The 144,179-nt window shown below is 39.4% G+C and overlaps 1 protein-coding gene across 11 annotated transcripts; it reads right to left on the reverse strand.

Annotated features, from left to right (window-relative positions):
- Window positions 1–23,259: 23,259 nt before the first annotated feature.
- LOC149288027 (afadin-like) lies at window positions 23,260–112,190 on the reverse strand. 11 transcript variants are annotated; one of them, XM_089492118.1, is made up of 34 exons: window positions 112,089–112,190; window positions 82,401–82,596; window positions 80,498–80,610; window positions 79,912–80,075; window positions 78,244–78,404; window positions 77,208–77,365; window positions 71,001–71,109; window positions 70,638–70,796; window positions 68,574–68,618; window positions 66,014–66,108; window positions 65,538–65,800; window positions 64,928–64,994; window positions 64,055–64,164; window positions 62,000–62,061; window positions 61,270–61,475; window positions 58,510–58,530; window positions 57,685–57,830; window positions 56,235–56,329; window positions 53,882–54,147; window positions 53,525–53,668; window positions 53,201–53,399; window positions 51,950–52,068; window positions 50,643–50,723; window positions 41,352–41,417; window positions 40,636–40,709; window positions 39,219–39,337; window positions 38,553–38,747; window positions 37,485–37,576; window positions 37,124–37,312; window positions 35,436–36,488; window positions 30,300–30,434; window positions 28,091–28,373; window positions 25,000–25,084; window positions 23,260–23,413 (listed from the first exon to the last, which is right to left on the reverse strand). In XM_089492118.1, exons 1-34 carry the CDS (start codon window positions 112,188–112,190, stop codon window positions 23,260–23,262), a joined length of 5,526 nt encoding a protein of 1,841 aa, XP_089348244.1. The 11 variants fall into 11 exon arrangements, with proteins under 11 accessions (XP_089348244.1, XP_089348248.1, XP_089348246.1 ...); XM_089492122.1 differs by lacking the exon at window positions 68,574–68,618; XM_089492120.1 differs by lacking the exon at window positions 58,510–58,530 and having other exon boundaries at window positions 30,300–30,428.
- Between the last annotated feature and the right edge of the window lie 31,989 nt (window positions 112,191–144,179).

Here is a 144,179-nt window from a genome sequence, read left to right on the forward strand (position 1 = left end):
TGGTTCGGCCTAAAATTCAGGGGCATTTTTAATTCGGGAACAAAATTTGTTGCCCGGTGCTCACATTCACTTTTCACTCTCGCACACTAATCTGGTACTTATCTGCTGACACATTCTATGTTTTTGTTGTGACAAGCTTTCATCTCATAACCAACCAACTAAATCTTCACATGTTTTGCATTAATGTTCGATTTCACTGGTAGCCTGTATGTTTCTTTTCTACTTTTGTTTCATGCTTGCCTGCATCATCTGGATCTGCCCCGGAACTGTACCATCAGATGAGGCTTAGCCATGGATCCTGCAAGTGTGGCATGCAATTATCCTTTGTATTTGTACTGGATGTGGAACTTACACTGAGTTCACTACCAGTACAGCCTCATATTTTTGTAGAGAACCAATACATTTGTTCAGTTCTGCCTTTAGACAGTCCAATCCCTCACACCCATGCAAACTAACTGAGCTAGAACCACCAGAGCAGCAGCCACTTAGGCCTTTGATTCTCTGGTGGGAACCGCTTAAAATCCCCTATGTCAGACTAGCACCTTTGAAATGGTAAAAGCTTACTTTGAAGAACTGCCATTGCCTTCTTTTGCTGACTCCCTAATCTGTTATCTGGCCAGACCCAACAGCTGTTTTCATGCCTACGCACCAGCATCCCCCAGAGAAGGTTTTCCCTTTGATGGGCAGCATCCTCAACCCTCAGAGAACATAGCTATCTTTGCACCTAATGGAGACAACCTCCAAAATCCTACAAATTTCATCTGAACCAATAGGTCAGACAAGTTTGTTGTCTGTCAACAAATGCACCAAAAATTAAATGACAAAGTCTAGGAAATTTACTGGAAGCTTGTTTATGGTGTCTATGCATTTGTACCTATGCTGCCACATTTGAAATTACTATTTGACTTAGTGACAGTTATTTATGTAATTAAGTAAGGCATTAAGTAGAGGAATACTATTTTTTAACGTATTTGCTCGAATATAAGATGTTTTTTTCAAATAGAGATCTGACTATAAGACTAAGATCCAGATCCCCTGCAGTGCTGCAGGGGACCTGGATTCTCCTCTCTGGCAACCTCCGCTGCTGCAGGCAGGGTGGCATATAGGGGGTATAAGGCATATCTGGCAGGCAGAGTGGCATATAGGGGAGTATATGGCATTTCTGTGGGGGTGTGTGGCATATAAGGGGTATAAGGCATATCTGGGGGCAGAGTGGCATATAAGGAGGTATAGGGTATATCTGGGGGGCAGATGTGCATAACTGGGGGGGGCATGTTGACAAATAAAAGGAAATAAAGACAAAAATGCATTTTTCTCAATCATATTTTTTATTAAATACGAAAAAATAGAACTTTTGGAACCTAGTGCAGTTGTTCTGTCTGATCCCACTGTAGTTGAGTTGTCATGGCCACTGACCCTTTCCCCAGCAACAGTCACTTTTCTTCTGTGAGCCAATCAGGATTATTGATGGACATCTGTAAGTCTTCCTGGGTTAGAGACACACTTCTTGGCCTAGCAGAGGAAATGATCCAGCTTAGATGTTTCTGGAACAGGAAGAATGCAAGAGAGAGCTGAGCAAGGGAGTAAAGAAGGATGCTAGAAGGGAGTAAAGAAGATGCTACTATCCCTGCAAATGAGCCCATCAGTTGCTTCTATTGTGTGCACTGCTGATATTGAAGCAGCGCACTGAAGTTAAAGTGTGAGTGTGCAGGAAAGGCAGCAATATGTTGCACTGTACATGAGTAAGTGTGAGATGCCTGTAGTGATCCCTGCAGAGTGTACCTGTTCTTCATCCAGAATCACAGCACCAGTGAGGTGAGGTATTGTGTTTCATCTATATATCCTCAGGACTGAAGCGTCCTTATATTATAATACCAGCTTGTGTTATATGTTTATTATAATACACTTTTATACTGCATCTTTATTGTGTGTATATTATAATCTTGTGTGAAAGGGAGGATTTCTGATTGGGTGAGTTCCCCTATTCAGCCAAATGCAAATCACTGGGTGGAGGCATCGTACAAAGAAGATGATGTTCCAATCTCCTAGCAACAGAGGAAGCTAAAGTTTCCTGTCACCAGCGTCACTGAAAGATATAACTACCACGTGTGCCAACCTGATGGCAGAGCCAAATAAAAAAGGGGTTACATACATATGCTGAATGTACCTACTCCCTGCATCATATTGGAATTTAGAGATACTGTTATTTTACTGTATTTTATTTTGTGTGGTTACATAACACCTTCCCACTTTCATATTATTCTGTTGACTTTTTAGTAGTAAGACACTAGAGGGTGCTGTGCTGCAGTTTTGTCATTTTAGTTGGCCCAGTATATATTACTCTGATTCTAAAATGTTTTGTGATTGTTGATTTGGGAATTGTTTATCAAATTATTATAACAGTACAATATTTTTTTTTATATAATGGTCTGGGCTCTTTGTGTTAATTGCTCACCAGTGAAATCTGTAATACACAAGCACATTTACAGGCAGTAAGAAACTAGCAGGACGTTTCAGGCCCAGTACAATTTTAGTACAAAGTCTACATCTTCTGCCCCAGGGTCTCTCATATTAAAAAAGCGTACCCATCACTTTCCCAGAGTCTCTAAAAATGTTCAGCTTCCAATTACTTCCATAACATGTCCTGCAATCCCAATACTCATACCTGGGAACTCTCCGGCCAAAACCCGAATCCTCCGGGTCACGGGAGCGGGGTCTTGATACGTCCCACTCCCCACCCATTTTTCCTTGAAATGGGGGTGGTATCGTCTGCCGTCAGCGAGAACGGCCCCATCATCAGTGCGAACTCCCCCAAACATCAGCAGGAACGCCCCGGACGTCAGCGGGAAATCCCATTAATGTCATTGGGACGTCAGTGTGCAGTCCTGACCGCGTCTCGCAAGGGAAGGCTCCGGGTAGCCGGAGCCCAGAAGTTCCCAGATATGCCAATACTACGGCGATTCTTGAACTGACATTCAAGTTAGAGACTGCATATTAGACTGTGGTGGGGCAGACAGGTCCACCTAATCTATTGTTCCATTGCCTTTACCTGTACCATCATCAACTGTTTGTGTGTTCCTTGTAAAACACTATGGAATATATATGTATAGCTATACTTTAAAAACAAATTTAAAACTGGCATTAGAGAAATGTGAAATATTTGATAAAAGTTATGCTCTTCTATAACCCACCACTGGTTATTTTTTAAACTGTAAAATTAAATAAATGACTACTTTTTGATGAACAAATTCTAAACAAGGTCAAAATGCAACTAAATAAATAGAAATTGCCTCACCACTGGAGTTTTGGAGCAGGTGTGTAAGTCGGCTGTGGCGATAAAGGATGTGAGAGCTGTGTTCTGAGTGCTCCCAGGACTTCTGACAGAGCAGATAAGCTGCAATTAATAAAATATGTCTTTCCCAAGGCTGCTCTCATCACTCCGGGCATGCCTAACACAATGTAAACAACGCTTGGTTATTCCAAATTCGATTAATTACTGTACACATTTTTATTGCTAATGTTTTATTTCATTATTTGATGCTGTGAATGTTGGACTAATATCAGAGTGACTTCCGTGGAGTGGGGGTCTTATGTAGCATATGTAGTTGCATGTGAGTATTGGAGTTTGAATTAAGGTATACAAAGTTTATGATAAATAACCAAGTAGGGATTTTATGTTTTTGATCTTATGATTATTAATGAATAATTGTGTATACGTAATGAATAATGTGAATGGATGAACCTAACAATAACTAATGGAACATACATATGATTTGTGAATGATGTTCTTATGTAAGCTCCTGTTACTGTATTGCCTCTCTAAATACGTTTGTGTTGTACATGCGGCAATAAATCTGTTAATTGATTTTTGGTCATGAATCCACCATATTTCTGTTTCTGGATCGAAGAAGCAATTGAAATACCTTGTTTTAGTGAAACTTTTTGTGAAATAATTTACATAAGTGAGCTGCTTATGCCTAATTAACAATGTCATAAATGTCATAAAAATGTGGCATTTTAACATTACATATCAATTAGTAATTAATAGACTTGGGCACTGGCCAAGTCTTCGTCTTTGTGTTCGTCTTAGGGGGGGGGAATCTTCGTATTTCACAAATATTTGCCCGTTCTCATGTTCTTTTCAGATTCTTCGTGTTGTGCTTCTTCGTCTTCATGTAGGTTTACCCACCACCATATTAGTTTATTCAGTATTCGGTTTGAACAACAAACTATTTGTGTTCGTTTTTATGTTCTCCCGAATATGAATGCATTTGTCTAGTAATTCCATGAATTTCTGTCATTTTACCAACATAGTTAAGATATTAGACAAGTTTACAATCTTTATAATATTTAGGCATACAAAGAGCTTACATATGTGTGATGATGAGAGAGTTAAAAACCTGCATTGCATGTTCAGATTTTTGTGTCCTGGATTTTTTATTCACAAAGTGGCCAGTGTGCAAAACCACACCTTTATAGAGAATGGGGGAATGGTAGGATGTGTAGAGAGATTGAGATGTCTGGAACAACCCACACTATAAACAGTATTTGTAGTGTTTAATGAAAAGGTTAAGACAACAGCCGCACTAGCTTAATAATAACATATTATTTTTCACTTCCGAATCTGTATTCACTTCAACCAGTGCATAGAGCTATTGTGAGTGTTGGTACCATATAGCCTGGGGTATCATGATTAAATAGGTGTTTGTTTTTCTTTTGTATTCTTGTTCTTGCCTCAGTAATTTTCTCTTACCGCACTCCTTTACACACAAGATATCCACAAATTGCTAGTTTTTTATTTCACAAAGTCAATTATATCCAGCTGTAAAAATATGTCTTATCTTCACTGCCATTTCTACAGAAAGCCTTTGGTTAGCTTTTTGGAGAGTCACTAAATAGTAATTTCCTAAAGTATACAGTAGTGTGCAAAGGTTTTAGGCAGGTGTAAAAAAACACTTTCAAATACAGAAATTTTGATAGTTTCTTTTTTATCATTTAACAAAATGCAAAGAGAACAGAGGGAAAATAAAATATGTGGTGTTACCACCAAGTCTTCTAGGTATACTCGCTCAGTCAAGTCAGGGATTGTAGGCATATAGTATATGATATAGGTGTATGATTAAACAATTATACCAAACATCATCAACTTAATATGTAGGTTGAAACACAATCATTAGCTGAAACAGAAGCAGATACATAGGATAAATAAAACTGGATGAGGAATAGCCAAACTTACATACAAGGTAAGATTTCTGAAGACCATTTAATGTCAAAAGTTATACACCAGGGCAAGACTGAGCACAGCAACAAGACGCAATGCAGTATGTGAGGACGAAATGCGTTGGTGGCTTGGACCTGCAGTGGCACGATAGCTGATCTGGTCATTGGGGGGTGTATTGGTATTTTGTGCAGGATCTGGCAAGCTTTGGCACGCCACTAATATCCAACTGAGAGACTACAATCTGCTTGTACGGACATACCCTTGAAGTTTCATTACAGCATTCATATACTGATTTTTGTAAGTGTTTTTATGAGCATTATTGGGTGTATTTACGAGTTACTCAGGGCTACTCTTTTGGTTATACTGGCATATCAAGCTCTTTAGACGCAGTAGACGCAGTGGTTGGTCAAAGAAACTTTCAAGTCATGCTTGCTTCCCTTTGCAATCTTAAGATGTCCAGCAGTGCATTGGAAGAAAACCGTGTTACCCTGGTACACCCATCTACTGTTTGGAAAACTCTGGTCAGAAGTGGTCTTCATGGAAGACTGCGGCTAAAAAGCCGTACCTCTAACGTGAAAACAAGGCTAAGTGAGTCAACTATTTATGAAAACACAGGAACTGGGTGCAGAATATTGGTAGCAGGTGTATTGACTGATGAGCCAAAATACTTGGTTTTAACAGAAGGCATTTGTTTGCCAAAGGGTTGGAGAGTAGTACAAGAATATTTGCAGGCAACAGTGAAGCATAGTGAAGGTTTCTTGAAAGCTTGAGGCTGCAAATGGATTTTAGGATTTGGTCAGAATTAATGCATCATGCAATACCATCAGGAAGGTATCTGATTGGCCCCACATTTATTCTGCAGCATTAAAATGACCATACAGGAACTATCTTCAGTGTAAAGAAGAACAAGAAGTCCTTGAAGCAGTGGCGCTCACCAGACAGGTGCCCTCGTGCTTGTCCTAATTTGCTTACAAACAGCCAGTTTGCCGGTCAAGGTCAGACCAGCTCTTTGTGAACTAATAAGGACAAGCCCAGGGTGGCACGAATGCACAAACTTTTTTGAAGTTCCAAAGGAAAAAAGGTCCTTGAAGAGAGATCTGTAGGACCTGGCACTCTGCTAGGTGTGTTCCCTTTAGGCTCACCTGTAGATGATAATTAGTAGGCCAGACCTTTTTAATCAGCCTGTAAGAGTCAGTCTGACAGTCACTCTTTGGGCTGAGAGGATGCACACTACACTGCTGTAAGGAAAAAGCTGTAAAAGACCGTTTGCTTTGTTGGGAAACAGTTTAGTTGTCCGACAAGGTAGAACTGCATATATTTATTTATCAGTGACAAAACCAGGCATTCTACTGGGCTTGTGCACAGTGTAACTGTCTTTCAGTTGTTTAAAATTTCAAACCTGTTCCTGAGTGCTAGTTTAAAACTGTTGCCCATTTACACTAGTACCAGTCAAATCTCTAATTTGTGGACAACACAAAATATTTTTATTATCTTCAATTTATTTCTGATACTGGTGACAAAATCTGGCCTTTGACTTATTTGAAAATGTTCGTGATCCCAGTCTTAGTGGGTTGGGCAGAGCTAGCAGCAGGTGTGTACAAAAGTAGTAGTCAGGTGACCACAGGTATACCAGTCCCATACTCATCTTTGATGATGTTGATGACGACAATGACTTGGATTTAGATTATGAGCCAGACTTGGGGGAGTCAAGCGACACATCCTAAAGTTTCTCTGTTGAATGTATTCCTCCTTCCACTGTGAATCAGCGTACCTATGCTGCAGGTTTCCTTTAATGCACTGGCAGAACTACCACTACCCTTATTAATACAATTATGGGAAAAAAGAAAAAAAAAACACTAATACCTTGTAATATTGTGTAATACCTGGTGGGCAATGTTGTAGTAAAGTGTTAGAGCATTTTTTTACATTGAGATGGGCGCCGTGTAAGTTGTGTTCTGAGGTAGTGAGCAAGGGGTAAGGTGAATGGACATTTCACCAATTCTGGGATGAATAAACACCTACGTAGACGTCAGGGTGCAGCTTCAGGGGGAAACCGAAGGCATTAGCGACAACAGCAAACCCACAACAGCCACCAGAGACAGGTAGGGGATGGATATCTACTGCACCAGCCTACCCTAGAGCACTTTGAGTCTTTCCATTCAAGAGGTGTGTCAAAGCAGCAGTCAAATAAGGTGACACGACTGCTTGGTCAGCTTATTGCTGTTGGAGGTGCTTCTTTCCCCGTGATTGAGCCAGCTGCTAAAGGTTCTAGCCCCCTCTACTATTTCCACTGTCCCACCACCTTCAGCAGGACTAAAGTGCCCTCCCATTACCAGTCTTGTGTGTCATTATTGAAAGCTGAGCTGTCCAAGGCATCTGGACAAACCATGTACTTCACCTCCGACATATGGAGCACCACTAGTGCACAGCATGCCATTCTTTCACTGATGGCATGCTGGTGGCTTCCCAAATATTTGGAGGATTAGGACAGGACCACTGTACTCACTATAGGCAGAGGCACATGGGGTGAAAAGAGGGGTGAAACTGAAGCAGAAGGGCATCAGAGTTATAGATCCTTCCTACTCCATGCTGAGGTTATAAATGAGCAGCACACATCAGCTTACATTTTGGCAACTCTTAAGAAGATGCTGGTGCAGTGGATTGGACCACAGGCATGCACAGCAGTAGAAATGGGAATTTCTACTGCTGTGGGGCAGATCTATTTTTGTTAAATTCAGTCCTGCTCCATGGGGCTGCATGTTCCTTTCATCTGCCAGTGCCTGCACTGGGGAACTTAAAAAAAAAAAATGAAAGTTGACTCCAGAAGGGGTCAGGGATCTCCCCCTTTGGGAACGACCACCGAATGTAACTCTAAATAAAAATAAAATGCCCCCGAATTTTGTCCAAACCAAGCTGGATATCTAGTATGCAAATACATATTTATCTAGAATTCTTCCTTCAATTATTTCTCTAGCTTATAGTATGCTAAGTTATTTATTATGAAAATAGCACAGTCTGATCTAACAACTCGGAAAATAAAGCACTAAAGAGTCTGAGAAAAGTCAATATCTATGTACATTATTTTTGGGTGCTATTGTATGTGTCCATCACATGCAGGAATACTTCAGAGGATATCATTTTGGTATTTTAATTGGCTAAAATGTGTGCAGTCATAGTCCATTATGAACTTATAAAGTATTGGCCCTTTGAAGAACAGATATATTGTTTGGCCTTTTGAAGTATCAACAAGTTAAGATTTTAAGAACTTTTGCAGATGGAACTTCTAATTTTACAATTTTTTCAGCCTGAAGGTTGAGAAAAAGTTAAGATAGGACATCAAAGTCAGAGACGTGTGTAATAATAAAAATTGGGACCACAAAATCCTACATCTAACATTTATAAGCATACAGGATTTACTTGAGGAGTTATTGTTAAAAGAATCTTGGATTTATAGGAATCCAACTATCTTGAAAACAGATGTCTCGTCTAAGAGTACCACATGGTTTGTAGTTACTTAGGTAAATATCATCTGTAAACACAAGATGAATTTAATGAGAACCTGCCATCACAATTATTCCAATATAGCCACATAGAAAGCTGTTATATAAAATATAAAAAATCTGTGGCTTGATTCAATGACTTGACTAAAATTGTTTGCTAAAAATTAAGATTGCATGCAAAAAACATACTCACATGTAATAAATTCAACTCTCAGGGAACAAATCTACAAATCTGAATAGTTGCACTTACATATTTCAGATCCTAACTTAATATCTATTAAAGAAGAAAATTCTTCAACACTTTAGGTTTCATTGTTGAACAATGTTTGGCAACATCCCCTGATTACAGACTTACCTCGCATGCATATTTTTTTTAATGTTCTAGAGGACCACATCCATCCCTTATATAGTACCCTATAGGATAGTAATTTTAATAGTTATTTCTTAATGGATTTGGGGATAGTGAACGGTGCCAGGGGTTTATTCCCCATACATGTAGGGCTAGGGCAATGGGATCTAAAGTTTGTTTATTTATTTTTTTATTTTTGCATCCGTGCAATATGAATAGAGATCACTCTAGGGACTTCTCCGATATGTTTTTACGCCAGGGATGTCACAATGACATCACTTAGTTAACTAAATTGTTTGTTTTTTATTTTTTTTATTTTTTTTACTTTTTCCACTTGTGGGAGGAGGGAGAAACAATATTGGTCTCTCTAACCTACAATTCCACTGTACTGATCACGCTGTGATCACCAAGCATAGACTTGCATTAGGGATTGCAATGAGCAATGGGGGGCAATCAGATATACCATCAGGGTCTAGACAGAAAGGGAATGCCCGATCATGCCCTTAGCTGTTACAAACAATCGGTCAGCAGGAAGCCAGCAAACGGCCCCACAATATCTACTGCCACTTGACAGACAAACATGAGAGGACCGGCAGTAGTTTGCAACTACAGTGCCCATGTAAATAAATTATTAGCCAACCTAGATTTTGCCTTGGCCACCCCCAGATGTCCTGCTAAAGGGGCCTCATTGGCTAACCTCAACTGCTCCTTTCTGAACTGCATAGGAACCACTAGTTGCCTTTCTCCCTCCATGAGTGGCAAGGGAGTCCCAGTATAAAATATTAGTATCCCAACATACCTGGTACCTAACCTTGTCAGCAACTGGCTGTTCAGCACGGTGTCTCAGCAGTTCTAGGAAGGTTTCACCGTGCAGAGCTTTACAGAAATTCTTATTGCCGTCCACCCCTTTGCTGTACCAGACAGTACAGCAACCTCTGGCAGAGCATCAAAATGTTGGATGAGGTCTACTCCTCCCTCTGCCTGCGGGTCAGACAGCTCTACCCTTTCAGATCACTCCTCCTCATTTCCTTCTGCTGCAGCCCTGGCACACTGCTGACTCGTTACTAACTGCCACCATTGGTAGACATCCCTGTCTCTTCCTTTCCTTACAGGAGCAAAATATCTGCTCTTTGCATCCCCCATTCAGGGAACAAGTTACAGAAGGAAAATTGCATTCCTCCTTCCCCTTACTCTTGGACATCTCAGTCTTATCTAGACACAGGTAAATCACCACCCACTTCTGGTCTCTCCCACCTTACTTGTTACAAGGGGCACATCAAACCTTCTCCATAGCCTGTCTCCAGGGGCGTACCTAGAGTATTTGGCACCTGGGGCGGATCCTATATGTGGCACCCCCCCCACAGACACACTTTAAAACTGCATAGCTTCTACCGTTATATCCCGAGGCAGACATTGACAGTGGTACAGCATAACACTTATCACTATATACTGAGGCAGACATTGACGGTTGTACAGCGTAATCCCTATCACTATACATTGAGCCAGACATTGATAATAGTGCAGCATAACTCCTATCACTATATATTAAGCCAAACATTGATGTGGTGTAGGCCTACCACTTCATTATCTGGCATAGGGATGCACCGAAACGAATTCTGGACTGAAACCGAAAATGCAGCATTTACCTGGCCGAAACCGAACATGACCCCCCCACACCATAAAAAAAACTTTTATTTAAAGTAAGTAACACACCAAAATAGGACAAAACAATTAAATAACATATATATATATATATATATATGATAACAGCAATCACATTCCTATCATGCCCAGGCATACCCAGATTCCAGGATGTACTAGCCGACTTGGCATGATAGAAGTATGATTGCCCTATCTACCCCTTCTCACTACCTTCTCCTTATCTACCCCCTATCCCCCGTCTCACTCCCTTCTCCCTATCTACCCCCTCCTAACTATCTACCCTCTCCCTCTTTGAAGTTCACTTACCTTTCAGGAGTCCTGCGGTGGGGGTGCAAGGCCTCTGTCTCCCAGCTCTGCCACTGTATGGAACAGTATAGAGTGATGGGAGTTATGATGTACTTTAGAGCATAATTATATAATGAAAAATACATTGGAAATGGTACAGCATAACACCCATCACTCTCACACACTTACCAATCCACACATACACCAATCCACACATACACCAATCCACACATACCAATCCACACACATACCAATCCACACACATACCAATCCACACACATACCAATCCACACATATACCAATCCACACATATACCAATCCACACATACACTAATCCACACATATACTAATCCACACACACACTAATCCACTCTCACTGTCACTCTCACTGTCACTGTCACTCTCATGCTTTCCTACCTTTCCTCCTGGCTCCCTTGAGTGATTTTAAGCCGGTTCAAGGATCTCCCTTGAACCCGGCTTAAAATCACTCAAGGGAGCCGGAGGTCTGTTAAAGTCTCCGTCTCTGTCCGTCTCTGGAGGGGTGCCGGTTGCCGGCAAGTTGGCACCCCCCTGATGAGCGGCACCCTGTGCGGACCGCCCCCCCGCCCCCCGCTAGGTACGCTACTGCCTGTCTCCACTAGATTTTGGCATTTGGAACTCATTGTAATTATTTTTTACAACACAACCCATCTCACTATTGGCATCACTGGTCCAGTTACAGGAAGGCAGTTCCCCTGCTCTCCCTCCCAGGGATCACAGTTTCACACAGTACCTTAGATGAAGCAGTACTCTTGGTTAGCCCCTTCAGGTTGCAAGCAGTGTCCTCTGGAGCAGAGTGGCAGAGCATCCAGTCCAAATCATTTCCCAGCAGTACGCTAAGAGGGATATCCTCAGAAATCCCCACTTCCTGCAAACCTTTACCCGAATCAAGGTACACTTGTGCCCTTTGATGGCCATAGTTTTTTCTCAATCCAATGGTCACTCGGTCACCCACAGTTATACATGTTACTCATTATTCTCTCCTTTTCCCGTAGGCCCACCCACATGCAAAACTGATGGTGGCCCTCTGTGGCAATCTCACCCCCATGAGCAGGTGGGGGTGGAACCCTAATCGGGCAAGTAATGCTCAGATGCCCTGGTTGCATTTAAAACAACAATGGGCAGGCAACTCACCAGACATAGCTCCTGCGTTATTGGCAGCCAGTTGTGAAGTCCTCACTGCAGATCTTGTGGATGGTGACTGAGCTGACCAGCTGACACAGATGTCTGCCTGGTCATCTGCTAGTTCTGAAGCATCCCCAGCGGATTTTGGTTTTCTGTCCAACAACCACTCTCATACATAAGGGCTTTGCATCTGTAAGAACTGTACCAGGACTATTAAGTTATTAACTGCTTCATAGGTAATAGCTTGTAGCCATGTAACCTATTGCCTGTATGTAGTTTCCAGTTGCCCTACATATTGAATGCAGCTGGATGAACACTCTTCAGCAAGCTCCTAAAACTCTTTCCTGTAGGCCTCAAGAGTAAGGTTAAATGTTTTTTCAAGGTAGATTTGATTTCCTCATAATTGTTATCTGGGGGAAGGGACAGAAACACATCTTTTCCTTTCAGTTGTGGAGTTAAATATCTGCCCCACTGGTCTGTGAGTAGAGGATGCTGTCTGCATACCCTTTCAAAAATACATCTAAACCGGTCCCATCCTCCAGGAAGGTAAAATCCTTCTTGTGGAGACTAGACGCACTGGCGTTTAATGCGGTGTCGATTCATGAAGACAGAGCGGTTTACTGCAGCTTGGCCATTTTTAGATTATTTCTCCTTTTGTTAGGCGGCAGAGGCTGATGCCAGAATGCAGGCAACGCAACAGTAACAATAGCCGTAGACTGGTACACGTAGAGCAACACGCCAAGGAATAGCGGGGGTCTGGAACACGGAGAGTAACATGGCAAGGAATAGCCAGGGTCTGGTACACGAAGAGTAACACGACAAGGAATGGCTGGGGTCTGGTACATGGAGAGTAACACGCCAAGGAATAGCCGGGGTCTGGTACACGGAAAGTAAGCAAGGAAAATCAAGGACAAGAGGGTCTAAACGGCACAATAACTGAACACTTAATGAATCTCAGTGCTCAGATCACCTGCTAGTGATCGCCACGCCCATGGGCGTGATATCACTCGTGTGGGTTCTCCGCCGTTTGTGTCGGGGAACGCATAAAGTTTGGCGAGAGCGTGCGGACACCCAGAAGAGACCATTCGGGCAGTGGAGGAAGAAGCAACGAATGCGTTGCTTCTTCCTCCCGGAGAGAGCGGGCAGAGAGAGCTGCGCCGGGGATTCTTGTATCTCATATCTTAATAGGGAGGTCTATCCCAAGCAGTCTAATGAGGCCCTGGAATTGAGGTGTCAAGCAAGGGGGATAGCAAATTTTGGGGCCTCGTTAGACTGCTTGGGATAGACCTCCCTATTAAGATATGAGATACAAAAAGAAAAAACAAGAATAGGGAGGGTAGACCTGTTTTGAACTTTGTATTTACTTTTAATTTAGCACTGAGCTGTGTATTTGAAAATTACACCTAAATGTATGGAATTTCTTTTAGTGCCAAGATCTCCTTACAGGTAAAATCCAGCAAGCACTATAAATTGCTAAATATATCTTGCTGTTGCCACCAGTTTGTCACAAGCGATCGCTATAGGCCAGGCTGAGACAGTGGGGATAATGTGGAAGTAAAAAGATTAATAATGCCATATTCCTGGTTACCTGTTACTTTTCCTAGCAACAACCAAATTAACCCCTGAGATCCCTTCTACACCTGGGTACACAATTTGCTGCCACCACCAAGAGTTTATAAATGGGCATCTCTTCCCCTAAGCACAATAGAACAGTATAAAAAAAAACAATCACCTTTATAATCAGACCTATATGATTTCTTCAGAGAAGTGTGTTCGTATTAGAAAACAAAGACTAAAGCTAAATAATTGAACATTTAATTTGAAAAAAAGGTTTCATGATGCTGTTGAAAATAGAAATGAAATACAGGAACAACGAAACGAAACGAATTCTGGACTGAAACCGAAAGTGCAGCATTTACCTGGCCATACCAATCCACGCGTATACCAATCCACATATATACACTAATCCACACATATACGCTACGTCATAGAAGCCCCAGCAGAAGTGCCGGGTAGCAACAGAGGTTCTCTGCGCCCATTGTGCAGACGTCCACCGGCTGCCAGAGAGTAGGATCCTCTGCAGTCTTATAGTCAGACCTCCACGTGAGGATTATAAGACAACCTTGAATATAAGAGGAGGGGTATTTTTCAGAGCATTTGCTCTGAAAAAAGTCTTATATTTGAGTAAATATGGTAATCGTTTGTTATATCTTTTCATGTGACAACACTGAAGAAATGACACTCTGCTACAATGTAAAGTAGTGTACAGCCTGTATAACAGTGTACATTTGCTGTTCCCTTTAAAAAATAACTCAACACATTTCTGGAGGCAGAGTGGCATAAAGGGGGTTAAAAGGAATATCATGGGGCACTCTGCCTCCAGAAAAGCCTTATGCCCCTCATATAACACCCCCCCGCAAGTTACCACTTCTTCTGACTCCCTGGTGTCTGGTGGGGGCAGCGGGTGGAGGCCGGCGTTCATGAAATTAAAGGGGCCAGTATGCACACACCTCGCCGCCCAATAGCTGTGCCTTAGCTCTTCGTCCCACCCCTTTTAAGATGTGGGACGAAGTGCTTAGGCACGGCCACTGGGCGGCGCAGTGTGTGCACCCGGCCTCTTTTTTTTCACTAGGCGCCCTGGAGGAAGCGGCTTTCAATCGCGCTCGCAGCCGCTCAGCAGCTGTTTTGAATGTTGGTCTGCCGGACATCCGGCCCACCAGGAAATTTCCTGGTATCCCGGTGGGCCAGTCCGGCCTTGACAGTCTGCAGCCCCGCGTGCCGCTCATTTGCACCCCGCGTGCCATGAGTGGCACGCATGCCAGGGGTTTCCGACCCCTGTCCTAGGTGATGGAATACAGCAGCTTGTGCCGGCTGCTGCATTCCATGTGCTTGGGCCCCCCCACCCCCGACTGGCAGAACTCCAGGGCCCGGTCTCAGTGACGAACCCTGCGCCCCTGGATATTCCGCCAAAGTTCCACAAATGTAAAAGCTCAGTGAACATACCAGCTAGTTCGTTTACGTAATATTGTGTGTGTGCTTGTGTATAAAAAGTTGCCATTGAGGAATATCACTGACTTTCCCTAAACCTTAAGTAGAATTTGTAGTACGTATTTGTTATCCGCAAGCCCTACTCCCAGAACGCTGGAAACAATGGACATTCCATGTAGCCCTCAGCAGTAACAAAGACATGCAGATGATTATCTTACAGTAAAGACAGGTTAAAGACTTTTAGTAGTTAAGGGAATGTAAAACAGAGATTTTGGATAATTAATCATTGTCCAGAATAGACAAATTATACATTTATATACCATTTGCTTGCATAATTTAAATACTACTACTGTCGTTTTGCAGGATGATTATATTTTGCAACAGCAGCTCAATGTCTCTATGCATTTGAACGCAAAAAAAATGATATAAGGGGGGCACTCAGCTATCATATGCATTAAAGTACATAAGATGGAGTGTCCCTATAAAACAGAACAAACATGTCAAGTTATCAAGCAGACTGTAGTTCAATTTTGTTTTTTGAGACCCTTTAAAACCCACAAGCACATCATGTTCAGGTCCTGGAATATCTTAGAACCTCCTTTCAGACACAGGTTAATGTGTCTTAATCTGTCCCAGTGCATTCTGAATTTTACTCCAGTAACCAAATGGCATGAAAACTTTGTTTTCTTGTGACTAGGAACCATGAATTAATTCAATCTGGAATCAAGAGGTCAAATTAAAATATTGTGCATTCTAATGCCTCTGGCTATGGTTATATTAGATCCATTGTGAATATCTGCTATATTTCATATAGAACGTGTGAGCCTCTGAACACCAATTACAAGTTCAGCATGAAATAATTTAAAACAGCTGAAAAGCCTTTTTGGAAACGAATACATGAAAAATAACAGAAAAACACCTAACGTGATTGGAGACGTTAAAACATAAAACAGACATGAACACTACTTGGTATTCCCTGGAGAGTTTTAAAGCCCATTATCTGGTGTTAGCACACTGCACCTGTGCCACATGCATTAAGGTAATAATTAAGGTTATTATCATGTCAGTTCCCATCAGGGGCGTAACTAGACGCCTCAGGGCCCGGGTGCGAGAATCTGTTAAGGGCCCCCCACCCCCTCACCCCCTCACCCCCTCACCCCCCCCCAAAAAACATGATTTTTACCCAACAATTTTTTTTCAACAAATTCAACAAATTCAATTTACATATTGAATCATATCTGTAAAAAAATCAAAGAAAAAGGGGTGCATGTACAAAGGGCATAATCCAGGGGTGTCCAAGTTTTTTCTGCAGTGGGCCACTTCATCAGAATTGTATACGTGTGCGGGCCGCACTCATTTTTCACTGTGACAAAAAATATGGCCTTTAATAAAATATGCAGATTAAAATAAAGTAAAATGACACAAAACCTTTACTCTTCGTCTCACTAATTTCTGGGCCTTGAAAGTTTTGCGACTACAAATTCAGGATTCCCTAGATTTATTCTAGGGATGAACTAAAATGAAAATTCTGGACCAAAACATTCAGGGTTCACTTAGCCAAAACCGAAAATGACCCCCACCTTTAAAAATAATAATAAAAACCCACATGTTTAATAAAAGTAGGTAACACACAATTGGACAAAATTAGCAATATGACTTGGCATGATAGGAGTGTGATTGCTAACAGCAATCACACTCCTATCATACCCAGGCAACCAGTAAATGCTGGTACCTAGGCATGATGGGACTGTGCTCGCTGTGATTGCTGTTAGCAATCACACTCCTATCATGCCAAGTCAGCCAATACACGCTGGTACAGGGTGGCTGTAAGTGATGTGCAGACCCCATACTGCTGGCAGCATCAATACACAAGGGGGGCAGCTAGCCAGGTTTCAGCATGTACTGGCTGACTTGGCATGATAGGAGTGTGATTGCTAACAGCAATCACAGTCCCATCATGCCTAGGTTCCAGCACTTACACATCCATCCAGTAAATGCTGGAACCTAGGCATGATGGGACTGTGATTGCTGTTAGCAATCACACTCCTATCATGCCAAGTCAGCCAGTACATGCTGGTACAGGGTGGCTGTAAGTGCAGACCCCATACTGCTGGCAGCATCACTACACAAGGGGGGCAGCTGGCCAGGTTTCAGCATGTACTGGCTGACTTGGCATGATAGGAGTGTGATTGCTAACAGCAATCACAGTCCCATCATGCCTAGGTTCCAGCACTTACACATCCATGCTATCACACACACACACACACACACACACACACTCATTTATTCATATAATCATTCATTCACAGATTCATTCCCTCAATCACACACATTCATTCAAACACCCTCCCCACCCCCTTACCTGCACTGCAGCTCCTCGATGCCGCTCACAGACTTCAGCAGGGGGCGCGGCCTCCCTCTGCCTTCTCTGCTAAAGCACAGAGGAAGTAGGATGTCACGTGAACTCCGCTTCCTCTGTGCAGTCCAGAAGACCCTCCCACAAGTAAGTAGCAGGGCTTGAGGTGCGGCTCGCGTAAGATCGGTTGCCCTGGCTGCCGATCTTACGCGGGCCGCACCTCAAGGTCTCGCAGGCCGCATTTGGCCCGCGGGCCGCATGTTGGACGCCCCTGCCTTATTTAAAAAAAAAAAAAAAAAACGGAAAAAAGATTTCGGGCGGCCCCTTGGCTTGGGCCCCCCTGCCGCTGGGGCCCGGTCACAGTCGCGACCCCTGCGACCCCGGTAGTTCCGCCACTGGTTCCCATGTCACCATTATAACTTTTCTTAGATTTTAGGCTTATTGGTCTAATTTTCACCCATTTTTTTGTGTAAAATACATTTTGAAAATAGTACACAAAGAAGCAGGGTGTCATTTCAATGAGGTTTAGTGTAAGAACTACCTTGTCCTTCAAGCAGAAGGTAGGGTGACGCCCTCATCTAAGAATAGACTGATCGCGCACTGTCTCTGTCGGTAAGTACTGTCAACGAAGGATTGCCCCAGCCCTGGAGAACGATCTTCCCACAGACTGACCAGGGCAAAGGTGGATAGGCGCTCCCCTGCTTCTCATAGCGGGATGCAGAGCAGGAAACAGAGCTACCCACAATAAACACTAAGACGGGTTCTGAGGGTTTATTTTTTCCTGTCCTATACAGCTAGGCAGAGCCACTCCTATGCTACCAGGAGGGTAGGTAGAACCTAAAAATCTGAAGCTGGCCCCCTCCTTTGTGGCCCAGACAGTCTTCCCACTGACCGGCAACTTGATTTAAATGGGAGTGCTGGCTGTGCATTCAACGAGCTAGAGCTATAGTCAATTGGAGGAGACTGCAGTATATTGTGTGAAACCTTGGGTGTGTGGAAAGGGTTTTATGCATATGGATGGGATTCTGCAGAAATCCATGCTTTTGCAAAAGCAACACCATGAACATGTAAACGGACCACACAGTTATCATATGCATGAAAGTGCATATGACAGCTGGAGTCCCCCTTTAACTAGAACACTGCAAAATATTCTTTTGTGCAGGAGTTACCACAAATAAAGTTAGATTTTGCCCACCTTCCTAGTAACTCACCTTTTGTTTACATCCAAATTCTTACGATGACTGTCTATAAATTTGTAAAGAGTGTACCTCTTGTGTCTACAATGTAACTAAAGTATGCGACTGATGTTAACTTGTCAACCTTGCGGTATACAGAGCTGCCACTTGCCTGTCTGGGTTTTTGGAGGCCCTAAACCAAAGTGCGTATAGGGAGCCCCACATAATACATTAACACACTAAAAGGACAATGCTGTTGGGCTGCTAGAGCTGCAAGAACCCCAAGTGCCTACAGTGTAGTGAATTTTTGAGTCCAGTGATGCAAATTATAGAGGCATTTAACAGAGAGATTCCAGTTCAACTATGGAAGTTTTTATCAACCCATATAAGGGTATTATGTGCTACTTAATCTATTTACTAAAATAGATAATTGTTTCATGTAAAAAATACTTTCAGGTTATGTATACTGCAAACATTGGTCTGCAGATTTTCTTTTAAATATTGTACACTAGTGTTATTTAAAAAAAAAAATGCATTCTTGGTTTTACAGAATTAACACCATGCAACAAGCCAGAGCCACATTACCTTAAGTTTTGCTTTAGCTCTGTTAATTTAAGTTTTTCATATGTCAGGTACCATGGAAACCTCTAATAGATTCTATATTTGCCAGAAGGTCCTCTCCCCCTTCTATACGAGTGTGCCATATATATATATATATGTTGTTGTGAACTCTGTATATTCTCAATTTTAATGTCATTGTAAAATATCATCACTGTCCCCTATTTTTTAAGGATCACGGGTTGCCAGCTTACACCAAGGAATAGAGAGGAAGCATCCAATGTAAAATTTATCAAAATGTAATCGAGTCCATTGCCCATAAAATCAAAACAAGGGGTACATAGACAGGCACAGAATGGAAACACAAGCTAGACGCTTAACATGTTTCGCACTTGGAAGTGCTTAATCATAAGCAGCCTGCTCTATAACCAAATACACAACCTTTATAAACAAAAAACAAATAAAAGCATTTGGGTAGTAAAGATGAAACAGATGAAAGCATTTATTAAAATAATGAATAATTTTAATGTTTGACTGTCTGTATAAATTGTTATGTTGTGTAAGTCTTTGTCTTTTTCTATTTTTATATGTTTAATAAAAAAAAACCAGGTGTGTAATTGGATAAGGGGGTGGGAGTGATAGCTCCTAATTAACTGTACCCTATTTATTCTAAATAAATGTAATATGTTAAAATGTTTAAGCTGTATAAAAAAATAATGTATTGCTAGAAAGTTGAAGCAGAAACATATTCAATAGGAATAATGATCACAACATAGTTTAGAGGTTTATAGGGACCAATATAAAAATAGTATCCGTGTACCTATTCACTGGGGCTCCTGTAGGGGCCCTTATGGCAAGCCTCCTCCCCACAGACAATGGACCCTGGAAAGGCTTACAGCCCCTCCCCCAAAGGACTGTAATCACTGCCCTGTGTTTCCTGCTGCCCCTGCCTGATAATCTATTTGCCAGACTAAGCTAATTTTTCCTGGAAAGTGTAGCCATTCTAGACATGTTCACCTTTAAGTTAGTCAATCCTTTCCTTGGGTTTGTTGCCATTCTGGCCGTATCCTTATTCCTTGTAACTCCCGCTCCACCTGCTGGCAGCATTGAGAATCACAAGACACAGCAACTAACAAATGACCAGAGGATAGCACGACTTCCCTAGGACTCTCGCGTGGACCACGAATCCGCTAAAATTTTGAGCGGCTGTCACTCGCTCATAAAGCCTTTGTAGGAAAGCATGATGCAGCCACAGGACCTGAGTGGGTTAATCAAGCCTCCTGTGTACATTCCTGCAGAGTATCTAAATTACAAGTTAAAGGTGTAGTAGTCAGTCTCCATAATCCACCCTCATTGGTCCCTTTCCTAGTATATCCCTTAGTGCCGTTGAGTGTTATAAATTTGTTCACCGTCTCACTGGTGTACTCTGTGTGTTTGGTGGTATAGATATTTTTCCCAGGGGAGCATATTTACTCAGAGGACCAGACCGCTACCCATCTTTTAGCCATGTACTAGCAAGATGAAGAGGGTAACGACGGCCAGGGATAGAGTGGTCACCCTGGATCCCGTTACAGCCTCTAATCTATATATTTTGGGACGAGGTAGGCAATCCAGGGCACCCCGTTTTCCTTCACATCCGGGCATTTGAAAGCAGGGCGCCAGGGGGGAAGGCGCCAGGCAGATGGCTGGAATGTTTTCCCTGGGCAGGACAAGGGGAGTGGAAGCTTTTGTATTTCACCTGGTTCGATGTGTGCAAATACCTTTATCCTTCTCAATAAAGAGAGTCCGGTTTTCTCACCCTACACCGTGTCTCTGCAATTGACTGGTTGAATGAGAGCTATTATTACTGGGAATTCTCTGCAAGGAAGAACTACATGGTGGAGCTACTCATCCTGAGTACAGGTCTGCATCACATTATGTTTTCATATGAAATCATATTTAAATCTACAGAGGAATGGTAAAAATACAAAACATGACATGAAATACATACAAACTTTATTAAAAATAGGTTACAAGTGAAATACAGTAGAAATTCAAAATTACAGCAGTTAGTGTTTTCAATAACAATGCACAATTATGAAAAAGCATTGAATGTAAATTAATGAAAAGGCCATATGGAAACATTATGGGAGAATTATTTATATTTTTTGTTTTCCTACTAGACATTTGTAGCAGCAACAGTATGCTGTATCAATGAAAACCATGTTATTTTGAAGTTTCAACGCAATGCAATAACGTGGAAATATAATACGTCTGCTAATATTTTTCAGGTAGTCGAAGTAGGATGGGCTAGATTGACATTTCATTTACAGAAAAAAAATGAAAGTATCTAGTCCTTTATAATATGATACAATATACAAGATGTGTATAACATTAAGACTCTGATCAACAGAATTTACACTTCAAAAACACTTTATTGTCAAATTCTATAACAAAATGTATAATTGGAATCTTTTAAAGTTCAACACTAGCTTTTCTCTATAGACTTAACTAAACAAAAAAATTCTGATAAATGCTACGACACAAAGGTTTTTGGATGCCGACTTCAATTTTAAATATAAGGAGTTAACAGAAAAGAAAATTAACCTTGGTAGTTCTTGAATAGTACAGGTAAAACAAAGTAATGTTTCAAATACCACTGGAAAACATTTAAATTTTAGCCAGCTAACCTTTTGAATTTATGACGAGAAAAAAAAAAAAAAAAAGTTAACTACACGTGTGGAATTCAATAGCAACTGCTTAGGATGCAACTTTAAAAAATAGTTATGGAAATACTGACACATTTTATCCCAGTTAATAAGATATATTTATCTTTGGTACTGAATCCAGCCCAATCCACTTTACCAATTACACTATTCTTCAATAAAATCAATACATACAAGCTCTTCTTGGAGACTCCATTGCCTTCTATATAGTGCTAATCTAAAGCAAAATGTATTTCACAAAGGATACTTTTACATGAACCGAATATGAACAACCATTAAATCATCTTTTTTTCTGTAGTGGTCCACCCCAAGTCCAAATCTCGCCATTATGTAATTTTTCATAACAGTCAGAACTTAAATAGCATTTTCAGTAACCTCTTAAATATCCATGCTGCTTTATGGCTCAGTTTTAATCGTGTGCATTTATACTTAATAAAGGAAGCAAAAAAATTTTTTTAGTACACCTCTCAGTTGAAAATACAGATGATGAAATTCTAAATTGTAAGATTGTAACAGTTAAAAGAAAAAGCACACTTTATGTATCCATTCTTTAAACTAATTAAAGGAAAAAAATGCATCTGAGTTAAAGGGTGATCTCAAGAAGGCTACAGATATTTGTCATTTATAAAATCGGCTTTTATTTTACAAAACCAGTATACGCTCTGAGACGCTTGAGATCTAATATGCAGTTATGTGGCTGAGACTGTACAGAACAGGTGTTATTTTCATTTTGCTTTCAAAAGCACAAGGAGTTCTAGCGAAAAGATTGTTTTAGACTTAGACTTATATCAGAGATATGGCAAAAAAAACGGCAAAAATAGAAAACATTTAGTTCCAATGTGCAATCTAATATTATACATTTTAAATTGAGATTGAAAATCTTACAACTTTCTGCATAGGATTTATACCCATAGATATTTTGCTATTTCAGGAGGATAAGTCCGAGCAGTTTGTCACTGCTCATTTCAATTAATGAAAGCATTCCAAAAATGCTTTTAAATATACAAACCAATTGGTTTGCCATGCCTATTTTCATGTGGTTTATCCCCATAAAAACCATGTTTCATAGTGCTTCAGTGTAACAAACCAAACAAATTATGTGAAGGAAGCAAATCACACTTTTTTCTATTGCAACTTCTATTATGAATTAACAGTCTAAGAATAAATGATCACTCTTTACAAAAAAAAAAATAGATATATTCCTCCCTTTACACATTTGCCCAACATATGTCCCTTAAGTTAGAGTTCTGTGTATTTCTGATTAGGATAAGGTGCCTTAACAGTCAGTCTCCAGGTTCACTTTGTGTTTAACTCATTTTCCAGTTCCATTAGCTTCCTTGAAGCCTTGACTTTATTAGACACATCTTGACCCTGGGAGAAGAGTCGCTGTCTCTCCTTAAATGTTAGGCTCTCAGGAGCACCGGCTGTTGTGCCATTATCTCCATCTTGACTGTATGCGGTGGAAAGAAAAAGAACAGAATGAAAAATATATACTATATATAACATTCTCTATATGGAAAAAACGTACCTAGATGTTTCTTATTGTGGGATACTTAAAAAGTGGACACGTCATTCAATATTACGTTCGGGTGACAGTATGAAAAACCCCAATTATTATTCAGCAACTATTTACATTAACTTTGTTTCAAGTGTGTATTGCACTTAATATATAATATACTAGTGTCCAGTGGAAGGACATAAATTACTTTCATTTGGTTTTAACATACTTGCGTAACAAGACCTACAAGTCCTTTGGTTTACTAGCAATTTACTTTGCCGGCTATAAATGTATATATAGTCTTGACAAAACAATTTTATGCAAGAACTAAAAGTTGTGAAAACCAGCGTAAAGGAGTGCTTATAGGATAGGAATATACTTCCCTTTCTCTTGTTGACCGGATACTCAGCTGCAGCCCTTTACATTTGTGTTAACTACTACACCATCATAGTTCTCTTTCTATTTATTTTCCTCGTTTTGGAACCGGTTTACAAGAGCGCCCCTTAGTGGTTTGTTTCTTTATGTCAAAAACTTTTTTATGCAAGTCTAAATTTAAGGTTGATGAAACTGCATTATTTACTTCCAGTTAATCCAGCAAATGCTTATTTAGGTGCACTTAAGTTATGAATTTTAAACAGAGTATAGTTGATCCCTTAACGGCAACTGATGTGCCAGGAACAGAACGGAAACACATCCCATTAACAACATTAACATGGGGTTAAACAAGCGTAGAAAGGAATGAATTTCTTTCTACACTCAGCTTGTGTTGCTGCAATGCCCCGACATTAAGGCAACACCCCAAAAAATGTAGGTGCCAGAATGACCACATGTCAAAATTCCAAGTTGGAAAACTGAATAATGCATATCCCAAATATGACCGTTTTAACCCCAAACAAGGAGTTGTTGCTGAACACATAATGGGTGCTGTATGACAGTGACACATACCAGGAGCTGTAAATTCATACCTGAATTACAATGTGTGTTGAAAATAAAATAAAACAATGACCACTAGTTTGACAAAGGCTGGTAGTAGAAAGAGTTAAAATTCCAGCATTTGAAATACCCTGGGATGTCTAGTTTTCAAACATATCATGTGATGGGAGTAAATTGAATTGACCATCTTAAATTATGTCCCAAATAGGATACTGGGTCAGAATGATCAGTTTTGTAAAAAAAATGGTTTTGAAATAGCACTATGTGACTTGTACTTATTGCCCTATAACTAAATAAAATAAAAACAAAAAACACATTGGATTAAACTAAGGACAAATATGAATCTATTTAGGAGGTTTTTCCTTAGCTTTTATAGATAAGGAAAAGATTTTTAAAGGTGCTTTTTTCAAATGTTTCAGCATGTGTTTTTTTACAGTAAATTAGATACCATCAAAATATGGTATCAAAAGAAAGCCCTTCTTGTCCCAAAAAAACAATATATAAATTGTGTGGGTACAGTAAATGAGTGAGAAGGAAACTACAGCTAAACCTGAGCACCGCAAAAACTTTTAAAGATCCATTGTCAGAAAGGGGTTAAATTTTACCTTTTCAATCGTTTGTCTCTGGTATCTTTATAAACTTCATTGCTTCCAGCTATTGTACCTGTTGATCCAGTGTAAGAGTTTGGTCCTGATAACAAAAGTGGTTCAGAAGAAAGGTAAGAAAAAAAATACCTCAATAATTATGAAAAATATTACATATTATTTCCAAACGCCCTTAGGACTTATTCTTCAATAAATAGAATGTCCACAAAGCGAGAAAGTCTTATTGCACACTGAGAAGTGTACACACCTGCCAAAAATAAGTGGATAACATTAAAATAAAAAGGATAGATATTTGAAAATATCATCACCTACACATAAGGTATTAACTTTCAAAATTACATGAGGGTTTCTGTAAGATTTTTTTTTTTAAAGTGGAAAATGCTGTCATTTTTAAAGTATGGTGTTTTTTTTCTAATCTTTAACAGTCTTAACTCAACTCACAGACTAATCTCGAGAATACATACCTTGGTCAGAAGTGATATTTTGGTTTAACAAGCAACAATTATTCTCCTTAAGTGTTCATAATATGTCTGGCCAAAGGAGCTTGATTCACTTAAGAGTGTCTGGAGAGTTGTGGTTAACTTATTTGCCTAATTTTAAGAAACCAAAAAAGGCCTAAACTAACAAGGTTTCTCCAACGTGAATCCATCTCTCAATATCATTAATTTGCTCAGTGGCTGGCTGAAAAGTTGGCTTAGCAAAGGCCCAGTGTTATTCACTGCATGCACCAAGAGAAGCAAAATCTTGCTCCAATATTATTATTTATTGTTTTATACAGCGCCATCATATTACGCAGCGTTGTACAAAGGGTAAACAGGACATAAAAGTAGTATATAACATAACAACTTGACTTACAGGAACAACAGGTAAGGAGGGCCCTGCTCAATACACTTTAGTCTGTTTAAAGACATTCTAAAAAGATCTGAATATGACTGATCAAACTCCATTATAGAAAGGACAAATTCAAAAGCGCACCAGAATGGAAGGGAGGTGAAAAGAACTCCATATATTAAAATAACAGCATTTTCAGTAGTTGTCCTATTAACCCACAGAACACAGCAATGTATCTATTTAGACTGAATACAAATGGTTAGCAGGATATGTGTAGGATAGATCATAAAGTGTATTAGTTCTGCAGACTATATCATTACGTTTCATAGAATGCACGCAAAACTACATTAAGAATAATACTTAATAAGTTGTCAGTCCATCTTTTGTTAGTACCAGAGCGAAGGCTGGACTGCCCTGCATGTTATTTATGTGCAAGTTTGATAATTACACTTCTGTGGTTAGTTCTTTTAAGGGCTGCTGGTAGTTCCAGTTGTGGCAATACAACTTTCTTTAGAAGGTTTCTGAAGCACTTTAGGGTTTTAGTTCCACTTTAGCAAATGGGGAGGTACCTGTTGCTACCCTTGCTTTTAAATGAAAGGAATTGACACACATTATACCAAATGTACAGCCGCGTGAACAAGAAAGTACACCCTCTTTGAATTCTATGGTTTTACATATCAGGACATAACTTCAATTATCTGTTCCTTAGAGGATAAGAAAAAGGGTCCACAATATGTGGCCAATTACTTAATACATATTGATAAAAACAAATATTTAAATGGCATTTTGTAATTAGATATTAATGAAATTTTATCACCCATTTAATCAGTGAGTAAGCACAATGTACATCTGTTTAAACTGATAGATCAGATTAAATACATCTTCTAGAAATCCTACACACAGGGCTATCTTTTTACATATAATATAGACAGGACAAACCAACAGGTAGTCACTCTCTTCTCGCCTAACTGCATTCGCAGGGATTCTTTACCCGTATTAACCTCGCCAAAGGCTAGGTGAGAATTACTACTGACTCAACTATATATAAAAAAACAAAGCAGATTAACTATAGGCAAGTACTTATATTACATTTTAGAACTGTGTATCAATCTCAAAACAGTACTCAACCTCAGTACAGCTACACAGAGAAGTACAATGTGTTTCACTTATAATCAGAGATCAGAAAAACGTGGACTATTATTTTTTGCGAGATTGAATGTTGCGGACTGCTCAAGCCTTACTAACGAAAAAAACTGACAAAGACACATGGCCTTGGTGCATAAATACGATAGGCCCTTATACTGTAAGGGGTAGTATTACATGAAACAAAAAGCAACCAACGGAATGTTCTTACGGTTATATACATAACCCCTACTTTGGTTTCATCAAAATCAGCATTACCAATGGTATTTTAATGAAGATTCAGTCCATCACACTAATACAAAAGATGCACATGTCTAGAGGGTGACCAAAATATGATGCCAACAACTAGTTCAGAAGGACCATTCAGTTAGATCCACCATTGGACATTCTCAAACAGTTCATTATCTATATTGTAAAGCACAGTCACGCTACCTTTTATAGTTTATATAACGTGATGAAAGGCTTTTCTATGTTAGCGTTGATTCTTCTATTTCAGCGGTATATGAATAAATAATGGATGGTAAAAGAAACATGCCATACGCATACAGAAAACTTAAATGAAAATGTGCAGAAGCAAAGCATGAAAGCCAAAACCAACAGTACTTTCATTTATTTATGTGAACTTACGGATTGTAGGAAAAAGTGCAAAAATGATTGAGTGGTGTGAAAAGAGGTATATTTTAAAAAGAATCATTACTGATTGATTTGAACAGAAAGATATCTGTGCTGACAACAGGACTTAAAAGAGGGAAATAATTTGGATATTTATTATCGACTAAATAACATCAGAAAGAAGAAATCACATATTAGAAGAAAGTCTATAAATCAACACAGATTAAAGGGTAAGATATAGATTGTGGACTATTGAAACACACATTTTAAACTGTACCTTTTGAGTGGCTGTGTTGGAGGTACCCTGGTTTATTAGATATGGGAGGGGCCTGGCCTGTTTTGGGACCAGTACTGTTGGCATTGGCAGAAGGCGGCTGGAATGAGTTGGAAAGAAAGATGCCATCTGAAACAGGACGAGGCTGGCGTGCAGCAGGCAGCTGTGGCTTATGGGCAGGTGGAAGCAGGTCACCATATGACTTTCTCATGCTGGAGTACTTATCCTGACCTGCTAGATTTGTGTCTTCCTCATCATCAGTGTATGCAACAAACTTGGCAGTGTAAACAGTGTCAGGGGAGAGGGCTTGTGTTTTGAGGTAAGAAGTGTTTCTCTGAGGTGGGGGAGGAGGAGCGTTAGATGGAAGGGATGGGAGTGGGAGCTCATATTCCCGTGGGAGTGGAGGTCTGTACAGACCAGGCTCTTCAGGCTCTAGTAATCTCCGTTCTGCCTCCTCATGTTGCCTGCGTCTTTCTGCTTCCAAGCGGTTGTAATATTCCTCTTCCTGCCTCCTCTGCCAGCCAAACAGAAAAAAAAAATAACATTTAACAAATGAGGAAAAAAAAAAAAAAAAAAAAAAAAAAAGAAAAACATCCACTAGAAAATGATGAACATGGGTCACATGAATGCTTGCACGCAAAAGATAGCACATGGCTGACAGGTACTGCCTCAATATTTTCACCTACAGTGCTATGCAAAAGTCTTCCAACCACTTTTGCATTTTTCCTATTTTCTTGCATTACAACCTGGAATTAAAATGGATTTGTTGGAGGTTTGCATCATTTAATTTACACAATATGCCTACCACCTTGAATATCCAAAATATTTTTTTTTATTGTAAAACAAGACAAGAAAAAAAAGAAAAACTTGAGCATGCATAACTGCCCCCCCCAAGTAAATACTTTGTAGGGCCACCTTGGGGTAGGTCTCTAAGTTTGGCACATCTAGCCATTGTGATTTTGCCCACTCTTTAGGACAAAACTGCTTCAGCTCTTTACGGTGGTTTAAAGCAATCTTTAAATCATACCACAGATTCTCAATCGTATTTAGGTCTGGGCTTTGACTAGGCCATTACAAGACATTTAAAAGCTTCCCCTTAAACGACCCAAGGGCTGCTTTAGTAGTATGTTAGGGTCATTGTCTTCATGGAAGGTGAACCTCATCCCAGTCTCAAATCTCTGGAAGACTGAAACCATCCATCACTCCTTCAATCCTGACCAGTTTCCCAGTGACATCAGAAAGGTAGTGTTCTTTTGGCATCCACCAAAGCCAGAGTTGTCCACCAGACTGCCAGATGTGAAGGGTGATTCATTGTTCCACGAATGTCCTTCTGCTGCACCAGAATTCTATGGTGATGAGATTTACACTGCTCCAAATGGCATGTTGCACTGTGTGTGTGGTAATCTTAGGCTTAGCAGTGTATATTGCCCACTTAATTTGAAGCGTCCACACACGTATATTATCACAGTTTTGCAATATATCTTAATCCCACCACATGTATGACCACCCAATTATATTAAACATCCGTCAGGGCAGGAGATACTACATTTTCTGTTACTGTGAGTTGAATTAGCCTTAAAAAAAAACAAAAAACTTGTCTCCATTAAATTAAGTTGGCACAAACCAGTCAAGCACTGGTTTCTTGATTGGTACTTTCCATCACTATTGTCAGTGTTTTAATGTGATTTATTCTGATTGGGTCATCTGTGTCGCCAAGTTTAGAAAACACCAGTATTTGACATTTGTAAGAAAAGTTTTATGAAATCATATAGTCTGATGTCACATAACGTATACAATGTTCATTACTATAACATAACATTTTACTGAGGAATCTGCCAGTAAACTCTTGTAGCAAAATCCTACTTTTGAATGCACTTGACACATTTATCATATTATACATCATAAACAGTGTTTATGCACAAACGCCACACTCATGGGATAGCCATCCATTCTTCTCCAGAAAAAAGTAAACAACACATTGTTAGACTTGCATTCACCTCCTAAAAGGAACTTGACATAAGGATGATGGATTTAGGGTAAAAGTCTGTAAAATAGGTAGCATTAAACATGATGATAAAGTGGGAAGCTAGAGATCCTAAACAAGTTTTGACAAAAAGAGACAGAAATAACTAATCTACCTTGCCATATAAAGAACATATAATTCAACTGTCTTTGGGCGGAAAACATTGAAATGAAGAGCAATCCAGGAAGAAAATAGGAATGTTTGATGGTTTTTACAAACATTAAACACAAAGTAGTGTTGAGCCCTATTTCAAGCCACAATTTCCAATTTAAAGAAGGGTATTTAGATCAAACATTTATATATGAGAGGCTTCTCTCACTCCATCAAATCTAGATCTTCTTGATTTTTTTTAATCAAACATACAAGTGTTTCTCAATTAAAATAGATGTATAGTTGTACATGAAGCTTGAAACCAACCTTATCTTCTGCCTCTCGTTTTACCCGCTCCTCCTCCTGACGTCGACGCTCCTCTTCTTGTCGGACTCTATCCTCAGCTTCTCGCTTGCGGATCTCTTCCAACTGCTGCTGCCGCCTGCGTTCCTCATCCTGTAACTAATCATTGCTTTCTTTTAGTAACATGGGGAAGACCTTTGTTTTCCACTTAAATAGTTTTTGCTTACGGAAAAAAATGGGACGAAAAACAAACAAAAATGACTGGGAAAAAAGTCTAAAGAAAAAGCTCATTACAGACTGAATTTAAGACGTTACAAATTACGTTATTATATACATTATATATATATATATCTAACAAACACAAACACACATACATACACACATATACCACCACTTAAAAGTTTAGGGTCACTTAAAAATGTCCTTTCTTTGGGGGGGGGAGCAAAATTTGGTTAACATCAAATGAATCAGAAATATGGTCTGGACCATATGTGTTTTAATTGAATATTGTATCTGGGAAAGGCTGACTTTAATGGAATATCTTTATATGCCTAATGAGGCCCTTTATCTGCAACCATAACTCCTCTTGGCGTGTTATGTTAGCTAATCCATGTTTTAAATGCTAACTGATCCTTGCCTTTATCACAGCCAGAAATTTCCTTGTATTCCATGAAAAATGACCCCATAGCAATACATATGTATATTTGCTTTCTTTCTTTACAACTTGTCTGTTTTAGTTTACTTCTATTACATTCTAATTCTTGCTTAATAAAAATATTTCTTCAAAATATCACTCACTAGGGAAATTGCTCAGAAGTACGTAAAAATGTTCAAAACCCCCCCAAAATGTATTTAACTCATTATAAAAAGGGTCTGTGTGTGCCAAATGGCCCGAATATAAAATACAGATTTCCGCCAGGTACGCACCATATGTTTAATTAATTGGCGGTTTATTTATAATAAAAAATATTTTTCCAGTATAGAAACAGCCAACTGAATCTACAGATGCTGTGAGTTCCATATTATATCAATTTATTATTACTAATTCATACGAGGAGTAATATTCATTTTTTTCTGGTTAATACATTCTAATTAAGGCAGTTAGAAGTGTCATTTTTGTTGCCTGGAGGCTATATATATAAGTTTGATATCAGCACAGCTACAACCCTATATGCAACATAAGAAGGTAAGAGTCACAATACCTTATACATATACCTGATCCAAAATTAAATTATCTTTAACTCATAAAATCAGAGGTCTGAATTAGAAAGCTAGATCATAACAATAATCAAACTATCAGTAACTTGTCTAGTAGACTTATGGTCTCAAGAAAAAAAAAAAAAAAATTTTGTATATCGGTATCAGATTTTCCATTTGAATGAACATTCCTGAACCTTTTCGCTCTAACAACTAACTGATGCAACATTCCAAACATCTTAGCACTTTGTAAATCTTTTATAATAGCTGCATATATTCTTGCAGTCTCATCAGCTTTTGTTTCATTATTCTGGTAACCCTTTGCATTGCTTCATAGTTTTTGTTTGTGATTTTTGGTTACTTGTAAACGCATTCAAAAAAAAAAAATAGGTAGATGACACAGATGACCTACAGCCTCTGGGACAACTGGTGAGTTTCCAGGTATGAACCTACCTTACCAAAGCAAAATATCTCCAATTTAATTAGTAAATCATTTACACATGCACCCTCTATACTGTCAACTTGTGAGCAGGGTTCTCTTTACCAAGTGTACTAGTTTATCTTAGGTCTGTCAATTGCAGTAAATTAAAATGTAAAGGAATATATAAAAACACTTTAAACGAGAATTCTTATGAAAAGCAAATCCTTTAGCACTGTATATTTAGTATTATTACTGTAAAAGCTTTCAGAAAAATAGGCATTTATAAAATGTTGCTCTGCATTTTTCCCTAGAGGTACTTGAGCTAGCCATAACACAGCACAAGCTGAAGCATAACCTGAACCTGGCTCACATCTAGGCCTAAGGAGATATACATTCATGCATGCAAGAGAACCCACTGATACAGATATATTTTAGCCAGTTGCTTTTCCCACTCTGCTTTACCTTCCCTTATTGGCAGACCCAAAGTTTGGGCTCAAACACATGCTAGCCCCATAATTACTAATGCTCATCTGTCATATTTGCAAGTAGAAGTGAACATTTTCTAATCATAACCATACAGGCAGGAAAGTTTATCTAGACGGTAAATTTTTTTGTGGATAGAGCCACCGAACTTTAAAATGAGCCCATAATAAAAAATTAAATAATTAAATTGAGAAAAGCCCAATTCAATCTAACCTCAAAATCAATCTAGAGGATCCAGTTAACATCTTATTAACCAAGTCCAAGTGGTAATTTAGCTGCCCTCAGTGCAGGGCTAATCCTTTACATACGTAAAATCTATAATTGGAATATAATTGCAATAAGTACATTATTTTTTTATTAATGCTTCAACCCAAATTGATGGAACAATTTGATTTCAATTGGAACCATCAAACACTATAGAAATGTTAGTTTAAAACTACATGTTACATTTTGGAGTATAAAAGCCTAAGCTTAAGACAAACCTTCAAGGATGGAACAGAGAAAGATCGAGGAAAGGACAGAGGGCATTCAGATACTACGGATTACTACTTCCAGGCAAGGCATGCTTCAAGAAACAATTAGGGCTTTACCCAAAACAGGACACTAAAGACAATGCAAAAGACAGCACATCTACCACTACAGATAAAATATGAAATAACAGCGAGAATAATGCAGAAAGGGAGAAAAAAAAGAAAAAAAAAAGAAAAAGATTGTTTGAAGAGAAAGTAAATACAGAACATACCAAATCTAGAACAGAGATTGCTGGCATAGCAGTCTGCTGCAGATAGCAAAAAGGAAAGTGGGGAAAAAAAAGATGCTAGGTGAAAAAAAAAGCATTAAATCTTTTTCGTAAGCAATCCCTCTTTCTGTTGATCCAGGCATCTACGGTATTTTACCCTATGCACCTAAAAAAGAAATTACAAGGAAAACGCAGATGCAAAGCACATTTGAAATGATTAGGGAAAAGCTGGAAAAATGCAGAGATATAACAAATAGCAACAATGGAAATCAGATTCTGGATTTTGATGTCATTTGCTTTCTGACTCGCAATAGTCGTTTCTTTGTATGCTTAATAGACAAAGTGTCCCTTCTACCACTTGACTTTGAATGCAAGCAGACATTTTGCTTATCTGGCTGTACACTCAATTGAGCGTAGTATACGTTACCCGAGAAAATAGAAACACAAGTTTTTTTACTCTCTAAATCCCTTGAGATTAACCTCTCAGTCAAATTCACTGACCCTATGGCCTATGAGGACTCATCAAAAGAGCTTGACAACTGCCACTAAGTAAATTGGCTCTACGGATTCCTTTAAGATCATTTCATCTATTTATACATAAGTTAGTTAAAAAAAAGAGTTTTAAGCAAAAGCAAACTGAAGTAGTACACTTACAATCTACTCTTCTCTTGAATGACTAAACTTATTTGTGACACATCAACTACTTCCTTACTCATGGATTAGTGAGTAAAAGCATCAATGAAATGCACTATACAACCAGAAGGGAGAAGTAAAAAGTACAATAACAAATACAAAAATGAGTTAACTATATTTTTGAGCAAATACCAGCTAAATTTTTTTTTTGGAAATTCTGATGGCATGGGGAATTGATAATTTGGTATATTTTTAGTGATGTAGACCACTATTTTATATTAGAAAAAAAAGGGTTACATAGTGTAGCCTCAGGCTGGGGTAATTTCAATCCTTAAAAATAACCATAAAAATCATCATACCTACTGATGTATACTACTTACGAATATACCATTTATAGGACTACAAATATCTCAGTAATTGGATAAGCAAGCAATACGCCGTGAATCAACTTACCATTGGTTCGTACTGGGAAATATACAATGGATGTGGCAGGTGATTGCTTGCAAGTTAACCAATAACCTACAAATCCCATTGGTTCTTATACCAATGGACATCATTTAAGTGCTTATTGTTTAAACAATCTGACCCCACATTCCCGCAGATTTTAAGGGACAGTAATACCACACTTTCTAAGGCCTTAGTGAAGCAAAAGCAGTTTGTTTACGTTAATGATGGCTTCTGCCAGGGTCTTGAAGTACCTCTACCTCTACTGCAGGCAGGCTAGTATACAATCAAACCGATAGGTGTTGTGGCCATGGAATCTGTAAAACGTTTCAATGTTAAGTGCCGCGTAGAATCAGCAGAATAGGGGACCCTAATGCTTTTTTAGTAAAATAAAAAAAGTATATACCTAACTTTTCCTTTATGTTAACACCGGTCCCTTCCCTTCTCCAAATGATCAATCTTAAATTGGGGAATTTAGAATTTCCCTTAAGTACTTAACAAAACTCAGAAAGCAAGTAAAACCCCCTACTTTTAAGAAAGATTGGTAAAAAGCTTGCTAAAAAGGAAAGGTTTCCAAATGAAAATAGTTTGAGAGATACAGTTTAACAATACTGTATTAACGACGAAGCCTTAATTAGAAACATTTTCACAGTATCTATTTAAATGATGTATTGCTATGTATGACTCTGATCAATATATTGTATATATTTATGGATTCCTGAAATATAGCCTTTCATCCATATAAAGTCTTCATAATGTGCACATAAAACATGCATGTAAATAATATGGTGCATTAAAGGTGCAGAATTCATGGGGCAAAAATAAAAACGAGTAGAGGGGACAAAGTTTATAAAGACTAAAGTGCTTGAAACAAGCAAACCTAGCTTAGTAGCATTAGTGTTGAATACATATTCTCTGGTATTTTTAGGGAAACAAGCCTATTAGTAATACTGCGTTTACAAGTACAGTTCAAGGTCAAATGCAATGCAATAAGGACCGACCTTTTGGATATTGCATGGAACATAGCATCCCTTTTCAAATTTAAGATTATCTTGAAGCAATCACAAATACATATGTGATATAAAAATATGTAAAGTTGCTTGAAGTATGTTTTATACCTAGACTTATTCTCAGTACATATATAAATTTTTTGTTCAAAAATTCAGGTTTACTGTAATTACTGTAAAGATTTGTTCATATTGAGAGAGAAGAAATATTCTTATATATATTATATCAATATTACTCTTGCTTTTCTTTCAGCTTCTAGGCGCTGCATGATAAGCATGGTATCCACATCATCATCTTCCTCGTCATCATCATCATCCTCATCCTTCTGCTTGGATTCCTGAAGTCTCTTCTGGAACTGCCATTCAAGCATCAGCTTACGGAGCCGGTCATTTTCTTCTGCCGTTCGATCTGGCTTGTTCTGCAGTTCATTGATTTCTTTGCTCAGCATATCAGCTATGTGCATTTGTTGTTGCTTCTCCAGCTTTTCCTTGGCATCACGCTTCCATGGATCTGGAGAAAGACTGTCACTTGAAGAAAGTTCTTCTTTGCTAATTGTAATGTACTGGAGGTCTCTTCTCTCTATTGTGCGAGGCTGCTGCTGTGGTTGGAGTTCCCGAATTACTGTTTCTGGAGGTCGGGGAAGGGTTGCTGGCTTCTCTGGTCTACTTTGGGGGATGGATGGGGGTTGTGCCACTGTGTGAGATGCTGGAAGCGTATTTTGGGAAGGACCAGGAGGAATAGGTCTCATTTGCCCAAGTTTTCTTTCCTGTTCACGTCTCTTCCTTTCTCGTTCTTCTTCCAAACGTGCTTTCTCCTTCTCATACCATCGCTGATGTTCTTCACGCTTTCTGCGCTCTATTGCAGCTGCTTGTGAGTTCATTGACTGTCCTATTTGGGTCTGAGGAGGGGGAGGAAGAGGTAAGTCTACAGGTACACCTTCAAATTCTGATCCGTAAAGTGCTGGAGGGGGAGGAGGTGGAGGTGGAAGGTCTGTTCTTATAGGTTGGGGAACTGCAATTGGTGCTGGTTGAGGTGCAACTGGGGTTTTCCAGCGACCGGGGCCAGATTTGTTCAAAGAACCAGAAGAAAAGGTCATATTTGAATTATTCACAGGTTCTTGGCAGGGTATATTGGATTCTATAGAAGAACTTAGGTTTGCCCAGGCATCTTTTCCATCTAGTTTTCGGTCTATATACTCGACATCTTTACGCATTGCTGGCTCTAATCTGCTTCTTTCTGATTGAAACATATGATCATCTCTCAATTCTTCTTGAGATTGAGCAATTCTCTGTAAAAAAAACAAATAGTAATTTGTAGCTTCTAACATAACATTAAAGTTCACATCGGTAGTAATAAATATATTTTTCTTTACAAATGCCAATTTTATAGTTTGAGGACCCACTGCCTCTAAAATGTAAGCAGGGCCATATTTACATAATGCAATGGTTCATCATTGTTAGTGCTATATAAGTAAAATATAATCATAAATATATATACAGATAAACAATTGCAATCGGATAGTAATTTAAGAGACATTTACATAATTAAGTAAAGGTTTTTCAAAGGACATTTGAAAGGTTTTCTTTTTTTTTATTTTACATAGATGATTACAAGCATGTATCTAATATTGTGTTATATGCAAAAATAAAAGAGGGAGGGAGGGCAGTAATGATGCAATGGGAATCACGGAATATGAGATTACTACTGGAAAATAAAATTGAACCAATTCCCAATATAGGTCTTCCAATAAGAACTATGTTTCTCTGAGGGTTATAACAGTAAAGCAAAATTATAATGTTGCTAAACATGTTAAAATAATTTTATCGGAAAACTAAAAGAAAGTTTCACTAATACCAAAACATTAATGTGACAATTACAAACTAATCACATTAGGAGGGAGACATGATATTAAGTACTACTTACCTGAACTGAAGTATTGCTAGAGTGATTGCTTCCCCCATGGACTTGGATTGTTTCCTCATAATCTGGCCACTGGCTTTGGGCTGGTGCCATCCGATCTTGAGATTTAGGTGTTGGGAAGGTAAAATATTCCCTAGTATAAGTCTGTGTAGGTATAGGATAGGCTTCTGGTCTTTCTGGTTGTGGCTCTTCCTACGGGAAACAAATATGATATTATATTAATATTATATATCTATGAACGGCACTTTCATCTTCATTTTGAGGTGAACATCAAAATGCGACAAAAACAGTAGCAGTGTTTTAAGTAAAACAAACATAATTCATTTTAGTGTCTTGAATCCGGGGACCAGCTTCCTTAACCAACCTCTGTGCAAAGATTTCCAGTGGAGACAGATGTTATTTTGACCGTTGAGCTTGTTCCATATGGAGCTTTTCCACCTGGGCTCTGAGGTTGATCTAATTAGATTTTATAAAGAAGCACAATTCATTAAGGATACATTCATAACAAGATACATTTTAAAGTATATAAAAAAAAAAATATATAAAAAAATATATATATTTTTTTAAAAAAACCTTACATCCCATTGCCCTAGCATAACATCTAGCCAGTATAACCCTCCTGCCCCCGTTCACAACCCCCAAACCCGTTAAGCCATAGGCATAAAAATTATACAAAAAATGTACACCTTATAGTATGTTCCCTGGTGCTGGGAAAGTATGGAAAATCTATATAAAATTAGGTATTTCTGAAATCAGGACACCTGAATTGATAAACTTGGAGGGGATTTTCCATCACTTTACCTAATTTTGTGAGGATTCAGAGGGAAAATAAACTAATTTTATTAAAATTTTTTGCTAGTTTTTACTAAATTTCTCATTCTAAATTTTCAGCTAATCATCCAACTATGGTATCAAAAGAAAGCTCTATCTCTCCTTGAAAAAACAATATACATGGGTACACTATTCACATGAAAAGAGAATAAACCACTGAACCGACATAGCGAAAAAATGGCAAAATTGCTCCGGGCTTTGAGGTACCAAAAACCCCTGGGATTGAAGGGGTTAAAAAGAGATGTAAATAAATGCATTCATTTTTGTATGGAGATTATAACCACAGACCATTGCGTTCTGGGTTACTGTTCCTTGTTGCCTACTTCAAAAGAATGTTTGTTTGATTTAAAATGTAACTCTCTCAAAGAATCACACAATAGTGTACTTCTTGTGAAATGAAAACTACTAAAATGTGTATACTTTGCAAGTAAGGCAAAATTTACAATTTACAGTATATTTTTGGTTTGACAAAAAAATCATTTCAATGGAAGATAATTATAGGTTTTGTTAAAAGCATCCTGAGTACGATACATTTAAAAATACGGCAGCTCGGGTGAAGAACAAATGTTAGCTCAGCCTAAACGCAACTTCTAACACTTACTTGCTACATTGGGACTAGAACGGTGGTCTGCACGGTTCTTTAGTAGTCGGTCATCTGCTGGTAATTTCTTTGGTTCACTGTATTCTGGCCAAGGCATCTGGGGACTTTCAGGTGACCCGTTCTGAGCAGTGTTATTGTAAAGCTCAAAACCTTCACTCTTTGGTCGGGGTTTCCCTGAGCCACGACGATCTGAAAGGAAAATAGTTTATGTCAATGTCATGGATTTACAAGATTTATGTTAAATCTAGATTAGACATTTTTGTCCTAGTGCCAAAAGCAGAGCATGAGACATAACTTCTGTGGCAAAAAGTCAATGTTTTTAACCTGGGGAGCACTGGCAAAGACACACGAGAACCCAATTTTACATGCAACCACATATAACACAAACAAATGCATATAATAAACATTTTCCTAATGTATCTGCTACTAACACAATATATATCTAAAGACTCCATGCTATTGTTTCCTAATAAGCGAGTCTGCAAAATGATGGCTTTTATGTCTTCAAGAAAACAAAACACAAACAATATACTTGATATGTTTAGGCTATGACATGTCTAGTGGATTCTAAAAACTTGCTGATTTATGTTGCTGCACTGGGTGGGGGTGCATAAATAAAAATCTGCATCACTGAAGAAAAGTACAGTTGTGATTTATTGACGTTACCTCTTTGCATCAAGGGAGATGGCTGGTTTAGTAGTGTGGCCAGGCCATGGTATATTGCTCCTTGTTTTGCTACCTCAAGGGTTACAACTGAACCAGTTCTTGTCATGAGCTCTGCAGCCCTGTGGAACATAATGAAGATGACAACCCTTAATAGTCATTACCAGAACACATCCTCTTTTGTTATCTTAATAACCAGCTAGATTCCAGCAAGCGGGAGCATGTCCACCATTTAATGAATGTTCTCACAGGCTCTTTGGTAATGATGTCTCTGCTTTGACTTGCAGAGCACATTTGATGTTTTGGGGGGGGGGGATGTTTAGTGCAGTCATTCTGCACATTAACTCTGTACAGATAACAAAAAATATCCTTCACGGAAAAAAAAGAATCAGACAAACCCATCATCAAAATTTGCTAAAATATTTTAGGTTTTAAACACAATTTTATATTACCATTACTCAAGTCGAAACCTGTCTCCCCAAGACTCACGGATAAACAAAGTAGCAAAATGTTTGCTGGCTCAAATAAGTGGATTATACTAAAAATAGTCTCATTACATTGACTCTCAGATGTCAGGAAAATTCATGAAGTTAAATCAGATATGCCTTCAGGCAAATTCTTACAATTGGAATAAAAAGATGGGCGGCTATCCTAGAGACATGCATGGAGATAATCAAGCAGATACATTGAATACAAGCTGCTGTTCTCCAATACTCATATGAACAGTCACGCCATTTTCTTCCCTTTCAGCTAGAAGGCCTATTAACAGGCTAATGTGTTATTGTTCCAGTTGGGTTCAGTTCCGGACCCTTCCCACTAAGGGGGAAAGCATTTGCAGAGCGATAGTCCACATGCTCATTAGACCCAACAGTACCATCTGTCAGAAGGCAGAGAGTGACCTAAGCAAGTGGTGTTTCCGAGACAATAAGCGATCAGTGAAGCACACTGTTCGTTTTACTGAAATCTACCTCTTTAACACATAAAGAGAATTCCTATGTGGCAATCTGCATTAACATTCTTTTGAGTCCATATCTAGGACTCGCTGGTCCTAAATCTGACATTCTGATTAAAGTGAAAGTTGTCACAAGCGTTTGCAGAAGTGTTGTGGTATTAACTCTCTCACTTTATTATGAAGGGCCAACACTGGCAGGTTCTTTTAGCATGAAAGGCTGAACTGGTCCTCATGCATAATTTGAACCCTTACTACGTATTATACAGGGCTAGCCCTTGGCTCCCCTCTGCAGCAGAAGCTCACTGGGGTTGGACCTTAAATGTATAGTGAAGTCAAGAAGTTGAAACCACAACTCTCCCTTTAGTGAATAAACTTCACTCTGTCAGTTGCAGCTCCTCTCGCAGAGTCAGGCAAGTATTTTAAGAATATGATACTGTAACAGAAATCTTTCCCTAGTGCAAAATGTACCTTTCTTGTGAGAGCCCCACCAAACTTCGTCCATCAACACTAAGAAGCTGATCACCAGCTGCTAGACGGCCGTCCTAGAAATACACAACATGAAAAAAAGATATATTTTCTTAATATAACAAGAGTACTTTAAAAGGCTTATTAACTTTTGCACTCTTACAACTGTTCTGACATATTTGAGTCTTTCATTTGTATTACCTGTCATACAACATCTCTTTTAGCATACAACTTATTTGGGAAAATAAGTTACATATACATTGGTGTGATTTTTTTACTTTGGTAAAAGGATAGCTTATTCTGAAAATCAAATTAGTTTACGTCTCTCCTCTGCCGTTTACACAAAGACTTAGCAGAAACAAGGGGCTGACAAGGCGATGTAAAGGGACCTGTGCACCCCTGCTTTTTCAACAGCTAATCCATATGTTGGGACTCTTGGTGCTATGATACAACGTTACAAACCAGAGCACCATATGGGCCAACTGCCTGGGAGGAGGAGAAGATAAACCTGTGCATAGAAGAGGCCTATCTCCTATGGTTACTCGTTTTACTACAAGGAAGGGTAACCGGAAAGAAAACACTTAAAAGTTAATTCATTAATTATGTGATACATTAAAAAAAAAAAAAAAAAGTACTATAATATATCTTAAATTCCGGAATAAAAACACAGTATATACTACATTACATTATGGTATAAAAAAGTATTAAATATTACAAACCACTTCTGCAGCACCTCCTTTCACAACAGACTTTATGTAGATTCCAAGCTTTTCTTGCCCGGCACCCTAAAAAATTTGGCACAATTTTTATAAATATTCAATATTGTAACACAAGAAGAAATACATTTCTTATTTGAACAACATTATTTTGTATTGACAAGCTCCCGAGAATCTTCCCTTTTGACGTGATAATAAAATAAGTATTACAAGATTCTGTTACTTTGCACCTACATTACTGGACTAATACAGCTACTCCAGCTCAATAATGTGTTGTATTGTTCTAACAGTGAACTTTTACATTGTTTACATTAGTGCTCTTTTTATTTTCTTGTGAAGAACATCTGTTATCTTTGTTCTATATAGACTACTATTTTACCATCTCTACGTTTTTCTTTTATTTATTTTTTTGTATATATTACTATAGAATTCAAATTACGGTAGCCGAAGAACCACTTCAAATATTTTTCCCCTTGCAAATACATGGATGCATTCATCAGAAACCACTCCTATGGATTTGCACTATTTCCCTGTTTCAGTGCTGGCTTGCCTGATACTTCTAGGGTTTAATGAGGCTTTCCACACACTGAAAGGGCCAACACTGATTTCGATGCGTTGTGTTCCTTGCCAAAAATGTGTTGCTTCACATAGTCAAAATTGGTGTGAACTGCAGACAGTGGAGGGGGTGTGTGTAGGATGCGGTATTTACTTTTGTTTTGTTTTTTTCTTTTTTATTTTGAGCTAAAGAATGCATATTAAATTACTTACAATGCACCTTAATATGCATTCTTTTTTTGGCAGCATTCAAAGTGAAAAAGAAAAACAAACACAAAACAAATATATATTCTTTAATTATTCCCCAAATGTATCTAGTAATCTTTTGTGCCATTATGGTGCTTAGTCAATGTTAATGCCTAACAATTGCTAGTAGAACAAACACAATGTGCCATAAATAATAGAGTCTTTGTATTATTTGTATATTACGTAATAAGATAAATCAAAATGTCATTTCCATCAAAGATGAAAGCAGAATAAGTGGTGCCAATTTTTTTTATTTTTTTTTTTAGCTTTCTCAGCACAAAAAGTACAAATGCACAACTACCCAGCAGTTCCAAAACAGATATCCTATAATATATTCAGAAACCCGATACGGAGCTTGCAAAGAAAGTGTATGAAATAAAAATAGTAAAAGCAATCCATTGAATAGGAATAACCATCACAATATTTGTACTAAGCAAAAAAAAAAAAGTGGTGACCATTTCTCTGTGTCACTTGTTGATAGCACTTGAGGCACTAAATTGATAATTTTGCCAAAGTGTTACAAATGATTCATATTCAAACCTTTAAAAAAAAAAAAAAATGAAAATGTAATCAAAGCAAGAAGCCATATTTTGTTACAATACTGCTTCCATGTTAGAGTTATCATTCTCCCGTACCCCAATTGTTCTGCAGAGTACCGTATTTGCTTGATTATAAGACGACCCCCCCCAAAATCTGAATATTAATTTATGGAAAAAAAAAGAAAAAGCCTGAATATAAGACGACCCTATAGGAAAAAAGTTTTACCAGTAACTGTTAATTCATGTAAACTATGTGAACAATTTTGTTTTTAATAAAAGCTATGGATTGAGAAAAATATTTTGTTTTTATTTCCTTTTTTTTTTCCAACCTGCCCCCTCAGTTATGCACATCTGCCCCCTGGCTTGCCACTCTGCCCCAGAAATGCCTTATACCCCTATATGCCACTGTGCCCCATGATATGCCTTTTAACCCTCTAAATGCCACTGTGCCCCATGATATGCGTTTTGACCCCCTATGTGCCACTCTGCCTCCAGAATTGCCTTATACCCCTATATGCCACTCTGGCATTTAGGGGGTTAAAAGGCATATTATGGGGCAGAGTGGCATATAGGGAGGTATAAGGCATTTCAGGAGGCAGAGCGGCATTAAGGGGGTTAAAAGGCATTTCACAGAGCACTCTGCCACCAGAAATGCCTTATGCCCCCCATTTAACACTCCCTCCTCCAAACTTACTGGAGCTTCCGAGTCCCCGGTGCGTAGACCGGGGCAGCGTGTAGAACTCTACGCGATTCGCGTAGACAACTTCCGCTGCAGCCAGGAGGTGCGGTTAGTAGCAGGGGTTGTCTGCGTCCATCGGGGACGGTCTGCGCGATGGACGCAGACAACCCCTACTGCTAACCGCACCTCCTCCCGGCTGCAGCGGAAGTTGTCTACGCGAATCGCGTAGAGCTCTACACGCTGCCTGGACTAAGCACCGGGGACTCAGAAGCTCCGGTAAGTGGGGGGGGGGGGGGGATAAACAGGAGGATCCAGGTCCACTGCATCGCTGCGGGGGATCTGGATCTTAGTCTCATAGTCAGACCTAGTTGAGGTCTGATTATAAGACGAGGGGTATTTTTCAGAGCATTTGCTCTGGGAAAAAAACTCGTCTTATAATCGAGCAAATACGGTATCTCTATGTATTAGCGGTGATCTCCCATGGTGTCAAAGGGGTACCACAGTGTAATGAAAATGGATTAAGTAAAAACAGCTCTGGTACGATGGTTTTCAAAGGTGGCAGATATTACTGGGTGGTATTTCTTTTGATGTACATAATACAGAATAAATATATCCGAGAAGTCTCCGGTTCATGGTGATATGAAAATAAAAAACATGCCAAACAAGCCCAGGATCTCTTTAGAGGCTGCTACTAAATTCTTCAACCACATATACAGGACAAAAAAATGGAATAAAATGGAGGAACTGAGCGAAACAGCCGTTTGTTTAGTGGCTAAAGCTTAAACAAACACTTGGTATGTATTTTACATGCCACTTCATTTACAAATAGTTAGCTTCTTTAAAAAAAGATTTAAGGGAAATATTTTATTTTGACCACTTCACAAGTTATACATCTTCATTTAAAAATGGCAACGCCTCATCAGTGTTTGAAGCCTCTTATATATATGCTATATCTTTATAAAACATAGGGGTAAATCATGTATGTCTCAAGATCCTTGACTAAACAAGGTCTGTTGAGAAGGAACTAAACAAGAACCATACAAGTATCACCTTGAAGCATTGAGCACTAGACTAGAGCACTGTAAACTTAGCAAGAAAAGTACACAAATCTTTAGTAGGCAGACCTAGAGAGCAGGTGAGATTATACAAGTTTTAAAAGTATATTTAAAGATGAGGGATCTGCACACGCTCATTCATATAATATACAGACACATTTAGCATTATTATGGGCCCCAATGTACTCGAGACACATTTTACAGCAGCCTCTATGAAGGATTGTACGTCTTTCAAATCCTCAGATGACGTTAAAGCAGGTCATAAAGCCTCAATGCTTTTGCCAGATGAGGCGAACACTGTACCTTTGAATCTATTTTAAAACCGTTTACCATAGTAGGAAAAACCCCAGCATACATTCCCAGTCATCTATAATATAAATTTAAAAAAGTCTTGCTCAACAAAGCTTTGGCTCATCCATGGTGAAACCATCTGCTCTTTCACTGTTTTGTGCCTGTTTGTGTGTCCTCTAAATATTTATCCTGGAATCATCCCAGAAACCACACATCTAACCCTTATTCTACTAACGCATTGCTGCTGAACACAGCTGTTGTGTTAAGGCGGCAGTTCCTAAACATCCCATAAACCATGAAATACTGTCCTTGGAAAAAGTTTAAATAGGAAATGTATAGCAATCTCAGCTTCATTAAAATGGTCCAAACTGTACAGAGAATTTTTAGCACAAATAGTCCAGTGGGAAAATGTGTGTGCAGCCGATTTTATAAACTTAAAATACCATACCAAAACATTCATAAGAATCAGAATATAGTCAGTAGGGGTTGGAGAGTAGAAGTAGTGTGCACAGGTTAAACGGACTCATCTTTACATTTAAGTATGGGGTGCTGTTTAGTCAGCCTATTCAGTAATAAAGCAATAAAGAATTTATATGCTGCTAACATATATCACTGGGTGTATATAGACCTAGATCAAAACACACCTACGGTGGCAACCACCTGCAGATGCCTTGGGTACCTAAGCCACAGGCGCCATAAATCAAAACAAAATCTCATTGCAATATGCACATTTCATATGTATCATATATTTTATCATGAGAAAACAACAAAACTTTGCAACAAGAAACTCTGAAGTGGGGTGTATCCACGTTCGGAAGAAGGTGTCAACACATTTATGTGGTTTTTAATCAAAAGAGCTTGAGGACATTAAGCCTTGGCAGTGCTCGGTGTAACCGTGGCGTGTCAAAGCAAGCTTTATCTGAACAAAACAGCTGCATATTCCTCAGCCTACTAGATTTCTCTGTAAAGTATCAAACAAAGAACAATAAATAAGCCATTGTTTTACGCCACAATGTAGTTGCTATTGATATACGAGTGTCACTGTGCATACAGTAGGCAGTAAGATCTCATAAGATCGTTATAGAGATCTCAATGTATTAAAGAACTGTTTAAGCAGAACACAAGAGAATCAGACAGCTGCTGTTGGTCTGGCAAGCAAAACATCCAATACAGAGACCAGAAGGAAGCACGCTGTGAAAAAACAGTGTGTGGATGTTTAGGTGTATGCTCAGTATTTCCATGTTTTCTGTATAAAAGGAATTGGAATTTATCATATGCATACATATGATAAATTCTGCGAAAGAGTTCCATCACATAGCATGAGGTTCAAATGGTTAAATGAATGTGGCACAAAATGAGAAAAAGTTTAATAATATAATGTAAACATTTGGCATATTACACATCAATAAAATCAGTTAAACTTTTCAAAAACTTTAAAAATATTGAACCATAAGGTGCTCAAAAAATCAAATATTCTAAAAACAATAAGCAGTTGTTGAGTATTGAGTATGACAGCAGGCAAGTTTGCCATTTGTGCCCAACAGCCCCTTCTGTTTTGTAGGTGTCTTTTTAAGCAGGTCAGATTAAAAAAGTGGATCAAGTATATCAAGATTCAACCTGGGAAGTTCAGATTGGTAAGGGTTTCTTTATGGTTTATAGCTTTGTCTATTTACGCCTCCCTAAATGTTGTCAAGAGCAGGTAAGTCATCTATATAGCCTACAAGTGTAAAACAATATATGGCTTAATAATAAACTGCATATATATATATACGCACATACATTTTTTTCTTTAAATATAGTGGGTGGGTGTAGGAACATCTCAAGTAGAAAGCCATGACATTGAAGCAGGAGACATTGTAAAGGTGGCAGCAAGGCCTACAATGCAGTTGCATGGGACCACTGCATGCAGCAAGGGACCTAAGAAGCCGAGCTTCTCCTTTTTAATGAATGTCTAACATAGTACAGAAGTAGTCATCAGGTAGCTGTCAATTTTTCTTTTCATAACACCACAAAAGAAAGTGTGCAATCTACTTTGGGAATATTCTGCGACAAGTTCACTGCCCCATATCTTACAAATTAATAGAACAACCAGAAAAAACCACAGTGCTCAGGGATTGCATGCAAAAGTGAAAATCCACACCTTTCATACATTCCATGGCAGACAAGTGGGTCCTGTAGACTTTTTGGGGTGAATTAATATCATCTCATATTTCCCTGTTGAACCTTGTTAAACAATCGCCTAAGAGTTGCTCCATTTGGGTCTAGACATCAGTATTAAACTATTTGAACAGTACGGGCTATTAAATAAAATACAACTGATTTCATCAAGCAGCATATTGACTTTTAGGGAACTCCATGTTATCTGCAAAGCCTACGAGACAACATTTTGAGTAAAGTAGAAAAATGCACCCAAACAAAAACACGTTTGTTAAGGTCTCTATACAAGGTAATCTAACAGACAAGGTACGCTTAAAACATGTACCGTTTTAAAAAGGATAAAATGAGATTTGGAACAAAGAAACAAAAATAGTACTCTCTCTCTTTAAGATCAAACGAAACTTAAAAGACTTGTATTAAAACACTTCAACAGGTATTCTGTAGCGCAATCTACAGGCAACGGCCAGTTCAAACACTACAAAGCAAAGTAGGGAGTGGAGAAAGACACAGGAGAAGGGAGAACAGTCATGGAAAAAAAGGAAAAAACCAAACTCGAATATGGAAATAAAACAGGCTATGGACTTACTGCTGGCTCTGTTCGTCCAACAACTGAAAACCACATTCTTCTAGGGTTGCAGACTTTGTAAATGAACTTAAAGTTAACTCTTCTCGTAGGCTGAATTCACCTGCACTGAGCTCTATCGCCTGGATATATGCACAGCACTTATCCGGATAATGCAGCTACATGCTCTGACAACGACGTATGGCATGTATCAGCTCTGACTACAAACACTGGGGCTCTTACGTAACATCTGCGGGGCAGACTTGCCTTTCATTTACCTTCTAGCTTTGCTAGCTTAGAAGAAGAAGAAGAAAAAAAGCTAAATAGAACACAACAAAAACATTTTTCCTTTAATGAAAAGAAAACTCCCTAAATTAAACAGGAAGCCAAATGCTGGCTTGCTACAAAGAATAGTAGTAAGCGTTATGCTAAACGGCTTGAAAAATGGATATATTTTGCACTGTTTGCTTCCAGCTCATCTGGATTTCATAAAAATGTGGCCACACTGTTGATCTGTGAGAGGCACGGATCTGCACATACTGCTTTTTTTTCCCCTCTCTTCCTTTCCAGATCAACACAGCAAGCAAACATGGAATTAAAAGCCAAGAATTAAAATATACTTTGTCTAGACTGTAATGTTTTACGCATTAAATACAATATGAAAAATATCAAAATGTTTTATACATTTTTTTAAATTACTAAAAAAAAAAAAAAAAAAAAAAGGTTTCCCCTACATCAAATACAGGTAACTCTTCAGATTTTTCTGGAGTACAACTCTCACAATCCTCTTTTTTTTGGGAATGGATGCATTATGGGAGTTGTTTAGCAAATGGGAAATTATTAGTGGCTACCCTTGTTTTATTATATTATATTTAGCCTGTGCATTAACCTTGGCAACATTTACGGTGTAACAATCCATCTAGGATTGCAGGTACCCTATTGCACATGCAGCTCTGCGGGGGCGGACAATATGCAGGTAGGTACAGCTTTCCTTTAAAGATATTTTATGTGTAATATTTAAACTGCTTTAGTAGACGAGTAAAAGAACTTACCCATTTCCTCACTAAAACACATATTTATGTATAAAAAGTGATTGCAATACGTTTGAGAAGTAGTTTCATCAGCATAGTGACTAATGGAATGGTTCAACCAGCGTTACAGACGTACAACCACTGCAGTGGTACCTTTTGGCCATATATTTATTACCTTCAATATGTCTCATTGCCCCTATACCTAATAATAGATTGTACGATCTGAAAACAAAGCTTCCTCTGGACCAGTATGTTTTAAGGAGTGTTAAAGTTATTGTTAATTTGCACTCTTCCCCTATTGTAATAGCTCTTTCAAATTTGCTGAGGCTCTATAAATACAGCTTTATGTAAAAGATGTGGTCCTCTTTCAGAGTACGGAAACGTACCCACCGGTTAAGCATTTGTACAAATCAGGGATAAGTCATTTTAAATCTATATTAATAATCATTTGGTGGCATCAAGTGACTTGTTTTGAAACATGAACATTTGTGAGAGTTCAATCAAACATCTAAACATGTGCTCACAGTTCATGCAAAAAAGTGTATTGTTCTTAGCAGTCTTTTAAATGGTTAATATTTCAAGTCAGAAACATGTGCTGCACATGGAAGCCGCATTGAGGAGAAGCTCAAACTTAGCAGTATGAACCAGCCAGCAAAAGAAGCAGAATTATCTAAATCTAAAATGACCTCACGGCTCAGTGTCTCCAAGTCTTCTTGGAATAAGGCAGGCCTATGATGAAGTACATAAGCCACTTTACATTTGTTATTATTGATAATGCTGATGTTTATTTCATCTCCAGCTGCATAATTTGTTGACCATCTGTATTAAAATGGCAGGACTGCCTCATCATCCCCAGCCTGGCCCTGGTCACAACCCCTTACACAAATTCCCTTGTCTTGCGATGTCTACTAACTTAATCTGCTTTGGCAAATCAGGCCTCTCTGTTACTATGATCATGCCTGGGGACTTCTGGGCTCCGGCTACCAGGAGCCTTCCCTTGCAGGACGCGGCCAGGACGGCACGCTGACGTCGGTGGGCGGTCCCGCTGATGTCGGGGGCGTTCCCGCTGACGGCAGTGGGAAACACCCCCATTTAAAGGGAAAATGGGCGGGGCGTGTCAAGACCCTGCTCCTGCGACCCGGAGGATTCAGGTCTTGACCCGGAGACCAAACCCGGAGAGTTCCCAGGTATGACTATGATGGATGTGAAACTGAAAGGCTAATCTCCTTAATTTGTAGGTCAACATTCCACAATTTTTATCCTGGACCACTTAATATGGATCTACATTTTTACTTGGACATTTGGCCCTGACAATTAAGCATGCTCCTTTAAAGCAGAGATCTTCTGAAAAATAACATGAGGAGAGAAGACTCATGTTAATATATGTATGTATAAAGAAATGCTAAGTATTTCTAGAATTCATGTGGGTGTAACATGAACAAAAGCACATTTACCCAAGAATGTACTATGGTTCCTGTCCTGTAATATAAATCAAATATCGAAAATAAATCTATAGCCCAAATCATCACGCACATTTTATTAATTCTTCAAATCCCAAGTGGTGTAGCAACTTTAATACCATTCTAAGGTTTCATTTTGACCGTCCTGAAATTGCTTTGCCTTACTTAGCAACATATTATTCAGATAAGTACATAATGGTATTAAAAGTTAAATTGTACTGTATATACAGGTGTTCTCTTTCTCAGAATGGAATGTTAAAAACAAGTTAAAAAACAAAAATGTGTATATTAAAAAAGAGGGATATCCCACACATAGATATTTGTATGAATTAACTACCACATTTGAATGTATAAAATTTGCAATATATGTAGGTATGAAGGCTGGTAATTCTTTTTATATATCATGATGAAGCAATTGTAAATTTTACGTATTACATGTCTGTGACATTTTTATACTTAAACCTCCATAACGTCTTTAAATCAAAAAGCCACAAAAAAGCAAAACACAAAGGGGGACAAATTCATAATTCATCAATGTGTACAATGTCCTAAATCATTTATCTCTTTCTGTAATGTCCTGAAGATTGTGTCGAATGAACCTCCAGAAATAAAACACACAACCAACATTTTCTCAAAACAAAACAATTATAGAATTTATAATCTGAGACATAAAGCCTTTAGTCAACAGGTCTGCATTTATTTGAATGCATATTACTTACCTTAGCTGCAACAATGCTCAAACCCATGCCATTTTGCTTCTTAAGTGTCACAGTGATTATTTCAGGGTCTTTTCTTAAAGGCTACAAAAGAGTAACTTCAATTAACCAACTGCAAGTTGTGAACGGATCAAAAAAATCATCATGTTGAACCAAGCCCTGGATACTTTCTTCATTTGCAGAAAGGGTCCCTGACCTGCACCCTGCTTTGATTCATTCAAAAGATACTTAACTACTCCTAGTTATTAAGGTAGATCAACAAATAATGGGGTAATTTACATTCCCCCACAAACTGGTTAATTTTAGTAGTAAAAAAAATTACAGGCGCTGGGTCTTACTTTGTAATTTTTCAAACTCTCAGCTAGTTAACGGAACAATCCAGCCATCGTATGCACTTTAATGTATATGAGTGGTCTCTGAACTGTTTTGCAGTTTTCGTGGCAAGCACATGGAGGGTTTCTTCAGGGTTCATATATCAGCTTTCAATCTGTCTATTGATCCCATCGACCACATCTTAAATATTCCATGTCTGACCACTCAACCTTTGCTGCAGAAAACTATGCAAAATCTGTAATTTAATATTAGCTGAAACGTACGTAGTTTCATCAGGTTTGCTTTAAGAAACACGATGTCAATCCTTCTATATTAACAGAAATAACGGCCGATGGAATTAAGCATAAATACAGAGCTGAAAAGGTCAATGAAAGTACGCGTTTGCTTGAGACACTATGAAGCACAAATTTCCAACGGTATACAAAAATATGTTTTCTCAACAATCCATTAAAAATAAATATAGAGTTGAAAAATACATTTGACAGTCCTCTTTCTGCTGAGCTGTACACGTTTTGCATTTTTACTTTTAGTTTGCTTATTTTACTGGGAGGTGGTTTCCATGGTAAATACACATGGTCATGAACAAAAGGCATGTTTGTTTTAAAATGGACATAAAACTTCCAAAAAATAGAAGTAAATTTAGCCAGTGGTCTTAATAAAATGAGGTCCCCATTCACCAGAATATATGAATCAGTATTGATTGGGAATAAGTATAAGGTTGTCTTGATATCGGATAAGGCCAAGGATCAAATAATCTAGGAGGTTTCTACTACTGGAAAAAAATGGGCAGATCATATGGGCCAAATGGTTCTGTTAAATTCTAGGTTGCCATGAACCACATATTAAACACATTCAATCCAATTTGTCCTGGATTGGATAAATGCCTCCAGTGCTAGGCTACAACAAAAGGAAAGGATGATATCACTGTGGTATGAGTGTGAATTTAGGACTATGTCAGGTGCCTCCTAGGTGGCAACTTCCACTATGCTTACCATATCTGTATTCTCTGTTAAGAGATGACTCTCATAGTCAGCTCCTTCAAAGAAAATTGTCCAAGTGCCTGGGGAGCGAGGGTGAGGCACTAACCTGCAGAAGCCTATCGAGAGAGAGAATAAAAAATATAGAAACTATTTTAATAAAGGTTTCCATTGTTCCTTTATGTATGTTACATTATCGCACCTAAAAGCAGCACCTGTTCAAATATTATGTTTATTTTGTTTATGAAGCAAAAAGTAATAAGAGCTGCTTACAATGAAACTGCAATGATACATTGATCAGGCCTAATGAACCTTCTCATAGCGAGATGTTTAAACTTACACAGGGGGGGCTTTTGTTTCCAGTTTGTCTGTGACTGTGAGCCACTGTGAGTGTAAATAAGCACACAGTGTACACATTGCAACAGGAGCGTAGTAACCGGTATATGAGGAGCTACCTTAAATGCTTCAAACTATTTTTAAGATATACTGGTACAGAGCAAGAGGGCCCTGGTTATTGCAAACATACAATACCATGCCGTAAAAAAAATAAAATAAAAAATAATAATATATATATATATATATATATATATATATATATGAAACGCACCAACATTGTTCTTTATATATAGCCCCCATCATTATGGTATTCCATAGATCTAGAACACCAACCAAAAACTTTTATTGTGTTAGAAACTGGCAATACAGAGCTCCACAGCACTCTTAACTGTACTGTGAGATAAAGAAAGGTTGGCCAGGAGCCACAGTGTTGTTTAACTTAATGGTACTTAGCTCCCTACAGTTGTATGAATGACTAATTTATTAGCTAAAAGCACAGAGCAGCAGTAAATTAGAAACAAAAAAAGAGCAAGACCCTCAACAACCTGCGTTGTCATTTTAATAAAGGGGACCTCTCACAAACTATAAACAAACTATCAAGAGATTAATCTTGCAGCGTCGAAAAGAAGATACCTTCTGTTGCTGAAAGATTTTTGGCGGCCTTATGCTGCTTCATCGGGGTTGCCAAAGTCTCCCACAGCAAGAAGAAAGTGGTGACGGAGAAGAAATTACCTTTGGAAGGCTACGGCTGGAAAAGGGCACTTTGTTCAGACTGCTCACTGCGTGATTTGTAATGTATACCTTGCCTTATAGTTGCTATGATTCATTCAATCATGATATTTATAAAGTGTTGGATAATCTTGTGTAACTCTGCAAGTGTAAGATTATGATAATAAGAATTGCTGTGTAGCGAACCTCTCTGACACAGTGGATCCAAAAACTCCTGCAAACCGTTGGGTATATTCCTAACTACATCACACGAGTAACCATCCTCCGGTAATAGGAAAGGAAGCTGGAGATCTGGGTCCTCCTCTAGTTGAACCTCCCGGCCATCGCTACGAGCGAGTTCATCAGCAGTATTCTCTGCTACAGACACCACATTCTCTATTAGTTCCTACAGGAAAAGAGGAAAAAAAGGTGATAAATGCATAAGGTAAGACATCCAGAATTTTCACTACATCAATATTGTTTATACGTGGCCTGTAAAACCTCTTTTTTCCCTTTACAACGTGGGTTTACCGTGGGGATGTAAGGTTCGTCAGGTGCACAATGGTAATTCTGCAATAAAGCCTGCAGCTGTAGGGAGTTCAGTTTGAAGCATGTATTGTTAATATTTGGAATATCTTGATGGGAATACTTGTCCATGGTGAGAAGAGTTGTCGCCTAAAACCAGAACAGAGTGAGATTTCATTATGAATCAAGATGACAGCATAGAGTTAAACAATTAGCTGGGGGAAGCAAAAACACAGAAAAAGACAAGACTAAAATACAGCTTAGTGGAGTGTCTTAATTCTGCCAATATTTCCAAAAGGAATGGATAAGACATTGTGGTTTGTTATATTATATTAACAAGTATCTGCTTATTAGTACACCCACCTGCACTATTCTGCTAAGGTGGCAATCTGCAGCTAATTCCAGCCCTTGCTTTTCTGCCCAGGCCTCTATGTAGGCCAGCTGCTGGCGTATGATGGCTCCCCAGTAATGAGAGCACAAACCGGAGTCTGGGTCGGTCACCAGCCGATTGAAGAGCCACATATTAACGAAGTGGAAGAGCTGCGAGAACAGCTGGATGGTTAACGCAGCATTCACCCGGCATCGCCTTAGGAGTGACATGGCTCCGGTCAGAGTGTGTAACACTTCCTCTATAAACGGTACAAACCAATAGTTAAAAAAATATATACAAACTGTCAGCATACAGAAGCCATGGAATTTAACACAAATATGACATCCAAAATGAATAGTGAGTAGAGGTACCCATACAGTTTGCATAGACCTAGGCTAAAAACATTTAAACTTAAGTGCATACATAATGTTTTTTCTTAATTAATCATCCCAGTTTTCAGTACTATTTGTACTTTGTTTAGTTTCTGTTTACAGAAACAGTCCATAATACAAAATAAAACCAGGAACTAGTAGAACCCTCCTACTGCACTGTAGAACACTACATGGGAAACCCCTTGATTGTTGTACTGAGAACCATAACAGGGGTTCCTCCATAAAAGACCACAAAGTGGATCTCTAAAAAATCCTATCATGTTACTGAGGTAATGTGTTATTGTGCAATGCAACTTGTTTCTTATTCTGTTGTACCCTGGTTTCCTTGTTTTTATTTGAAAACTGTTCACAAATCCTATGATCTCTAGCCATATATGAAATTTTAAAAATACCATTCAAACAACCCACAGCACTCCCTATTTACCTACAATAAATTAAACTAAAAAAAAAAGTCAAAAAAATACAATTTGCCAACTAGTGTTTTAGTGGAAAAAATGAAATATGGGGTCATTTGAATTGGGGTCTGCTAAACTAACTTGTAAGATATTGCTGAACTTAAAAAAGTATACTTTTTCTGCCGCCACTATTTTTGCGGGCAAGAAAATGGCGGTATTTTAACACTTGCCATGCATTAATGCTACCACCATTGTTTGTCAAAGTTTGTGGTAGTAATTTTTAGTCAAGATTTCAAAAATATATGGTTTGATGGGGTTAAACTGAATGCCCCAAATAGTACATGGGGGCAGAATGACCAAATGCCAAAATTCCAAAGATGAAAACATGAAATGCGCACGTCAAATGTGGCCTTTTAGCCCCCAAACAACCCGACAAACCTATACACGGGAGGTATCGTACTCTGGAGATGTCGCAGAACACATATTGGGGGCCCCACACACTCACTACTGGAAAGAGTTAAAATACCAACATTTGAAATAACTTGGGGTTGATGGGTTACATTTAATTGGCTAGCTTCAAAGATGTCCCAAATAGGACATGGGGCAGGATAATCAGATTTGGGAGAAAAACAATGTTTTTTAAATATCAAAAGGTTACTTGTACTTATTGCCCTAACACTTGTGGGAAAAAAGCAAAGAAAATTAAATAAAAACATAGGGTATTTCTAAAGTCATGACAAATATCATGTCTAGCCCCTTTTTCTTTAGTTTTTAGTAAATTAGATGATGTGATCAAAATAATAACATCTAAAAAAAAGTCCATGTTCGGAAAAAAGCAATATATAACTTGTGTGGATACAATGAATGAGAGGGAATAAAATTACAGCTAAACACGAGCATCACAAAAATGTTAAGAGGTTCAGTCTTGAAGGGTACAAAAACAAAAAATATTCCGTCATTTAGGGATTTTAAAAACTTAAAAATATTACAAGAAATGTACACCTTATAGTATGTTCCCTATAACTGCTGGGAAAGTATGGAAAATCTATATAAATTAGGTATTTCTGAAATCAGGACACCTGAATTGATAACCTTGGAGGGGATTTTCCATTACTTTTGTGAGATTTCAGAGGGAAAATTTTAAAACAAATTAGGTGGTTTTTTTCCCCGCTAGTTTTTACTAAATTTCTCATCCTAAAATTTCAGCAAATCATCCAACTATGGTATCAAAAGAAATCTCTCCTTGAAAAAAAAAAATATAGTTTACATGGGTACACTATTGACAGGAAAAGAGAATAAATCACTGAACCGACAAAATTGCTCCTAGACATGAGGTACCAAAAACCCCTGGGATTGAAGGGGTTAAAGCAGTCTTGTATATTTTGACTATCGCTGTACATACTACATAAACACTTAAATAATGACTAATTGATTTGGAGTGTTATTTAATAGGTTTTCATACAAGTCTTGAAAATCTGAGCACATTTTTGGATTTTTGGAAGCTATGCCAGTAATGTTTACGACAAGGTATTCCTTTCCATCCCATATGATTTCCTGACCTATTTTAGGCCTTTGTGTGTTGTTTTCTTCAGGGTCATCTAGAAACGCAGGCATGTAATTGCTCAACTCAGTTTGTAGACAGTGCACCAAATATCTGCATAAAAAAAAAACCAAAAAATAAAAACCAGCATGGTAAATGTCTAAATGCAAATAAAATGCAATACTAGATATCCTGGTACTTTTACTAACAATTTCACCTTACTGTTGTGGAAGCAAACTTTGTATCTAATATAATATATATATGTATATATATATATATATATATATATATTATATGTCAAGATAATGTTCAATGACCAAATGCTCAAAGCAAAATAGGAAATTCAAAACTTCCTATACACCTGTGTGTGGATTTTACAAATGAACATATCAAAGGGTGAACTTCTAAGACCGTTCAAGTGACAACTACTGTGCAGACAAGACCCCAGGGCATCACTAGACACTACCCTAAGACCAGAAGCAAAGTGTAGGAGCACCGGATGTGTATCCCATCTTCAGCCTCAACCATTCTTCAACCACCTAATAGATGTTCACAAGAACAGGGCCCCTGTTCAATTGCTTGTTAACACAAATAGCTAATCAGCCAATCACATGGCAGCAACTCAATGCATTTAGGTATGTAGACGTAGTCAAGACAACTTGCTGAAGTTCAAACCAAGCATCAGAATGGGAAAGAAAGGGTATTTAAGTGACTTTAAACGTGGCATGGTTGTTAAGCTAAGAACAGGAAATTTGCACAGGCTCACCAAAATAGGACAACTGAAGACTGGAAGAACGTTGCCTAGTACTAGCAAGGTGTACCTAATAAAGTTGCCAGTGAGTGTCTGGTTGTTCATGTTACTATTTATATAGTTAACTTTAATTTTAAACTGTTAAATTGTACATTTAAAAGCACGTGGTTGTGTTATCAAAGCCTATCTACATGCACAGATTCCAAGAATCAATATGGGTCAAAACCATGATTCTGACACTGAAGTCAAGTAGAAAATTCACAGTTATTCAGACTTGTTTTCCACCAAAGGCTTAGCCAGAGAATACTTTATTGGAATCCTACGTAAGAAAAGGTAACAGATGTCCTGGCCCCTGCTAGCAGTGTTTTAGAGGACTGAACATGCGACTCCAGCACTAGATAACTTTGCTCAGAAATTGCATGGTAATGAATCCTATTAATCACAAATATTTTACAACAAGAACAAATGTTTAAATTGCATGATGTGACAGGAGATGGCAGCCCAGTTACATAATTGTGTTATTTCTCACTCAAAAAGGACGAAAGGAAAAATTGTTTTGCTGCTGGTACCAAGCAGTTAATTTCTACACCAAGTTGAGGCAGTACAGCCAAGCTTAAGCCTTACTGTGGTCTGAATGTGAGAAAGTTACATTGCACAACCAACAAACTTTGTACTGATGAACTGGAATGAGATAACAGGAGTGAGTAAATAAACTTACTTGAATGCCATCTGAACCAAATGTGCCAAAACATCCTGTGCATCCAAGGTGATCCGACTCAGGTCCCTATCCTGTTTGATGAAATTCAACAACTCTGATGCATTTGCCATCCAGAATGCCAGGGCCCCAGCAATGTTCTTCTGCTTCTGTAGAAACAAGGTCACCATTCCCATCTTAGTATATTTCCATTGACAGGTTTTTACTCCATCCATGGAACCACCAATAGACCAGCACCATGACCCACCACATGTACTGTACGTATGTTACCAGAAAAGAGCAAAGCTTCATGATGGTTTTATTTATCTCAATATAAAACAATTAGCTTTGTATGGAACACAATGTGCAAGCAAAACATTGCAAAGTTATTGGAAGCAATTAATGGATGCTTTATCTGGTAAGAATTGTGCATGTGTGCCCAAGCACAGAGATACTCCCATCTGCCACCCTAAGTGCTGTTAGTTTGAGGACACACAGCATCTGGTACTGGTCTATTCAATATCCCAATGAAAAAAAAGAACATCAGATTAGATGAGATCCAAAGAATAAGCCATCATAGGATGGGATAAAAATGAAGGGGGAAGAAGGGAAAAACCAAAATTGATACTTGTGTATCCACACTGAGGTGTGTAAAAGCAGAGGATTATGGGATGCCAATAAGTTGCATAGTCAAAAAGAAGTTTTAGTACTGCAGTAAACTCTGTTGAATGAGGGTTATGAACTTCTCAGCCCAGCCATTTAAAGGAGTATTATACTCTTGATATGAAAGCAGCGTGAGACTTTGCTAAGCCAAAGTAGCTGGGATTACCTCCCATTGTCATATCCTACCTGATCACCCTGGTCTACTTCCTGGAGTATAGGGGATGAGGAAATCAAGGAGAACAGAGAAAGACACTTGTAAACAATTGCAAAAGCCCACTTTCATTTAACAAGGCACAGCCTATGCTTGCAAGTTTAAAAGAAACGATATATACATAGTGTGCAATTTATATTACTAGTATTATTGCATTATATTTATATATAAGCTCTAACAGACTTTGTAGCGCTACTAAATCGGGGAAATGGGCCTGAGGATGGAACACTGCATTAAATATTTAGGCAATTTATAGCTAATATTATATATTAGATTGAACCTTACTTTAAAATAAGTACATAAAAAAGTCATAAAACCACCACATCGATAAGATTCATTTTATACACAGAAATATAGACCTTTATATTCGGAGTTTCTTACAAAAGGGAAATTCTTGGTCATAACTTAGACATAAGGTTTGTCCTTAATATATTAACATGCATGTTCCTTTGGTGTATTAACCTTTACTATATCTGCTGGAAGACTATTCTACTTATATGCCCCTCAGCAAACACCCGCTAGTTGTAGACTATGAATTATTGCCTTTTGATTTCTTCATCTTTTAAATACACAGTCCTTCACAACGACAGACCTGGAAAAATATTCCACTGCATTTCAATCCTATAAACTTTATTTTGGCTCTTAGCACGTAATCTATTCCCATAACTCCAGGTCATTTTGAAACCTTCTGAAATGATTCCTAAAAGACTAGCAAATTTCACTCAATAAGGCCTCATGGAATCCATGTCTGGAAATGAACAACTATTGTGGAAATAAAGTGATCCAGATATAGTTGGGTTTCACACCGGGGTTTACATTACAAGTATACATTTCAAACTTCAGTTAACATCAAGGTCCCTTTGGATCTACAGCAATGATTCAAAACCATCATCCTCTGTCTCTACTATCATGTGAAAAAAAATAGCATCATTTGTGCTAACATTCATTTCGAAGGCATTTGTCCCACAAGTGCTTTGGTTACACAATAAGATGTTTACAGCATTCCTTAAGTGCTAACTTGTCTAATGTGTGGTAGTTAACAAGCGCTGCTCAGTTATCTTTAATCCTGTAAAAAAGTGCAGTGAAAGGGTAGACCAGGGTACTCTTGCTCACCTTGCTTACCAAGTGCATATCAATGATAAGGCCTGTGAGGGTCAAAAAGTATGACTAAAGTTTTTGGTTCTCTCAGGCAGGAGAAACACGCCACACTTGGACTACTTGATAGAGATTGTTCTGCCATCATGGAACAAATAATTTGGCAAGCTATTAAACTTAACTAGTTCTTGGGCAAGCAAGTCCCCTCCTCATCTACAAAACTTGGCACACTCAACTTGCTTATAGGGTCTACTGATCAAAGAGTGCGATATGATGAACTAAAACGAGTCCATAAAACCACCAAACGCTCTTTAAAAAGACTATAATAAACAGAGTATTTTTTTTTGTTTTAATGAGAGATATATTTTGAATAAGAGCTTAATATTTTCTCAAACCCTAGACCCAAGAGTGTATGCTGAATGTGTCTCAGCATGATACAATTTTACAACAATGGTACAACAATTAAGTTTAAATAACACTATGGAAAGGTAATCAACAATTGTATCCGTCACAATGGCGACTAGTGATAATTCGATTCAATTTTGAAGCTTCCCATATGGAGTGCATTAATTCTACTCCAACAGCTACAACAACTAGAAAAACATATGGTCTTATCTACCGTATTTGCTCGATTATAAGATGACCCCGATTATAAGACGACCCCTCAAATTTTGGATCTTATTGGGGAAAAAAAGAAAAGGCCTGAATATAAGACGACCCTAATGGGAAAAAAATCAAAACCACTGTTTTTGTGTTTTTTTCTTTTTTCTTTCTCACCTGTCAGTGGGAATAGCAGATCTATATGTCCCATCAACATGTCCCATCAACATGTCCCATGCTCCTCAGTCACGCTTAAAGGGGTCTGGGAATCATGGGAAATGTAGTTCACTAGGTTGTGCCCCTAATTGAACCAGCTATGCAAATCATTCCTACCTGACAGTCTATGCTCCTCTTCACAAATTGTGAACAGGAGCACAGACTGTCAGGTAGGACTGATTTGCATAGAATCATAGGCACAAAACGTAAAAAACGAAGCTGGTGAGAACAGCGCGACCCACGTGACCCGCGCATCTGTTATGGTCACAGCTTCCGATTCGGCCGCATCGGAGGATGCTGAAGCCGCGGATTACGGAGGCGGCGGCTGCTGCCGCGGATTACGGAGGCGGAGGCGGCGGCTGCCGCGGATACGGAGTCGGCGGCTCCCGCGAATACAGAAACGGCGACGGCTGCCGCGAATACAGAAGCGGCGGCGGCTGCCGCGAATACAGAAGCGGCGGCGGCAGCTGCCGCGAATACAGAAGCGGCGGCGGTGGCTGCAGCTGATACGGCGGCGGCGGCTGCCGATGGAATTGTGAGGTATCGTGGGGGATGATCTGAGGCCTGATTACAAGACGACCTCGATTATAAGACGAGGTCGGTTTTTCAGAAGTTTTTTTCTGGAAAAAACCTCGTCTTATAATCGAGCAAATACGGTATTTAAAACTCTGTACTACAGGTGTAATACTTCTAACACAGCCCAAGTATCACCAAAGTTAAGTGAAGGGACTGGTTTCTCAAACATTATCTGTGAAAGCAGAACAAGAATATAGCACCTGTATAGCAGCTACTTTGCAGAGACCCACCAACTCAGGAAAACTTACCTGAATAACACTGTCCATCATGCTCACCATCTTGTTCACAATAGCAATAACCTTGTGTGTCCGCTCAGCAGGACTAACGTCTGGCCTGTACTGGTTGGACAATACATACCGACAGGCCATGTACAGTACATACGTCGGGCTCAACTTAAAGTGCACAGTGGAACTGTTGGTATAGTTAATAATGGCTGCCAGGAATGAGTCTTCAGCTGCACAGAGGAAACAAAAATAAAAAGGAAAGGACCTTATTAAATACATTGATTTGTAAGTATGTATTTTCTTTAAAGGGGTCACCTTTGAGCCACCACTAACATTTTTTACATGTAATTACGCATATAGCATATCTATCACCAAATTACATGTATGATACTGGATTAAAGGATACCAGACATCCTCTTCTTTTATTTTCAGTTTCGGGGGTATAGGATAGACTTTGGCACATGCATCTTACATGCACCACAGCATTGGATTCAAAGGGGAACCAAAATCTGCAAGGCTTCCAATGTAATGCATCTTAAATTAACCTGCCACTAATACGTGCTACAATTCTAATTTAGATTATATGACCAAACCCTTTTGATGACCAAAGAATTGAGGGCTGACAGGATGAACGCATCATTGGCTGTATTTTAGCAAAAGCATAGTTAAATATCACCAAACTAGACATATATCGATATATAGGACATTCATATGACAATGCATTACAACTTTACAACAGTACAATAGTACTTACAGTTTTCTCTGAACTCTATGCTTGCAGGCAACATATGTTCCGGTCCTGTAGCATCCTGAGGTCTGAAGAATAGAAAGGTATGGTTACAGAAGCAAGAGGAATTGAGTGAATCAATCCCACTGTCCAAGGATACGGTACGCTCAAGGGGAATCATTTTGTAAAGGCAGATGAAGCATCGATCTGACAAAATGTTTAAAGAATAGGCAGCTAGTGGCAATTTCTCTCTTTGGTTTGGAATGCCTATTAGAGTGAGCCTGAAAGTCAGCATCATGTATTATTGATAAAAGATAAGCCTTGCTCAATAGTATACTACCATTTCACATCTGCTATTTCTGTGGCTCAAGTAACACTATATCTCACATATGGAAAGGCTCAGAATTTACAATGAAGAATTAATTAACCAGTAAAAAAATACATGGGAACATGCCGATTTTAATATTTAATGGGGTACATTGCTAGCATTTCTGTACTGATGGAGAGAAAAGTGTAAAACTGACTTACAGACATCAACTGGGGGAAATTCAAAACAAGCAGGGGTTATAGGCAGGATATATAACAGGTTAACACATATTAAAACATTCAAATGATTCATATCCAAAATACCTTCATATGTATACATATTTACAAAGCTAATGGTTTCATTATCCATGATTTTTTTAAATTTTATTAAATATATAACAAACAGTGACAAAGCAGTATAATTGATCACAGTTTTAAGTTTTTCATTATTATATATATATATATATATACACACACACATATATATACACACACACACTATAAAGAAAATACTGCCCCTCAATATTATTTTCTAATTTTAGCCCCATAACGTTCGTAAAAAAAGCCAAGCCTGTATTGCTGTATAATACTGCATACAAACTGGTGTCTAATGCTGCAGTGTGTTTAAAAAGCAGATTTTTTTTTAAATATATGTTTTTCACACTAAATGATGGATTTCATAGATGAATATGGTTTCATATGAAAGCCACACTCGTCAGGAAAAAAATATATAATTTGTATAGGTAAAACTAAATGAGAAAGAGGGAAATTACAGTTGAACAAGAACATAGCTGAAATGTTGAAAATGCTGTTGTCCACAGGTGTAAAACCATCAGGAAAGGGTTAAACTCAGATTCTTATGTGATACGCTTTGATGTATTGATGGTTATGTCCTAGTTACCTATCATATAGCACCATCATATCCAGCAGTTCTGTACAAGTCAATAAGTACACAATGCTATTTTCTGATCTTTGATAGCTCATCGTAAAAGGGTTTTGGAACCTGTAGTGGTGTCTGGAACAGGCCAACTCAGGGAATTCAGCTTTGGAGAACTAGAATTTTTACCATACTTAACCCTAGCCATCTTGCCTTCATCTGAGAAACCATGCTAAAATTTAAAAACACAACTTTTCTGCATTTGGAAGACCATATATAAACAGCTCCTATTCTGTGGCGCCACCTAGTGGTTTTTTCTTACATAACTTCCTCCGTTTTTGAGACGTAAGAAAAAAAAACTTGCCCCTTTTTGATTTACAGAACATCACAGACAGATGGAAAATTATTACATAGTTCTGTCTGTTTCTGCTGACCAAAAACCTCATAGACATGGCCTCTTCACTGGTTTGTTCCCTTGTCACACCCAATGTTCCAAGAGCACAAAATACCAGACTGTTCATACACACCCAAAAATTTGTGTGCTGGTTTATTAATATTTCTAAGATCTTCACAGCAGGAACCAAAATAGCAATGTCAAAGAGAATGCACCAGTATCAAAAAGGGTGTGGGAGTAATGCGTCGTGCATGTGTGTGTGTATATAATAAGAAGCCACAAGCCTCTTAGTGATTATCATGCTGCGGCCCTGGACCAGTAGACATAGTGCATTACTGAATGACGAATATACGTTTTGGACACGTCCTTAAATATAGTTTCCTACTACAAAGTGGGATTTGAAATACAGTAGAAATACAAATAATAAATAACTTTAAAATGAACACATATCATCAAACCACTGCTTTTCACACAATTCTTTATTTATCCATCTCCTGGATTTTACCTGCCATCTTGTGCACGGTAATCTTGCTGCTTATCCATCCGGATCATTGGTTTCACCATGCCTCTTTCCGCCGTGCCGGACATTCTGTCATTATCCAGCTTGTTGGTTATCTATAGCAGAAGATAAGCAGTCAATTGTATTCCGTTGGCTAGAGAATATACAGCAAACTATGTATTTTGCTATTCAATAACAAAATAAAAGTAGCTGACCATGCATCTACTGTATAATCAGGGAAATTTAGCCGCAGACTACTAAAACCATTGGTATTTTAAAGTGACAATATCAGCTGAAAATTAAATGGTTCGTATAAATGTCATGTACTTCCAAGACCATGTCTGTAAAAGGTATGGCATTTGCCGGACTGTCAAAAAGCTCCAAGTGCTTACATTGTAAGACATTCCTTCTCTGACAGTTTATACAACGACGCATGCCCATTTCCCAGTTTATAGTGGGTAGTGTATGCAGTAATATACAGCTATAATGTATAGATCCTCGTCAAAAAAGTACTTAAGGTTTAGTATAAGGGACGGTATAGTCTGAAAATAGGAACCCAATGTGTTTTACGGTATGGTGATGGCATCACTTAGCTACGGTGGTTATTAAGTGAAAATTCCTCATCGCCACAGTAGCAGCTACTGAAAGCCGTAAGCATAGAGGGGAGGAAAAATGACAGAAGCAGAGCATGCTGTACTAATCTGCATTCAGCAAAAGGCCTTGTAGTACACGCAAGATGGACACCAATATAGATTTGACATTAAAAAAAAAAAAAAAGGACTACACTGGTGCTTTACCAAGAATATATATATATATGCATTCAATGTCCTACTTAAAAATTCCTACAAAAAAATATAAAAATATCATTAAAATTTGTACCTTATTTGTTGGTAGTGCTGCCCCACTATGCACATCTCCCTCCAAGCCAAATGTAGTTTCTTGAACACTGACCAGAGAAAGGAAAAGCAAGACAAAGCCAACATTTTAGGAGCAACGTTAACGCTGATGCAAATTGTTACCAAATCAGAGGGTTTGTCCAGCAGCTAGACGATCAACCGTTGGCCTGCAGTGCAGCACTCACCCCCAATCAGTTTGGCCTGCCTAGGGTTCTGAAACCTCATACTACTCAAAACTAGCAACACAATATAATGGAAACAATATCCACAGCTGTGGAGACACGCTTGGCCACACTGGTAGGGCATCTGTGCCATGTTTCCTTCACATTATTATTAAAATTCATATAACGGTTACATAGGCTGAAAAAAAAAAAGACATGCGTCCATCAAGTTCAGCCTTTAACAAAGTATTCAAAGTTTGCTAAGTTAGGTATACAGAATGGAAGCGTTTGGCTGACCACAACCAATTCCATAACACTGAATGGATGTATGTGTCCTTGCTTAGTTAAAACCTAGAATAAAGAGTGCTTAATAAGGTGCTACGTAAAAGAAAGTGCAACTCAGGATAACAGTTTTCAAGAGCCTTTGCTTACCCAGGCTTGTTCTTCTGTCCTCTAATCATCTGGCTAGTATCTGAAGGCCTTTTACCCAGAGACTGATCGTGGTTGGGATCAACAAATTTAAATACATGCGATGATCCAAACTGCACCTTCACTCCACTGTGCAACATAGTTGTCTCTGTGATGCGCTGACCATCAACATAAGTGTCTGCCTCAATACTTCTAGGGGTGACTGTGACCACTCCATCCATATTTGTGAGATCGCAGTGATGAGGCTGTATCCCTGGGCCAAACAACTGCAATATCACAACAGAAATCCAATGTTATCGTTAGGACCATAGATATTAACCACCAGATATTTAGATCCAACGGACCCTCACTCAGCAGCTGTTGGGGACACAGCTGAGGTCCTACTCAACAATGTCCTATCTTTTCTTAAGGCAGTTTTTAGCTGCATAAGCTATTACATCCTTCTGAATTCTGGAGTAATAACTGCAGTGACCATATACCTGTATAGAATTCTCCTCCAGTTTTTCAGTTCCAACTTCTGTCACACTCGGCTGAAGACGGTACAGTTTGGGCTTATCTCTGGAGTCTGATCCATCTAAATTTCACAAAAACGCAGTCAATGCTAGGATATTAAGAATAAACATTTAAATAAAACTTTAACAGATACTTCACTCTATAGGCAATCCGGTTTAATTGGTTATATTCAGCCCACATCAACGAAAATTTAGCATGAATGAAAAAAAAAAAAAAATCCAATATGCAAACTCATGCTCAAGCAAGCTTACAATAATATTGTTATTAACCCCTCTCTCACAGATCCATGTAGCAAAAATGTAGGCCCATTCCAACTCTACAAGGCCAACACTGCCAAAGTGCTGATTTAGCAAAGCATCCACAAACCAAGACAGTGCCGCTACCATTTTTAAAGAAGTATCCAGTATTTGCCTTTTGCAAGAAATAACAGTGCCTGTGTTGCCCAAAAGTTTCTACTTTTGAATCCCGTGTCCTATTGTTCTAGAACTCCCTGGGAAGACACGTGTTCTTTCACAATCTCTAGAGGAGCATAAACAACTCCAATAACTAAAGAACATCTGCATTGAGATCTGCATGTAATAAAATGCACTTGAGTCCAAGAAAAATGGACTCCAATGGGCACTTAACATGAAAAGAAGACTGGGGTGTCTTAAAAACACTGTATCCTAAAAGTCATGGGATTAAGAGCTCTGTGTAGCTTAACATAAGGCGTGCAATCTTTGGTTTCCTGCCTCTCCTGTCACCCCCGTGTTACTATTGCTTTCTACAATCCTTTCAGTATCCTCGTAGGTTTTTGTGATGTTTTTGGGACCTTTGTGTCTGCTGCAATGAAGTATTGAGTTAGGTACACTCTTTCAGTAAACCTATTGCACACTGGAAAATGGCACGAAATTAATATTGTTGGCAACCCACTAAAACGTAATTTACTGTATGAATTTCTTGGTAAATTAAGAGACTGCAAGAAACGGAATAATCACTATTTATCAAGGCCTTTAAAATCCAGAAAGCAAGAAATCCCTGGTGGTCTTGTCGGTTGTGGGGTCTTAGCTGGGATATTGTTTCTTTTCAATGGACTTCAAACAAAGCAATCTTTAGAAGTACCATTAAGTACAAGGAAACAAAGAAAGTTCTCTACCAAGCCGCCCTTTTGAAAGGACAGTGGAACCCAGATCCCTCGCCATTATATTTTCTTAAACGCCCTTACTCCCCCACTGCCATCGGTCTCCCGAACGTTTCTCAACTTAGAATATTAAAGGAACTTGAACACTTGGTAACGTCCTCTATTCTATTTATACCACTCGCATTTAGCTTTTTAATAATTAACAGAATTATTATTTCAATAGCGCCATCATACTACTACATTCACATGGAAGGAACAGGTTTGCATTTATAAAGAGCAAGCAAAATGAAAGACATGCACACAAGGGACTCCACTTTTTGGATTGCTTACCCATGGTTCTACAGACTCATTTGCTTATGCATGCTGTTTTAGACACGGCTTTTGAGCACGGTATAGGGTTAGAAATTTATGAGGCTATGCATGTCACCTACAGACAGCTGTTTTGATCTTAGACCCCATTAGTGCAGCATAGAAACGAGCCTGGCTCATTCAAGTGAATTTAGAAACTCAATGCAGATATGCAGAGATTTATTCTTGAGAGGTTAGACGACTGGCTGTAATTAAATGGATTTAGAGGGAAGCTGGCTCTCAGATATCCCTAAATGTTCAGCAGTGTGATAATGTGCCTGAGCGAGTGCAAACTGGGGCAATGAAGTAATGGTATAGCAATAAGGACCGCAGAGTCTGCAGCAGATGTAGCAAGAGAGATGCATCACCTCAGAATCTCTACATTGAGGCAGTTATAAATCCCTTCTTCTACCCAACAGGAAAGTTGGGGAAATGGATCAAATGCCGTAAAGAAAATGTTTTGAGTTTTGCTTTTCTCTGCCTCATTAATGTGATGGGTCTGACCCTTTAAGACCGTACAAGCTGTATAGCTCAAATAAGCTAGGCAGCACATTTAGCAGGATGGAAAAATGTCATGCAACAGAGTAGTGTTGGTTCTGTTTTGCCTCAAACATATTTTACTTTTTAATTAAACGGTTGGGTAACAGCCGACATTAGACTGTCCCTTTAAAGACCACAAGCGTAACCAGAATAGCAGGACGTTCCTTAGCCACACTGATTGATCCTTCCGCTACCGCTGTGTAAAATTCTCACTACACTTGCTTTTGGCTCTGTGTTTTTTCCCCACATGCAATCTCACGCCATCCTTTTTTTCCCATTGCTGTTCAGATCTGAGTGTATCTACTGAATTTAGCATATTAGATTGTACTACAACAGTAATAATAATTTCATACTAAAAGCAGTGTTTCCTAAGACCTTTGCTCTGTTAGGGAAGGGTGGCCTTAAAGCAGTTCTGCCTAACTGATATGGGATGTCCCCCTGAAAATACAAGCTGTTCAACCCTTCACGTACACACACACACACATGCTGTGAGCTGTAAGGTGCCGACTTGTTATTACCTTCGTAAGAATGATAGCCGTAGTAGGCAAAGTGGTTTCTTCTGCCTGAGGATAGAACACATGCACAGACAGGACCCATGTAAAGACACCATCACCAGAAGAGACACCATGCAGAGCATGCCGAGAGAAACGAGCGAGACAGAAGTGAGTGTTCAGATAGGCACTAAGGAAAGCCAGTGATTAATTCATCAACACACTGATTAAAAGAAGTTAAAAAAGTCATATAACATTCCCCAACATTAATGTGTTATAAAAGAGTAAATGGTTTTAGAGAACAATTGTATGTGAAGCTGTGAGTAAAGTGTCAGAACGTTAAGGAGGAGCTGACAGGAGAATAATCGATGTGCACAAAGAAGTTCGTTAGTTAAGGCTAGCAAATTAATAGATAATTAGTTGAGATAAATCCCCAGAGAGCTCACGGTGACAGGTAATTAGAAGATGTACTTGCATTTCTTTCATAGCCCAAAAGCAACCAAGCAATATAGACAATCACAGAGAACACAATATAGCTGCTCACTGCTAACACAAGGACCACCACCTCCTACCTAGATGGTTAAAGAGACGCACAACTTTTTCATAATGTGTCCGATCCGAAAAGGCATTGCAAACGGGTAGATGTGTTTGTGATTTTATTTTTTATTGCTTTGAGTTCAGGTTAAAAGCACTGGATAAATTCCTGAAATGTGTATAATTATCAACAAGTATTAAACTAGAGAATGTTATTTATCGGTAACTACACTTACAATGACTGCATGGTGCAGTTAGCGTTAAAAAAAACATGTTGATCTCACCGTACTAAACATTTTCGGTTAAAGGGCTAAGTCTGCAATTCCCAGAAGAGAAATTGATAAATAAATATAGGTGTCAATATGTATAACATATCATTTTGGGGAAATTCAGTCCTGCGACTTGTGCCTATTATCTAAGCCCAGGCTCAGTGCTCTACTACTGCAGCTGCTGATGCTGCGGCAGCTCTTTGACTGTCCTTACGCTGGGGGAACTTTTTAAAAAAAAAAAGTCATATCGCGGTGGAAATTCAGTCCGGCTCCACAGTGTTTGCCTGCCCAGGCCTTACTACTCTTGCTGCTGCACCTCTTTGACTGCCCTTAGTCTGGGGGGATCTTTTTCTTTAAACTTCTATAGTTACAGGTGAGTCCAGAAGGTGTTAGGAGCCGAAAGGGGCCTCCAAATTTCGCCCTAGCCGAACGGCCGTGAAACGAAATTCGTTGCCTGGAAATGAACGCGGCAAAAACGATTTTGCTCACCGCGCACTAAAATCCCAGTAGGAGTTCACTTGTCAACGATCCAGTGTATAAATCAGTTACTAAATATACATTGAAAAAAGCAGAACGGAGTTAAAAGCAATGACACGAGAAACGATTTCTACACTCTACTGAGGCATAAACTATCTTAGGCGACTGGTCCAAGTTGAGCAGCACACTATTGCTAAAGTAACAGCTGACAGTCTATAAAAGTAGTTAATGAGTGGCATGTGGAAACGAGTGCAGGTACTCAGGACATGAACTCACACAATGCCCTATGGAACAATGTGGCAGCAAAATTCGATTTTGAGTCAACAGCCATTTAAAGGTAACATCAGCTAATAACAACATAAATAGAAATATAGTTTTGGGTAAAAGATTTGTTTCTTTCCAAAACGAGTTTACCAGCTCTGCATTCACAAGGCTTTATATTTGCCATTTTACAAACACCTACAGGTAAGGACCATCTGGTTTCCACCAAATGCTTATCAGACTTTTGACTCAGAGTCCTAAACAAGGTTACTTTGCCTATGGCTATTCACTACATAATGGGGATAAACAAAAAATTGAAAAGAAATTACATATGCCCAGGGGTAATAGGGACCACAAGGATCCTGAAATATTCTAATGTACCAGGTTTATCCAACTAATAGATTTTGTTTTATAGTAAGGCACATTTTCCCTTATTCTATAACGATTTGGTTGAAGTTCAACATAAACAGAACTAAATTGATACATGCTCTAGAAGGGTTAAGTTTTATTTGTGCTAACAATTGATGTGAGAAGTGTCGCAACCCTTTACCTGGACTTAATTCTACCAAGTAGGGTAGTTTGTCAGGTGAAAGTGAAAACCCATAGCCATCCATTCTCTCCTTGCCCTTTGATGCTTTGCCCTCCTGTGGTCGGTTCTTATTTGGGAGGTAATCTGGAGGCCTTCTTTTCAACTGAAAAACAAGTTCTCCTGAAAAAAAGAAAAAAAAAAATTATAAAAAATATGTAAAGCTACTATAAATGAATAAAGTTGAAAACCATTCCAGCTAACATGTCACTCCATGTAAAAATGTAAGCGCAAATTATGCAAAAAGATAGAACTCAGAAGTTAAATCCATGAAAGGCTTCTGTTATTTATGTAAATATGTCCTAATATGGCTATGACAGCGAATACCATGGTTGCTTGGCCAGTCTCGGAATATCTGAAGAGGACATTCATCATCATCCAGTATGATCTCCTTAATGCCTTTGTCAGAATGTTGTGCCCCAGGAGGAAGTGTTACCTGTATTAAAACAACAACAACAACAACACATATTAAAAAGCGAACACAAAATGGAAAAGAAAAATGTGCTGTGCAACTAAATAAACTGCTGATAAGTACTGTACAAAGCAAGCCACATTTCTAGTATATTTTAATTAAACTATGTATTAAATAATCAATTTAAATCAACAGGCCACATGGCTGCACACAGCACATTCTGGAACTTTTGAGCGACTGTCACATTCCATATGATCTCACCACCCAAAAAAGTAGTATATTTTCTATAACATAATATAAAAGGAGTATCCACTGATAATGTTTTACATGCTTCCACAACTGGGCAAAATCTTTCAGCTATAGCAATCTCATCATACCTTCTTTCCCAAAAAGTTCAATTAATCGTTTAACATAAAAAAAATAAAAAAAACCCAAAAACTATGATTTTTGAGCCAATGGCCACAATTTCAATCCAAGAGCCCATTTTACTGAACAAGCTTATCAACTATGACTTAAACACTGAATCCCACAGTACTGTTGTAGACCTGTAGGGATGACTACGTGTATAAACTATATTTACTATCATAATCATCAACCAATGTCTGTGTTTTTAGAGAATACATATTTCGGAAGTTTAACAAACAAAAAGAAACAAGCCTGGAAACTCTGTCTGCTAGGATAGCATATCAACTGTGCGGCTATGCCAAGTAGCACAGTCCAGCACTCCCCTTCTTGGGCTTCGAATTTCAGAAGGATAGGGGAGGGCAGATACTGTTACTTTATCTGTTCAAACAGCATTTGTTTTCTTTGTAGGAAATAGACATATCAAAGCTTTCCATTTCATTGCACAAACCGTACCTGTTGAAAATGCACCTAAATTAAAAGTAGCAACTTTATAGAATTATATGTAACAAAAGTTATTATTACATATAACACACACACACACACACTTTTAGGAATGTATTGATAGAAGTCGTTATCCTGCAATAGACTGACTGATCTGAAGCCTGCTGTTTATTGTCAGGCATTATCACAGGACACTGCAGGTTTTACTGAAACCCTAAGGCATCACTTGGGAATCACAGCCAATTGGTATTTTTCTGTCTGATGGGAAACACAAAGGATAATACCTTATTTGCTTGATTTTAAGACGACCCTGCAGCGCTGCAGGGGATCTGGATCTTAGTCTTGTAGCGAGGTCTGATTAGAAGATGACCTTGAGTATAAGACTATGTTTTTTTTTCCCCCCAGAGCATTTGCTCTGAAGAAAACCTCGTGTTATAATTGAGCAAATACGGTATACAGTTTTCTCTGTGGTGGATTGACATTTTGCTTCAGTGGACCCTTAAAGACTAAAATAAAATTCTACAGGTGACATGTTAGCCAAGTCATGCGTTTTTTAGCACCGAGTAAAGCCAAACTTATTAAATATTTAATCTTCTATTGTATTTGCAGTAACAGATATTATTTACAACTGTTGAACCTGTAAGTTTGGGAATAAACTTTTTTTTAAAAAACTTTTCAAAAAATAAAATGAACAAAGTTGTTCATTAGAACATTAAGCACTGTATCCATTTTTCATGCCATGACTGTGTACCTTTTCATTCACAAATGTATTGTTTGGCATGACAATGTTTTGCCGTACACATTTACACATTAATGTAACACTTTCGAGTTCCCCCCTGGTTTCTGCTCCTGTGATATCTTTATAAATGACCTTAATTTTCTATTTCTATTATATGTAATATACACACATATACAAAGAAGCTAAAGTGACAATGGCACACACGATTGCAAGTCATGTTATATGGGGGATTTCACAGCAGACTCCAGTGCTTTTACTCCCTTTACAACGGTCATTGCCATAACTGATCATACAGAAATATCAGAGGAATTCAAGGGTTTCGCTTCAAATGTAAAGTAACTGATACTTAGTGGAAAGACAGAATTTTAACAGTTCAACTGCAGTACAGAGGCACGTCTGATTTTGAGGATGTTCCGTTCCGATGTGCTTGAAAGACAAAAGGGGCTATATAATAAAATAAAAAAAAAAAAAAAAAAAAAAAGAGCTTCTACAAATTCTATTTGTAGTATAATAGTTTAAACATTGCCATTAAAACATTTCCACAAAAGAAAAAAAAAACAAAAAAAAAAACTTCTATTCAAAAGAAAAAACATTTACAAAAGAAAGCAGAAATAGATAAAGGAAGAGTCAAACTAAAAACGTAAGAATAAGTCAAGATCAAAAATAATAATTTAGGATTTCCCAGAAACATAAATTCAGTAAATGCAAAAAGGAAATTTTTCCGACCTCTTTAAAGATGCATTTACAAAAGGTAATTATAAATTGTCCAACATCATACTGCTACAGGCTGCCCCCCCACACTATGAATTGTTTTTCATTTTTATAGTGTAGCCGAGTAAACCAGTCAGAAAATAGGCTAAATCAAAATAACCAACTACATTGGTTTTTTAATAAATACTAAGCACCTCCTTATTTAACAAAATAAGGCTTGCAAAAGTCTCTTCTGTACCAGTCTGTCTTAACGTGTTATTAATTTTCACTCTCCCCTGCTTTCACTCAGTGCTAAAGAATTTTGGTTTTTAAATAGGATTTGTGCCTCTATTAATATATAGTTGTACCATTTTGCTATCCATCAATATAGGGAAGGAAAACAAAATATAACCCTTTTGACACATTTTGTCAGTTGAAGAAACACTGGTATTAAGAAACTAGGCTTCCAAATTTAATTGATTTGCCTACTGGTCTAAAAACCTGTCCCAAACCTTTTGTTATTATCGGTTCACATTAGGATGAAAAACTAGGTGTGCGTAGAAAGCGTTTCAAATATAATAACGTCGGCACAGAAAATAGTATCAACGTGAAACAGACACCCTGCTTAGGAATATTTTATTAATGGTCTTGTTAAAGTATCAGAAATATTTGTAAACCATAGGCTACCTAACACTAGATCTGTTTGTTTTCGGTGTTAAAAAAAAAAAAGCTAAAAACAACTAAAACATGGATAACATAGCAAACTGTGTACTAATATCTGGTCTGATACGTCTTCATTATTTTTGATCTGTTTACTAATTTGTATTCTCCGAGATTTTAACATGTTTAATGCAACAGATATCTACCCTCAGGAAATGAGGGTAGTGGGAAAAAAAACTGAAGAATAGTTATTACAAGAAGGCTTCAGCGAGAATTAAAGTTGTGCAAGAGCTTGCTTTAGAAATAGCCATGAAAAAAAGGGCCACTTTTCCCCAGTGAGAAAGGGAAACCCAAGTATCTTGGGTTGGTATGGACTCTAGAAGGTCTTGAGCATGAGTATTAAGTGAAAGAGAAAAATATTTCAAAGTAGATCATTTGTCAACTTTGAAAAAAGTCACTCACGGCAACATGATGTGCGATTACCCCTTAGATCTTTATTTTCTAAGAGAAAGTTTGTGTAGAAGCGGTAAATGTCATATCATTTTTTTATATAGCTCCACTACGTTTTACTTATTGCATGGTGTAGGACATACTGAAAAATGCAGACAAAATAATATGCTGGGGAACGTGAGCGCTGCTCAAAGGCTTATGGTTATCCATCACAAAGCTGCCACTATTGTGTACCTAATTACAACTCACAGTTTTTACTTGAGCTTCCAGTCAAAGAAAACAAAATTTGGGAATCTGAACACTTTGCCTATTGTACTATTACGTGGAAACATTATCTGGCGGTATCATGATTAAAATTAATGAATGCATGCTTTAACATTACACTGCCTGCAGGCCCTGCTTCTATGTGCATACATTAAATATTAAAGATTAATAATATATGTGCACGTAGTTCTCTACCCATAATGCCCGAGTGGGACACAGTGTGACTTGAGGCTGAACGCATGTTACTGTCATTTGAAGCAATCATTTTTAATACATTTGCAAAAGAAGTAAAAAAATACAAAGTGGTTTACACATGCAAAATTAAGTTGGCTCTAGGCACATAATGACTGGATATATTACAAAAAAATAGTAATGCCAAAAAACACGTTTAAAATGGTCCACTTCCTACGTAAGTTAATGGCATCACTGTTCAATTAAAAAAGCAATGGGGTTAAAAGCCTGCAATCACTGTCAGTTCGGGAAATTCAGAAAAATAATGTACTGTATTGGCTCGAATATAGGCCGCACTTTTCCCCCCCCACTTTAAGTCTTTAAAGTGGGGGTGCGGCCTATATTCGGGGTCTAGTCTAATAACTGCAATAGTTGTCACAGATACTGATTATCCCCCACAAAATTATATGTTTATGAACAGTAGATAAGTCAAGGTGTACAACTAGGGTCATTTTGACACTTTTCAAACAGGGATTTTATCGCCAATTGCTGCCAAATTTTGAGGTATTTTTATGTTTTTTTGCATATGTTGCAATGTTGCTTTAGATTTTATATTATATTTTGTATAGAATATGTGCAACTGCAGAAGAAAACACCAAATTGTGTTCACCAACATCCCCCGGTTCCAACAAGGCCTCACATGCATGGTTCATGCATTTTTTGAGGAAGCTATGAGGGCAAAACTGGAACATGCGCATTTTACTTTTCAAATTTGAAATTTTCAGAAATTGGTTTCCTGGGCCCATATCCCATTTGGGACATTTTGGAAGCCCCCCCACTGTAAATTACCCCATAAAAGTATATATTTATGAACAGTAGACGAGTCAAGGTGTTCAACTAGGGTAGTTTTGACAGTTTTCAGCCAGCCATTTCTTCACTGATGTCTGCCAGGGAAATTATTTTATTGCGTTTTTAACTCATACATTTCAATGTTGCAATTTATTTCTTGCACAGCATATGTGTAACACTGGAAGAAAACTGGAACATGTGCGTTTACATTTTTTTTTTATCAGATTACTTGTAAGTGACAGGTTTAGGCCGCTGACATCAATCAGGGAGACCGATCAATAATCAGCGACTTAAAATGTCACCGACAAGTGATCAGGTAATAATTATGATTTTTTCATTTATTAATAATTTGTGTTTTTTCATAATTACCCTAGATGACCCCTCTCTCTTTGTAGAGCAGGGTCATCGGTGTGCTGCCATAATGATCCGATCACTCCTATTGGCCAGGAGCGATCTGATCAGCCCAGCATTTGACCTGGAAGCACCCTGGACTTTCAGGTCAGTGCTGTTATTTTTTTTTTATTATTTTATTAATATTTTAATTATTTTTTTTATTTTTAATTATTATTATTTTTGAAAATTTTTTTTTTAACTCTTTCAATGCTGATGCTCCATTGAAGCACAGCATTGACTGATATTTAGTTCCCACAAGCTTGTGGGGACTAATATTAACCCCTGCAATGCTGCGATGGGGGTCATACACAATCGCAGCATTGAAGGGGTTAATTGAGGAAGAGGGGGGTAGGGGTTAACTGAGGAAGGGTGGGGGTGGGGGGGCTGGTCTCCACACTCATGTGGAGACCAAAGAACCCTGTCTCCCTGTCCCTGAAGCTGCCTCTGACAGCTGGGACACAATCTCCAATAGACTGGAGATTGTAGGGGAGGAGTCTCTTTGATCAGTCCTACAGGACTGATCAAAGGACTTCTGGGGGCTCGTTTTTGCTGTTGCTGGTCTGCCTGGGCTTCCAGGCAGACCACCAGCAGCAGAGCCCCCTACAAAACGGGAATTAATCCCTTCAATGGCGTGATCGCGGCATTGAATGGGTTAACGCTGCACTGACGCTCTCATGGAGCGATCAGGCAGCAGGGGGGTGTTGGGTCAGGTCCCCACACTTGTGTGGGGACCCATTCAACACACCACACCCTTCCCTGAAGCTGCCTGTGGCAGCTGAAACCCTGATTGCATATTTTTCTGCAATCGCGGTTTCTGCCTAGAGAATCACTCCGTGGGAGTGATCGTAGGCTTGGGGACGGGCTCTGAGCGGCTCTGCTGGTCTGCCCAGACTCCTGGGCAGACAGCAGCAGCAGCGCCCCCACGATCGCCACGATTGTGGCGATGTGGGGGCGGTTTTTGGAGGAGTCTACCGGTGACTGTTAACCAGGAAGTACCAGGTACGTCCCGGTCCTGAAGGGGTTAAACAAAACAAAAACATACTTGGCAAAATTCACTTACTCTGGCAATGCAGTACTCCCTTGGATTTTCTCTCTCCATTCCATATTTTTCCAGTGCTTCCCCAACGGCAAAATCTGCAGTGTCATTAGTAGACAGTAGGAATGTTTTGTAAGGAATATTTGGCTTTAAGCTGTCAGCATAAATCCGCAAGGTCCCACCTTTGAAGAAGAAAAATAATTGGGGCCTATGATTAGGAATTTAATGATAAATATATGTATATAAAGATTTATTTTACTGCAAAAAAGACATGGGATCACAGGAGAGACCATAAACACACTTAGGGACCCATGTGTGCGCCTTGTCCTCGAGATCAGAAGACCTCATAGGTGTTGCGTAGACATGGCAGACACAAGACAATAATATAATTAAATCTGTATATTTAGAAGAGTCCAAAGATTTTCTCCCAGAAATCTCAGTGGTTTCACCACTGGAAGGGATTATGGGTACATATATGCAAACAAGGTGACCACCTCTATATGTACTTTACAGATGGACTCCTTTAGAGTAACCGTCTGCTGTACTAGACAGCCTTTAAACAAGGCTCAGTAAAGCGGTACAATGTCCAAAACCACTCATGGGCAGCTGTTTCGTCCTTAATGGTACTCAAAAGCATGAGTGATGCTGGCTTTAAGGATTGGGGCTGAACCCCAGGGATGATGCAAATCAAATTAAGTATTAGGTGACCTTTGGTTTGCATATGCCTACCAAGAATCAAGAAGCAGTGGTGGTAGCACTACTAGATTTCTGTGGAAAAAGCAAATCTTCTGGCTTGTCTGGCGGATGTTAGTGGAGGGGTTTTCCAAACACACTTTTGTCCCCACCATACCCACTTCAAAGTGTTAGCTACTATTAAAAAGGAGGTTAGATCTCAGGCTTTTAACCATGAGTCTCTCAGCAGTTAATATTTTGATTTAATTGGCAACATAATACTAAAAACAAAAAACGGATAAAGGTATACAGGGCACTTTGCGATGTAAAAAAAATGTTTCAATGCAACACAATTCCTCACAGGTCTACTTGTAGACTATATTGTTACCCGAGTCAGGCCGGCCATCTGAGCTACGAAATGCTTGCATTCGTTTTTCTAACTTCTGCTGTCTTCTGCGCTTCATAACCACCTCTGGGTTTGATATGGTCCGTGTGAAGCTGGTCTCTGGCATATCTTTGTACACTTCAGCTGCCAGTTGTGAGTTTTCACTAGCAAGAAAAGGATTAGAAAATATGGTTTAAGTTCCAGCACACAAGGATAGCTCCAAGCTGTTGTCTCTGTATCAGAAATGTAGAACTTTGACTCAGAATGTATGCAGTTTTCCCTTGGTCGTGTTTTGTCCATAACTCTCAGAAGGCACTGTATGAGATGATCCAACTACAGGGACAAGAGGACCTCTCCTAAGACTAAACTGAGATTTGTAAATAACCCAGGTGCTGCTTAATGCACAGCAATCCTGGAAGAAACAAACATAGGCTTTTAAAAATGTATACATTAAATATACACAAGTAGTATACAATATTGAAAATAGAGGACATCAGAAGTTGATCCAAGAACAATTGAATCTTTGGGTTCAATGCAGATCTCTACTACAAAGAAGGGGGGAGCTCAATCATCTGTGACAAATGTATATAATTCATCTTTCTGCCAGCCCCTACCCTCTGATAAGATTGCATGTCACAAGTGTTTAGGATTCCTACACAATAGACGCTTTATACAAAATCTGTCTGACAACATTCCTCACCAATGTGCATTTGGAAAACATCACATTGACTAGAACACCAGAAACCTTGATGACACTGGCCAAAAGCATAACAATGTGTCCATCTTTCATGCATTAACCAGGAAACACTTACAAACCTGCGGAAGACGCAATCTTTACAAGTGGTTGAAAAACACAGACAGAAACGCTTCTATTAAGTTTCTATTATATAGTTTTTTTATTCAAAGTAATCAATGCCAATTTCATATTATTATTATCAATCTCAGTAAAATCTTAACTGTAAAAAAAGACAAAGGCACTCTTCCTTTTTAGTGGAATTTTTGATTGCTCGAAACTGGTGAACTCTTACTTAATCCCAAAATATGTGGTAAAAATAGAAAGTAGTTCTAATTTCCCTTGAAACTTAATCAGTATCCTTAATACCAAGTATCGGTCCATCATTAGAGACCTACTTGAATGCTGCATTCAACCCATAAGAGATTCCAGGTAAGGAAGCATACCTTTGAGAGGATTTCAAAACATCAGCATTTAAAATCCTATAGGTTATTAAAAAACACAGTACACAAGTTAAGCTATGCAATGTCCAGAAAGAACAAAGAAACCAAAACGATCGATTCAATTCTGCATTTAACAGTTACATTGCTAAAGACAATACATCCACAGAAAAATGTCTAAAAAGGCTGAAGTATTCCATATCTTCACCTGCTTGAGAAAATGATCTCATACGCAGTCCTGTGGCGCAGTATAAGCGCTGCCCATCAATGAACTCCATTATAATGCATCACACAGCACTTCTGCAGCAACATAATACGGAACACTACTTCTAGGCTACGGCATACACATTAGCATGACACACAGAAAACTGGAGTCACGCCAAATAATTTATTCCACATACGTACATCTACCCAAGCATGCATAGGTAAATGGACATCTACATACACACATTTCAACTATAAAATCATTTATATCACATACACACACAAGCCATTTACCTATCATCTTTTGACAGTGGTCTGTCCTCTCTATCAGCTGCCTGCTTTAAAGCTTCTTTTTCACGTCTTTTCTTCTCTTTCTTCTCCTTTTTTGATAAGGTTCGCTTGAAGTTTTGAATTACACCCTCTTTTTCCTGTTTCTCTGGACCATTACTTTGGACCTTCTAGAGATATTAACAGAATGGCAAATTATCTCACCCACACTGTCAATTTCTGCATGCTTGCTTTGTGATGCAGTAAAACCCACCCACGGCCCTGTTTTAAGAAGGCCATGACCTAAGGCTGTTCAGAAACAGGCGATGTATATTACCAGGCAAAACATAATCTTAAAATATGTGAAAGGCAGATATTTAGCGATTAAACACATTTTGGGTAAAACCGATAAGAGCAGAAATGACAACAGCCTATTAATGCCTGTGTTTGTGTCAAAAATAAGTATTTTCTGAAAAATTAAATATTAAGCATTATATTGTCTTTATGTTGACATTTACTGTGGATTCTCCTGGCCCACAAAGACCCTTAAAAAAAAGCACATCTTGCAAGTAGGAAAATCCAAAGATCTAAGGAGAATGTGAAGGACACCTACCTTTGGTGGAAAAATTGCATTCTCGTTCTTAAGGACAAACCTCCCTTCCCGGTCATCTTTGTTCCAATTCAGCTGCACCACCAGAGGCTTCTCATCGGTATCAAGTCTTCTTTCTTCTTCAAACATCAAATAGCAAATCACAAGACAGTCAAACAACAGCCTATTTTCTCTTACATTAACATTTGCATGAAAAACACAATTTAATACGGTCAACCTGGGGAACACAGAACGTTTAATTTCTGGAGTAATGATTTATTTTTATGTTTAAACCTTGTGTTGGAAAGGTTTAGTTTAAGCAAGTTACATAAAATCTTCATTACTGCAATTTCATCGGCATTCAAACTACCTCTCACTTCATTAATAATTACAAGTTTTAGCAAAAATATTTCTAGATTGATAGTTATTTTTTAATTTGAGATAGAAAGTGTTCTAGTTTCTGTACATTAATCACAAATCACGGAATAAAACGTGTGACTCACCATCATCCCACAGAACCACAAGCAATTATTTCTACCGCACTTAATAATTATACTTCCACAACAGTCCAAAAAAATCTCATTATGGTTTAACAATGTATGCATTTAAACACAACTGTGCTACATGTGCATAAGAATCCCAGTGGGACATGGGAGAACTTTGAAGGAAATGACAGTCAATTGCAGTCCAAGGACAAGAGAAGGCCTAGCAACAGGATGTCTGAAGAACATGTTCCATGCACACGGGTTAAACCGTAAGTCTCTATAAGGTCTTGGAAAGAGGAAAGGTGCTTTGTAAAAGGCCTATCTGGCTACAAAGCAACTCCAATAATTAATGTGTTCAATCTCAAACCCAGAAAACTAGTAGAGAAAGCGAGAAGATGAAAGAGGACACAGCCATCCCAAAAGTAAACAACTCAAAGGAAAGGCATCTGTTTTGTTTACAACAAGGGAAATGGTTGAGTGATAGCGACAAAATGTTTAGTAGAAAGAGCACAATGTCAGATTGAGATATAATATCAACTGCAATACACCGTCACATACGATATATGAAATCTGTTTCAAATACAAAAAAAAAAAAAAACAGAAAAATAAACAGTATGGTTAAAAAACTGCTTCTAGTGCTAGTATGTTGTATTTAGAATGTTCAAAATACTCATTCTGTAAAAAAGGACACACTATGAACAATATTTAGCATTTCTGGTTTGATGACAAACTAGAAAGTGAAGCAAAAGCAGAGAGAATATGACTTTTCAGCATTCCCTGAATTAATTACCCAGGTTGCCATGGACTGAATTTGTTCTCTAATTTTTTTAGGGCTCCCATGAGTATATGTGTATTGTATTTAAACCATTTCCAAATACCATCTCATATCTTTGTTTTGAAACAGAAATATTTCAAATATGGAGGAAAAAAATAGTTTTTGCCCAATTCATGCATATTGTAATAACTTGAAGCTTGGCCAGGATTCCAAAAACAGCGGAGAATATAAAAACCCAAACCGGTCTATGTAAACAGCAGAGACAGACTGAGACCGAAGAGGTCAATTAGTCACCTAAAAGAGGCCAGTTTGGAACTAAAACGGTCTATTAACTGCATTATTAACGGTATAAGAGAACACATTTGGTGTTAACAGTACAACCTCGCATACCAGTTCAGCATGTAAACGAGTTATAGTCTACCACAATGAGAATAATGGCAGACATAACTTAGCAGAAGGGGTTTAACACAATATTAATAAAATCTGTAGGTTAGAATTGAAACAAAAACTTCTAATCAAATAGGTGTGGTATTTTAAAACAAATATTTTATATATATATATATATATATATATATATATATATATATATATATATATACACACACACACACACACACACACACACACACACACACACATCAAATGTGCAGCAAAATTGCGCACTCACCCCCACTGACATGAACTTCATACAAAGAATACCGAGGAGAGGACAGCATCCTCATGTCTGGACGGAACTTTTCTGCCAGCGTTTCGATGACATCTTGTGTTGTGGCCGTACTTGAGACTCTGATGCATTTTGTGGCAAAATTTCCAGCGGCTTTGTCTTGGAAATAAAACCTCATGACCCCATGGAACTCCAAGTCCTGAGAAAACAAAAGTGAGGAAGCATGATTTCAGCAGATCAGCAGTGAATGCATGAGACTGTACACATTTTATTAGGTAACTAAACATCAATTACTTTGCAGCGTAGTAAGCCAGGACAGTACCGCTAAAAATATACACTGTGCGGTAACTTTCAAGCACTAAGGTGGGGAAAGACCACTGTGCAAAACCTTGTGTCCTTGAAACCCCTTGGCAAAAAGCACAGGGTATTTATCTTTAAAAAAAACCAAAAAATTATTTGAGTATCCATATCTGGACAACTTGACAGCGAATGAAACCTCAAAAATTACGGTACCCGTAACAGAAAAAAGAACTTTAAAAATGTAAAGTTATAAGAAAATAAATCTAGAAGAAAGGAAAATTCTTAGGGGAGTGCCCGATACAATATATGTTGGGTTTCTCAGTGCTCTAGACCTTAGTCGGACTTATTCACAGCAAGCAATAAAAGGTTTAAGAGGAGTTCATATAAACATAAAAAAAAACTAAATGAAAGCTAGCTAGCGAAAACCAACACTTTGTTCATCAAATGGGATTTCGCGTGTTACAAATAAAGAAGCCTAGAAAGCTTCCTAACCCTGCTACGTCAAGCAAATAAAATAACTTCTAAATCATTCAACTAAAGTTTATAGGATGAGTCAAATTTAAACAATGAGTAATTTAGAGTAAAAAGATGCAGTAGAGACATTAAAAGAACCTACATGAATGTAAATATGGCAATTCTAAATATACAAATCATGTTTAGACTTAAATAAAAAGGCAGACGGATCTTGCAAAATTGAATGAACATATAAAACTGCCTATCATTATTTACCCACTTTTTTAAATTATAATCAGCAGAGCCAAGAGAGATTTTGTATATTACTTCCAGGGATAAAATGCCACCCACACAGGCATCATTTAAGGTACAAAATTATTTATCTTCAGGCCCACACGCAGATGGATAAGGACTTCAACTTAAGCCAAAATATAATACATCAAAGTGAATCAGTTGTCCAAAAAAATCCCCTTAAAGAATACTTTAGTCACTTATTAATATATTATGTATGTAAGACTGTAGAATAAAATATGATGGTGCTATACAAATTAACAAATAACCATATCTGTCTTACTAGTGTTCTTAAGGATGGTTAGAAAAAGTTAAAGAAAAGCCAATTATGGCTGCATCCATAGGACTAGTAATTCATATTAGAGGAATTCCAGAGCCCTAGTGGGCCTGGTTCCCAAATATCATAGATGCATCACTTTTTGGTTCCTGAAAATATCAATCCGGCTTCCTAAACGAAGTACGCAGCACAGAGACCAGCAGTAGAACGGGTCAATTTAGAGTAAGGTGTGAGACACAACAAAAAAGTGATCTGCATAAGCAATCACTGAGGGCCCAATTACGGTGGGTTTATATGACACTGTACTGAATCATCCCGGGTATTATGTATAAATTTCTCCTGCTCTGTAGCCAAAGCACAAAAAAGGCTGTGACTAATTTCCCTGGCATGTAATGACCAAGTGATTCCAAATTGTTCCATTGGAAAACCAGTACCTCAATAATACTATGCAGATGACAACAGCGCTCAGATATGCTACTGCTAACAAAAAGAACAAAAAGTCATGAAACACCTTACCAAGGTATTTTTAGAACTATTTTAATGGGCTTTTCTACATTGCTCATGACAGCATTACAAAAGCATTCCTCAAAATTAAATGGGTACGGCATCAAGCCAAGAAGGTCCTGCAACCTACCAGAGGAATTTTACACTGTATTGTCACAGGTTTTTCACCCCACTAAAACTTCAACATCCACTTGTGCGTCATTATTTTAGTTTCTTCACACACACATGCTCCACTTCAAAGAATGTCCCTACTACTTTAGACTGTAAGCTCTAGAAATGTGCACTCCTTACCTATGGTCTCTTTAAGAGACCATACAGTGTCTGTGATATAGAATTATTATAATAATGATTTTTTTTATATTGCTGTGTAGTATCTTGTCTCTATAAAAATCAGTAACTAATACAGCAAAAAAAAAAAAAAAAAAGTTTGTTTGTAGAACAGTATTATTTAAAATCGGAAATTTGAGCAACACAGGAAACAAATCTTGTTAATACCATGATGAATGCAAAAAAAATATATAAAATATAAGAAGCATTCACTTCTGGAATCCCGTACTAGAAACTAAGCAGGACTTTAAAAACATTATACTTTTAGGATATCACATTAGAAGCCTAGAGGTACACTATAAACCAGAACACCGATCTCAATACGGTGCCAATAAAAATACACATCAAATGAGCAGTTCAAAGGCACTTTGTTACGGGTCATCCATGTAAGGACGAAACAATTTTGGTAATGCAAGTTAAAATGCATGTCAATGCATTGACCTATTAACCTTTATTTCAGAAACAAAGAATGAAAAAGCCAAAATAAACATTTACATGTACTTTAAGTTGTAGAACTTTGGTGAAATAATAAAACCCAATCTTCTACCGTAATGAATATTAACAAGCGTAATATTTTGAGAAGTGTCTGATTTCAAAGTAGGAGTAAGTGGGTGGTATGGACAGTAGAGGGATGGGCACAATCCATTCAAATAGGTCATATTTAAACATCTGAAGTCCTTAAAAGGCGCTGCACCACCTACGCTGCAGAATGTAATACTGTTTATTGATCTTAATATATAATATATACAGCATGTTTTTGACTCTGCGTGCATGAGATTGGTGCCCTAATTACCAACCAGCCTTGTCACAATGGCCCCTGTTCAAGTAACTATTAGCCTAGCAGTGCTAAAGCATGAGGTTAGTCCTATTGCTATAGAGTTATAATCATCATTATATGTATTTGTAAAAATACTTGGGTCTATTCACTAAAAGAGAGTGGATGTTCCTTGACTTTACTATACAACTAACCCCGGTGAGCATTTACAGCAGAAACGTTTAGCTTCTTCCCGTATAGTGTGTTGTTAATTCTGGAAGATTTCTTCAAACTCTTTGTACCCACTGCAGGGTCAGTTTAGACCTTCGCACTGGAGAAGCTTGCCAGAGCATCAGATAAGCAAGCAAATTAGTGAATAAGAATAGAAACACAGAAGCATTTTAAAAGGAAGGGGGGAAAAAAGCCTTAACATGATAGCATTTCAATAAACAACTGCTTATACTTAAAATGACAATCACCATAGACACACACATTTCAGTTCCTTGAAGCTTGACATCCAAGCATCCTCAATGTTTTTCTGAGAGCACTTAGGGGGTGATCCTATATAGACTAAAGAATGCTTTGAGGTCAAACATGATGAGGTTATCAGGCATTCCAAGACCCGCAACAGAGCTTATTTCACCAAATAAGTGGTTATCTATCTGTTATAGATAAAGGTAAATTGCTATTTGGGGTTACAACCATTCCCACTCTGTAAATACCGTAGCAGCTAGTTATTTGTCAAGAGAAACATTAACAATATTGTTTTTAGTGTTGCTAATGTAAAGTTTCTACTTTGAGTTATCGAATTATAAAATTTATATATATATATATGTATGTATGTATGTATGTATGTATGTATGTCCATCTTGTACCACTACTGGTCTGATGTTTATTGAATCACCCATTGCAGCAATTGTTTAGTTGTCTTTACTGTCAAACAAAAGTAACACTCCAGAAGTGATCACCGAACAATAAACAAACACTGGTGGTAATTTACCAATTTACTGGACTTACAAAAACAAAAAAGTGAGGAGTGTTTATGCTCAAACCATCTGACAAGCTAGAAACGGTTTCTTCCAAAAACAAATACATTAACTGCATTATAATTGGGCCGTGAACATTTTTCGGTGAATTTGGGCTTAACGCAAAAGATCATAATACACTGGACCTTAAATGATTAATGGAAATAATTTTATGAACACACGTGTACCGTTAACCCCTTAAGGACAATGGGCGGTCCCTAAACCCATTGAAAACAATGCATTTTGAGTCCATGTACGGGCTTTGTCATTAAGGGGTTAATAAGGCTTGAAGTATATTTGATTTTTGCCGTCTTCCTCAAATTAGTTTTTCAGCAGAATTAAAAAATAGTTTCTCTCTTTAAAGCTTGCCGTTGGCACATCATTCTATCAAAGCTTTAGTTCAAGATGTTAAGCAAGCCTGCCTTACCCAAATGAAACAAACGCTGCACTGTGTCCTATTGACGCATTTGAATAAAGACAGTGTCTGTGGCCAAGTGTTCGCTGTTTAGCCTACAAACAGACAGCAAAAACAAATGGCAGGACAAATGGCAGTGAAAGAAAGGCATTCTCATCAAAGCACACAACCCGAGAAGTTGCTCAAATTTAACTTTTTGATATAGATCTTTACATTATTTGAAACATGTTCCAAATGTAAAAAAAAATATAACATCAACAGAAAATCAAAAGGCACCTATTTATAGGTCTAATTCAAATTATATGAAGTTATCAAAGGTTGCCTGTGATTCACCAGTGATGGTGTCCACCTTGTCATAAATGCCAGAGGTTATCTATGCCTTGTATGTATACAATACAATCAGTCTTTGGAATTACATTTACATTTTTACAAAGTTTTGTCCGACACCAAAGCTTGAAATGAAAATTTGAGAGAAAACTGAAATCTGTGGAGTACAGGGATATTATTTCTAAATAGTTTATAAGAAACTGTGCTGTACAAAATTCTTGGATTATTTTTAAATAACACAGCTTTCTGTGCGTAGTCTATTTCATGTAATAACTATATCTGTTTTTTTCCAGCTCGACCTCTAACACACCACCCACATGGTACAAAATTAAAAAAGAAAAAGAAGGGTTTACTACACGAACACACATGGCATTTGATTCACTCTCATCAATTTCGTCCCACTTATTTTCCTACAGAATACAAACATGAACATCTGCCTGCTTGATACACGTGGTCATACGATATGCTCTTACATTTTTGCAATATGAGGCCTTGTGTATAGCACATACCTGGAGACACCATTGGCACTGGCCCAGAGAGCATTTGTCCAGTTTGCCCAATGGCCAGTCTCGGGCTGAGCAGAATAGTAACAAAATAGTTAATGCAGGGGCAGAATTTTGCTAGTTATTATATAGGCAGTCCATCAGGTTTTGTTTTTTGACCTTGCACAGCAAATGACAGGTCAGAGATAAAATGTAGCAGATCCATTTGGTGAGATATGGTTATGCTCTGCCAAAAAGCCAAAGTTATCATGTTTCAGAAATAAAATAGTATTTCCAAGCAAGAGCCACAGAAAACGTCACTTGTAATGATACGGGTGACTTGGTTACATGTGGAGCTTAAACAATTTAAATCCCTCCCACCCACTCCAAAATCCCTCTCCGAAACTACACTAATCCTTCACACAGATATACCTTTTCACGAGAGGTTGTAATTATATAAATATACATGGTCAGTAAGAAAAAAAAAACAAAAAAAAAAAAAACAAAAAACACAAAACACTGCTCATTCAGTACATCACAACTCATGCCACAAGCCAATCAATGGCAAGAAAGAGATTCCAACTGAAATCAATGTGAACACTTTATGCACACACTTGAGGGGCTCTGTCTCGTTAGCCCCCTGTAACTCTCTCGTGAGCCAGAGTTTTGCATTTGCACTGGTAAGCTAGATGTCCCCTATACAGAGCAAATGTATAGAAATGTGCAGTGTACTTCAGTATGCTTCCAGTTTACATTTCTTGGCTTCAGTTGTAGAGGTAGCTTGAGGGCGGAGACAGAATTTTAATAACTACATAATTTATGCTTAATTACAAGCAGCAACATGCAATAAAACTGGGAGCCAGACCTCCCTGATGTTTTTTTGGGGTTTTGCCTTTTTAATACTAGACAGGAAATGGCTGTTCTATCAAGCAAGTCCATTTTTTTCATGATCTAAAATGGCGCTTGCTGGAATCATACAATGACATGGAAGGGGCAGAACAGATTCATTAACCAATCAAATTTACAGTTTTTGCTTTTGCTAGTTTCTGTGCACCCAATAGGTTTTCTTACAGATGGTGGTGTTCAAATGATAAATTATGCAAGGGGACAGGAATTAAAACCAGTCCAAAAACCATCAACGCTGCCTTCTCCTAGAGTTTTCAAAGGCATTCTCGGGTGAATACAACATCGGGAACAAGTGCACAGCAACTCAATTAGCAACATATTTGTACATGGTTAATTCCTCCCAGCATGACTTTGTTTCAACAATATTTCCTAAATGAACTGCGGGAGAAAACAGATGTCAGATTCAATGTAAATCAATACAGCTACAGCTACAAAAAAAACTGGGGCAATCCTATTAAAGTTGTTTTTTTTTGTTTTTTTTTAAATATATTTGATCTCTGTACAGAAGTCAACCTCCCTCATGATCACGCAAAAATGTCTTTAAAAACAAAATTGCTTGCATTAACCTGTAAAATTTCCTCGGTCAAGTGACTTCTGTACGCGGCGTGCACCCAGCAAATTACAAAGATAAAGCTTCATAAAATGGATTTAACTATAAAATACAGTTTATGTAAAGCATTTACAAGCAAAAGACGGAAACAAAGTGCTACATTTTCTACAATCAACAAAAACAAATCAACTGGTTTCTGTGGATATTGCTCATAATTGGTCAAGTAGAAAGGGACACTGAAGCTACCCTGTTGCTATAAAAACGATATGCATTTTAAAATATAATATAGTTGAACGTGCCCTCCAAATTAACACTTTCATATTCCCCTATGTTTGGCCAAACACAGCCCCTGCTTGCGTGTTCTATACACGTCACACACCAGCTCCAGCACTGGCTGGATAGTGTATAGTCAAAGATGCGAGAATTCCGCTACATTTAGAAGATCTGAGTGTCGATCCACCCAGGAGTGCATTGGCAGCCCCGCTAGAATACAGGGGTTTTTTTTTTCTTCAATCTACTGTGCAAAAGTTTTAGGCATGTGTGAAAATATGCTTTTAAAAAAATAAGACTATCACTATTTGGGGTGACCACTGTTTTTTTCTTGGTACACTTGCTCAGGGATTTGCAGACAAATAGTTAGGTGTATGATTAAACAATCATACCAAGCAGGTGCTGATTGTCATTATGTAGGTTGAAACAATCATCAATCATTAGCTGAAACAGCGGCAGATATGTAGGTTAAATAAGACTGTTTAGTGTCAAAAGTCATACAGAAGGTAGTTATACTGCATCAGTAGACAGATGTCAGGCAGGGGTCTCAAGAAGTTCTGTCCCAAGTCTTCTGAAGAAGCACAAGGAAACAGGCAATGTTGAGGACCGTAGATGCAGCCAAGGAAACCTTCAGCAGATAAAAAGACATATCATGCTCACTTTCCTTTGTACTTGGATGATGTCCAGTAGTGCCATCAGCTCAGCATTGGCAGAAAACTGTGGGACACCCTGATACACCCATCTACTGTCTGGAGAAGTCTAATCAGAAGTTGTTTTCATGGAAGTCTTGTGGTAAAAATACCACTGACATGGAAACAAAAGCCAATTGACTCATCTGTTTACTTAACCCCTTAATGACAAAGCCCGTACATGTACCGGCTCAAAATACATTGTTTTCAATGGGTTTTGGGAGCGCCCATTGTCCTTAAGGGGTTAAACTGAAGGAAAAAAAATGGCAGCAGGTGCCCTCGACTGATGAGTCAAAATTTTTAAATATCTGGCTATAGCAGAAGGCAATGTGTTAATTGAAGGACTGGAAAGCAGTACAAGAATGAGCGTTTGCAGGCAACAGTGAAGCATGGTGGAGGTTGCATAGTGGGGCTGCATTTCTGCAAATGGAGTTGGTCAGAATTAATGGTCTCCTCAAAGCCGAGAAGACACTTATGCATCCTGAAATACCATAAGGGAGGCATCTGATAGGCCCCAAATTTATTCTGCAGCATAACTACCCCAAACATACAGCCAAAGTCATTAAGAAGTATCTTTAGCATAAAAATGAATAAAGAAGTCCTGGAAGTGACGGTATGCCCAACACAGAGCTCTGGTCTCAACCTTGAGTCTGTCTGGAATTACATGAACAAACTGAGGCTGCCTAAATTCACAAAAGAACCGTGGTTGGTTCTCCAAGATGACTGGAATAACCTGCCGAGTTCCCTAAACTATGTGCAAGTATACCTAAAATAATTGCTGCCGTTTTGAAGGTAAAGGGCGGTCACACCAAATATTGATTTGATTTAGATTGTTCTTCTGTTCACGCAGTTTGCAAATTGGTAATGATAAAAATAAACTATCAATGTGTATTTTTCAAAGCAGTTTTTCCTTTATAGCATTTTTTCAACGCACATCACAATATACTATACTACATTAAAGGAGTGGTTCGGTTACAATGTAACATCTTTCAAAGTATTTCTATTTAGATAAGGATCATTAACATCTGCAAGGGGTGGGAACGTGGTTATGAACTGTACACTCCTGCATATAGTTCTGGGATTGAACAGTTGCTAAGAAAACAATGGGCCGCTTTCCAGAGAGGAGACAGCTGTGGATAAGTAAATCAGAACTGCCAATAGAAAGTATTAATGTTAAATTTGCCAGGGACACTCCTTGAACAGCTTTGAACCTAGAAAGCAAAACATGTGCAGCAGTCTACAATTTTGTTTGAACAATAGGAGAGGCAACAAAAAATGTAAAAAAATAAAATAAATCAGATAGCAACTACAATTGTATGTTCAGTGCAGCTGCATCGATTGAAGCTACTAATATAGAACGCTTTATTCAAATCTCATCTTGCAGCTTTGTTCTCAAAGCAGGTTTGTGGTCCAGCTGGTAGCCTCTACATCAGATATGGCTTAAGTTGTCCCTCTATGGCAAGCTTAGGCTTGGTTAAGATGCATCAATATGACGTGTTTTAAGAATGTACAGCCCGACATACTAACCTGCCCCTACTAAACCCCCTTTAATGAAAAAAAAAAAAAAGATGGGTAGAATATCCTTTAGAAATACAAGTGTTGGTCTATTTTCTGAAATAGGCTTTTTGAACCATTATGAATCTCTACCATAAACTGTCACTAACCAGCAATAAAGAATTGTGTATAAATTACAAAAGCAGAATTCCATAAGCATATACAAGTGCAATCCAAGTTAAATAAATGGTTATATTGGCTCCTATATCAATATATTTCTTATGAGATATTGTAACAAGTGCAGGTTAGTGGAGGTGATCTTGACATAGCTAGGAGAAGGGCTTAGGGGGTTATGGTTTAATTTGATTCGACAGTGGCCAGTGCTGGTGTGTATAATATATATATATATATATATATATATATATATATATATATAAACACATGCGCGCACACACACACACACACACACATCCATTTTGTGCAACATATTAGTTTTTCCAGACCTGTTGTTGGCCCACCCCATCTCCTTAAGGGTTAACAGTGGGTTTTTGGTAGGGATAACTTATAGGTTAAGTTGGTGTGGTAGGTTTCAAGCTGGCCTGTTGTTCAGAACCCGAGGGCGTAGTGTAGTTCTTGGTACTCTCTTAATTGGTTTGTGATGATGTTCGCATATTGTTGTTAATGGTTTGTACGACTTAAAACTGTGAACATATTTTCCCGTCAAAAAGTGGTGTCTGTTTTATTGCAGCATTGACTGGGGTGAGGGGGTTGTTGGTTATTGTTCTGTGCCCATTTAGCAACTATGCTCATGTCATGTTATGTTTCCTGAATACATTATTCAAAAAAGTATTTTGGGGACAAATTCCCCTTTACATTTAACTGGTATCACAGAGCTCCTTTTCCCCCCTTTTTGACAACACAGATTGCAGAAAAACACTGCAAGAAAGAAACCAAGCCACATCTGTACTGAAACCTATTGTGCTACAGTTCAGTGATTTTAAACAGAGCTTTAGTATTTTTGCTCAGAACAAATATCACAGGGGCTGCATGTTTCTCCGTCACCATGCTTTGGAGCTCATGTCTAGGTTCTAATTAACTTCCTTTAAAACATAAAAAAATATGCATTCCATGTCATACCTATGTATCAAACACCTGTCTTGGTTATACGAGAATTTGTGATTATTATTATTTATTGATTTATATAGCACCATCATGGTCTGCAGTGCTGTATAATGTTACACAACAGATACCAAGAAAAAAAATGAAACTTTCATATTGTAGAAAATATGACTATTCATAACTCATTCAAAACTTTAGTATACATTGTTATGTTTGAGATCCCATGAAAAATAAAATTAAGTTCACATCACCAAAGCCCCAGCAGCACAAATCCGTATAATAGTGGCTGCTCTTACGCAGCTGAAAACAGCGCTTTCTATTTGTGTTTTATTGCTAACCAAGTGATGCCGGGCTTTTGCTTTACAATGGAAGCCCCAAGGACTATTCCACATGAGCCGCTGAAGATTATAAAACCCAACAGGGGAGGGGAACGCCATCAGCATTGAAATGTAAATTCCCACCAACTGCTAGAAACAGCAAATCAATCCTATTAAAGAATGTCTTCTTGGTTTGTATATCCAAATTGGAGCTGCCTGCCTGAATGTGCCTTAGGATGCAGAGAGCAGTCTACTTTCAAATATTTTAAACACTAACATCATCATCATAGTATGTACAACACAACACGTTCATCCAATTAAGACAATGTTGACAAGTCCAATAACCAAAACACTATAACAGTTCCAAAGTGTTTTAGTTCCTCTTTTAACCCTTTGAGGGATAGAAAATGTACAGGGAGCTTCTATGTGTTACATCAAATATTGGGGCAAGCCTCGGTGCTCTGATGCAAACCACAAAGATTACATTGGGTCAATATTTTATAGTGGAACCAGGATCGATTATAGTATAATATGGCTTTAAGCAGACTTCTGAAGTACAACCAGTAATGCGATCTAGTTGATATCCACTGATGGTAATTGGTTGACAAAGCAATTATACCATTATTTTGTGTCATCTGATAATTTCTTAATAAATGGTCAACATTCAATCATCCTCTGAAGCGAACCAAAAACCAATACAGGTTTTGTAATGAAAGTCATTCTGGTTTGATCATTTGGTAGAATGGTCAGCATCAGTAGGAACATATCTTTGACAATAAGACCACTTTTTATAAAATACCCCCTACACTTTATGGTATTTATGTAAGACTATTAAAAAATATATCACATTCAACAAGTAGTATGTATGTTGTGTTAAAACATACAGATATCAGAACATTCATTAAGGATTGTATACGAGTGAGAATGAGAGAACCACAATATGTACAGAAGACCATACATTAGTTTCACAATTAATACATTCAGGAATATGGCTTACATGTATGCTCAGACCTGCTTATTATATGTCACTTAAATACCCTCAGAAAAAAAAATCGGTAAAACACCATTTACGCAGAATACTGCCCACATCAGACACACGGGGAAAGAAATCAGTAAACGCCAAATGATTAGAACACAGCTCTTATGTCTGGATAAATTACCGACTCCAAGCAAGACCTGACGATTGTAATTACTGCATGCCCATTTCATACTGTACATCTGCAACCCATGAAAGCAAGGTTTGGTAAATGAAGCATACAATTACTCTACATAATCAGCTCTTTTCCACCGGCACCTTCTTTTCCAGTCACTGAACCTCCAGGACTGTTCAAAGTCGCAAACAAAATGTGAAAAGGGATCATACACCCAAGTGTCCCCCTTTGGGATGGCAGGTCCATAACTACCAAGATTCCCAACCACTTGACTTAAATCTTGTCCCAGTAAAATGTCCTCATTACCTGGACTGACAGCATTACTCTGCATGTTAAAAGGATTATAAGCACACAAACCTAATATACATACATATCAGTTTGGAGTGGAAATCTAAGAGGTCAGTTTAATAATTCTAGAGACACTCGTGTATAATTCAGAACAAAGTTATGAGCCCCACGCATGGGTGCGGTTATACAACTTCTAGTCCTCACCGATTTCAATGTACCAATAGAGCAATCATGCCTTGTGCTCATATTAATGTTCCAAATGTGAAAAAATGGAATACTCAAGACTGCTGATTAGCGATTTTTTGGGTACATAAACTTACTTTTAATGCTTAATGTTAACAAACCCCAAATGCCAGCATCAATTGCATAATACACCAAACTAAATGGTAGTTGTGCTTACCACCCTAAACCTGGATTATTGTATGAAGATCAAGCAAAAACACACTGTAATTTTCCTGTTTAGAGGATCCACGGAAACGCTGGAAGCTACAACATGTGTGGGATTTTGTTTATAGAGAAACATACTAAAAATAATGCCCTTTTAAAATGAGTCCTGTTGAATCACCTTTCAAAACACTATAAAACACTGTGCCAATTAGCCAGTTATCTATTCAATGTATTGCTAAAAACATTATTAGCCTTTAAAATAAAGACTATGCAGCGTAGCAACCATTGGAGACTAGGCTATACTAAAGGGTGCCCATTCAGATTAATTAACCACATGTAGTATAAGAAACATCATTCTTAGTACTGTTCAAAGTAAAAACCCTATACAGAAATAATTAATCGTCTATTTAACCGTCATGTGATACAAACTGAGGCATAGAAAGCAAAAAGGATTATAAAAACTTGTGCAACTAGACCTTTGGAGAAAGAGATAAGCAAATAAAGCTTTGCAGACGTGTCAGTTTATCATAGCAGAGAGTACAAAGAATGTTTTGTGGAACAGAACCTTTAAATTGTTAAACCTTATCGTTCGTTATCTTTAAATATTTATTTTTTATGTTAGGTTTACGGTTTCATGATATTTTACGTTTGATAAGACCACCTTTCCAACACCGCGCTAGTCCGCTATTAAGACAAACGTGTGCATAAATCACATTTATATGTTGCTGCAAGGGTGGTATTACTATGATGTAGTTAACTAAGACCAGAGCCAACAGCTTGCACAGGGAAAAAAATCCTTTGGGAAACTCTAGGTCAAGAGTTAATACTTTACAGGGTTTGACGGGTGTGTGAATATATGACGACAACTTAAAGCGTTAGTAGCTGGAATGGTATTTTTTTTCCTTGGCCTTAGTTATTTATTTGACAATGTTATGGATAGAACAGCAAAGGAAATGAGAACTTTCCTGTGTGTAATCATGAGGCAAACTACTGTTTCCTCCACAGGGAACAGATTTGGTTATTTCTCACTTAGCCCTGTTGGATGGCGTTAGAAATCATAGCTGTAAAACAGGTTGTCAAGAGCTGCTGATCCAGTGAGAGGGTGCAAGCTGTCATGGTTAAAATCAAACGAATTAGACATAATATACTTCTAAAGAGCATGACTAAAAGAAGCCTTTACAAACCGTCCAAGTCTGTAGCTTAAAAACACTTTGATATTATAAACGTCTTCACTAGTGGACCAAAAACAACAACAAAATTCTTGTCTAGCCATACCCCTTGAATATATGTATTGTATTAAGCGAGGTGTAAATTGTTGGCACTATATAAATAAAAGATATAAGAATTAGTCGAACCAAGTACATCCATGCTTGAGATGTCTAGGTATAGTTTGCAAACCAAAAACATAAGTTTTTCTGTTGCTCTTTAGTCAAGTGCACTAACACACAACCTCACAGTTATAGTACACTGAACATCTGCAGTATACCAACCCCATTTTTATACTTTGCCACTATTCATAGCTTATTATTCAGTATATAGGCGAAATCAGTCAGACACAAACCGAACATGGCCAGATGACCCTTCTTACCCCCCAAAAATACCGTATTTGCTTGATTATAAGACGACCCTGATTATAAGACGACCCCCCCCCAAATCTGAATATTAATTTAGGAAAAGAAGAAAAAGCCTGAATATAAGACGACCCTATAGGAAAAAAGTTTTACCAGTAAATGTTAATTCATCTAAACTATTTTTTTTTTTAATAAAAGCTATGATTGAGAAAAATATTTTGGTTTTATTTCCTTCTATTTTCCAACCTGCTCCCCAGTTATGCACATCTGCCCCAGAAATGCCTTATACCCCCTATATGCCACTGTGCCCCATGATATGCTATGCCTTTTAACCCTCTAAATGCCACTGTGCCCCATGATATGCCTTTTAACCCTACATGCCACTGTGCCCCATGATACGCCTTTTGACCCCCTATGTGCCACTCTGCCTCCAGAAATGCCTTATGCCCCTATATGCCACTCTGGCATTTAGAGGGTTAAAAGGCATATTATGGGGAAGAGTGGCATATAGGGAGTTTTAAGGCATTCAGGAGGCAGAGTGGCGTATAGAGGATTAAAAAGGCATTTCTGGAGGCAGAGTGGCATTAAGGGGGTTAAAAGGCATTTCACAGAGCACTCTGCCTCCAGAAATGCCTTATGTCCCCCATTTAAGGGAGGGGGGGGGAGACAGGAGGATCCAGGTCCCCTGCAGCTGCGGGGGGATCTGGATCTTAGTAGTCTCATAGTCCGACCTATTTGAGGTCTGATTATAAGACAACCCCGATTATAAGACGAGGGGTATTTTTCAGAGCATTTGCTCTGAACAAAACCTCATCTTATAATCGAGCAAATACGGTATATAAATAGGAGTGTTCTGCTTATAAAATATACTAACACACCATTGTGTATTACCAAGATTGTAGGCGCCTCCGAAATAGACAGTGATAAATACAACAGCATAAAAAAACTGCAGAGTTGATCTCCAAGGAAGAGTAGTAAAAATGATGCATTAATTCAACTGCAGAATCCTTGGAAGCTATGTTTTACATACATAATATATATTCTATAATAATAAGACATACATGAGACAACCACCACACTACCTCTCAACCTTTCTCTGTGCCTTATGTTTGTCACCCCATTCCCTCAAGATTGTAAGCTTACGAGCAGGGCTCTCTCCACCTAATGTATCGGGTTGTCTTAGTCTGTCAATTCTCGTCTTGTCATACCCCTTGAACTTATGTATTGTATTAAGCGCTGCGTAAATTGTTGCCGCTATATAAATAAAAGATAATAATAATAAACAATAATAATAATAATAATAATAAAACAAAAAAAACATTTTAAGACAAAACTCACAAATATGTAGCAAAGGGCTACCATACTGGCACAACTATATAGCGCAGGATCAAAAGAACTGCCCTGAAGGAGAACACTTAAGCCAAGGGAAAACTATACAACAGCCTTTTATGTGTTTTTATATACACACACATATATTATATATAAATATTAATGTTGAGTAATGTTGCATATTACTGTGGGTTAGGTTATAGGTTTTACCAAAAAGCAGCTAACACATGATTACTTAGTTTTGCAAATAAAAAAAAAACAAAAAAAAAAACCAAAACACACACAACATAACAAGTGTCTATCTCTAGGGAGTTCGACATACAGACATTCCCACACTGGGTCTCAACTTTAACATGTTTTTCTGCTTCCTTTCCCTAACAGAGAATTCACAACTCTAGATAAGGCGTGAGCACCAAGTATCCGAGTCATACCCAAATGAATGCAAGTAGAAATTGCTTTAGAGAATGCCTGTGCGTGCTGCCATGTAGTCAAATGGACAGATCTGCATATTTTAGTGCTTTGTATTACCACCAATTTTATAAATAAAGTTTTGCATATTTTGGTAATCAGATACGTTACATACCCTTTCATCCATTTTTGTAATTTTGCAAAAATCAAACACTTTTTGCAAAGCAGGTTTCATAAAATAAAAACACAAAACAAAAAATTATCTTTTTGCTACTTTTCACTCTCAGTAATATACAGTTGAGGAGGTCTCCTAGGCTAGACATTTAAACTCAAGTTTTAACTCCTCCACACACTTCATGGTACCATATATTTCTTTTGGCGCGCCAATTAAAAGGCATCTACTCTGTTTACATCAGGTAATTTTAAAACAATTGATTACATACAGAATTCTTTCAGTTTTAATTCACTATATCAGAATTCCAGTAGGGTCAAAAGTTTACACACACTTGGTTAGTATTTGGTGGCATTGCCTTTAATTGTTTAACTGTAGCCTTACAGAAACTTCTGACAGTACTTAACTGGAATTATTGCCCATTTCTCCTGACCAAACTGGTGTAACTCAGTCAGGTTTGTGGGCCACCTTGTGTGGACATGTTTTTATATTTTTGGGTCAGTCCACAAATTTTCCACGGGATTCAGGTCAAGACCTTGTGATGGTCACTAATACTTTTTCACTTTGCTATATACAAACGATTGCGTTACAACTTTGGAGGTATCCTTAGGATCATTCCTTAGCAGTTGGGACTAAGTTTTTACTTACTAGCGGATGTATTTCTAGATAAACCGCTTTAATCTAATATAATATTTAATATAATCTGTTTTATGAAGTTCAGCTGTCCCCTTTTTAGCAAAAACACCCCCACCCATAGTTTACAGTTAGGACGGATCCAACGGTTCTTTGGATTAAAAGCTTCACCCTTTTTCCTGCTGATCATTATGGCCAGACAGTTAACATTTTTGACCAGAGGACATGCCTCCAAAAGGCTAGGTTTTCATCCTGGTGATCACTTGCACACTCCCCACTCTGTCTTGCAGTAGGGGTTTCTTTCTCGCATTACAGCCTTTCAGCCCATGGCGATGTAGAACTCTTAATGGTGGATGTAGATACTTTGGTACCGGATGCTTGCAACCCCTTTTACCAGCTCCTTTGTTGTCTTTGGGTTCATTTGAAGTATGTTCAGGGGAGTTAATTTGTGCCTCCTTCCTGAACGATGCATTGGTACCTGCAATTTGGAAATTACCCCTAAGGAGAAACCTGACTTCTGGAAGTCCACAATCTTTTTTACCAAGGTTCTGGCTGAGTTGCTTGGAATTCCCCATGGTATCAAGGGGAAAAAAGGTGCCACATAAAGTCCTGATTATTACAATTGGCCAATCAGAAGACACTAAGAAAATAATTACATCAATTCTAGAGTTTTCCAGATTGTTTAATGACACAATCAATTTATATAAACTTCTCACCCACTGGAATTCTGATATAGCGAATTAAAGCTGGAATAATTCTGTCTGTAATTGATTCTTTTAAAATAACACTGATGTAAACAAAGTAGATGCATTAACTGACTTATCTAAAGAAATGTACGGTAACATGGAATGTGTGGCGTTGTGAACCAAGCGTCATTGATGGGCGCGAAACGCAAAAGGCCTGCCAGGTGTCGAGTCACTGAGTTTGGTCAAATGAGATAAATAAAACTGGCATATTAAATGCACTACATTTATTTTCTCCGGTGTTGCGGACTCAAATCCACTTTATGATACTAAAGCATTATTGACGGTGGAAGTGCCGAGCGGTTACACAATGCAGAAGTATATGATAACACATGCTGTGGATTGAGGTGAGAAGTTTCTTGCTTTGGATTTTAATGTCCTTAGACTAGGTGTATGTAAACTTTCGGCCTCAACTATATATCTGTGCTAGTTGATTAACATTTTAATGCCTGTCATTAAAATGATGGTAGGCAACAATAATTATACAAAGGCATAGCAAGGAGTCGCTGGGAGAACCCAAGACAAGGGACCACACAATGAGATCCAGGTCTGCAATCCATCGCTACTCTGCATCCATGGAGCCGAGATGTCATATGCTTGCACATATACAGAAGATATGCCTTATATTAAACATTTTTGATTGATTTGACTTTTTATCACAATATCATAATGCAAAAAATAGCCAGCACACTTTACACTGGATTGCATGCTGTGAACCTTGAATCTCTAAAGCTAAGGAAAGGACAGCCAGCTAAAAAAATTATAGCCAGCACTGCTTAAACACCTTTGTTGGCCCAAAATATCCAAGACAATCATAGGCCTTAGATATTAATACATCTATACATTTTTTAGATTAAAGGCCTCACTGTAGCTTTGTGAAAAAAGAAAAGAAAAAATACATTATAGTAGGGCTAGACTTGCGATCGGGAGAAAGCCCCGGCACTTTAATGCCTGCGGCTGCCTTTCTGCATGACTGTGTCTGAGCGCTAAATTTTTATGCTCACAGTGTGTGATTAGGCATATCTAGCCACTTGCCGCACACTGTAGCGTATGGGGCATGGATGACCAGCAGCCCACCTGCCATTTGCCCAATGTTCCAGATGGCTAGTTCTTCATGACTGAATTTTTCACAATATAATCCTGTCATATCATTTTCCCACATTTACAATTAAGGGATATGTAAAAAATTTAAAAAAAATTCTATACCAAGAAGCAAAAATTATTTCAAGGTATCTTGATTATTATGAAGGGCCCACAGAGAGATAGGTTGTACATAAATCAAAGAGTGAATGGTAAATACCAAACCAAAATTACTATAGCTACAAAATTTAGCACAGATTTATTAAAAGGAAACTAATCCAACTTTAATGCATCATAACGTAATACATTTGGTGAAATCGCCAAAGTCCTACATAGTAAAATAAAAAGCAGGAAAGAAACTCCCCGCCCACACAAAATCAGCTTCCATGTGGACAACAGGTCAAAATGTTTAAAACGCACCTTGTTAAAGAGGAAGTATTTATTTCCTCTGCTCACAAAGAAATGTTAAAATTTACCAATGACAGAATATTTAAATAACAGGCTAATTTTATACACTTTATATATATATTATGCAGTATACAAAGCCAGAAACAACCAAAAATATGTCAAATTTAATAGGGACAATATACCCATATGCATGTTAATGTTTTATGCCAATTGAGTGGTCCTTTTTATATATTTTTTTGCAAATGTGTATGCATTTGCTTCTTTTCTCACTTTTAAGCTTTGCAGGAAATGTGTTCGGCTGAACTGGACTGCTGTATATGAAATGTAGGTTAGCACGGAAGAAAATCTGGTTTTATTTCTTTTTGTTCCAATAACCATACTCTATCTACAAACCTAGAGGCTGCCATTGTGGATATTTTAATGACTTTCCATGGTAAACCAAAAACAGAGCTGACTGATCATGACACTGCTATCGAAGTCCTCCCTGTCCAATGAAACACTTTTGTCCATAGTATCGAGAGTATGTGTCTGGGTGATTAGAACATGGGGTATGTCCAGTAGATTAGACCATGGTAACAGATCTAGAACGCATATAAGTAACTAATACACAGCTGACTAAAAACAATTATATAAAAACTAGAAAACAGCCAAATAGTTTGTAAACTATTATAGAAAGAGAAAAAAGAAATAAAAGAAAAAGAAAAAAAGCTAAAGCCCAGGCTACAAAAGCATTTTTTTTTTTTTAGTAGAAACTAGAGCAAACACTGCCAAGAGCAAACAAAGGCAAACACTGTAGCCCAGCATGCAAGACCTAATCAGCTGAGCACCCAAAGAATTTAAGGAATGTATCCGTGAGCATGTCTCATTCAGGCGCTTAACCCTCTCTTTCACATACAGCGTTGCAGTCATCCTTGCTCTAATCATCACTGTGTCTATACGACAATGAGTTTTCATTAATGCCAAGAACTGGAAGTGGTGGCATTTGAATAGCAATTAAAAAAAAGAAATGCACATTGCACTTATATTCCTGCATAAACCTTCAGGTATAGCATACTTGCACTAACGCAAAGGTTAGTTCCATCTTCAAAATATGCATTTTCTAAACAAAACATAGAATGACCAAAAATGTGGCATAAGTTGCCATTAGGCCATACAAAATATCCACCAGATTTCCACGATACTAAAACTACTTCAAAGACTCAAAGGAGAAGCCAATAAAAAGGACATACCGTGTCTGTTGGAAAATATTCAGAAGTGCAAATGTGTTCATAAAATATCTTGAACCCTTTGAAATGTTAATATGAAGAAAGTTTTTCATGTTCTAAGGGTAAATTTCTCTTACTTCACCAGTCTGAATTTTCCCCAGTCTTACTACATTCTGTAGTTCAATATTATATTTCACTTTGTTATGTATATTGTTTGTTTTTTGTGTTTTTTCTTCAATGAAGTTGCTGTGATTACCAAGATACAAACTAAAGCAGATCATTAAACTCTCACAGATCTACAACTGTTGAAAAAGAACAAATTAACTGAGTATTTATTTTTTTTTATCAGTCTGTTAAAGTCTTAAAAGTTTTAATGTCTATAATCATGCAATGATTTGTTGTTTTTAGGGGATTTAGTCTTTGTTTATTATTTGTAATGACATATAGATCTTGCCGAGAACCTGTTACATTGGACAAATACACTAAAAGAATATGACCTTGAAAACAACGCGGTATTTATTTTGAATATGATAGGCAAGGGTGCTGGACATTGTCCAAATTCAACTTTCACGATCCAGTAGCTTCAGCAGACTAAAAGGCTGCAGCTTACCCAGGACACAAGAGGAAGATTATGGGATTTGATGTTTAGAGTCTGACTGAAATAATGCACAAGGCGGTGTGTGTGACAAGGGATTTACACGCACCCGTTGTTGCAGAATGTTTGAAAAATAAATAAAAATGGCACTCGCACAGTAGACAGAGTACCAGGTCAATGAGAAAATCAGGGGTTACCCTGCAAATAAGTTAGAACCCACAAAAATAGTGTGTGTTATGTAGGGCTGCAACTAACGATTATTTTAATAATCGATTAGTTGGCCGATTATTTTTTCGATTAATCGGATAAAAAAAAACAATATGCTAATTTTTTGTTTATTTAAAATAATTTAATGAACTGGATGTTAACCCCTTAAGGACCGGGCTCATTTTTCATTTTGTACCCTGTGGGACCGAGGCTGTTTTGACACTTTTGTGGTGCTTGTGTTCAGCTGTAATTTTCTCCTCACCCATTTAGTGTACCCACATAAGTTATATATTGTTTTTTTCAGGACAAGATGGGCTTTCTTCAGATACCGTTATTTTGATCGTATCATCTTATTTACTATAAAAAAAATTAAAAAAACATGGTGAAAAATTGAAAAAAAAACACATTTTATGACTTTTATTTGAAAAATCTTTTACTCACCTAAAAAAGCAAGTAAAAAACTAGCTAAATAGATTCTACTACTTGTCCTGAGTTTAGAAATACCCAATGTTTTTATGTTTTTTTGCTGTTTTTTGTAAGTTATAGGGCAATAAGTACAAGCAGCGTTTTATGATTTCCAAATCTTTTTTAACAAATCTGGTCAGTCTGCCTCCATCTCCTCTTTGGAACATCTTTGAAGCCGGTTAACTCAATTTAACCCATTCAAACCATATATTTATGAAAACTAGACACCCCAGGGTATTCCAAATGCTGTTATTTTAACCCTTTCCATGCACCAATTATACAACTACACTTTGTCAAACTTTGTAATAGTAATTTTTTTTATTTTTTTTTCCACACAAATTGTACTTTAGTTATAGATATACAGGTGCTGGTATATGCCACTGTCAAACAACACCCCAATATGTGTTCAGCAACATCTCCTGAGTACAGCGATACCCCACATGCATGGGTTTGTCAGATTGTTTGGCTGGTAAAAGGCTACTTTTGGGGCATGCGTAATTCAGGTGGTCATTTGGTCATTGTGCCTCCCTCTCCTCTTTGGAATATCCTTGAAGCCGGTTAACTCAATTTAACCCATTCAAACCATATATTTTTGAAAACTAGACACCCCAGGGTATTCCAAATGCTGTTATTTTAACCCTTTCCATGCACCAATTATAGAACTACACTTTGTCAAACTTTGTAATAGTAATTTTTTTTTCACACAAATTGTACTTTAGTTATAGATATACAGGTGCTGGTATATGCCACTGTCAAACAACACCCCAATGTGTGTTCAGGAACATCTCCTGAGTGCAGTGATACCCGACATGCATGGGTTTGTCGGGTTGTTTCAGATTTAAAATGCCACATTTGGGAACCCCAAACATTCTGAAAAGAGGTGGACTATTACTGTTCAAGAAACTTTGCCCCAGCCCTGGCACTTTGCACCCAGCACTTTGCACCCAGCCCTGGCACTTTGCACCCGGCACTTTGCACCCGGCACTTTGCACCCGGCCCTGGCACTTTGCACCCAGCACTCAGCACTTTGCCCCAGCCCTGGCACTTTGCACCCAGCACTTTGCACCCAGCCCTGGCACTTTGCACCCAGAACTTTGCACCCAGCCCTGGCACTTTGCACCCAGCCCCGGCACTCTGCACCCGGCACTCTGCACCCGGCACTCTGCACCCGGCACTCTGCACCCGGCACTCTGCACTTTGCCCCAGCCCTGGCACTTTGCACCCAGCACTGGCACTTTGCACCCAGCACTTTGCACCCAGCCCTGGCACTTTGCACTGTGCCCCTGCACCCAGTCTCCAACTCTGCCCTGCACCCAGCCCTGCCCCCACATTCTGCCCTGCCCCCACACTCACACCCTGCACCCACTCTGCCCTGCACCCACACTCACACTCTGCCCTGCACCCAGTCTCCAACTCTGCCCTGCATCCCCACCCCCACTCTGCCCTGCATCCCCTGAAACCCCACCCCCACCCCCGCGAACCGCTCTGTGCGAACGGAGCCACACGCAACTAAAAGAAGGCGGAGCGTGTAGCGGAAGCGGGGAACGCTCGCGGAGGTAAGTAAAAGGAGCCGAGTGCCAACAACGAATCGATCACTCGATTAATCGATAACGGAAATCGTCGACAACGATTTCCGTTATCGATTCGTTGTTTCAGCCCTAGTGTTATGCATAAAAGGTGTCAGAGATGAGAAAAAAAAAAAAAAATTACAAAACGTGATTGTGATTCCAGTAGTAAATATGCGAAGGAAAAGCTGCTATTGAAATAAATATATCTTTTCCCCCACACAGTTCTAGTATTATATCCGTAAATACTAGTAGGATACAGCCTGGCAGCGATGGCTATACACATCATTAAGATCTATCCCCATAAACTCTTGAAGTGTGATATGATATCAATACCGAAGTTTGTGAAACAGGTGGCGTTAAAACATCTTGATCACAAAACAGATAAATAGATATTTAGAGCAATACCAAATAGTATGCAGAACAAAGCCAGACTATGAAAAAGAAAATCAGGTTGTAAAAATGACAACTATTCTTAGCTACGGTTTTGTAATGAAACTTGGTATTGAAATGCTTACATTTAAACAAGTGTCTTCTTCGTTCCCCCCCCCCCCCCCATTATATTGTATTACTGTTACGTTTGGATTATAGAGTTGGGGAGAAAAAACACAGCAAACAGCATGAAGCATTATAGGAGCTATCACTCTAAAAATTCTCTAATCATTCTATACACACTTAACATAAAAAAAATTATAACACTGGGTTGACAAATATATATAGTTATACCAAGACATTTTGGACAATGCTATGCTTCCAACTTTGTGGGATCAGCTTGAAGGCACTTTTCTATTCCAGCACGATTGTGCCCCTGTGCACACAGCAAAGTCCATAAAAAGACATGGTTGGATGAGTTAGGTGTGTTAGAACTTGACCGGCCTGCACCGGGCCCTGACCTCAACCCCATCAAACACCCTTGGGATGAACTGGAACGGAGATTGCGAGCCAAGCCTTCTCACCCAACATCAGTGCCTGACCTCACAAACAATCCCACAGAAACACTCAAAAATCTTGTGGAAAGCCTTCCCAGAAGAGTGGAAGCTGTTATAGCAGCAGGTGGTACCTTTATATTAATTTAATTTATATTAGGGGGGAGGGTACCTTTATATTAATGTCTATGCATTTAAAATGTGATGCCATAAAAGTCCCTGATCGGGTGTCCTAATACTTTTATACATTTAGTGTAGTTATAATATATATATTACACACACTTTATATCGCGTCCAGAACACTGTCTGTGACTACTACACAACTATTACTATTACATTAAGACTAGAGGTTATTCAGAATCATGATTTAATATAACGGAATATTTATGCCAATCATTTTCCAGATTTCATTATATTAAAATATTCTTAAATTAGGTTTAAAAGGACAAAATTAATGAGTTAATAAGTGCTAGCATGAGAACACTTATTTTTTTTTAATTATTAGATGGTTTCTTTATTATGAGAGAATGTAACAAGGTTCACCAGGCCGAGTTTCTCAAATAAATAAAAAAAAAAATTCATGATCCAAATCCATGACTGAAAGGGTAAATATGAGCTTTTACAGCAATGATGGAATCTAAGTAAGTAAATATAAAACATAATGGGCTATTATTCCCATTGCCAAGACTGAATTAAATGCAGGCATTTCAATTTGTCCTTTTACCCATTTCAAGTGGATGGACTCCATGGGAGCAGAATAAAGGAGCTGCCACATCTAATTATAATCATCGCCATAAACCCCCTCGAAGTATTTCTATGCTATAATGAGAAAAGATTCCTAAAAGGTACAACTTGATCCAACTGGAGAAATGATATATTGTATATACTGTGTACTTTATGACTAGCTAAACACTGCAGAATTCTTGAAGTTTGACATTTTGACAGTAATGCTAAATTGTCCTTTTTATAGCATTAAGTACTTTTTTTTTTTTTTTTTTTATGCCTTGTCTGGCCTGTGCTTTCCAAATGGAAACTTCTGCTTGAGTCTTCATTCGTTATATGATTATATCGACTGGCATTTGTGTTCCGTGTCCTACAGATTATTTGAAATTATAACTGGTTCGATGAGAGATGCAGCTAAGCTACACAAGGAGTCAGCATGTAGATGGTCAACGTCTGATAAAATATTATGTGGATGTTTGCCTTCCAGTGAGGTGGTTAGTGTTTTATGCTGAAACCTTCCTTTATTATGTATCTACAGAAGGTGATTTAGCAGGTGTGTACTACATACAGCAATACCTCCCTTCGCATTGGACTCTACTAGTGGATATTTAGGCAATGTTGGAACTACAAAACAGATCTACCCGGTCTTGGGAAAGACCAGTTTGATCATTCTCGATCGTTTCCCCACATGTGCGTGTCTCTAAACATATAGAAGAAACTAAAGACTTAGTTACAAAATGATCTTCAAAGATGTATAATTCTCTATTAAAAAGATACGACCTTAGCACAATGGTTAAGATGACGTTTTGTTCTGCACGAAACTTAATATGTCATTTCAGGGCTAGGTGCGTTGGGCCGTACATAGGTCTTCTCTTTCACTGCTCCATTGAAATGCCTTTCAGCTCATGTCCGCTACTAAGCAGACCGCTACAGTTTCTTACTGTCATCCCAACACAGTGGTGTATATTTCAGAATATCATGCTGTGGAGTGGTCTGATGTATAAATGAAAACACTTTTCATAGATGGGAAGTTTAAATTAATATGTGACCACAAAGTAATGTGCTGATGCAGAATATAGAGTTTACATATACATTTTTTCCATCCTTGCAAACAGATCAGATAGTATTCATCAACAGAAGATTAAAAGAACTATGTATAAAGTTGTGTTGATGACTACACATTGGTGATCTGCTCAACGGGCAAAAAGTATTAGGGAAAAGCAAACACAATAACACAGTCTACTTAAAATGCTCAAAGGTCTTTGGAAGTAGCTAGCAGCCAAACAATGGCACATATAAGCATAAAACGTTGCCAAAATGGCAGCAAACCAAACAGTTTAGCGTCACATACAATCTCACAAACGAAGAATGAATATCAATCAGCGGCAGGAACATGCTACCATTGAAAATCAATTCTGCAGAATCCTTCCATTCATTTGAAATGCGAATGTAAAAGAAAAATACAAATATATGAACGAAAGAACACATGTGTTCCTTTGGTTTGGTGCAGCAGGTCTAATTATTTACTCCCCACCAACCTCTTGTAAATACAACAGAACAAATGTGGTACTTTATGCAGATGCCAAGTCTGGTGTGTTTTGTTTTATTATTATCATCATCATCATGTTTTATTTATATAGCGCCAACCGTTTACTCAGCGCTTAATACAATACATAAATTCAAGGGATATGACAAGACAAGAATTGACAGACAAAGATTTAATCGAAAGATATATTAAAAAATAAATATTTTTATTCATACTCTGTGCTTTTAACAACTAGTTACTACATTCTCACATACCTATGATTTTCAGTCTCAAAATATTTTCACATCCCGTCGCCATTAACTGCATTTTGAACAGACTTGCATTCCCATGTGATTATTGCCATGTGAATACTACCTTTGCAAGATCATTCTCTACAACCCATGGGTGCTCTTCTTCAAAAAGCAATCGCATAAGACTAATAAAACAAACCCATTCAGGTCTTCTAGGGGACTGATACATCCATCGAAAAACAAGGTTGAGCTGGGTATAGCTGTAACTAGAAGACTCCTGAGAAACTTCTCCGTGAAATAAAAAATGTGGCTGATAAAGACCCTAGTCTGCCATGGCCAGGAGACATTGAATTACAGCATGATACTTCCTTAATTTGGGATGCACCTCATACAAAACATCCTATAAAACTGCATAAGCAGATTCTCTGCTCCTTTTAGTTAAAACTTGCATTTTTACCAAACTTTGTTTTCTCTGCTGGCAGCTGAGGTTGTTGGTCCTTCATAAAATGACAATAGATATTTATATCCTCCCCACAGCTATTTCACATTACTTCCTGTTCATACCTCCATGGCACACAAAGTACATACTTGCATCTACTAAAAAGGAGACTCTGTCCCATCAGCTGCATTTCACATTTCTACTCACTTTCTTTTGGACACCATATAATAAAAGTTAAACTTCCAACGTTATTTTTGTCATACACTGGAAAAACCCATAGAAATGTTATTTATTTATATATTATACATACAGTATACATTAGTATACCCCTTACACATAACTACGACATGACTTATTTTCGCCTACATTCAGCTATACAAAATATTTTATTTGATAAAAATGTTTGTTTATCGGTAGCCTACACACAATATTACGTAACGAGCCACAAAGTGAAATATGCAAAGCAGATAGGATTAACTGTGGCATCATTCACCTTCTTTCGAGAATTGCTAACAGTGTACAAGAGAGGGAAAGGAATGTCACTCTCTAACCTTCCTTTGTTAATGAATAGCTCAGAACATGGGCTGAGCCTGAAGCAAAGTGTTAATTTCCTATTTTTCGCTGGGAACTAATCACATGACCGGCCTCCACCCTATGAGCTGGAGCTGAGGTCATAAAGGACATCAGGAATAGCCTAACTCCTAGCTCGCAATCACAACAAATGGTCCAAGGCGAATACCTAGGCGGACCTCCCCTACACAACAAAAGCCAGTGCTTGTTGTTGAATTCTGGTTGAAACCACTTACAAATCGGTTTTATGCAATAAAAATATGTCTAATTGAAATCCGCCTATCAGAATTGTTCCAGGAACGCCGAGGTCCCTTTGTAGTTCAGCATATAAATCTTAACAGAACTTCAAAAGAAAGACAGTGGTAACCATAACATTCCAAAAGTATTTAACAAGACACTGACACTCAAAGGGTTAAGGCATGTTATTGATCTTGCTTGTAAAGTGGGTTGGAACAATTCTACCAAAAGGGAGGGAAAAAAAAAAAGAGGGTTACCTTAGAGCTCCGGAAAGCAAAATAGCCATGGCTACTAAAAATATCGCCTACATTTATATAATATTTATTGTTTCATCTACTGCCGTCATATTTCGCAGGGAAAAAATAATTTCTAACAGCCGCCTCATAATTGTATTTTTGTATACTTATAGTTGCACTTTTCCTTTTAACCTTAATTTAGATCTGATAGTAAGAAGGGCATTTGATCACTACTATTGCTCCCGCATTGCACTCAAAGACAGTAAAGGCACAAGACGAGGCAGTTGCATAAAGTTTGCAGTCTTCCAATATGTAAAATATGGTCACATATTATAACAAAGCCACACAATGTTTATATGCAAGTAAATTGGGGTAAACCCATAAAACATCTCAGCTCTGGTGAGCCCCACATATGACGTGAATAATGTTAAGGGCCCATCCCTCTGTGTCCATTATACAGAGCTTTCTAGTTGCCAGCACTCTGACTGACCTTTGCAGTGACATCATCGTCGTCATCATCATCATCATCTGAGGGTATCAAAGTCATGACATCTCAACTTACTCTAAATTTTTAAAGTGCTTCATTTTATTTCACTGAGGCACCACATTCTTGGGATTTTCTTTCTCTAAACAGTGACAATAGAAGCCTTTGTCTGAGGAGCGACACCGAACAATCGTTACGGATTAAGGAACATTGCTTGCAAGAATAAAATACTGTATCAACATCATGTTTTGTCGAACACCTAGATTCCCGTTTTGAAAGTAGTTTGTATGTTTACTGCTATTGTATCGGGTCAATGAAATGACAGCATGTTGCATTAAAATGTTTCGCTAGGAAACAGGTTTTGCCGCTCCTATTGACTAATGGAACGCTAACAAACAAGTTCTACTGCGCAATGTATTCAAAACACACCTTCGAAACTTAACGCCTCCTGTGATTAAACAATGCTTGGCCAAACAGGTGGAGAAGTCAAAATGCATTGCCAAGATTCACAAAATGACGACAAGTGGAAATTTATATAGCGCAATATTACGTAGAAAAAGGTGAGAAGGGCCAAACTCATACACAACCTAGGACATGGACTTAACCAAGCGTATTAAAACCATTAAGGCCAGTGGAACAAGAAGACTTTGCCTGTTCTTATCTTTTACTTGTAATATGAAATTAACAAAACTTTTTTTCATTCTGCGCATCCTTGTTAACCAAAAGGGTCCATGTTTTATTGATAGATATATGTAGAACAATTATTGTGGACAGACTTCATCAATCAAAAATAACCACCCCTGGAAAAAAAATATTGGACCACGCCAAACTATATTAAAATCTAAAAGCTCAGATCCAATAACCCTACAGGGAAATAAAACACTATTATATATATATATATATATATATATATATATATATATATATATATTATATTGAACATGGAGATTTGTGCTTTGCTTTAATCCCTCCCACCACCACCTGCTGGAGACCACCAGTGCCAGGCACACAACTGCTGACCTAAAGAAAGTCAGCCGCACAGATCACTGCCTCACTCGCAATAGCCATACCACAAGTTAACCCCTTCGACACTCTTTATAATTCAACTAATCATTCTCATCTACACACGTGGGTTTATCAACCATTCAAAGATAGGGAGCACAATCAGTAGGAGTAAACCTCTGGAAGGCCTGTCACAGAATATATATATATATATATATATAAAAATAATAGCACTACTAGTACTATAATGGGGAAAAACAGCAGGTATTAAGCGTGAACATGCGCATTCCTACTAAACCCCCATCCACATAGTGCCAATATCATAATGTATACCTAGTCCTGCTACTACTAGTTAGAACTTTACAACTGAGCTTATGTTAGCTTTCACCAGTTAGTGTGTGGAATATATATATATATATAGACCCACATCATAAAGAAGGCCAGGTGCAGAGCCTCACACATTGATACGTAACACTCCCAGATGGTGGTTATAGTAGGTCCCGTAGTGACCCGAGCTTTGGAATAAACTGCGATCCTCAGCAGGTTACCTCTGCCAGGATCGCTATAGCCTCCCTCCGGAGGGGCACTTACCTCGGTTGGCTGGCTAATCTCGAACAGGTCGAGCCGGTTGGCGTTCCAATGGTTAATGATGTCTGCCAGTTTGCGGCGCTCCTCTTCCCTACTCCCCGACATGTCTTTCCACTCCCCGTGTAAGGGTCAATCAATGATGTATATAATAATGATAATAATAAAAATTCCGGCTCAGAAATACTAAAAAAAAAACAAAAAACCGCAAGATGACAAAATAGCAACGTGGGATATATCAAAGAAAAATATCTATATCATCCACTGTAGATCTGCTGTCTGCAATCCTGGGCGATCAGCTTCACTCCCGGTATCCACCTTCTTGTCTGCAGCTTATTCCGACAAATGCATTCAGTACCCAAGAATAACCACCAGAATCCTCTAAAAAATGAAATCGGGAAGAAAAAATGATCTAATTCATTTTTTCTGCATAACGATCCAGAATAAAGAAAAGCAAATAACACAATCGTTGAACGTTAAGAATAAAGAGGGGATTCCTGTTCGATCAGGCTCAACGTTCCAAGTTACTGGCTGCTCGGCTTCCTTATCGCCTTTTCCTTCCCCTCCTCCTGTCCAAGAGCTGCTGGTTTCTCTCCTCCTATTTGCACAGAACTGTAGAGTTCTAATCAAAAGAGGCAACATCAAGTTGAATCGGTGTCTCCAACAATAGAGAGACAGCGACTGATCCAATTGCGTAGTCTTCAACGGACGTTGGTTTCAGGGAGAATGATAAACGCTAACAAGCTGCAGTTCCCTTGTATCGTCTCTAGCGGTTAGAACTCATGGATAGAGGAGGGTGTGCCGGGAACGGCGCGCTTCCGCGCCTGAAATAAAAGTGCGTGTGCACGCTGGTTTATTATTTTATGCCAGTCCCAGTCTGAGGAAAACGTTTGGCTTTGTAGTGTAAGGAGAACGACGGCTACTAAAGGGCAGCTCCCTCAACCACCTAAGCTATACATAAATACCCATTTGTCTGGAGTGGTGCTGAAATTTGACCGCCCCCTCATATCCTGTTATATACAGGATGAGGTAGTCAACAGCTTAATACATTGTTCTCCCTCAACTTTAGACGCGAACTGTAACCTTCATAAGTTATCCACAAGACCCTGTGCTTAGCTGGTATGGTCTTCAGGTGTACGGTTGTGAATGGGGCAGGAAAAAAAACCCTAATGTAGGTAGGTTGCTTTATTTTAACACAAATGGGTCTATTCACTAAAGCATAATTGTTGGGTTCAATCTGGCTGAGATGGCCCTATAAAATGCATAGCTACCTGGATGACGAGACTACATCTCATTGATTTAACCATACATTATATAGGGCCAGCCAACCTCTTTCTGCAGCAAACACTGGGGTTAACTCGGTAATGTATAGTGAGTCAAGTTGCTGAAACTCAACTGTCCCTTTTATTTGCTGTTCAGCATATACATTTTTCCTGAGCTTAACTAGATTCCTATATTATTATTATGTACTACCATTGTAAACATGGTAAATAAACGCATAAATTTTTTTAAAATTACGTTTTGATGCATTTTCTTGTTGACAACATTTCGATGTGGCCTCTTATTCCTGTCTGTATGTGCTGCTCTCCTTGCCTTCTCTGACATAACAGAAGGGGTTATCTTTAAGGCAGGGGTGGGGGACTTTTTCCCCCAAAATGTCTCTTGTACTGCCCAGGGGAAGCAAGAATGGAGCACGGTCATGGAACAGGTAAGCAGTGGGCCCCTGCAGAAGTGATTGTGGGCTGCCTGGTCACAGTTGCGACTGCTGTTGCTGCCCCTTTCGCCACCCCTGCTTTAAGGTCATCTAGTTTAAAGTGAAATCACTCCCATCACACCTAGTACACAAAACAACTCACACTTATACAACACTCACATCACACGAAACACCTCACTCCCTTGCACGCATCACACAAAGCACCTTACTTAATCACACCTATCACCAGGGCCGGAATAGGCCTGCCTTAAGGCTGTCCATCCAGGGATGACTTGCACTAGCCCACTCACAAAGGCAGGAAAGTGGAGGGGTTATGTAACGTGTGACCCCGCAATGAAAGCATGACTGCTGCTGAAGAACTTTCTAGGATGCATTTATGTATGTTAGAGTGAATGTGACAATGAGTGTGTAAGCATGAGTGTGTATGTGTAAATGTGTGTGTTAGCATGAGTGTATATATGTGTACATGTATGTTACTTCTCTCTACATTATACAGCACTTAACTTTAAGAGGCCCTCTAGGTGGAACAGCACTTTTAAGTGAATAGAGCAATAATAATTTGGCATAAACATTTGTTTATGGCAACAGTGCTGATTCTCAGCAAGGCCAAAGCAGGTTGACAACTTTTTAGGTACACAATGGTAAAAGTTGCAGCTGTGAGGATATCAGTGCCTTTAAGTATTACTAAATTGTCAGCGTGCAGGGGATAATTTATGATGGATGGGTTTTAGCCAACCAGTAATCTCTCCACACATTTAACTTTAGCAACTGGTTACCTATTTTATTGTGTCATGGTAAATGTTGAACACATCTGCAAAACAAATGAGCTGAAAGGAGGGGGAAACAGACCAAAATGTATGGAAGGTATTCTAATGAATGTCTCTATGCATCTGAATAAAAAAGCATTCGTTATGAGTTAACACTTGCCCATCATATGCATTAAAATGTATACGAGGGCTGCTGCGTACCTTTTAAATAACCAAAGTTTCCCCCCCCTCACTGTGCCATGTAGAATGTTTTCATGAGAAACAAGTGCAGAGGATTGTCAGGAAGCAGCCACCAGGCAAATAACCGAGCCATGTTTTATACTGAAATTAGCATTTTATGTCACCAGTCCCAAATTATAGATAAAGCTCTTTTATGAAACAGACAAGAATGTTGAGGCAATTCTCAAGAGCACTGCTAATCAGATTAGTGAGCGATATTAACATCTCACAAATTAGAGGATATTGATTTTTTAAATAATTGAACGTCACTGAGGAGTACAACGTAACAAATGCAGGAGCATCTACAATATTGGTTAGTTTTGCAGCCCTGCAATAATCATACAAATGTCTTAATTCCATGTGTTTTATGACACTAGGCATTTTATGTATAATGTGTAATGTAAACCAATTAGGCAATTGGGTTTGTGATGTTACAGATAATAACTTAACACATAGTTAAGCTTCAAGCTATTTCAAGTAACATATTTCCTAATTGATTCAGTCAGTGAAATGTGATAAGGTCCCAACTCTTGAGCTACCTTTGTATGTTGGGATACATAATGTATGTTTGCATACATATGTTTCCAGCAAAATAAAGAACCATTTCTAAAAACTTTGAATTAAATATGTGTAAAAACTTCCAGAGGTGGAGCCAAGAGCAGAAGCTGCATTTTAACAGGGCTCAACTCCGTTGTCTATTAAAGTGTCATTTAAAGGCTGAAAATGCACCTGGGAAGGCTTGGAGCAACAAGCCCCCTAATGGTTAGAGGGGTGAGCAGTGCAGGCGTTCGCTTGGTCGACGCCTGCCTACATCCATCTGCCCTTCATTGGTTGATGCCAGAGGAGCTCCCTGCTGGTGACTAATAGAGTCGCTAATACGGACGTTTAACCTCTGATACCAAAACTTGGCCTGGGGAGACCATTGGTCTCCCGGCTCCAGGAGTTATAGGCCCCTAAGAGCGACTCTATTGGTAGCCGGCAGGGGCCTCCTATGGCATCTTCCCTGCCAGCGACCAGTAGTGTTGCACTTACGGACCTTTAACTCCTGGCGCGATCCTATGAATTCCCGCTCCTGTTAACCCCTGCAATGCTACGTAGACAAGGTAAGCTAGAGACTTGTATGGAGAGAATGGACCAGGGAGGTTAGCTAAGAGATATTAAGGAAGACGAAGATTCTTCATGTACGTTTACCCATCGCCATATTAGTCTATTCGGTATTCGGTTTGAACAACAAAGACCCAACATTCGAGTTTGTTTTCATGTTCTCCTGAATATGAATGCACACGTCTAATAATTATGAGTAGGGGAGTTAGGCAGGGCTGTTATGTGACACAGGGACTTTCATGGGTATGGGCAAAGAGGGTGCTACGGTCAAGGTGTGTGCATACGCTAAGACAGCGATCCCAAAGGCGCTCAGTGATCTGGGTATAAACTGGAGATCTAAACAGATCTTGACTATTTAGGTATCAGACTTCCCAAAAACCTTGACTTGTTGTATTCTGAGAATGTTGCACCTGTCATACACAAAATTGAGAAATATTTAAATTGTTGTCTCTGAACTTGACCTTTTCGGGTCATGCTGTGCGCATTAAGATGATTAGCTTTCCAGGGCTTCTCTTTATACTTCAATCGTTCCCCATCTTACTTACCAATAGAGACTGCAAGCAATTGAACTCTTGCTTTTCTAACTTCATATGGAATGATTCTGAAATTTGGGACTGAATATTCCGATTCCATTGGACTACAGCCTGGCCACATTGACAGGATACGTCATACATTGGATTTGTTCCACTAATATACTGGACACTAATATACTGACACTAGATAGCCATCATTACTGTCGTTACTGCATATCATTACGGGTGATTTAACAGAGGATATGATGTCCAATCCGTTATTGTTTTTGGTGGTGTTGAGGCTTGGTTTTGCCTTGTCCTGGTGTACTTCTCCCTTATCAGTCTTGGGTGGAAAACCTCCATTTCCAGGATGGCCTGGCGGGTCACCCCTTTATTTCTTGGAGGGAATTGGGCATAGGCTTGATAGGGGCTTTTCTAAACTTTAATACTCAACAAATTCTGGGATCTGAAAAATGTAAAGATAAATACCCCACCGTATCTTTGCCTATATTTACCTACTTACAAGCATAGTAATTTTCATTTTTGGATGAAGACTGGTGCAGTCCCCTAGAGAACTTAGTAAGGCGAGTCCCAAAGATATCATATTCCACAAGTACAATTTACAGGATACTACAATCTAAAGAATGCCAGAAAGATTGGGGGGTGCTGAAAAATTGGTTCATTACCTCATTTGCAATTACATGACGTTTACAAGGAGACCACGGAATCCCTAAGACTCCTGCCACTCTGTATCATGACATGACTTAAAAAATTGTGCACTATGCCTATTTTTCCCTGGTGAGGTTGTTTAAGATGCATTACTCTGAAAATAGCAATTGTTCAAAATGTGGGGAAGGGTCAGCAGATATTTATCACTGTTTCTGGACACGTGGTGTTTTGAGGCGCTTTGGCAGACTGTTAGAGACTTTGGTGTACTGATGGGGACACCAATGGAGGATACCACGCCTGAGTTGGCAATATAAAGTTTAACGGGGAGCACTATAGGGGTAACAAGCAACAGGTGAGAATACTGATACTGCAGCAGCACGCAAGGCAATACTGCAATTACCACCTGATTTAGAACTCCTTAAATCAAAATTATTTTATATAATACGCATGGCTTGGCTGGAAGCCAGCCTAAATAAAGAAAATAGGACTAAAATTTTTTTTTCAAATGTAGTCACCGTTTATTAATCCTCAGCCAACTTAGATCAAACAGAAGATAGTTCAGATGTTTAAAAATACGACATGGTAATGTACAAGACTTATAGCCCAGACTATGGCAGCTCAACTGAATGATACTATATGACTCTTGACGTTCAGGTGGGGGTTAGGGTTTCTTTTCGCTACCACAAACCCAAAACAAATCTTAGCAAACTACTTTTTTTATTAATGACCAATGACATATATAATACATAATATTAAGCTGGAACAAGTTATACATACATTATATTAAGGGTAGAATGCAGCATTCGACATGCAAATAAATCCACCGTAGAGAGATTAAAGCAATAGCATGGAATGACCCTCTGCTATTACTAAAAACGTTATATGTTAATGTGTCCTATATCTTCTATTATAAGTAAAATTGAATATGCTTCATGATGAAACTATGTAAAGGTTAGAAACTGTAGATTTCCTATAGTTTAAACACTCTCCATGACCTGAAAATTAGATTTTTATTACTGAGGGACTCAACCGCTAATGGAGATGGAGAATACAATAAACATGAGGGATTACTTATGAAAGCATATTTCCTCTGATTTTTGCATCTTGTAGAGAAATGCTCTACTGTTCACTGAGAAATCAGACTGAGTGATAAAAGAACAGAACGCTGTTTGTCTGCATGTATAATGAATTGATTAGACCTCTATCAGCTTAAGATGGTACTTGTTGTGAAACCATTTGTTTGATAAATAGGTCATAGCCCCAATGATACACACTTCTGATCATCTCCACAAAGCATTCCTCCTGGAGTTTCATGAACAAATAGTCACTTAGAACAAGACAAATGGTCACTTTATCAAGAACTTTATCTGTGCAAATTAATATATATCTGTATGTAAGTTTGTAAATTTGAGTTTCCTATGATACTCGTCAAAGATTTTGAAAGTTTATAAACAAGGGACACCTAAGTAGGCAATTGGAACAGACAAATTTGTGTCCCAAAGAGGCATTTTTAGACAATCTATATGCATATGCACTGGTTCTATGATGGTTTCTTTGTGGTATTCTAGCTTTTATGTTGTTTTCTCATTCTTATTTTTACAGAATGAGTAAGTTATGTTAAATAAAGCTTCCCGTTATCTCTTGACCTCTTTGTGCTCATCTTGTGTTGGCCACATGGTAGCAGCCTGTCTGTGTTTATATGCTACACCATATAGTTGCTTTCTTGGAGAATAACATTCCATGTGACTGGGGGGGGGGAGGTGGTATGCCGGTGTCTGGAGACTCTTACCCAAGAAAGTCCACATTTTGTTTTAGGTTCTCTTTTAGTTGTCTAGTCTGATATATACTATAGAATCTATTGATATGTGTCAGGATTCAGCCCCAGCCTTGCAAACTGCCAGACATGGCCGCCCCTTTATGAGGTCTGCCTGGAGTTGAACTCCTCTCCACAGCTTGATGTCTTGTTTATGTATGTGTATGTATTTTATGTACCTTTGCCCTCTTTCCCTTATACATCACAGGATCTTGGCTCTTCACTCAATCTCCTGTGTTCCTTGCCTTGTTCTCTGTCCTTTGTGGCATCCTGTACATGTTTGTATTATGTGGCTATGTATATAATCACTGTTCTGTGTATTTATGTTCAGCTGTGTTTGGTTATACCTATATCTATGCCACTACCACATCTGACATAACCAACAGGCTGTATTACCCCGCCTCCCTCACCTGAAGCCTATGTCATTCACACCTGACCTAATGACCAGGCCTATATCTGGACACTCCCCTGTTTGTTAGGTGCCTTTGCATTGATGTTTTAGGACTGTTTTGCTCTGACCCTGTACCTGACTTGTTCCTGGCTTCCTGTGTACGTGATCCTGTAGTGTTCCTGCCTTGTACCCTGTCCAGTGGGCTTCCTGCCTTGTACCCTGTCCAGTGGGCTTCCTGCCTTGTACCCTGTCCAGTGGGCTTCCTGCCTTGTGCCCTGTCCAGAGGGCTTCCTGCCATACATACGTTTTTGCTAAGAGACTTTTTAACCTGTATTTGTTTGTCCTGCCATATTATACAATACATAGCATTACCTGGAATTCTGCCTGTGGTGTATTCCTTTGTGCCTGTTTGACATCCTTCATTTACCATGCATCGCCGTGTGCAGACAGAACCCCAGGTATCCCCTGCAGTGAGGCTCCTACCCAACCTGATTACCTGGGCCCTGACAATATGATTTCTGTTCCAGTTGCGCTTGAATATCTGGGCCACTCCCAGGGTCCCAGATCATTGCTAAGCTGCCATTGAATGCTTGAGACACTTTTGTACATTTGCCAGAAAGCTTAACTTCTGCTGTACTGCAGACTGCAGGGTGCTTCCCTCGCAGGACAAATGAAATCACTGCACCTTGTTCTTCATCTTCAACAGGATATCCTTTCTCCTGCACAGCCTTTATTCAGCAGACGGACTTGAAAGCACAGGTTGTTTTCATGTAGCATTCCCATGGCTGTTATTCCTCTGTTGGAAATATCTTGTAAACCAGTTGGATTCCAAACACCTGTTTATTGGTTTAATTGCATTGAACTGTATGCACATGTGTTCTTAGCTGATGTAACACGCAGGTCTGCTTAATATGTTAAAGTAGTAAACTATACCTTGATTTTCACTGAAAGGCTTTTTTTTCTTCATGTCATTGAATCTCTATTGTATTTGTATTAAATGCCTTTCCATCCTCAGGTATGTGTGGCTAGCCAGAAATAAAGTATATAGATTTGGTGGTAACCCCCTCCACTTGCTTGTTCTACCTGTGGAGCAAATCTACAGCAGCATACTTGTGCTGTACTAGTTTCGTGAGGACACCCTCAATAGTACCAATTTCCTTTTTGAAGTAACAACCAATATCCCAACAGTTTGTCAAATAGGCTTATTCCCTAATGCAACACTTGCAACTGGCCTACTGGGATCCCCAGAAATTTCCTGGTAGGTCACCTCACCTGGAGCCGGCTACCCAGACCATTCTATCCTGCCTCATATGGACATCTCCATAACCATCGTGATCTGCATCTCATGCCCACCTCTCCCTTATTATTGAGCTGTCCATCCCACCCTTGCCCACCTCTCTCTTAACATTACAATCTCCCTCCCACGCTATACCTAGACAGACTGAGGGAGCGATGCTACTGATGCACACAGATATGACAATGAGAACCCAGCACAACTTACTGGAGATCTAAGGGGAATGCATATACCATGGGACCTGGAACACAAGTCCAATAATTAGAGCCCTATGTAGTTTACTGTACACTCACTGGCCACGTTATTAGGTACACCTGTTCAATTGCTTGTTAACACAAAATCACATGGCAGGAACTCAATGCATTTAGGCATGTAGAGGTGGTCAAGACAACTTGCTGAAGTTCAAACTGAGCATCAGAATGGGGAAGAAAGGGGATCTAAGTGACTTTGAACGTGGCAAGACGGTTGTTGGTGCCAGACGGGCTGGTTCTGAGTATTTCAGAAACTGCTGATCTACTGGGATTTTCACACACAACCATCTCTAGGGTTTACAGAGAATGGTCCGTAAAAGAGAAAATATCCAGTGAGCGACAGTTGTGTGCTTGTTGGTGTCAGAGGAGGATGAGCAGACTGGTTTGAGATGACAGAAGGGCAACAGTAACTCAAATAACCACTTGTTACAACCAAGGTATGCAGAATAGCATTGTGAACGCATAGCATTGTCGAACCTTTGAAGCGGATGGGCTACAGCAGCAGAAGACCACACCGAGTGCCACTCCTAAGAACAGGAAACTGGGGCTACAATTTGCACAGGCTGATGAGTCTCGATTCCAGCTGCGACATTCAGGTGGCAGGGTCAGAATTTGGCGTAAACAACATAAAGGCATGGATCCATTCTGCCTTGTATCAATGTTTCAGGCTGGTGGTATAATGGTGTGGGGGACATTTTCTTGGCACACTTAGTACTGAGCATTGTTTAATCTGAGTATTGTTGCTGACCATGACCCTTTATGACCAAACTTCAGTTCGTAAAAAAAAAATACTCACATATTTAGTTAAATTATTTAATGAGCATTTTGTAATTTTAAAAACATAATTGTTTGAACAAAATGCATGAATTTTGGTGGTTTTCTAAAATCTTGCCCAAAGATGCAAAATTCGTCTCAAGTAAGCTACCTGTGGAAATCTGAATGCCTGTCAAAAAAAACAATATACTGTATATTTTTTCATGAGATCACTGAATACTTTTTCCAGTAATTGTGGCTAAACCTGTCCTGGCCCCTAGAAAAATGTGGCCAGTCCTCCAGCACTCAAAGCCATAAGGCATAAGCTAGCCAAGAGATCCCTTTAAGTTTACATGGTGTCCCAGTTGCCAGTGCATGAGGAGATGGAGTTGAGAGCCCAGCTTCATATAAATGATCATGGTTTTGGAATGGAATGCCCAACAAGCTCATTTAGGTGTGATGGTCAGGTGTTCACACTTTTAGTCATTTAGTGTATCATAACAAAGTCCCTGGGTTGGACATATATCAAAAACAATGTGAAATATATTATTTAGCAAATATAATTTTATTAATAGATTGTGTTTTCTGGCAAAAAACATCTTATCTTAACAAAGGATAAATTAATTTGTCTGTGTTAAGAGCTGCTCCAGTTTGATATTCTTATTGCATTCTATGTTGTTTCCTCTTAAATATTTAACAAGATTTAAAATTAGAAGGACGTGCTCAGCAGAGCACTCATCAGTCTATTGATGCTGAGCTACGTATGTCCCCAGAGAGCTATGAGTGGCTACCTCACCAACAGTTCTGTGTGTGTACCTGAGAGTACATTGACCTATGTGATTATGTAACTAACAGGTGCTGAATAAGAATTGATAATTCCTGCATGAGCTTGCCCTTCCAAATGTATCTGCCAACCTTCTCAGTGGCACTGGTGGACCTTAATAGAGCTCCACCAAGTTAAGTATGTAGAAAGTAAGATAAAATTGAAATACGTATATATACTGAAGCTCTGTTATGTTTGTATAGCACATTTATCAAGATATATTTATTAAAATGAATCTGCCAGTTTGTATTGTTATTCTTTTGTGTATTCTATTTCTCCCTGCCTTTTTTGTTTCAGAATAAAAATCAAATGCACAATTAGATGTTTAGGCATTGTCTAATTAAAAATTCTAACAATTGATCTTTCCAGCAATAGTGCAAGGTACTGGGATAATGTTGTGACCTTTACATTTCCCAATAAAGTTGGTGTATGGAAATTGGAAAATAAATCAGTAATCTAGCTAGGGAGTGGACTAGGGATGAAAGCCAGTCCTGGCATTTAATAGCCAGTGGCTGATCAATAATGTGTGCGGACACATGCTACAGTCTTACATCACCCAGACTGTGCTATTGCAGCATGTAGCCTTGTGTATCCAGGTGCCTGCAGAATACCTATTGCATTGGATCAGCCAGACAAGCATTGCTTATGGTAAGTAGGAGGCACCAGCACACAATGCACAGTCCTAGGCAATTCTGCCTTAATAAATTAATCAGTCCAGATATAATAAAATGTAAAAAGAGTCCATTCCTCTATCTAGAAGATAGAAATTATGTCAACAACCAAATTCTGTCTATATTAAATTATTTATATGTATGCCACTATCAGTATCAAGATTCTTTATTTCTTCTTTACAAGTAAGTGCCAAAACCTTGTCTTTCATAGCACAAAACTAGTTTTAAAACATAATTTAAGTTGGGATGTTTTGGCAAATATTCATATTTTACATTTATAGAACTGAGCACAGAGTTAAATACAGGTTAAATATCCCTTATCCGAAATGATCTGAAAAAACAATTTTTTCTATCAGATAAAATAAAATTCAGATAAGGAATAATCACGGCTGAGGGGAAACAGGAAAGAGTTTCCCTGCCTCCCTTTTGGCTTCTCCTTTCTGTCCGCTGTGTTGTTCAGGCTTCTTCTCGCGGTCCCAAATGGAAAGTCTCTGAACCACGGAGTGGACACAGGTGAGAAGACAAATGCATTATTCGGAATTATCCCTTATCCACATTACTTCTGGTCCCAAGCGTTTTGGATAAAAATCTGTAGTTCATTTAACTCTTAAGTTACATTTTTGCAGTAATATTTTTTGCTCCCTTACAGTTTTTCTACCCCCACATTAAAGAGCATGTGATCATTTGTCAGTTATAATATTATAGGGTTGTTGGTAGAGTAGTGGAATAACTTTTGTCACTGGGTATACATTGATAAAGGGAATGCATTCCTGGGAACTAGGAAGTGCCGCTTCTCCTGTCAATACGCAAATCCTTTGGGGAGCGGTGTCCTGACATGCCCCACTCCCCGCCCATTTCCACTTTAAATGGGGGTGTTTCCCACGATGTCAGTCAGCGGGACTGTCAAAAGTGTATGACAAAGTGATGTACATTTATGGCATTTATAATTTACTCATAGTGAACATTTTATAATTTAATAAGATACCTAAAGCTAATTGAAGTAGCAATATATAAAATCAATTTTTTTGATTTTGTATGAATTATTGCTGTTTAACATGAATTTGAGTTAAAAAAGGAAAAAAAAACATAAATGCCTGTTCATGTTGGAAAAAAAGGAAAAAAACAAAAAACACAAATGCCTGTTTAACCCCTTAGGGACAAAGGCTGATTTTACTTTTTGTACCCTTCGTGACAATGGCCGTTTTGACATTTCTGTGCTGCTCGTGTTTAGCTGTAATTTTCTTCTTTCCCGTTTACTGAACCCACACACATTAGATATTGTTTTTTTCAGGACTAGAAGGGCTTTCTTTAGATGACATTGTTTTGATTGTATCATATTATTTACTATTAAAAAAGTATAAAATATGGTGAAAAATTTAGAAAAAAAATGACTGTTTCTAACTTTTAGTTGAAAAATCTTTTACTCATCTATAAAAGGTAATGAAAAAACCTGCTAAATAGATTCTACTATTTGTCCTGAGAAATACCCAATGTTTTTATGTTTTTTTGCTTTTTTCTACACATTATGGGGCAATAAGTACAGGTAGCGTTTTGCTATTTCAAAGCCATTTTTTCCAAATCTGGTAATTCTTCCCCCCAAGTGCCATTTCGGGTATATTTGAAGCCGGCCAATGCAATTTACCCCATCAAGTCATATATTTTTGAAAACTAGACACCCCAGGGTATTTTAAATGCTGGTATTTTAACTCTTTGCATGCACACATTTTACCACCAGAATTTTTTCTAAGTTTGCAGTAGTATTCTTTGGTGTGTATTTTTCCCCCACACACCTATGTTATGTATGAATTTACAGCTCCTGGTATATGCCGCTGTCACACGACACCCCAATATGTGTTCAGCAACATCTTCTGAGTACAGTGATGTACTGGGTTTGTCATTTTTTGGGGGAACTAAAAGGCCACATTTGGTGCGTGTGCATTTTTCTAATTGGAAATTAGATGTGTGGCCATCCTTCCCCCCGTGTTATTTGGGACATTGTTGAACCCGGCCAATTCAATTTACCCCATCAAATCATACATATTTTAAAAGTAGACACCCCATGGGCATTTAATATACCAGTATTTTAACTCTTTCCATGCGAGAATTGTTTTAAGCTAATATGCTAATTTTAGAACTTTCTCACAAAAATATATTTTTTATATATATATATTTTATTTCTTTTTTCCTTTTTTTAAAAAAAAAATGTTAACATTTTTTTTCAACTTGAAGGTTCCCCTGATAGTGACATGAGTGGGAAATTATTTTTACATTTTACTGTTTTATTTACAATTTTTTTCTAATTATTATTAATTTTATTTTTAATTTATTTTTACTAATCACACTGTGATTAGAAAGCTGGGCTCCATTGACTTGCATGGTTGAATGCAGTAGCTGTATTCAACCTGCAAGTGGAGCCAGAGTGCTCTAGAGGGTCTGGAGACCATCTAGCGAACTTTTTCATCTTTATTGTTTTTTCTCCGGAGCGGTCACAGTCCATCCTGGGGTAAGTGTTTGGTGTCACCATTTAAGTTTAGGAGGTGACGTGCCCGGACCGGCAATTGTCATCAAGGGATTAAAAGTCTTAAGTGTACATTCTTCATCTATTGAAGTACATTTTGGCATAAATTGACAAAAAAGTGCTACTCCAAAAAAAAAAGTTCTCTCCAAAAAGTATCACTTTTTCCACCGCTACATATCCTTAATAGGTAGTTTATTTTTTTTAAAATCTTCATTAACTCTACTCTGCTATCAAAACAAATGCAACAAACAGATCTTCTCCATTGTTTTCCGCTTAGTCAGTGTTTACTTATTACAGTACTGTAGATAAAAAGGGACCTTTTTCATCTCATAACAAGGATAAACAAACATATTTTTCCTGTTTCTTTTTAATTATGTCATTGTTTGTGTGACATGTATTTCTAAAATAAAATGTATATATTAACAGATGATATATATATATATATATATATATACACACAGTCATGTGAAAAAGAAAATACACCCAGTGAATTCTATTGTTTAAATTAGGTAAATACAACCTCAGATGAACAGCAACACATGACACATATACTGTGCCATGATTTATTAGCAAAAATAAAGCCATCTCTCTCTCTCTATTATATATTGCACTCCACTAATATTGGCAACCTTGGTAAATATGAGCAAAGAATGCTGTAAAAAATTATTTATTGTTTAACCCTTTCATCTTTTCATTAAAAAAATCACAACAATACTCTGCTCTCATGGATATCAAACAATCGCAAACACAACAGGTTTATCACAAAAAATGTGAAAGATATGCACATAATGGCACTCCTATAAATTCATATGAGAAAAATATATTTAAAGTACACCTGGGTGACTAGGAACAGAAAGTTGTTCAACCACGACTTCCTGTTTTACAGGGGTATAAATATTAGGCCAAATTCCCTTAGTCATTCGTCAAAATGGATGTCAGGGTCCGGCGACCCGACACGCCACCTTACCTGGATGCCCGCTACCCGCAGGCATCGGATCCAGTGCGTCTTCTACTTCCTCCTCCGTCCGTCCGGCTTCTGCTAGGTGCGCGCGCGCCCTGTTCTAACTTTATTGTTTCCCGAACACTGTTCGCGGGAATTCGCCACTGTAGCTTTACACTCGGGGGCGGAGCTTCCCCCGAGCTGCAAGTTTAAAACCGAGTACTGAGCTTGTGCTTACCTGCTACATACTGAGTGCGTCTTCCTAGTGATTTACCGTGTACCTACCTGGCTTTCCTCTGACCACGCTGACCTGCCTGACCCTTATCTACTAAACGGCTCGTGATTTTTCTGTGTACCTACCTGGCTCTCCTTTGACTACGATTCTGCCTGACCCTTCTGTACCTCGTTGCCTGCTCTTGTACCATACCTCGGCTCGTGTCCTGATTGTGATTCTGCCTGACCCTTCTGTAACTCGCTGCCCGCTTGTGTACCGTACCGTGGCTTATCCTGACTCCGTCTGGGCCTTGTCTACTAAGTGCCTCTGCCTGCATATTGAGCTCCGTTTCCCTAAAATACTTATCCTTCCCGGTTTTGTTCCTGACATAATAACTGAGCCATTATGGAGCCCGCAGGATTTACAGAGGCCCTCACTACCCTGTCTCAGCAAATGACAGCTATGACACAATCTTTTCAAGAGATGCAGACCAGCCAACATCACCTTCGGCAACAGGTGCATCAACTTCAGCTCCATCAGGGAGCTGCATCTGAGGCTGCCGCTACCCCTCCTGCTCCAGCCCCGGAGGGAGTTCCTGCCTTTGAACCAGCCATTCCGCTTCCTGATAGATTTGCTGGAGATCGTACCAAATGCCGTATATTCATTACCTCCTGTCAAATCCTGTTTAATTTGAAGCCCAGAACCTATGCTACAGACTATGTTAAGGTTCACACAGTCATCGCTCTTCTGGCGGATGAACCTCAGATGTGGGCACACAATTTGATCCGCAACCAAAACTCGGTCCTGGATTCCTGGCCTTCTTTCCGGCAAGCTCTTGACACCCTCTACGATGACCCTTTTAGAGCCTCTTTCGCCATATCCACTCTTAGAACCCTTAAGCAAGGGAAAAGACCAGTGGAGGAATATTTCACCGAATTCTGTCGTCTTTCTCTTGACTTTTCCTGGAACGAGGCTGCTTTACTCGACCAATTCCGTTGGGGTCTCTCGGAGGCCGTAAAGGACGAGCTTTCCCGTACTTCTATCCCTACCAGTTTGGAGGACTTTATTACACTTGTCACCCAGATTGATCGCCGCCTTCGTGAAAGACGAAGAGAACGGTTGGCTACCACCTCTGCCTGGCCTCCGGTGTGATCTCAACTACCATCTCCACCACCTTTGTCCCAGGAGGAGCTCATGCAGATTGGCATCGTAAGAGGCCCTTTGTCAGCTGCGGAGAAAGAACGACGCCGGACCTTGGGATTGTGCCTATATTGCGGCAAACCTGGGCATATTTTCAAAGACTGCAGATCAAGGGCTCGCCACGCTAAGGGTAAGAGGCCTTTAGCTCATCTTCAACTTCGTTCTGATCAATTATCTGTCACATCTGCTTACCTTTCCCTCTCCGTATCGTTGCAGTGGAATAGAGGAGCTATTATCCTTCCAGCCATGATCGACTCCGGAGCCAGCGGTAACTTTATTGACTCCACTTATGTTCAAACTCACTCCATCCCTACTCGACATAAGAAGCACCCCCTCTCCATTTTGCTCGTCGATGGCAGTCCTTTAAAGACTGGTCCTATTGTCTTGGAGACCATCCCTCTGCTCGTCAAGTTGGGAGACAGACATGTGGAGACTCTTCACTTCGACATTGTTCCTTCTCCTATTTCTCCTATTATATTGGGACTTCCCTGGCTTCGTACCCACAACCCTTGTATTAACTGGGAGACAGGGGTATTCCGCTTCACCTCACCTTTCTGCAACCAGATCTGTCTGTCACCTGCTACTGTTTGCATCACCCATTCTACCACCTCACTTCAAGGTTTACCTACACCGTATCGTCAGTTTTCGGATGTTTTTGAGAAGAAAAGGGCAGAGACTCTACTCCCGTTTAGGCCTTATGACTGTCCTATCGAATTGTATCCCGGTTCAGCCATTCCCTTTGGTTGGATCTACCCGTTGTCGGAACCTGAACTCTTCTTAAGGACTATGTCAAGGATAACCTCGCCAGGGGATTTATCCGTCCTTCCACATCCCCGGCGGGTGCTGGCATATTTTTCGTACACAAGAAAGATGGCAGTTTACATCCGTGTGTTGATTACCGTGAACTTAACAATATCACTGTAAAAAATCGCTATCCTCTACCACTCATACCAGAGTTACTTGAGCATGCTCGTACGGCTAAAATCTTCACCAAGATCGACCTACGGGGTGCCTACAACCTAGTGAGGATTCGTGAGGGGGATGAGTGGAAAACCGCGTTCAGGTGTCGCTATGGCCACTTTGAATACCGAGTGATGCCCTTTGAACTTTGTAACGCTCCAGCCACGTTTCAGCATTTTGTTAACGATATTTTTCGTGACATCCTGGATCACTTCGTTATCATATACCTAGACGACATTCTCATCTTTTCTGCCACCCTGGAACTTCACAGAGAGCATGTACGTCAAGTACTTACCAGATTGAGAACTCATGGTCTATATGCTAAATTAGAAAAGTGTGTGTTCGAGGTGCAAAGTGTGGACTTTTTGGGATACATCCTTTCACCAACCAGCATCCAAATGGATCCCAAGAAAGTGGAGGCCATCCTCCATTGGCCACCACCTACGGATCATAAAGGAGTGCAACGATTTATTGGGTTCGCTAATTATTACCGAAAATTCATTAGAGATTTTTCCAAATACATACAACCCATCACAGCTTTGACCTCCAAGACCACTCCATTCATCTGGCCAAAGGCCGCTCAACGAGCATTCGACTTTCTTAAAACCAAGTTCGTCTCCGCTCCGATACTTCAAATGCCTAACCCTCAAGTTCCTTTCATTCTTGAGGTTGACGCCTCTGACTCTGCCATAGGAGCTGTTTTATCCCAAAGACAGGCCACCGATGAACAATTACATCCCGTGGCCTATTTCTCATGTACTCTGTCCCCCGCCGAGAGGAATGATTGCGTCGGGGAACGAGAACTATTAGCCATAAAACTGGCCCTTGAAGAGTGGAGACATCTCCTGGAGGGCGCCTTGCACCCAGTGACTGTTTACACTGATCATAAAAACCTTGAATATCTACGGTTAGCTAAGCGGTTACAACCTGGCTAGATGGGCTCTGTTTTTTATTCGTTTCCAATTACACATCACCTATCGGCCTGGTTCACGTAACATAAAAGCTGATTCTTTGTCTCGTATGTTTGAAGCACCCATAAAAGATCCCGCACAACAGGATACAGTATTACCACCCACTTATTTCATTTCTCTTGCACACAACCTTTGGAACTCCGTACGTGAACACTCGGGGGTTAACAACTCGGAGACATCCACTCTACAAAGACGCCAAGGATTATACTACCACCAGGGTCGCATCTATGTTCCCCCTGAGGCTTCTTTACAGGCTACAGGCTCATCATGACTCGCCTCTTGCCGGTCACGGGGGCATTCATCAGACCATAGACTTAATCCAGCGGATGTTTTGGTGGCCGGCTCTTCACAAGGACGTTCAAAAATACGTCGCCTCATGCAACTCCTGTGCTCGTGCCAAGGAAGCTCCTAAAAGTCCGGCAGGCCTTTTACAGCCTCTTCCTGTGCCCTCTAACCCTTGGACAGACATCTCAATGGACTTTATTACAGATCTCCCACAATCGGATCATTTTACCACTTTACTGGTGGTTGTTGACCGAATCACAAATATGGCACACTTTATCCTTTATAGTCGCCTTCCTTCTGCCACCGAGACGGCCATCTTGTTCATTAAAGAGATTTTCTGACTACACGGATTACCTGAAAGAATCGTCTCTGACCGGGGATCACAATTTACCTCTCATTTTTGGAAGGCATTTTGCACACAACTTCACATGAGCGTAACCTATCCTCTGCCTACCATCCTCAGAGTAATGGACAAACGGAGTGGACTAACCAGACGCTTGAACAATATCTTAGATGCTATACTACGTATTTACAAGACGATTGGAACCAATACCTACCACTCGCTGAATTCGCTTACAATAATCACATCCACCGCTCGATTAAAACGTCTCCTTTCTTTGCCTCATACGGATATCATCCCTCCATGCTACTATGCACCGATCCTCAGCCCAGTACCCTCGGTTGCCGAACATGTTAAGCGTTTGTCAAAAACTTTCCTACATTTACGCAAGACATTGGTTGAGGCTCAACACCGTCATAAATCTTTCGCAGATCATCACCGGAGAGCAGCCCCATCCTACCAACCTGGAGACAAGGTTTGGCTCTCCACAAGACATCTTAAATTGACGCAGAAGTTGGGTCCCAAGTTTATTGGTCCATTTACTATTGTGCGACTTATCTCCTCCTCAGCAGTAGAGTTACAATTACCGTCATCTTTGTCCGTTCACCCAGTTTTTCATGTATCCTTAGTTAAACCTTGGGTCATGAACCCATTTCCCGGTAGACACGCTAGTCCTCCTCCTCCGGTCATCATCAACGATTCCCCTGAATATGAGGTTAAGGAGATCCTGGATTCACATTTCTTTCGCAACCATCTGCAATACTTAATTCGATGGAAAGGCTATGATCCTAACGAGGACTCTTGGGAACCTGCCAATACGGTTCATGCGCCTGCTCTGGTTTCCTCCTTTCACCGTCGGCATCCTGATAGCCCTGGCCCTCATAAAGGCCGGAGGCCTTCCGTTAGGGGGGGGGACTGTCAGGGTCCGGCGACCCGATGCGGCACCTTACCTGGATGCCCTCCTCCGTCCGTCCGGCTTCTGCTAGGCGCGCGTTCTACCTTTATTGTTCCCCGAACACTGTTCGCGGGAACTCGCCGCTGTAGCTTCCCACTCGGGGGCGGAGCTTCCCCCGAGCGGCAAGTTTAAAACCGAGCTTTGCTCAGTGCTCAGTTATTGTGTTTACCTGCTACATCCTGAGTGCGTCTTCCTAGTGATTTACTGTGTACCTACCTGGCTTTCCTCTGACCACGCTCCTGCCTGACCCTTATCTACTAAACGGCTCGTGATTTTTCTGTGTACGTACCTGGCTCTCCTTTGACTACGATTTTGCCTGACCCTTCTGTACCTCGTTGCCTGCTCGTGTACCATACCTCGGCTTGTGTCCTGATTGTGATTCTGCCTGACCCTTCTGTACCTCGCTGCCCGCTTGTGTACCGTACTGTGGCTTATCCTGACTCCGTCTGGGCCTTGTCTACTAAGTGCCTCTGCCTGCATATTGAGCTCCGTTTCCCTAAAAGACTTATCCTTCCCGGTTTTGTTCCTGACAATGGATAAGACCAAGGAATATAACTGTGATGTGCAGCAAAAGGTTGGGCCAAATTGGAAGCAGTTATACGAAAATAGCAACATTTCCACCAAAAGGGCAATAATTAAGAAGATCCAGTCAACTGAAAATGTTATGACTCAACCTGAAAGAGAACATGTGTCCATATTGTCTCAACGCACTGTGAAGAGGAGGGTCACAGCTAGAGAATTGCAGAAGTTAGTTGTGCCTTGTGGTCAGAAAGTCTCCAAAACTTCAATCCGACTTCAGCTAAATAACCAAATCCAAAAACAAACTCAACCATCTTCAATGGAACTTCAAATGGGATCGGGTTGTATGGTCCAATGAAACCAACACAGCTTTTTGGCAATAAACACCAGAGGTGGGTTTTGCACACACAGAGCGGTAGTCATATGGAAACGTACCTCATGCCCACAGTTACATATGATTGTGACTCTTTAATGTTTTGGGGCTGTTTTTCTGCCCAAGGCATTGTTCATCACCAATCTGTCCTTGGATGGTTGGGAGAAGTTGTTCTTGAAGGATTTATTGTACCATTCTTTATTCATGGCTGTGTTCTTAGGCAAAATTGTGAGTCCACTCCCTTGGCTGAAAAGCAACAGCACACATGAATTGTCTCAGGATGCTTTACTGTTGGCATGACACATGACTGATTTTAGTGCTCACCTTGTTTTCACCGGATAAGCTTTTTTCTGGATGCCCCAAACAATCGGAAAGGGGATTCATCAGAGAAAATGACTTTACCTCAGTCCTCAGCAGTCCAATCTCTGTACCTGTTGCAGAATATCAGTCTGTCCCTGATGTTTTTCTTGGAGAAAAGTGGCTTCTTTGCTGCCCTTCTTGACAGCAGGCCATCTCTCAAAAGTCTTCGCCTCGCTGTGCGTGCAGATGCACTCACATCTGCTGCTACCATTCCTGAGAAAGCTCTGCACTGGTGGTGCCCCAACCCAGCAGCTGAATCAACTTTGGGAGATGGTCCTGACGCATTCTTAACAATTGAACCTCACCTTGAAGTTCTTGATGATCCGATAAATGGTTGATTTAGGTGCAATCTTACTAGCAGCAATATCCTTGCCAGTGAAACATTTTTGTGCAAAGCAATGATGACAGCACGTGTTTCCTTTGCAGTTAACCATGGTTAACAGAGAAAGAGCAATGATGTCAAGCACTACCTTCCTTTTAACCCCTTGATGACAACTGACGGTCCAGGCACGTCATGCACTAACATACAGTTAGTGACAATTGATGTGCCAGGACCGTCATGGCTTTAAACGGGTGCAGAAAGCAATTTACGTTCGCTTTCTGCACCCAAACGGGTGCATTCAGCAACCCCAGGATCGGCATCAGGGGCCATGTCTGACCCCTTCCCGGGGGGCGTCAACGTCCGCCATACACTGTATGTAAAAGCTTTTAGTAGACGATCAATGATTGCCTCCTAAACTTCAATGGTGTCATTGAAATGCCTTGATAGCGGGGCATTCAGCGACACCGAACACCTGCCCCAGGACGCACTCCGGAGAGCGGTCACATCTGCCACTGTGAGTGACTTTGCCACTCGCAAGATGGCGGGGTGTCCTTTAAAAAAACAAAGAGCTTGAAAACATTTCCAAGAGAACTTTGGCTCCCCTTGCAGGTTGAATACAGGTACTGCATTTAACCATGCAAGTCATTGGAGCCCAGCTTTCTAATCACAATTTGATGAGTAAAATAAATGTAACAAAAACAAATAATAATTGTTACATTCAGTTGGAGAGAGCTTACAGGAGAAGAAAGCAACCAGATTTAATGTCCTTGAAACTGCATTATCTTATAGCGTCTACCTCTATGGTATGGTTGGATCTAGGTGCACCAATATGGAAACATTTGTGAATTATTCCAAGTCGTTTCGCAGCTTCAGGGATCCAGTAGTATTTAGAACACATCTTCTCACATGTGATGTACTTTATGCCAGTCTACTTCAAATATTGCAAATCTATTGCGATCCCCATGCCTATGCGTGGAAAGCACACCCTTTGATTGTCAGTGGGCAAGAATCCTTGGACCGGGACCTTGAACTCTACAGATTTCAACCTAAGGTGTTTTTTTGTCAACTCTTAACAATGCAAATGTACTTTTAAAGTATTTTTATATGCATTGTTTGTTTAGGGGCTTCCTGTGACACATGTACCTTTAAGTAAAAGAACAAAAAGTTGGGCCCAGGGACCAAACAGACAAGGTGAATCAGGAAGAAGAGGCCAGGAACCATAGATAACAATTTAATAATAAAAGGTAAGTGTTCAAGAAGAACCTAAATAAACTGTGCATAGATGCCCACTAGAGCTGGCTTTAAATATAACATGTTTGGTACCAAAATGAGTATCATGATGCGGGTCTCATGTGCCATATTGTATCTTGTTGGTAAGGAGACTGGAACTGCACTAAAAAAAACAGTCATCATTTCTTTAACGTGAAAGTCTTACTTAATATGGTATTTCCTCTAAATCATATGTTTTGGATGTTCTACGATTTTTGTTAGGTTTTATTTTTTCAGGTTTGACAGCAATTTTTATTTTCAAATCACTGGTTGTCCTATGAGTGCAAAATTTTCCCCCACTTTGGCGAATCTCTACATGGCCTACTGGGAGGAGAGTCATCTATATGCGGCCGCCAATCCGTTTACATCTTGGATTGGCTGGTATGGCCGATACATAGATGACCTCCTCCTGGTGTGGACAGGGTCACGTTTTGAGGCAGATACATTTTTACATCATATTAATTCTAATGAACTAAATCTTAAATTTACACTAGAATGGGGTGGTAATACCATTAATTTTCTAGACATTTGTTTAACCGGTGATGTGGTTGGAGCCAAGGTGGTCACGTCTTTGTTCCGTAAACCCACGTCTGGGAACAGTACATTACATGCTTCCAGTTGCCACCCTCGACATGTAATTCGTAATCTTCCTGTAGGTGAATATATTCGTGCTAAAAGAGCCTCTTCAAATGAATTGAGTTATGACATCACACGTAATGACATTACCAATAGACTCAGAAGAAGAGGTTACTCTAATACCATCTTAAACAGAGCCCAACATATTGTAAGCTCAAAAAAACGTAGTCATTTATTATTCACCATAGATTCAGATGTTTCATCCTATAAGCCCAAAAAATACGTCAATTGTGATCCAAAGCATATTACATTTTCCACTGCATACAGTACCGAGTTCACACACATAAAGGATATTATAATCAGGCATTTACCGGTGCTTTATGAAAATGATATCCTCCGTGAGATTCTCAGAAATGGTGTCAAAGTAGTAGCGAAAAGAGGCTGTACACTACGTAATCAATTGTCTCCTAGTAACTTTTCAACCAGTGATAATGTACGCAGTTGGTTACATCTTAAAGGATGTTACAAATGCTCTAAACCCAGGTGCAATCTGTGTAGTTATATCAAGAAAACTAATTTGTTTAAGTCACTAAGTAATCGCAAAAGCTACTTTATAAAAACTTTCATCAATTGTGATACAACGCATGTCATATATTTAGCAACATGTACTTCATGCAATGTACAATATGTCGGGTGCACTACCCGAAAGTTTAAAAGACGGATATATGAACACATACATAACTTAGATACAGCTCTTTCTTCGCTACGATCCATGTCCGGTTTATCCAAACATTTTAGTGAAATACATAATGATAACACAACAAATTTAGAAGTGATAGGCATAGAACACGTTCACCCCCCCAAAAGGGGAGGAGATTGGTCCCGTGCTCTTCGCCTAAGGGAAGCTTTTTGGATTTTATGCCTTGACATGAGATTTCCTTTGGGCATGAATTATAGAAATGACCTAGCATATATTTATTAAGCTTTATATATAATGCATTATTATTATTAAGTTGAATCTTTTTCATTTGTCATACGTACTGTAATTATCACCTGGTGTAGAATTTCCATGTGTGCCATGATTTGTATCAATTGCACCCGCTCCCTGTGTTGACTAATTATGGGTTAACGAGGGGGCGTGAGCATAGATCAACCTCTAGACAAAGTCATTTATATATAAGGTGCGGTAGCAGCAACATACATTTAAGCCATGATTAAGAACCATAAGGTTTGAAACGCGTGGGCCTATTTTCTTTCAATCACTTGAGCACGTCTCTTTTTTTTCTCTTTTTGTCTGTCATGTTTTAACTGGTCTAATTAAATTTTGAATTTTTAAAACCTTATTTGTGGAGCGGGATCTTCTATCTATACTGTTACCTCAAGAGGCTCATATTATACCTATGTATACCTCACAAGCTTGCTATTCGTACTCCATCTCCTTTATTTCACACAATGATCTATTTGAGGAACACTGGTGAGCAAGTATCACACAGTCATTCTGAAAAGAAAAAAAAATACTATTAACAGAAGTGCGCCAATCCAGCCTAATCAATGAATTGGCTCAGGTGTACTGGTTTTATCCCATTGTGCAAAGAAACAGAAAAAAAGACCCCAGCTACAAGATAAAGCACCAAGACAAAGAGAGTTATAAGCAGTGTTCCCTCTAAGCTGTGCGCTTGTGCGCGCACATAACTTTTCGAGGGAGCGCACACATTCTAACATTGTGTGCACAGTCCCTAACGGGGAGCTGGGTGGGGCGGGCAGTCCGTCCAGGGTGACGCTGGCACTCCTCCAGAGATGGACATTAATGCCGCTGGAGGAGCAAGCTCGGTTGGGGAGATCAAAAATCTCACCCCAACCGGCTTAAAATCAATCAAGGGAGCGGGAGGTCTGTTAATACAGACCTCCGATCCTGCTCCCTTGCTATGCGCGTGGCAACTGATGCTGTGTGTCGGGATTTGATGTCAGATCCCGGCACACAGCACTGAAGCCACGCCCACCTTCTTTACTGCACCGGAAGGACAGGACACAGAAGAAGAAGAAGAGTCAAGAGGAAGAACCAAGAGAAGGAGGAAAAGTAACTAACAGAGGAAAGGTAGGAAAACATTAATTGAGAGTGGATTAGTAAGTGTGTAAGAGTGATGGGTGTTATGCTGTAGTTTATGCTGAATGTTTGTGAATGAGTGTGTGTGTGTGTGATAGCATGGATGTGTAAGGGGGGGGGTAGCAGGGCATAGGGAGGCTGTAACCACATTAATATGATGCCCAGGTTCCAGCATGTACTGGCTGCCTGGGCATGATAGGAGTGTGATTGCTGTTAGCAATTATATATATATATATATGTATATATATATATATATGTGTATATATATATATATGTGTATATATATATATATATGTGTATATGTGTATATATATATATATGTGTATATGTGTATATATGTGTATATATATATGTATATATGTGTATATATATATGTGTATATATATATGTGTATATGTGTATATGTGTATATATATATATTGGCTCGGATATAGGCCGCCCCCGTGTATAGGCCGCACCCTAAAAGTTTGGTGCTTTTTTAAAGACATTTTTTTTTAATAGACATGCTGCCACTCTCCCCCCCCCGAGATATGCTGCCACTCTCCCCCACCCGAGATATGCTGCCACTCCCCCCCCACGAGATATGCTGCCACTGTCCTCCCCCCCGAGATATGCTGCCACTGTCCTCCCCCCCCGAGATATGCTGCCACTATCCTCCTCCTCCTCCCCCCGAGATATGCTGCCACTATCCTCCTCCTCCCCTCCGAGATATGCTGCCACTCTGCCCCCCCCCGATTTACCAGAGCAGACTCCCGGGTGTCTTGCGGGGCCGGCGGGGGACATCTACGCAATACGCGTATACAACTTCCGGTGCCGGGACTCAGCGGATGTGCCGGCACCGGATCTGCTGTGGGGGATCTGTATCCTAACCCTGCTGCCTGCCCGGCGCCCGGAACTGCATGTCCCGGGCGTCGGGTGCTAGACCCCGAATATAGGCCGCACCCCCACTTTAAAGACTTAAAGTGGGGGGAAAAAGTGCGGCCTATATTCGAGCCATTAAGGTATATATGTGTGTATATGCTCCCTTTCAGACTTCTCCATCTACCCGTTCCCTCTGTCTGACCACCACCTTCTATCCTTTTCTCCAGTGCTAACCCCTAACAAGACATACTTACAGCGCTCACCTCATACTTGTAGGCCATTACCAGACAATACCATTACCCAACTGTCAGCCTCACTTGAACCTCTCTTACCTTCCATGTTAACCCTTTCCTGCCCAGACACAGCAGCCTCTTTTTATAACAACACACTTGCTTCATCCCTCGACACCATAGCTCCAATTACTACAAGTTACCCCCAACAAGTTAAACGCCAACCATGGCATACCAAAACCACACGGTTTCTTCAGAAGTGCTGCCGCACGGCTGAGCGTTACTTCAGAAAATCCAAATCCAGCGAAGACTTTAATCACTATAAATTCATGCTCCACACCTACAACTCTGCCCTCTCTCTCACCAAACAGCTCTACTTCTCCACTCTCATATCCTCTCTTTCTTCCAACCCACGATGCCTTTTTTCTACTTTCAACTCCCTTCTCTGTCCCTCCACACCCACACCACAAACCTCTCTGACTGCCCAAGATCTTGCTACCCACTTCAAAGAGAAGATCGAGACTATTAGAAAAGACCTCTCTTCCTTACAACTCCCTCCTACACCACTCAACACCACTCTCTCCACTCCTACTATACTAACTGCCTTTTCCCCTACAACCGAAGAAGAGATAGCCACTCTTCTTTCTTCCTCTCACCCAACAACCTGTCCCCTCGACCCCATCCCTTCACACCTCACAAAGTCTCTATATCCATCCCTTGGTCCATCACTTACCCACCTATTTAATCTTTCTCTATCATCTGGAACTGTACCATCTGCCTTCAAGCATGCGCTAATCACACCAATTCTAAAGAATCCTTCCTCAGATCCCGTCTGTTTGACTAACTACCGCCCTATCTCTCTGCTTCCTTTTATCTCTAAGCTGCTTAAACGGATTGTGTACAACCGCCTCATTAACTTCCTCTCCTCTAATTCCCTCCTTTTTTTTTGTCAATTCTCCTTTATTGAAAATATGCACTACAATAAAAACAAGAGCGTACAGAGAAGTCGTACAGATAACGTGCACAATAAAAAACCAAACATACATAACACGCTCCAGAGACGACCCAGAGCCAAATATCGCGGTCAGTACATAGGTAGGGAGCACCGGGTCGCGTGAAAATATAACCGGCACACCAGGGTCGAGAAGCACACAAATATGGAAGTGCCGCTGTATAATAGCATGGAGAAACGCGGAGAATGCTGGAGACATTTGAGTAAACAAAAAGAAACCCTAACAAAGAGAGAGTAACAAAGAAAATACAAAACAGAGAGGAAAAAGTAAAAAGAGAAAACATAAAAAGAAAAAAGTACACTGCACGATCGCCTCGTTAAAGACACGGCGACCCACACCAGTGTGCGGGCGGCACATAAAATATGACCAGAATCTCCATCCGAGAAGAAAAGCCCAGCCAATATCAAAGACACCACACGGCTAAGAGGACCGATTCAGGGTGGAGGTGATTGAACCAGACCCAGGACCCGCACGCGAGAGGAAGCAAGAAACGTCGACCACGGTAGCCACCGAAGGGAATTCCGATACTCCTCCCCTCTGGCGGAGGCAACCATATCCTCCATCTGGGAAACCATGTTCACCCTGGAAACCCAGGCCTGGATGGGGGGGGGCCCCGGGGTTTTCCAAAAACGTGGAATAATTGACTTAGCCGCTTGGATAAGGTGGAAGGTTAGGGACCGCTTATAGGAGCCACAAGAAGCGCGATTGTGGTGGAACAAGAAAGCCGCCGGAGAAGAAACGAAGTCGGGATCCGCAACTTCCCTGATCACCGTGCCCACCGTATCCCAGAATGGCCTGACGTCCCTACATTCCCACCAGAGATGGATATAAGAGCCAACATCCACGCCACACCTCCAACATAGAGGAGAAACCTGAGGTACGTAGCGGTGGAGGTCCTGGGGGACCCTATACCATCGGGAGAGTAACTTATAGGAGCACTCCTGAACCTTGCTTGAAATCGAGCCTTTATGTATCAGCGCTATGATCTTATCCCATTCCGCCTCAGAGAAGGGGGCAGGCAAGGCAAGATCCCTCTCCCACAGGCTAAGGAAGAACGGCTTGGTCGTACAATGTTCGTCCACCATAATATTATAGAGTTGCGAAAGGAGGTGTGAGGGCTCGTTAGTAGCCACACATAGGTTTTCAAAAGGGGAAAGAGGTCTAGTGAGATGAGCGTTCGGTAACAGCGAGGCAATGAAATGCTTAATTTGGTGATGCAGGAAAACGCAGGAAAAGGAGGACGGAGCCTGTCGCAAGAGGACCCTGAGGGGCCGAAATTGAGAACCCTGGAGTAGTTGATAAATGCGTACAAGCTTGGTACGAAGTTGCGTACAGAAACTCTGGAGACCAGCCTGGATGTTGCGATCGAGAGCGGGATTATGCGAGAGGGGAAAAAGGGGACTGGGGCACGACGAAACGAGACGACGGGAGGACAGCCGTTTAAAAACACGTAAGGTAGCCGTGATAGTGGGATGAGTAGACACCGTCAGAGCGTGATAGCGGTCCGGCAGCCACGGCACCGCCGCAATGTGATGCGCCAGGAAGGAGTTCTCCAGGGGCACCCAAAGCTTCGGGACCTCCAAGGACCACTCCACTATGCGGCGTAGGTGAGCCGCCATCCAGTACCACTCCACACACGGGACCCCTAGACCCCCCCTGTGCTTGGGTCTGACCATATGAGCGAGGGCCAACCGGGGGCTCCGATTCCCCCAAATATACCTACGAAACACCCTCTGGCAGGTCTTGAAATACGCCCTGGGGAGAGAGATCGGCAGGCATTGAAGCAAATACAGAAATCTGGGCAAGATGTTCATTTTCAGGACGCCAGTGCGACCAAACCAGGATATGTGCGGAACCGACCATTTACGGAGATCCGCGATAACCGCGGAAAGCAATGCATCGAAGTTCAACTGGCGAAGTTGGGACAGGTCCGAGGGAAGCATCAGCCCCAAATATTTAATCGCCACCAGCCGCCACTTAAGGGGAAAGGTACGTGAAAGGCGCTCCCTAATCGGGTCCGGAACATTAATGCCCAGGATTTCGGACTTCTGAAGGTTAATTTTATAATTCGAAAGCTCTTGGAAGGAATCGAGCTCCGCCACAATCTGAGGAAGGGAGGAGTGTGGCTGCGTGATCATGCAGAGCATGTCGTCCGCGTATATAGCGAGCTTGTGGACATGGTTGGCGACGGAGATGCCAGTGATGTCAGCGTTCTCCCGCAGGGCGCATGCAAGGGGCTCCATGGTCAGGATAAACAATAACGGGGACAAGGGGCACCCCTGCCTCGTACCGTTGCGAATATGTAGGGCTTCGGAGAGGACACCATTAACCTTGATTTGAGCTGTGGGATTGGAATATAAGGCTTTGATCAGATTAAGAAAGTACCCCGACACGCCAATAGCATCCAGCGTCTGAAAGAGGAAGGGCCAAGCAACCCTATCAAACGCCTTCTCGGCGTCCATGGATACTAACGCATAGGGAAGCTTATGGGCATGGGCGTACGTCATCAAATTCAGCACCCTGATGGTGTTATCCCTGGCCTCCCTCCCGGGGACAAAGCCGACCTGATCCCTGTGAATCAAGCCCGGTATATATTGTTGGAAGCGAAGCGCCATCACCTTGGCGAGCAGTTTCAGATCTGTGTTGATCAAGGAGATGGGGCGGTAGTTGGAGCAACAATCCGCATCTCTACCCGGCTTGGGGATAACGACAATGTGGGCAAGGTTAGTGTGGGGATCGGGGATGCGACCGCTAGCGAGCTGGTTGAAAAATTTCGTTAGGGGGGACCCTAGAACCGAGAAAAAGTGGTTGTAGTAACCACTGGTCAGACCATCGGGGCCCGGACTTTTGCCCGAAGGGGTGAGTTTTAGCGCTGTCTTGACTTCGTCACACGTAATTGGGGAGTTTAGGGCAGCTAAGGCATCGACATCTAAACGCCGAGGCAGATATTTATGGAGATACTCCCTCATCCTAGCCAAGTGGCGGGACGCGTCCAAGTCCGGCGGCGGCAAAGCGTATAAGGAACTATAGAAGTCACGAAAGCAACGGGCAATCTCATGTGATTCAAACCGAAGCGAACCCGTAGAATCGCGCACCTTAGGAATAAACGCGGCTAACCTCTTAGCTCTAAGTGCGCGAGCCAACAGTTTGCCCGGCTTGTCGCCGAGCTCATAGAATTGCTTCCTGGTCAGCAAATAAGACCGCTTCACCCTGGCGTCTAGGAGGGAGGCCAGTTGATCCCGAGCAGCCTGTAACTGCAACAACACAGACGCGTCCAACGTAGCTTTGTGGGAAAGCTCCAGGCGGTGAATGCGAGCGGTCAGGGCCATAATGTCGGCTAAGCGAAGCTTCCGCAGCGTGGCACCAAGATTTATGAGGTGCCCCCTAATAAATGCTTTGTGCGCCTCCCAAACCGTGGGAAAGGGAACCGCATCTGAGTCATTATCTTTAAAATAGTTAGTGAGGTGGCCCGAAAGGTCAGCCAAGGACGAGGGATTATCCAGCAAATTTTCGTTAAGCCTCCAACTCCAGGGCCTGCGAAAGGACGGAGACAACTTCAGAGAGAGAAGGGCTGGGGAATGGTCACTGAGCGAGCGGATGCCGATGTCAGTCGCATGTAAGTGCAGTAAATGGTGATGGGAAAGAAAAAGCATGTCTATGCGGGTGTAACGGTTATGAACTGCAGAGTAGAACGTATAGTCCTTCCCCTGGGGGTGCTGCGAACGCCAGACATCCACCAGCTGACAAGAATGCAGGGCCCTCCTCACTTTCTTAATAAGAGTAAAGGGAATATGCGAGAAGTGCGCTGAGGAGTCCCTTAAAGGGTCGAGGGTCATATTAAAATCCCCTCCAAAAATAGCTAAACCCTCCTGAAATTCCGCAAACTTAGACAACAAACGACAGAGGAAAAGGTGTTGCCCGCGGTTGGGCGCATAAACAGTGCCAAGAGTAACTTTACAATTACCAACTAAACCCTTCAGGAATATAGCTCTGCCATCTGCATCCCTCCAAAGGTCCAACAGCCGAAAAGAAAGCGACTTATGAAGCACAATAGCCACCCCCTTAGTCTTGGAGTCGGGAGAGCTAGAGAAGAACACCTGAGTATAGCGGTGGTCTGTAAGTTTAAATTCCCGTGAAGACCTGAAATGGGTCTCCTGTAAAAACGCGATATGCGTCTTAAATAGGTGGAGACTGTGAAGCAATTTGGATCGTTGCTGGGGCTTATTGAGGCCTCTGACATTAAGAGAGGCAACATTAACTAAATCAGGGATCATCTAAGGAGACCTGGAGAGAGCAATGGAGGCCATGAGACTCCTGCAGTGTACAAACTGAGAAAATAAGATAAAACCAAGAAAACCAAAATTGTAAACATAAACCTTGAGAGTCAAATGTAGACACAACACGGGCCACAAGCGACCCCGGGTGCCGAGGCACCAAGTAACGAGCCCAACGACCAAACAGAAGGTCAACAACCTGCACTCCACTCCAACAGGAGAGGGAGACAGGACGGCTCCGGGGGGTGGAGAAGGGAACCATAACGGATTCACATCGGAGAGGGGAGGCACACCCGGCCCTGAGACCACACGAAGGGCCTAACTGCAGGAACCAAGTGCAACAGGACACCGTAGGGGCGAACCCATGAAGCGATGTGTGCGAGATAGGGCTACGAGGGCCATGCGCCATAGGCCGCACGACCACGTAAATATGAAAGAGGCAATGCCTGCGAACGAGCGTACGTGAATGAGTGCAAGTGTTAAAGTGAATGGGAACGTATGGAAAAACGAACGGGTGCGAACGGAAAAATATATGTAAAAAGGCAAAATAAAATCAGAAACGAGTCGATCCGCGGCGGCAAATAAAACAAAAGAACACAAAATCGTAAGAGAGAGTCTGCCCCTCCATAGCGTAGGAACGGAGAGAGCAAAATGGACAAACGGGCAGCGCCCCGAGCATGGCCATAAAAAGGACATCACAGTGCCCACAGACAGGTGCCCCCGTCCGCAACGGTCAAACGGGCAACAACCGGCGCAGAGGACACTCCAGTTGGCGGGAGCCACAATTCATCCAGTCCCCACACCCGCTGTCCCACTCACGGTTCCTCGAAAA

This window comes from Sceloporus occidentalis, unplaced genomic scaffold, assembly GCF_023333645.1.
Source record: "Sceloporus occidentalis isolate IW3139 unplaced genomic scaffold, rSceOcc1.0.p SCAF_54, whole genome shotgun sequence".
NCBI classification, from domain to species: Eukaryota; Metazoa; Chordata; class Lepidosauria; order Squamata; family Phrynosomatidae; genus Sceloporus; species Sceloporus occidentalis.

Coding starts and splice junctions, on each gene's coding strand:
- LOC149288027 (XM_089492118.1), bottom strand. CDS start 112,190: ATGTCGGGGAGTAGGGAAGAGGAGCGCCGCAAACTGGCAGACATCATT. Junction 77,366..78,243: donor AGATGGCCGGCCTGACTCGG/GTAACAATATAG, acceptor TCTTCTTCAAAG/GTGGGACCTTGCGGATTTAT. Junction 64,165..64,927: donor CAGCACTACCAACAAATAAG/GTACAAATTTTA, acceptor CTTCTGCTATAG/ATAACCAACAAGCTGGATAA.